The sequence below is a fragment of the Bufo bufo genome, chromosome 11, assembly GCF_905171765.1.
Source record: "Bufo bufo chromosome 11, aBufBuf1.1, whole genome shotgun sequence".
NCBI classification, from domain to species: Eukaryota; Metazoa; Chordata; class Amphibia; order Anura; family Bufonidae; genus Bufo; species Bufo bufo.
The window spans coordinates 82,176,947-82,298,842 of record NC_053399.1 but is presented as its reverse complement, the minus strand read 5'-3'; the positions used below and the strand labels follow the sequence as shown (position 1 = coordinate 82,298,842).

The 121,896-nt window shown below is 43.8% G+C and overlaps 1 protein-coding gene across 2 annotated transcripts; it reads left to right on the top strand.

The window, feature by feature from the left end:
* Positions 1-634: 634 nt before the first annotated feature.
* FSIP1 (fibrous sheath interacting protein 1) lies at positions 635-46,610 on the top strand. 2 transcript variants are annotated; one of them, XM_040411342.1, is made up of 9 exons: positions 635-826; positions 2,688-2,850; positions 5,157-5,329; positions 5,753-5,846; positions 23,559-23,648; positions 23,947-24,062; positions 26,653-26,760; positions 27,617-27,784; positions 45,899-46,610. In XM_040411342.1, the coding sequence occupies exons 1-9, from the start codon at positions 662-664 to the stop codon at positions 46,085-46,087; spliced, it is 1,266 nt and encodes a 421-aa protein (XP_040267276.1). In that variant the 5' UTR covers positions 635-661; the 3' UTR covers positions 46,088-46,610. The 2 variants fall into 2 exon arrangements, with proteins under 2 accessions (XP_040267276.1, XP_040267275.1); XM_040411341.1 differs by having other exon boundaries at positions 23,556-23,648.
* The last annotated feature ends 75,286 nt before the right edge of the window (positions 46,611-121,896 follow it).

Here is a 121,896-nt window from a genome sequence, read left to right as displayed (position 1 = left end):
TATCAGGAGGTAGCGGTGTGTATGTATCAGGAGGTAGCGGTGTGTATGTATCAGGAGGTAGCGGTGTGTATGTATCAGGAGGTAGCGGTGTGTGTATGTATCAGGAGGTAGCGGTGTGTATGTATCAGGAGGTAGCGGTGTGTGTGTGTATCAGGAGGTAGCGGTGTGTGTATGTATCAGGAGGTAGCGGTGTGTATGTATCAGGAGGTAGCGGTGTGTGTATGTATCAGGAGGTAGCGGTGTGTGTATGTATCAGGAGGTAGCGGTGTGTATGTATCAGGAGGTAGCGGTGTGTGTATGTATCAGGAGGTAGCGGTGTGTATGTATCAGGAGGTAGCGGTGTGTGTATGTATCAGGAGGTAGCGGTGTGTATGTATCAGGAGGTAGCGGTGTGTGTATGTATCAGGAGGTCGCGGTGTTTGTGTATGTATCAGGAGGTAGCGGTGTGTGTATGTATCAGGAGATAGCGGTGTGTATGTATCAGGAGGTCGCGGTGTGTGTGTATGTATCAGGAGGTAGCGGTGTGTATGTATCAGGAGGTAGCGGTGTGTATGTATCAGGAGGTAGCGGTGTGTATGTATGTATTAGATATTTAGGGCTTGGTCTTCATCTGCTATGTGTTTGATTTTGCCCAGAACTATTGGTTCTCAGCTCTCTGAAGATGGATATTCTGAAGGGAAGCTTGGATGACATTTCCAGACCCGCCACTGCGTCTCGTTCCCGTCCTGGAAGTCGCTTGTTAAGTTCCTTCCAAGTGGATAAACAGAAAGTGACCTCGTCTGTGTGTTCTCTGGAAGTGCTGACTCCGGAGCCGGGAATATCACAGGTGAAATGTGAAGGCTAAGATCTCATCCATGCGTCCAACCATGTGCACGGAGCCTGTACGGCCACACACAGAGTTATAGGACACGTTATGGGACTGTAGGCACCAACACCTTTTGGTGCCTCCATTAGACACATTGCCTCCATAACACATTGGTTGATAACATATGGGTATGATATAAGTCCGTTATCATACAGGGGCATGAGTCATTGCTCCAGTCAAAAATTCAGGTAACCACAGATGATATGTAGCGATTGCATGCTGAGCATTCAAAAGACTCTTGGGTTATGTTCACACCACTATCCAACGTGTGGAAAAATCCAAACCGGAATCTGCTTGTCTGGTACTATATTCTACCCATGTGGACTTACCTTACAGTGTCATATGGAGGGGGCATTCTAGGGACCACTGTCTATGGTGTCCATTTATCCTTCGTGACACACCTCCTTTAAGTCATCAGAAAATGACCAATTGTTTCAATCAAGTTTCTATGTTAAGCCAACTTTTTAAGAATATTTGGTGGCTATGTTTAATTTTCCATATCACTATCTATATTTAAAAAAAAATACTAAAATCCTGCAATTTTTCCACCCAGACCATAGGCAAATACATGCCCCTTCAGTTATATATATATATATATATATATATATATATTTGTCACCATCTGGTTTTAACTTGCAGCTTATATACTGCCCTTCCCTGCACAATGACCTCTGCACTTGTCACAAAGCATGTAAAACAAATCTCTAAATGTTGTTAACATCACATCAGTCAAGGTGGCCGCCCCCATGATCATATATAAAAAGATATGTTTCACTATTTGGTTTTAACTGGCAGCTTATACACTCCACCTCCCTGCACAATGACCTCTGCACATGTCACAGAGTGTATAAAGAAAATCTCAAAATGCTCTTAACATCACTTTAGGCGAGATGGCAGCCCTTTATAATTGGAAAAAAAAAGTTTAGGAAAAACTGATATGTGTCACTATCTTTATTTTTTTTTTGTACTGGCAGCTTGCTTATATACTTCCCCTCCCTGCCCAATGACCTCTGCATATGTCACATAGCTTGTAAAGCAAATCTCTAAATGTTGTTAAAAACACAATGGCCGCCCCCATGATCATGTTTAGAAGTTAAAAAAAGATATGTTTCACTATTTGGTTTTAACTGGCAGCTTATACACTCCACCTCCCTGCACAATGACCTCTGCACATGTCACAGAGTGTATGAAGAAAAGCTCAAAATGCTCTTAACATCACTTTAGGCGAGATGGCCGCCCTTTATAATTGGAAAAAAAAAGTTTAGGAAAAACTGATATGTGTCACTATCTTTTTTTTGTACTGGCAGCTTGCTTATATACTTCCCCTCCCTGCACAATGACCTCTGCATATGTCACATAGCTTGTAAAGCAAATCTCTAAATGTTGTTAAAAACACAATGGCCGCCCCCATGATCATGTTTAGGAAGTAAAAGGGATGTGTGTCACTATCTGGTTTTAACTGGCAGAAAGGTGACACGTTCCTACAGTATATATTGATGGCCAGTTGTGTAACCGTGACTTTACAAGGAATCTCCAGTGGAACCAAAAATGTCATATTTATCCCTCCATGGAGGTCCTTGATGGTTGGTGAAGGTCAATCTGAGAAGACGGGTGCACGCTCTTTAGGCAGAGCATGTACGTCCAGCATACGTCTTCTGCACCAGCATTTCTTAAATTTGAGGTTTTTATGGAAAAAGCCATTTAGTATCAAAGTGGTCCTGAGTGTGGACATCTGGAGCTGTCTGACAGCTAAAATTGATGTTTTCATTGATGTGCCTTCAGAAGACATTTGACCGTTGTGTATTTTCACCTATTGATACAGACGGATCTTACGATGACTTCAGACGATGAGCAAGAGACTTCTCCTACAGTGTGTTCAGAAGGTCCTGGGGATGAGGAGACCGCACAGAGTTGTACAGGGATGGGAGCAGAAGTATATCAAGGAAGAACTCCAGACAGGATGACCAGCCTGCCAGAAGATCCAGGTAGACATTGTGTCAATACTTTTGTTATATTCTTCTTCACATACCTCAACACTCACATGACTGCTGCAGCCAATCACCGGCCTCAGCTGTGTTTTACTCTTTCAGGATAAAGGCTTATGAGGAGATGTATCATTTCCCTACCCAATGGCATAAAAAACCCTCAAACACCATGTTTCCATCTTCTTAAACATCAAGTGGTGTTTCTAGGTCGACCTGACCACTTTAAAAAAAGGGGGCATGGTGAGAGCGGGTAGGGGGCAGGGGCAGCAGGCCTGGGACATTTATCTTCATTTTATATCAGTTTTCTGGAGGAAATGAAGACAGAAATGACGATTCCAGGTTAAATGCAAAGACTGCCGGAGGAGGTGCCGAATTTAGGACAAGGCCTGCACCTCACCATAAGTATGGTAGATAGATATCTATCTATCTCATATCTATCTATCTATCCATCTATCTATCTTTCTAGCTGTTCACTGTTGGACTGGGGTTCTTTGTGCCCACCAGAGGAAACTATTCTTGAGGTCCAACTCGTATATCGTCGATAGTTTAATAGATTGTGAATCCTAGAAACAGAGTCTAGTGGTAAGTGATTAGCTCTGAAGGCAGCCGATGTTTTTTGTTTTCTCATGGTACCACAGCGGGGCCCACCGGAGGACCCTCTGTCTCTACATTAGATCACTATTAGCAGTGATCTGTAAACTGAGCAACATGGAGAGGACACTCATTTGTCTGGACTTGTCCTCTGTGGGCAACCTTCTCATCTGCTATAGTTCCCCATCAGCTTCCTGCTTCCATCCTCAGGCAATCGGCCCGTCACCTGGTGCCTCAGGAAGAGGGTGAACAACCCCTTTAAGGGTCTTTTAGATATAAATGAAATTCTGTGCTCTTTCTGCTACATTAGTTCCCTGTTTTGGAAGAGAAGACTGTAAAGATGACCTCCCAGACATTTCAGCTGCTGAAGACAGTGACACAGCTGTGAAAACCGGAGATGATTGTCTGGAAGGTAACTAGGAGAATCCGGGCCAGGAGGCCGCTTAGCATCATCTCCTTGTGTGGAATGGGGCATAGTCATCCGCAGAGTGATGACATCTTTAATCTTCTAGACACCATCACACTTGATCACATTTCTATCAGAATTGTCCTCTCAACCTCCATGACGATACCTCAACAATTAAAATATGCCCATTTTGCTTTGAAATCTTAAAAAAAAAATCCTAAATGTTGTGATCAGATGATAGAAGGAACATACCCTAGTGAGATGTTTGGCCGCCAGTTCTCAGAAGTAAGGCTTTGATACTTTCTAATGCTATGCCGTCAGTCTGATCCATGGAGAACATATGTGTGGCACATGGGATTAGCGTTATATGTTTCTCCAGATTGCCTTCTAGAGACCACATCAAAATGTCTGCATTAAACTGGATTCAAAGGAATAGGAATTGTTTTGTTCACTTAGCAGACTGGGCTTGAACTCATTAGATATGGAGACATCAGGCGATATATGGCCTTCATCATGGAATCCTTCAAGCGGGTCATATATTTAAGATAACTTCAGCTGTGTTTTCACTTGGCCGACAGCCGTTTGCCCACCAGAAATCGTAGACTCTTGGCTTTTTCAACTGTGTCTATTTCTGTAGATAGGTCTGCTTAACCTTAATTGCATGGAGGACAACCTACTATCCCCCTACAGCAAATTTCAACATGCTCTATCCGTTGTGGCCTGTTCCATCATAGGAAACAATGGATCGAGCATGTGATTGGACTGCTGCGTAGCAACCGAGGTATCAGTCCACCAGTGACTTTTACCAGATTTTTAGGAGAAACGCTGGTGGCACATGTTGTTGAATGCCACCACCTCTAGAGGGCATAATGAGCACTAGATCTCAGGACTGGAGCATCGGTTGCAGGTAGGTCATGCATGTTTTCTGAGGGATCAGAGCATGACACAGGAATTCTCTTTCTGGTTTTGACTCCTTATGTCATGCAATGTCTACATTAGGAACAACACAATGGGGTAGATTTACTTATCCTGTCTGACATGTAGACCATCTAAAGAGGCACCAGATTACAGTGGCCGATGGCGGATGATAAATCTGCCGCATCTTTAGACTGTATAGTCTGACTTTACACCACCTATTTGTTGGCTTAGTTAACCATGCCTCCTTGTCAGACGAGGTGGAAAAAGTGTCTAAAATGGTTAATAAGTGTGGTGCATGTACACCAGTTATTTTGGTGTCTTACATCTTTTGAGACCATACTAAGCCAAAACATGGCTTATGCCCCCTTTGTTTTGTATCTCTGTGCCCCAGAAGGCGCCACTGAAGAGTCGCCAAGTACAGAAGACAAGATGGAGCCCAAAGTAGAAAAAGCCATTAAGAAGATGAAAGCCCTGGATGAAATTTTACTGAAAAAGATGGCAAAAGAGAAGGAGGTTAAAGCTCAAGGTCTGGAGATCCGAAACCAACTGTGGGAAGAGCTCCAGGTAGTGATATGTTCCCCCTGGAAACTGGAGGGTATAACTGTGCTCACCAAACAACGGGGTCTGGAAAATAGCTAGGATAATGAGAACGCTTAACAGTCTGACCCTAATGGTGTGTGGTGGGCTTCCTAAGAGTCAAACCCACCATTTAAACGGGTTCTCCCATGAACAACATTTATCTTCTAGGTGGTAAATGTATGATCACTGGGTGCTCCACTGCTAGAACCCCTACCTATAATTACATTGAAGCTTCCAAGCCCCTAGGAGTTTGATAGGAGTGGTGGTCGTGTGTGTGTCCTGCTGCTTCATTGAATGTCTACTGGGCTGACCCAGCTTTCTCTTATTCTGCGAGCCATGTGTCAGCCCGGCACATGTATTCTATGGAAATGTTCCCGCTCTTCTGATGTAACCTTTCTTCTTCTCCAGCACGTGTCACAGCAGACCTCAGCACGCAGCCATGAGGAAAATGTCAATACCAACAAATTTCTGGCACTGACTCCGCAGTTGGATGACCCTGAAGGTAAGCCTTGAAATATTAAAGTCAAAGGTGAAAATCTGGGCTAAAGGGTCACAGCATTTTGGTAAAACTTGTGATATGTCATAGTTTTGATCGGTGGTGGTCTGAGATTCCCACTCGCCTGTCTCGCTCTCTCCTCGCTGAAGAAGGCTCCATCCACTGTGTAGTGGCCGTGCTGGACTGCTGCAGCTCAGCTTCCATTCCTTGGAATCTCCTGTTACATTCACTGGACATGGTGTAAACATAGCCTGAAATGATTCCACATATGTAGCCCAAAAAACACGCATCTTGCATAAAACGAGTGCTCAGATCTTTATGTCGGATTAAAAATAAAAAAGCTCTGACTGAAGGAATGTGAGAAAAATAGCCTAAGTCTAATGTGTATAGTGAGCTCCCGACAGTCCCTGATGGCACTTGGGATTTCAACACCCGATCCTTTTGTTACTGGGGAGATAGATAAGTCGCCCCCATAAGTGTCTGGCAGCATCTCTCTCCTCATTAAAAACACGTGTACGTGGGAGTCCGGAGATATAGCTTTTGGCCAGTAGCTATGGGCACCTTTAGATGGGCGTTTCCTTGGTCGGAGTAAGATGTGTCAGATTTATTACGAGGCACAGGCTTTTTAATGAATTTCTCACATTTTCTGGCAGTCTGTGGACCAGAAAATCAAATTTTTGCCTGCTTTGAGCTGGTGTAGATTTGTAGTGGCGTAAATTATACGGAATCTGTTGGACAGTTGGAGGCCAATACCACTCACCCACTAAGCCCAGTGCACTTTCCTTCACCACTTTTGAAAAGTGTCAGAAGTGAGTGCAAATTATAGCACCATTGATGAATCTGTTCCTAAGGATCTTATATAATGATTAGAAGGATCAGGATATATTTGGATTAGTAGAGCAATGGAGCATGTTCTTTTCGCTTTGGCAGATCTAAGGGCTTGGCCACCTATCTGAGAAGGTGCAGATGGTTCACTGGCCTAGTCCTTGATGAACTTGTGGCACTCTTTTTTTCCTTTGTGAATGGCCTACCATGTTGGGTCCAGTTGATGAATGCAGTCCCTTGGACGTGGCAAAAGCTGTGAATAATGTTGTGTGGCATTGGCTTGGCGCATATCGGAGACGATAGACTCAGTTGATAACACATTTTTACTTGTTGACAACTCCATGGAAATGCACAAAGCTTGGGTTGGGGGCATACTTACTATGGCAGTGTCAGTGTCTACAAACATGGGGGTCATTGGAATGTAGGTCCTGCCTTCTGTGGACTACTGGTTCTGTGTTCTTTATTTATAGAGTATATTCTGCAGGTTGTCTTCTCTCACATCTTTTCCTGTCTCAGTTAGCGTTTACAGGCCATGAGCAGGTATTGGGATTTGTGTGGGAAGAAGCCCTCACAAACGCATGGAGAACATACAAACTCTGTGCATATGATGCCCTATTTTACCGTGAATTCTGAGATCTGGGAATAAATAGGCTTGTCATGGCTCTGGTGAATAAAAAGTTTACTAAACTATGAGAAAATACATAAAAGATATACATAACGATAACATACAGAGTAAAGTAAGTAGTAATCTCCAATGCTGTGAACAAATGAGCAGGCTTCCTATCGGCCAGTTCCCTACATGGTACCTGGGTGATGCCCATATGATACAAAGAGAGGTGGCAGTAGTAAGACAAATCTTACCCTGATGTTGTCGTCATTGCTTCATGCCTAGGTGTGTTCTAGCTTCCTGGCCCCTCCTAAGGGTCTTCAGTGTGCAGGTGGGACTAGGAAGACAGTTTGCCTTCTTCTGGCGGACAGCTAATTTCTATGTGTTTCCAGTCCTTGGCTCAGTGGTTACCACTCTTGCTGCACAGAGCTGGGGTCATGAGTTTGAAACTAACAAATATCTGCCTACCTTTCTCCCAGGGAACATTGCCTTTAAAGGACAAATAACACATTTGGCTCTCCTTCCCATCAGAACTTTGGAGGGAAGCATACTTACCTGCTCCCTGCGCCGCTCCATTCCGGCTCCTTCACTCCACCGCGCTCCGGTCCCTGCTTGTAAACTTCCAGGACGGACGCTAGGTCGCTTGTGCCGCTGCAACCATCGACTGTCCCCCAAGTCACAGGCACATCACTGGGTTATGTTCTCCTTGGGGTACACGTCACTACTATTTAAAGGCCCCCTGATGAACCTGCAGTGTAAGGTGGAAACCTGTTGAGACAACGGGCAGGATTATCTAGAGTATACCAGGCTTTTTGACAAGGTTCTTTTAGGGGAGAACACTCAGCGTTTTGGCAAGGATATTACAGTAGTAGGGACAGTTTGCCCTTCAAACATACTAGACTAAGTCTTGGAAGCCCATGATGTTGGCTATCACTGGTTACCCTTGAGGTAGTGGCGTAGTATGGCAGTGACTTGTTGGCTGCAAATGATACCACTGTATGCGTTACTGAGCCTACATAAAATAGCTCATCATAGAAGACCACCAGGTGGCAGGATCCGCTTAACTACTGCAAAAGCCAAAGCTATACCGAGCATCGGAAAAGACACCGTGTGGTGGGGACCTGCTGACAAATGTTACTCTCTTTTGCCACACATTTTCCAATATAACTTCAGTAACAAGAACTGGGTTGTCCACATCCTTTCAGCAGCTGTATTCCTTGCAGGTACTGGCCCATGAATGTTCTTGAGTTGCTTTACTAACCTTCACAGGTTTTAGCCTCGCACCTGAATACTGCATTTTTGACATGTCTCTTCTATGCAGTCTTCGTAGAAGCCACACATTCCAGGAGAATGAGAGCCAATCTCATATTCACGGAGGTGTTGCATCAGGCTACAAACACAAAACTGTCTCAAAGAAAAACTTTGCCCATGACTTTCACTTCATAAACTGCTCAGGTAAAAAGCAAAATGCCGCTGCGATTGGTGGGTCCAGACCGTTTTTCAGGTAGACCGTTTTGATTTGTGCCCCAGAAATTATGCAGATGTTTGTGCAGTCAGTGTGTGGTGTTATCTGAGCTACTGTTGTGTGAGGTCCACCTTACCATCTGTGGTCTATTGTAGGATAGATGTCCTACCAGGTAGTGGATGACCAGCGCATAAACCTACTCTTGTCCATCACAGCCTTGGAGTTGAAACGCTTATGGCTTGCGACTTGTATCCCTCCCAAAGAACTACTTGTTCCTCAGTGGAGCCTGGTTTACCAAGTGCCATGAATGCATCACTTCAGCTGTCTTGGCCTCAATAAAAGAGCATTCCTCTAGGCAGCAGAGTCAGACCTGGAGGACACCAGAGCACAGATCTTCTGAGCTTCTTGCTCCTCCAGTCCGACACTGCTGCCTTCTCCTTCTCTATATCTAAGCTGCTTCCAAGGCATCACTCTAAACCGGAAAGAATCCTACTCTGTACTCATGAGGGTCAAGCACCCCAAAACAGCCGTCTATGGATGGATATCTGGTTTGGCTCTATTCTCTTGTCAAATCCGAAGGCTTGTTAGAAAGTCGGATCTTGACTGATAGGGAGCCACTTCCAAAAGGTGGCACTAGTGAGATGGTTGGGAGGTACCTTTTGGCATATTCGTTTCTGATGGAGCATTGACAATAAGTCTCTATACCATGGAGTACTTTCAGTTTGTCTCCTATTAAGGAGAGTCGACACCCTGCCTAAGCCATTCCTGCACCACAAAATGCGTCAGGAACGTTCCCAGGATAGCTTTTCCCACAGGTCGGTGTAAACAATTCTTCTGGCTTTGTCTTCTGCCTAGAAACCACCAAAAATATACCCAGAGATACCAACTTTCCTACCATCAAGTAGAATCTCATACACATAATGTTCTGACTTGGTAGGGGTTTGTTACGATCCTGTTTTTTTGGGGGGATCAGTACCACTCCTGTACATTGGCCATGTTTGGTGTAGCAGGCAGCTGAATAGATTAAAGTGATCCTGCTAGTCTCTAATCTTATACAACCCCTTTAAGGAGCAGTAGGGTTGATCTTGCCGATTAAAAAAATACCTGTTTTGTTAAAATCGGTTGTGTTGTTCCCAAGAAAAAGGACTTTTATTCTTTATTCAAACGAGGGCTTCAGTGCACCAAGGGGCGGGGTCTAGCCCCTCAGTGCACCAAGGGGCGGGGTCTAGCCCATCAGTACACCAAGGGGCGGGGTCTAGCCCCTCAGTGCACCAAGGGGCGGGGTCTAGCCCATCAGTACACCAAGGGGCGGGGTCTAGCCCCTCAGTGACCTCAGCTTTCCAGTGTTGGCCACACCCCTCATGCACTGAAACACATTTTTTTCTGGGGAATGCCACAAAGCAGGTATCATTTTATTCAGCAGGATCGATCCTACCTGGCAGTATGGCTGGTTTACTAGGGTTGATCCTGCTGGTGCTTTGTAAGATGATAAGATCTCTATTGCTTTGGTAGTTTACCAAGCTTCTGTCTAAACCTGCACCTAAAAAATGATGCTATTTCAAAGCGCCATACTCCAGTCTCCTTCTTAGGAGAACATATCTTCAATTTGGCAGCGAGGAATCATTGTAAGATCTTCCATCATTACGTTCGGTCTCCACAAGTTCTACTGCATGTCTGGAAGCGGTCTCCAGAGACACATCGTCTATCAGTCAGACTTCCTTTTCTCAGGAAAATGAACCTCTGGATTTCATGCTCTTTGATCACTCGTCACCTATTTATCACTGATGTACGCGCTGCTGATGTGTCGTGTGCTCCTGAAGATTTAGAGATTTAAGCCGTGATGGGCTGACTCCTCCAGGTCTTGCATTTTTAAAGGGAACCTGTCACCTAATTTTCTTACCCTCAACCACCTTCGTAGCATTCCAATGCTGTGGGACCTGTCCTTGTATAAGTGGGCCTTTAGCAGTGTGTAAAAAAACGCATCGGCTATAATACCGTATTCGCTGTAGGCCAATTTCCCTCGAAAGAAGACATCTGTCCATCCAGTTCGGCCTGTCATCCTGCAAGTTGATCCAGAAGAAGGCAAATAAAATCCCTGTGAGGTAGAAGCCAATTTTCCTCACTTTAGGGGAAAAAAAATCCTTCCCGACTCCAATCAGGCAATCAGAATAACTCCCTGGATCAGCGACCCCTCTCTAGTAGCTATAGCCTGTAATATTATTACGCTCCAGAAACACATCCAGGCCCCTCTTGAATTCCTTTATTGTACTCACCATCACCACCTCCTCAGGCAGAGAGCTCCATAGTCTCACTGCTCTTACCGTAAAGAATCCTGTAAATCCTTCTTTCCTCTAGACGCAGAGGATGTCCTCTCGTCATAGTCATGGAGTCCCAAGCTCCTCCTGGTTTGATTGACATCCCGGAGACCAAATCTGGAGCATGCACAGATGAGGTTGAGGCCAGAACCACTCTTCATTGCACATGCGCTAGATGCCACCAGAGCTGGATTGTAAGGGGATGTCCTTCAGTGCTGCAGAACTGTTCACCCAAATAGATGACTATTCAGGGCAATTAATTTTCTACATAATATTAAATTAGACATGTTTATAAAGAGCTAGTGCAGAGCACAATAGTGGTGGCTCAGGTGAGAGGTTCCCTTTAAACTCTGGTGATTATTTCTCAGGGTGCTTTACCATTACATACATAGGTGAACCCCCTGAGTGACCCTCCAATATCAGCCACACTTCGAGCAAGCTTGTTTCCCACTGTGTCCCTCACTTCCAGCCACAATGAGCCATTATCAGTGACAATACCCTTCCACCACCATGTTTCACTGTAGGGATGGTATTGGGCAGGTGATGAGCAGTGCCTGGTGTCCTCCAGACACAACGCCAAAAAGTTCAATCTTGGTTTCATCAGACCAGAGAATCTTGTTTCTCACAGTCTGAGAGTCCTTTAGGTGCACCCTTAAAGTAGTTGTGCAGTGATATATATATATATATATATATATATATATATATATAGATCAATATCATCATCTGATCGGCTGGGGTCTGACACCCGGCACTCCCGCTGGCCCGCTGTTTGAAGAGGAGGCGGTTGTGCTCCATGCGAGCGCTGCTTCCTGTTCATCACACTACGCGTCGTCTCCTGTGGAGCGGCGGCGTAGTGTAATTACACTGCACACTGCACTGTCGATGATGATGAGCAGTGTAATGTACAGGAAGCAGCACTCGCATGGAGCGCCACCTCCCTGTCAGACAGATGATTGGCGGAGATGTTGGGTGTCGGACCGCTGCCTATCAGATATTGATGAACTATCCTGAGGAGAGGTGATCAGCATCTATGGCAGGACAACCCCTTTAATGTCTCCAGGAGGAGGACAACATGAATTTGTTATCTATCCCCCTTCCCCCATCCAGGGCCGTCTTTAATATTGATTGGACCCTGGGCAAGAATTTACTTGGGCCCCCCCTCTACAGACCCCTCAGTAGTAGTAAGGCCCCCATAGTGCGCTTAGTAGAAATAAGGCGGATCTAAAAGACCCTCCTATAGAGTCCCCAGTAGTAATAAGACCACCTATAATGATAATGTCCCCTGGATCTGCAGTGCCCCCTGCAGTTATAATCCTCCCTCCACCATACAGTCCCATGTAAATAACATCACCTCCTCCCCAGCCGCCTCCAACGCACAATCCCATGTAAACATCACCCCCTAAGGCTACTTTCACACCTGCGTTCGTGCGGATCCGCACCGATAATACAAACGAATGCATCCGTTCAGGACCGATTCGTTTGTATTAGATTTGAATTTCTAAGTCCCAATACGGATCCGTCCTGACTTACATTGAAAGTCAATGGGGGACGGATCCGTTTACAATTGCACCATTTTGTGTCAATGCAAAGGGATCCGTCCCCATTTACTTACATTGTAAGTCAGGACGGATCCGTTTGGCTCCGCAAGGCCATGCGGACACAAAAACGCTGCTTGCAGCATTTTGGGGTTCGCCTCCAAAACGGAACGGGAGGCCGTACGGAGCCGAACGAATGCATTCTGAATGGATCCGCATCCATTCAGAATGCATTGGGGTTAAACTGATGCATTTGGGGCTGCTTGTGAGAGCCTTGAAACGGATCTCACAAGCGGATCCCAAACCCAAGTGTGAACGTAGCCTAAACATTACCCATGTACATAAACATCATTCCCCCCCACCATCCACTTTCAACATACAGTCCCATGTAAATAACATCACTCCCTCCCCCAGCCACCTCAAGCACACAGTTCCATGTCAATAACATCCCTCCCTTCAGCCCTAACATACATCCTAGTTAAATAACTACAACCCCCAGCATTTCTCTGCCTCTCCCTTCACTTACCTCTCCTCATATACAGACATCAGCATTAGGCCTCATGCACACGACCGTTGTGTGCACCCGTGGCCCTTGTTCCGTTTTCCGTGATTTTCTGCTGACCCATTGACTTTCAATGGGTCCGTTGAAAACTCGGAAAATGCACCGTTGTTTACCCGCGGCCGCGATCCGTGTTTCCTGTCCTATTTTTTTGACGGACAACGGTTCACGGACCCATTCAAGTCAATGGGTCAGTGAAAAAACACGGATGCACACAAGATTGGCATCCGCGTCCGTGATCCGTGTCCGTAGGCTATTTTCATACAGACGGATCCGAAGATCCGTCTGCATAAAAGCTTTTTCAGAGCTGAGTTTTCACTTTGTGAAAACTCAAATCCGACAGTATATTCTAACACAGAGGCGTTCCCATAGTGATGGGGACGCTTCTAGTTAGAATATACTACGAACTGTGTACATGACTGCCCCCTTCTGCCTGGCAGCACCAGGGGGCTGTGATCAGCACAATTAACCCCTCAGGTGCCGCACCTGAAGGGGTTAATTGTGCGTATCATAGCCCCCTGTAAGAGATCCCCCCCTCCCTCTATTGTATTATCATTGGTGGCCAGTGTGCGCCCCCCCTCTATTGTATTAATATCATTGGTGGCCAGTGTGCGGCCTCCCCTCCCCCCCCGATCATTGGTGGCAGCGGAGAGTTCCGATCGGAGTCCCAGTTTAATCGCTGGGGCTCTGATCGGTAACCATGGCAACCAGGACGCTACTACAGTCCTGGTTGGCATGATTACTTAGCAATATTAGAAGCATCATACTTACCTGCTGCGCTGTTTGTGACCGGCCGGGAGCTCCTCCTACTGATAAGTGACAGGTCTGTGCGGCGCATTGCTTAATGATCTGTCACTTACCAGTAGGAGGAGCTCCCGGCCGGGAGTAAGTATGATGCTTCTAATATTGCTAAGTAACCATGGCAACCAGGACTGCAGTAGCGTCCTTGTTGCCATGGTTACCGATCAGAGCCCCAGCGATTAAACTGGGACTCCGATCGGAACTCTCCGCTGCCACCAATGATCGGGGGGGGGGGGGGGAGAGGGGAGGCCGCACACTGGCCACCAATGATAATACAATAGAGTGAGGGAGGGGGGGCCGCACACTGGCCACCAATGATAATACAATAGAGGGAGGGAGGGGGGGGCCGCACACTGGCCACCAATGATAATACAATAGAGGGAGGCACCTGAGGGGTTAATTGTGCGGATCACAGCCCCCTGTAAGAGATCGGGTGCTGCCAGGCAGCAGGGGGCAGTCATGTACACAGTTCTTAGTATATTCTAACTAGAAGCGTCACCATCACCATGGGAACGCCTCTGTGTTAGAATATACTGTCGGATATGAGTTTTCACGATGTAACTCAAATCCGATGGTATATTCTAACATAGAGGCGTTCCCATGGTGATGGAGACGCTTCAAGTTAAAATATACCATCGGATTGGAGAAAACTCCGATCCTATGGTATATTAACTCCTGACTTTACATTGAAAGTCAATGGGGACGGATCCGTTTGCAATTGCACCATATTGTGTCAACGTCAAACGGATCCGTCCACATTGACTTGCATTGTAAGTCAGGACGGATCCGTTTGGCTCCCCACGGCCAGGCGGGCACCAAAACGGAACTCCAAAAATCAAGGAAGACCCACGGACGAAAAAACGGTCACGGATCACGGACCAACGGAACTCCGTTTTGCGAACCGTGAAAAAATACTGTCGTGTGCATGAGGCCTTAGGCTCCTTCTCCTTTTCACTCCGGTCCAATCCTGCACTGGTCAGATGATGGTGATCTCATCCAGGTCATCCTATCACAGCCTGTTTTGCTGATCACATGACCTGTGATGTCACCACAGGTCCTTCACCTCTACACCCAGTGTATTAGATTCAATTATATTGCTGTTCTGTGTACGGCAATACAGTTGTATCTAACAGGCAGGCAGGACATTCGGGGCATGGGACAAAACATCAGGGGCCCAGGCCCCAAATGTTTTAACCTAGCGACGAATGTTTTAACCTAGTGACTAGTGAATGGCAGTCGGGAAAACGGCTTGGGCCCCCAGGAGCAACTGGGCCGGGGGCAGCTGCCCCTTTTGCCCTGCGGCAAAGACGGCCCTGCCCCCATCAACCAAAGAGCATACTTGCTCTCTGATTGTCACATATAGGAGCCTTTTTTTTTTTTTTCAGAAAAGGAGTTTGAGGAGGAGCATTTGTCCATCTAATCACTTAACCCAATTGGCACCAAACACCACAAATACACACATCAATAAGGTTTACATGTTACACTGTCCCTATCCTGTCCATACCCGATCTATAGTGTCTAGTGATACCCGTTACATGCTGAAGTAATAGTTAGGAATATCTAATATATTTGTGAAAAACGCTATAAACAATCATAATTATTATTTTTTTGTTGTTTAGCTATACATTTTTATTGCGTGTTTTCAACAGGCAAACATAAAACAACAGATTCATCAGACGCTATTTAGATGGACCTTCCGCAATGCATCAGAACCAGAAGTATGGCGTTCTAACTCAATTTCTGGTGAACTGCAGGAGGTTCAGATGTTGTATCCATACTACAGTAGTAAAGCCCCTATATTATACTTGTGTAAAAGCAGCCAGAGTTAATGTTTTAAATGAGGGTTAGGGATTTATCATTGTTAATTAGGGGGGTGGAAATTAAGAAAAAATATTTTCATCAGACCACAAATCAGACCCTTATATCAGATCCTCAGATCAGGCCCCCATATCATATCATCAGATTAGACCTCCATATGAGATCCTCACATCAGACCCCCATATAAGATCCTCACATCAGACCCCCATATCAGATCCTCACATCAGACCCCATATCAGGACCTCAGATCAGACCCCCATATCAGATTCCAATATCAGATGCTCACATCAGAGCCCCATATCAGATGCTCACATCAGAGCCCCATATCAGATGCTCACATCAGACCCCCATATCAGATGCTCACATCAGACCCCCATATCAGATCCTCACATCAGACCCCCATATAAGATCCTCACATCAGACCCCCATATCAGATCCTCACATCAGACCTCATATCAGGACCTCAGATCAGACCCCCATATCAGATTCCAATATCAGATGCTCACATCAGACCCCCATATCAGATGCTCACATCAGAGCCCCATATCAGATGCTCACATCAGAGCCCCATATCAGATGCTCACATCAGACCCCCATATCAGATGCTCACATCAGAGCCCCATATCAGATGCTCACATCAGAGCCCCATATCAGATCCTCACATCAGACCCCCATATAAGATCCTCACATCAGACCCCCATATCAGGACATCAGATCAGACCTCCATCAGGCATCCATTCCAGACCCTTGTATAAGACCTCAGATCAGACCTTAAAATAGATACATTTACTTACCTCTCCTGCTCCACTGCTACTCTGCAGGTCCGGCGGTCTCCCCTGCAGTCGCGCGCTCCCTGGTCTTTTCTGGGCCCACACCACACTGTGACCTGACAGCGTACATCGTCAGGTTACAGCGCGCGCACTACGTCCTGACGCAGTATCGCGCAGCGCGGCCCCAGGGAGGTTGAATACCAGCAGCGCTCTGAAGCACTCGCTAGTATTCGCTGTATAAGCCGCACTGCCATTTCCCCCCACTTTTGCGGTTTTAAAAGTGCGTCTTATAAAGCAAAAAATACTCTATATATACTACATAATTCCCAATGCTTTTCATACAAAAGCTGGTTGGCACATTCCTGAGGTTTTGGCATTTCCCTAACACATGCAGCAGTTAATGTAGACATGTGTGGTATGTATGCACTCAGCACATCTTCCAGTTTCTTGCAGACTGTATTTTATTTGCATATGCACTTCAGTCGTGAATTAGAATTTTTGTCTAATTTTTGCTAATAATGATTTTTTGCCACAAAGTTGCAGGAAGGCGCTTGCGTGTATTAATTGGCAGATTATAGTTTTATGCACGGTATGATGTGCAGCTGTCTGCTCTATACAGTATACATTTTTAACACATATGTGGAAGATGACTTTTTAGGTGCAAATGTTTTTTTTTTTTTTTTTATAATTCCTGTTTTGTCACAAAGTCACCTGAAGGCGGACATGGTTGTCAACAGTCCATCAGGGTAACTGAAACCATTAGGTTGTCAGATATGTCTTGTGGGTTCACTTACTTTTCATGGACTGTAATCTCTGTATTTTATAGGTTGCTACTTTTTAAAAAATTTAACCAGTTTTTGGTTTTATGAAGATATGTGCCTGTAACTTTTGGGCTAAGAGGCGCGTATGAACTCTGCACACGTTGAACATTCATTTTTTGAGGTGTGATGCATGCGACTTTTACCCATTAATATCAACATTTATCCAATTTTTATGAAAAATTACACTTTGACGCAAAGTTGCACGAAGGTGTCTGTGAATCTAAAGTGCTGAATGCCATTTTGACAATGTATAGATGTGTGTGTGGGAAGGGTTAGTTAGATTTTTTTTTTTTTTGATTTTTTATTAGTTTGTAATTTTTTTATTTTTTTTTGTATATGTCAAAACTGCAAAAACTGCCCTGGCTAACAGAGGTGCAAAATGTCCAACACCCCTAAATCACTCCTCTTTCTGCGGTTAGGAGTCCAGTGGGTGGGCTTAACTCAGTGATTGATAGCTTTTCCTGCATGAGCTGTAAATCACCGCCCACTGGACTCCTAAGCATTAGAGGGGTGACTAAGCGATGGCCTATCCTCTGGAAGTAGGCGTTGGGACCGCACCCCGCACCATCAACCTCAGAGCTCAGTAGCAGTGGTCGTAACGAGATTCTTCCACTACAAGGTGCGGCACCGACTCCGGCAACAGAGCTACACCCAAACAGCTGATAGGCAGGGGTGCGGGACGTTGGACTCTTGCCGATCAGCTAGTGATGGCTTATCTTGAGGATAGGCGATCACTTAGGTGCACCCACCCCGACCCTTAGGTGCAACGATCGACTCCTAGGTGCACTCACCCTAGTCATTAGGTGCAACCACCCCAACGATTAGGTGCACCCACTCCGACCCTTAGGTGCACTCACCCTAGTCATTAGGTGCAACCACCCCAACGATTAGGTGCACCCATCCCGACTCTTAGGTGCACCCACCCCCACCCTTAGGTGCAACCACTCCGACCCTTAGGTGCACCCACTCCGACCCTTAGGTGCACCCACTCCGACCCTTAGGTGCACTAACCCTAGTCATTAGGTGCAACCACCCCAATGATTAGGTGCACCAACCCTGACTCTTAGGTGCACCCACCCCGACCCTTATTAAAAGTTGTGCAACCCCTTTCAATCTGCTCAGCTTCTCCTGCGCTATGACATGCCGACTGCAGATTACCGCGCATTTTCATGGAGACAGGTTTCGTTTCCAGGATTTGCCATATAAATTCACGGGTAGCCTCTGAAAGGGTTAACTTTATTGAATCCGTAACCTTATAGTCTCGGTCTCGGATGAGCAGTCTGAATTGTCTCCACCTCCCGGCAGATAACCTGGAAGCAGGCCCTGGCTTAGGACCAGGCGGGAGAAAGGTTGCCGGTCTCGTATGTAAAAAAGGATTCTTGGTTTGCGTTCTATCCTTCAATATTCCTTGTAAAGACCGTTAAGCTGCTGGATTTTACTTGATCCCTTATAGAAAACCTTTAAAATGAATTCTGGGGTCTTGGAAATTGGAGTCAGGTGACCGGAGTGAGTGCTCCATTGTCCTCCCCGATGTCGATCTTTATCAGGATAGCACAACATTCCATACGTTCCTGGATCGGGCTGCTGTACGGTATGTTACCTGCAGAGGCTGAGGGATGCAGGTCCCCTCCAAACGAAGTGGAATAAAAGCTGTAGTCACTGGGAATCGGCATCCACTGCGGGGTCAAAATCTTTTAGGGTGCGGGTCTTCTTGAAGCCAAAATCAGAAAGTATTAAAGGGATTGTCCAGGTTTCGTCCCCCGGCCATACTTACCTGCTCCATGTCTCTCAAACTCTCTCCACTGGATCTCTGGTCCCCATATGTCAACTTCCGCCACAGATAGGGTCACATGCACTGCTGCAGCCAATGGTGACGTATTCCCATGACATCACTGCTGAGGCCAGTCATTGGCTGCAGCAGAACAAGTGCAGAGTTTGAGAGACAAGGATTCAGTGAAGGGAGCGGCGGGCAGCAGTTAAAAGGGTATTCCAAAATTTGAATACTGATTATCTATCCTTTTGATAGGTCATCAGTATCTGATCGGTGGAGGGTCCCACACCCAGGACCCCCGCTGATCAGCTGTTTTAGAAGAGTGCCGCTGCCTTTTCCGTGGTCACCAAGGACAACCCCTTTAAAGGTGTTATCCAACCCCTCTAATGCCTGGGCCCCTTATACAGGTTGTACTTACCCCGCTTCCCAGCACCCACGTCGCTCCTGCATCATCTGCTCGTCGTCGATTTGGATGAGCTTCCCTACCATCTCGATTGACGCTAAGGAGGCTCGTTCCCATCACGGCCTGCAATCGGCTGGGCCACCCCCCACTCCCCATCGCCAGACGTTTTGATCCGGGCGACAGGGAGACGCAGCAGCGGGCGTCAGGAGAGACGTGGGTGCCGGGCAGCGAGGCAAGTACAACCTGTATGAGGGGCCTGGCCATTTTTAGGGGCATTATAGGGGTTGGATAACCCCTTTAAGGCAGATAATACTTCTCTCCTCTGCGGTTCCCTTCCTTTTTCCCTCTTTCCTTTAGGCTACATGCACACGAACGTTGTTTGTTTCCGTGTCCGTTCCGTTTTTTTTTTTGCGGATAGGATGCGGACCCATTAATTTCAGTGGGTCCGCAAAAAACTGTGACTGTCCGCATCAGTATGTCCGTTCCGTAGCCCCGCCAAAAAAATAGAACATGTCCTATTCTTGTCCGTTTTAGTGGACCTGCAAAAAAACAAAACGGATGGCATCCGTATTTTTCTGCGGATTCGCGATTTGCCGACCGCAAAACACATACGGTCGTGTGCATGTAGCCTTATGAAAAGTAAATTTAAAGTCGTGACCCAAATTAGGAATTTATTCCACAGGATAAGGGGATAAGTATGTGATCTGAGATGCCCAGAGATTACAACAATTGGGGGTCCCGTGCTCCCGTATGAATGGAGCAGCAGTTGAGGCCGCACCATTCATTCTCTATGGGACTGCTACTGGAGATGGCTGAGAACAGCACCCAGCTTTCTGGCAGTTCCATAGAGAATGCAAGGAGCGGCAAGGCACCCAGATCTGAATACTTTTGCAATTGCGTGTAATTAGAAATTTAGCATAGCCACTGAGTTATTCAATAGAATGTATCTGTACAGCGCCACCTGCTGTTAGTTCTTTTCCTTCTTTCACCGTCCACCTTACTGAGGTGGTCGCACGTGTTGCGTTTAAATTTTCACCTGCCAGCATCCATTAGAAGCTGTCGCAGTTACAGGGAATGAGGCACAGCGGGAAGGACCCCCCCAAGCTGTGAAAGGGAGAGAGCTGCGGCATAAAAGACACCCCCCACTGAGCAATTGGAGCTATGACTGGGGAGATCTTTGGACCCATGCACCGATTCTGTCCATGCATTGTGGTCGAGCATGTGCAGTGGAGACCATGAAGATGGCCAGTGCATTTAGGTCATTTTATTCCCTGCTGATTTATGGCACAGGAGTCCATTGGGCGGTCCTACTCCGAGAGAAACAGTTATTTCTATACGCACATTGATATAGGGAAGGTTGTCCGTCTCTGAGTAGAACCACCTACTGGACTCTTAAGGCCAGAATGAGCAGATATTGTTCTGGAACCATTGTAATGCATCTACATACCAATCTGCTCAGTCCTCCTGCTCTATAACATGCATTTTCACGATGATGGGTTCCCTTTGAAGGTGTATTTTCTAGTGTAAAGACTCATTCACACATCAGTGTTTTGGCCATTGATTTCCATCAGTGATTGTGAGCCAAAACCAGGGCGTAAGGTATAAGGGAAAGATCTGCTCCTGTTCTGTGTTTAGAACCACACCTGGTTTTGGCTCAAAATTACTGATGGAAATCACTGACCAAAACACTGACTTCTTAGAAGTGTAACTTGAAGTTCCTGGGTCCTAAAGTAAATCTTTAACAGGGTCCCCACCTTCCATGTTCACTTAGAATTCTGGTTCAGATAGATCGCCGCACATCCAGCGTTCAACTGTTATTGCCAAAGTCCTTCCAATCTGGAAACCAGTGGTGGTCCAAGCTCAAACATCAGAACGTAGTCCAGCACGTGCACATCATCCTCTCCATTCTCTCCTTCACCACCATGGGGCTCCGGAAAATTGCCAAGCCATCTTTGATTGTATGGAAAAGCATTCAGAAATCATTAAAAGTGTCTTTAGACAGCGGTAGACTTGTGTATGCTTGAGCGGTAGGTGTGAACCAAACAGCCCTATACAGCTGTAGTTTTTGTTGCCAGGATAAGTAGAGTGTTTGACATTTTTAGGCCCGTGCTTTCTCTAGTTGTCCATTAACGTGCCTTTAAACAGCCTCAAAGCCAATCCGTCTTGTGCCACCTGTTTTATGTACTCGTTCCCACAACAATGTATGTGTGAGGTCAGCAGTTGTTTGACTTTCCAGCGGTCATACCCACAAGCCCGTCCTTGAATCCATCCATTGTCTTTGGCGCTTCTTCTAGTACAAACGCAGCCTGTACTTTATTTTATTTCCTTGGCTTTCATTATCTTTTAGACCCAAAAAATACCACTCAACCCAAGAGTCCAATCCTTTTTTGGTAGAAGATATGGTCAGGAAACTTTTAGGGAGCTTCTCCCATAAAAAAAATATATATAGATCCTACATGGACTTATCTGATCCATCAAACATATGAAAGTTGTGGATAATTCCTTTACATCTCCTGTCCTTCTCCAGAACTTGTCCATCTACTGGTCTTGTAGATAAGGAGTCCAAATCCACTGCATTCAATATATAATTGACATTATCCATGTGCACCTTTCTATGTTAATTATGATTTCACTTGGTGTATGAGGCATCGGGACTATTTGATAATTCATGTTCCTCCTCACTTTTTCCTGTCCTAGTATCACATTTTCTGGGTGGGCTATGTTAACACCAAATTTCTCCCTCAATTTTCTTGCTACTTCATTGCCCTCCTGATAGCAGTCCATCATGACCAAAGACTTCAGAACATACGATGCATCTGGAACCAAATATTTTTTGGTGCAAATTTTGCAGCTCACTCTGGACCATGTGTCTACTGACTCTCCTCTTTGGTAGACACTTCAGACTTCCAAGGGTTCATCGTTCAGGTCAACCGTCCTAAAAATGTACTGTGGGCGCCCTAATAACTTTGTGATGTACCATTATGTCAGGAACACTATGAATTCTGTTGAGTTATTTCCTTCATTTATGGTCCTTTTGTAGAAACTCTGTGCTTAAACCTGGCCTTGCCACTTTAGTTCTGGTTAGCTTTCCCATTCTAACCTCATATACATATCCAAGTGGAGCTGCAGTGAAGAGCATAGGCTGGTAATACGTAAGGCAAGCAATGGTGAAATATGATTATCTTGATCTTTAGCATGTTCATTTGCTGGACCTTCTAACTAGAATAGCCCATGTTACCTTCCTGTTTGTCACCTTGTTAAATATAAGGTGGTTCAGATTTATTATCCCCTTCACTAGAAACAATTTTCCCAAACAAATGCCAAAAACACTATTGACAAAGAAAATGTAACGGAGGACAAATAGAACCCATGCCTCTCCCATATTTCAGGGTAGAAAAAAAAATCTCTCTCAAGCATCAAAGTCACCCCTTGGTATGGTGGTGAAATGGAGATTGGATTTCTGCATTATGGGATGACTGCCATCCTTAAAGACAGCCACCAATGGCATTTACAGATGTGTCCACTGTTACCTTAGAATTTGGGTTTCCACACATTCAGGATGGATACCTCATGACTCAAAACTGCAAAATCAGTTTTAGTTTTTTTTTTTTTTTTAAAGCTTGACTTCTTGGTTCAGAGATCTCAGAACATGTTGAGCCAATAGGAAATGAGGACAGACATATTTGTGTATGTCATACTACGTGTACAGATGTGTCTACTACCTTTGCCTTACTATGAACTTTGTGAAGGACCCCTCCAATTTCTCATAATACTAATTTAAAACCGTCTAATGCAGACACATATAACATAAACAACGCCCATCAGAGTATCGCAAAATCATATATGGTCATAGCACACCTCTCATTAGGGTATCTGAAACCAAGAGTGAAGGTAAGGAACAACACCTATGTATAGTCTTTGCTAGCCAGGCTGATGTCCTCTGTGGGCACAGGAATTGCTGAAGTCGGTTTCTTTTCACGTGCAATAATAGAAATACCGTATGGAAACTTTTTTCTTTTGTTCAGCAGATGCCACTGTCTTTGAGAAAATATTTCCACCTTTATTTTCCACTCAAGTTCCACCAGCAGACTGTGATGAGGACCTAGAAGACTGTCGAGGTACCCAGGGTCATCGCATAGCAGGACAATGCCTACATTTGACGCCCCCTAAGCGCACACCTTCATATAGAAGCTGCTTCTGCTCTAGCCTTGATATAGATTGTCCATCTGGCTAAAACTAGACGTTTCAGATGATGACTGTGAGGACAATCTACCAGTGGTGTAAATATCACCTAGTAATCACATATACAGTAATCCAGGGGCTATTAGTAATGTACTTGGTCATGGTTTATCTAATCTAGATTGCAGGGCATTACTGAAGCGTGTTTGCGTAGTCATTCTAGTCTTCTGGTTTTAGGTAATGTTTCTGGAATTGAAAGTGGTGACTTATTGAGCATCAGTGAAAGATCACGTCACAGAAAGCACAAAAATAAAGACCATAAAAGAACCGATTTCATCCAAAGGAACATTGAGGTGCGTGTACAGACTATAGAGCACTCATATCTTGTTGGTATCGTTTTCTTCTTGGGGTCTGAGGACACTCTTCAGAGCAGTTAATCTCATGAGGTGCTTTTTACTATTTTCCATCTCAACACTTATGATAAAGTGCTATTGATTTGATGGAGTTGTTCCATCTAGGAGTTCTTTCCATCTTGCTAGAATATGTCATAAAGGTCAGATAGGTCCGGGTCCCACCTCTGGCTGGGACCCCCTCCTATCTCCAGAATCAGGCCCTGAAGTGAAAGGAGAACACCCAACATGGCGTACTCTCCATCACTGGTATGGGACTTCTCAAAACAGCTTGCCTATTTTCAGAAGTTCTATAGCAGTGAATGCCATCCCACCATTCACCATTATGGGATTTCTAAAAATAGCCAAACCAGTGTTTGGCTATTTTCAGAAGTTCCCTGGTGCTGAATGGAGGATGTCCACACATGTGTGGTGTGCTGTCTGTTCACTTTGGGGCCCCCTCCTGGAGTTGGAAACAGTGCTGCAGTAAGCAGCTATGTCTACTGTACAATGGATGAAACTGTGTAGTTCCGGCGCTGGAGCTACTGCAGGACAGTCGATCGGCTGGGGTTCAGGGTGTCAGACCTTCCTCAGTCAGATAGTGAGGAGTGGACAACCCCTTTAAGTAAGTTTCTGGTCACTTAGATGAGCAGTCCAGTTTTAGTTTATTTTCTTTGACTTGTCCCTGTGTTTTTAGAAGAGGGTACATCTATCACCAAAATAGAGATACCTGCGTGAATGAATTTCCCATCTTATCAGGGCCACAACATGTGCAGCATCAGTCGTATATACACAGTCGAGTCACATTACTATGCTAATATTTAGAGTAACCACCTTGTGCAGCACGGACAGCAGTTAGACGGGCTTGGAGTGACTCCGTAAGGTCCTGGTAGGTTGTCTCATTGTCTTGCTGGAAGATCCTATCTGCCCCAGGAAAGACAATTATCATGCATGGGTGCTTGTGATCTGCAGGGATGGATTCATAGCCAAATCAGCAGAGAGTGCCTTCCACATGAAGGAGTGGGCTCAGAGAATGCCATGAAAAACATTCCCTAGGACCATAACCAGCTTGTGTTCTTCCAACGATGGTTGCAGGGTGTTCTTTCCCTGATGTTTCTAGTCTGACATGCCGTCATCTGTTCGATGAAGCAGAAAACATGACTTATTGGAGAAGTCAACCCTTTGCCAATTAGTGGTGGTCCTATTCTGATACTGCAACTTCATTAGCAGATGTGCAGTGACCATCTGTTTGCTTCAGTGCCCCATACGCAGTAGGGTTGTGTTAGACACATATCTGGTAGCCCCCTGGTTCATTTTGGAGGTGAGCTGCTCCATTGTAGAATGTCAGCCCGTCCTCGTGCACCTTCGTAGCCTCACATATCAATAGCTTATGGTGCTCTGCAGTTTCTCACCGTACACTTTCACCACGGCAGCATGCGGACAGGTCACACTGCTCAGTTTATACTGCTGCCCTTGGCCCAAAAGCCAATAATCATCCCTTTATGTAAGGCTCCATTCACTCGTCCGCAAATGGGTCCGCATCCGTTCCGCAATATCGGGAACGGGTGTGGACCCATTCATTCTCAATGGGGCAGAACTGGATGCGGAGAGCACACTATGTGCTCTCCGCTTCCACATTTCCGGAGCGCGGCCGTGAACTTCCGGGCAGCGGCTCGGCAAAAAAATAGAACATGTCCTATTCTTGTCCGCAATAGGCAGTACTATGGAGGGTGCCGGCCGGGTGTATTGCAGATCCGCAATACACTATGGACGCGTGAATGGACCCTAACTATGATAAATCACTCCTTTTACCCATTAGAGCTACGAGGGATATGTGTGCAGACAGCTCATCACACCAAGCCAACTCCTGACACTTGACTTCCTTCGTGCCGACGTCGAAAGTAGGAAGTGGTCATAATAATGTGGCTTGATTGTGTATATAATTTGATGTAGCCAGGTCCCTATAACATATGATGTGGTTTATGCTTTAGGAGATGCAGAGTCATACCTGGGCCTAAGAGGTCCCAATGGCCCCACACCAGTTTTATAAATGGCATGTGGTAGGTTCTGCTTCGGAGCCCTGTCCTCCTGATACAATGCTCTTCATTGTGTCTTTATATGTGTTCTGCCAATGTGCCATATATAACTGACAAAACACGTTGAATGTATTTCTATGGTAATGTGGCCGGGGTCTTCTATAGAAAACAGGCTACTCCCTATAATTTGGCTTTCCCCGTTGAGGTCATTGAGTTGTGAAGAGCATATTGTAGTCATTTCATAAAGTGGGCTCTTATGGTTGAACAAGGTTGATGTATTATTAAGACGAGCCTCTCACACGGTGAGAAGAAATGCACTGAAGAGACGTCCTATGTGTCAGAAGTCTTTGTGGAACTGCTCATTGATTGCAGGCCCTGATTTAAGTTGTCGGGAAGCTAATCTGGTTAGCGCTCCTGTTAAATGTGATGTTAAAGCTTGTTATGTTTGGCAGCGCTGTGCACGATCACTCGGATGGAGCCGGCCACTAATGAGATCTGACTGACTGTTTGTATTAAAGCTAGTGAAAGACGCCGGCTCCCATGTCCTTCTCATGGATGACGAAAAGTTACGACTGGAGCAGCTGTTGGGGGATGTTCAAGATGGCTGCAGTGATGATGACATCATGGTAAGTCATAGAGTTTAAGTGCTGCAGTTTTTATTAAGTGCCACATTACAGCAAACGAAGAAATAACAGATTCAATCCATTATAATCACTTCTTTATGCAATGATGGCCGCCCTGACACCCCTATTAATTCAACCACATCTGGAGACTGCTGAGGTACAAAGATGTCAGTGTTGCTTTGACATGAGTAAATGTGAATTGATCAGTGCTGGATTTCGGGTAGTTATAAATTACCGTTAGGTTAGAATAATGCTGGACCAGGGGGACCTGTTAGGTAGCTTATTTGCTGCCCAGGTTTCACTTGGGAAAGAAATCCAGTGATCAGTTGTAACACAGCGGGTGTGGACCCCTTGTGTCACTGAACAGATTTGGCTTAAGGCTACTCCTAAAGGCGTCATCATAACTTGCCCCCTTGTTTTCCACCCAGAGATCTGGTCTCCACCGCAGGAGAACCACCAGGCCATTACCTATTGGAGTAGTGTTTGTTCAGTGACAGCTGACTAGGGTGGGTCACGAGACATGGTGTGTGGCACCAAAGTAGATGGGCAGAATCATATTTAATGGACAAGGTCAGGGAAGGCAGAAGTCATTCAATCCAGCAAACAGGCCAAGGGTCAGGTCAGGCAGCACAGGGTCAATACTATAAAGAGGCAGAGATCAAGGAGGACAGAACAAGTCAACAGGCAGAGGTCAGGCACAGAATACAATGCAGGGACTAGCCAGACTAGCAATCTTTTTTTCTCAGACACCCTGCCATAGAGGAAGGCTAAACAGAGAAGACTAGCCGTAGGAAATATATGTGCTTAATGTACGTAAAATGTCTACATGAATTGTAGATGAATGCTGTCTGTTTTCTAGGCCAGTGTATCTCTTTGGCTTGTGCCTGGTGAAGGCTACACTCCAGAAACTGGTGACCTTGATAGGCTGGCTAAGATAGAAGCAGAACTGCAGAGGTTTTCCAGCCCTGAAGACCCCATTGTGACATATGATCATGAACTTGAGATCTTGTTCCCAGAGCCAAAAGAGGTAAAGTAGCTCTGTTCGGAAACACCGTCATTTGTGGTCATGGGCTTCATATTCATCTTTGGGTCTTGTTTTTCATATTATTGAGGACATATTGTGAAGATACATAATTTTCATGGCTCGCCATAATCAAACAACACCTTATCTCCTTCTAAATACCACTATGGAATGGAAGATGTCAGACTGGTTTAGGTGGGTCATATAGAAAGTGTTCCTCTTGAGGAACACATTTGACTTTCTATCTGCCCACAGCTTTTCATTAATGTGTTTGTCCAGGATTCCTTCAGGTTTGAGTTAGCTCTCCTAGAGTGTTTGATCTAATACAAGAATCATACTCACCTGGTCCTTGCCACTCTGGTCCTCTGTTCTGACATTTGGAGATCTTCCAGTCCCAACCCTGTTGACTTGCAGGTGGGGTCAAACGCATCATTACAACCTCAGCAGTGACGTATCCCCAAGCAGGACATCACTGCTGCATCACATGATGCTCGCGGACAGTCATTGGCTGCAGCAACGCACGTGAGTTTGTCCGCAGCCTGGCCAGAAGTCAACAAACCTGGGATTGGAAGATTGACAAAAGGGAGCAGGACCAGAGAAGCAGGAACCAGGTAAGTATGGTTCTTGTATTAGGTCAACGTAGCCCCAAGGGGGCTAGCTCAAAACTAGGGGGATCCTGGACAACCCCTTTAAGTATTTTGGTAATTTTAGTAAATGATATCAGTGGGACAATACATCTTGAATGAAAAGTTGGCGATGGACTTGAAGAACAAGTAGTGTCGCCAGGGGTGTTGCTAGGTTCTAAAAGGGTCAGGGATTCAAACCCTAATTCTAGTTCTATACTGTAGTTTTAAAAACATTTTTCAAACAGTCTAGGCTTAGGCGCCCATACCTCATTAGTACACCGCCCCTAGATATTACCATATAATGAAAATCAGCACTGTAGGACTTGGACCCTATAGACACATCACCCTTCCCCCAAATAATTTGCCCTGTCATAAACACTAATGTCTTATAATACCATATCTTTTAATAATTCAGTTTTGCACTGACCACTTTTTCCACCCACCACTATCCATCACTTGTAAAAGAGTGGAATACCCCTTTAAATGCCAAACCATCGTGCTTCATCCTGGCTCATAGTGTTCTCTGGAGCTGAGCGGCTCCAATTAATATGAATTGTACATGAGATGCTCAGATCCGTACCGAGCCCTGCACGTCAACCAACCCATGTCCTGCCTGGGGATAAATGACTTGCACAGAAATTATAGGTAATTCTTCTTTGCAGGAAGTAAACAGGCCGAGGTCTGGCCCTCCAAGTTATATTTAAAGCAATAATGGGTGTCAATTTAGTGGCGAATACAAGTTGTTTTAGAAAAATGAAAAAAAAACATACAATTAACGCCGCCACATACTGTGTAATGTGAGACCTCCACGTTCAGCAGGGTTGATTTATGTCTCTGTGGTTCGCTTACAACTTTAAATAAAATCCTCTAAAAAAGGCACATATTATGTTCGTTGGGAAGGACTGGCCGCATAGTCTTCCCAAAGTATTTTACAAACTCCTAGGACACAACTCCAACTTTTTTTTTTGTCAACTGCGGTAACAAAATGGAGGAAGAGATCACTTTGGTTGACGTGAATCAGGAAGTCAGGGGACACACCGTGATGAGGATCCCTGCCATTGGTGGAAGCTAGTGTCCGTCTCCTTATTACGTGTCGCCAGAAGTAGGACAAAGGCTCTGAAGCTGAGCTGCACTACTCCTCTGATAGCAGGTCTCAGCTCTCTGATCACTGGGTAGACTTGCTTGTGCCTCGGTGGGGCAATTGGGCACAAAAAATGTATATATCCATGTCTGGATATGCTTTGAGGTCTCCATCTTAGATTACACAAAAAACTGTGGTGAAAATATAACTTTTTTTTTCTCCACTAAAAAAGTGGGATCCTGAATAGAAACCGAACGGACCCCATTATAGTCAGTGGGATCTGTTGGGGTCGGTTGCTGAATCCGACGCTTCCTTTATTTTTATGCAGGTCAGGCCTGCCCGCCGCTGCTAATGTAATTTCTATGGGAATTACGGAGATAGCTGACTGCTGTAGGACCGGCTGCTCCGTTCATTTCAGGGGGTCTCATGACCAGTGGTACGACCCCCACCGACCTAATAGTTATCCCCTATCCTGTGGACAGGGTATAACTTAATGTAATCGGAATACCCCTTTAAACCATGACGACTCCAAAAAGACTGAGTCTGAAATCCAAAGCTGGATCCGTACTGTATAGCGGTAAAAGCGGCTCATCGTGCCATCCTTCAGGTCAGGTCAGGCTGTGGTATGAATAAGATTTTTCTAACCCTAAGAAGCTTGGACTCGCCTGCCTGCTGAGTCCTAGCATGTGCTGTACATTAAACGTGCATCTGATATAGCGGCCTATGCTTCTGTCGTAGCGACTATCATTTACAGGCGGTATAATGAAGAACAGACTCTTTAGAGAGGATCAGGTATCACTGTTATGTGTGCCGGTAATGCTAGCAGCACAAGCTATAATACGTGCCTATCTATCTCAGGGGTAATGAGGAGGTCTTCACGGGGGGGGTTCACATTTGATTTTCATGGGACTATATAAGATCTATGTATAGGCAGATGCTATAAATTTGACATACAATATACATAACACATATTTAGCGTGTCTATAAATCTGAGCGTTAACAGTCACCATGAGGCGTAGGCTGACCTTTGGGGAACCTACTATAATGTATTCAAGAGGGGCTTACCCAGCAGTTCCTTAAAGGGTCTTCTCCAAAAGCGTCCTCCTGCTGGACCCCTGAAATCAGCTGTGCGGTAAGTGTTCCCTATCCCTTCAGCACCTCCATAGAGGAAATTGAAGGCTATGGGCACCTTTGAGGGATGTTTTTTTATTATGGGCCAAAATAATTTTTTTTCAATTGGTTTGTATTAAAAATTTTCAACAGTTTTTACTCTGCAGTCTACTTTCTGCTGCTTTGACGGTTCAATCTGTAGCTCTTATCTCTGACCTCCTGACAGCTCATAAACACTTATGGAAGTAAAATCCTTATCAAACTGATCAGAATTTAGCTATGGTATGTTTATGGGCTGTTAGAAAAGTACAGATAAGGCTACTGATCGAGCTGTCAGAGTATTCACCGAGCAGGGGGAAGCCATAGCCGGCAGGTGCACTGAGAAAGAAAAAACTGTTGAAAACTTTCAATAAAGACCAATTGAAAAAAATGTTTTTAGCTCAAAATGTGTAGAATTCAAGAAAATGCCCCATAGCCTTTAAAGGGGTTTTCCCACTTTGCTAAATCAGCTTCACCTGCAGCCAGCTCTGCTGGTAACTTCCTGGTTTTCTGCAGCTAAGGCTGGGCGGGCTTAGGCAGCTAGAGTGAAGGCCGGCCACACCTCCTTATGACATCACACTGAGCACTGAGTTCTTATGTGCTCGTTCATGTGAAGAGTATGACTCATCAGTCTGCAGTGTCTGTGAGGGGAATGGTCACTCAGAGCCATGTGAAGTGAGCTCAGTGTACAGTTTTACACATAAAATCTCTGTCTGATCTTTTACAAACCCATTCTGTGCATCAAAAACTATAATTCCATATTATACATTAGCCCAAAAGCTTGACCGACCCCCACCCACCAGCACTGATGCAGATTTGTTTCCATTACAGCTGTACTCCAGTTGTGTATAAACCTCACACTATGTATCTTTATAGATGCATATACAGCTCTGCTACATCTGACTGTTTATCTCTTCAACCAGCACTGTATCAGAACAGCAGCATATTCATCTCTACTAGATCTGTTTCTCTCTTCAAACAGCACTGTGTCAGAACACCCGCATATTCAGCTCTGCTACATCTGTCTGTTTATCTCTTCAACCAGCACTGTGTCAGAACAGCAGCATATTCAGCTCTACTACATCTGTTTCTCTCTTCAAACAGCACTGTATCAGAACAGCCGCATATTCAGCTCTACTACATCTGTTTCTCTTTTGCCAGCATTGATGCTGACCTGCCACATATACAGCGCTGCTACATCTGTTTTTCTATTCAACCAGCACTGTGTCAGAACAGCCGCATATTCAGCTCTGCTTCATCTGTTTCTCTTTTACCAGCATTGATTCTAAACCGCCACATACACATCTCTGCTAAATCCGTCTATTTCCTTCACCATTAGTACTGTGACTGAACAGCGCTTATTCAGCTCTGCTACATCTGATTCTATATTTCACCCGCATTGATTCTAAACCGCCACATACACATCTCTGCATATCTGCCCCCATAAGTACCTCCTCCATCCGCCCCCATAAGTGCCTCCTCCATCCGTCCCCATAAGTGCCTCCTCCATCCGCCCCCATAATATAGTTGCCCCCAGTGTACATACATATAATATAGTTGCCCCCAGTGTCCATAGATCTAATATAGTTGCCCCCATTGTGCAAAAAATTCATATAGTTGCCCCCAGTGTGCATACATATAATATAGTTGCCCCCAGTGTCCATAGATATAATATAGTTGCCCCCATTGTGCATATAATTCATATAGTTGCCCCTATTGTGCATAAAACTCAGTTTGCCCCAGTGCCCATAGATATAATATAGTTGCCCCCAGTTTCCATACATAGAATATAGTTGCCCCCAGTTTCCATAAATATAATATAGTTGCCCCCAGTGTCCATAGCTATAATATAGTTGCCCCCAGTGCCCATAGATATAATATAGTTGCCCCCAGTATCCATAGATAGAATATAGTTGCCCCCAGTGTCCAATAGATAGAATATAGTTGCCCCCAGTGTCCATAGATAGAATATAGTTGCCCCCAGTGTCCATAGATAGAATATAGTTGCCCCCCAGTTGTGCACAAAAATGCCCCCATTGAATTTCCTATGAACCCCCCTTATTGCAGAATATACAATTATCGTTGGTCGATTAGTGGGACAGCAGATATTATACTTACAGTATCCCGTTCCTCCGACGTCCGTCCGCTCACTCCGCTGACTCGTCCGAACTGTTCGGATTGCCGCGCATGCGCAGCTCTATCTAAGACGCGGATATACTGCGCATGCGCGGTCGTGCGCGTTCATGTAATGGAGAGGCCGGCCGATTATTTCTTTGCCTGTAGTGCGCAGGCGCGGCGAAACGATGCGGCCGGCGAAAAGCCGGCCGTATCCATGGGACACCAGGGTAAACAACAGCTTCTAATAGAAGCTGTTTGCAGAAGATTGAAGCATTTTTTTTAATGACATAGATAGGAATAAATGTTCATTGGGGAAAGTATATTGGGTTAATAAGATTTAATGAAGTGGGACAACCCCTTTAAGCATTACTCAATGTCTGAGTCATACAGGACAGGGCTCTGGCCAAGAGATGAGGATCCCGAACAGAGGACCCCCCCCTTCCCCATTTCTTAACTCGTGTTTTTTTAAAGGTCGAATGGACTTAATAATGTCTGAAGTGTCATAGGGATAAGCATATGGATACAATATGGTAGAAAATGTCCCATTATCATGATCACTTTCTACATTTGACATTGGTAGCACGTGGCTCATGAATGAAGTCACGTGTGCTGAGCTGGCTCGGTGGGTATATAAGGTGGGTGATAGACACTCTGCATACATACCCCTCATTACTGTCATGGGTAAAAGGGGCGATTTATCAGAGTTGCAAAAAGTGATGATTGTTGGCTAACGGGCCAAGGGCGGCACCACTGCCAATCAGCTGTTTGAGGAGAAGGCAATGCTCGTACGAGCACTGCTTTCTCTGCTCTGTTTGCAATTGCAGTGATGATCAGGTGATGACCCCTGCTGATCAGCTGATTGAAGAGAAGCGGAGCTCGTACGAGCGCTGCTTTCTCTGCTCTTTTTACCTTCTCTCCGTCGCAGCAATTGCAGTGGTGTCCCCATTCACTTCTAGTGAATACTACAGAGCCGTCCCATAGAAGTGAATGGGGAAGCCATACTTGTAATTACACCTGCTCACCACTGCAATTGCTGCGACGGAGAGCAGGTAAAAAGAGCAGAGAAAGCAGCGCTCGTACGAGCCCTGCTTCTCTTCAATCAGCTGATCAGCAGGGGTGTCGGGAGTCGGACCTCCGCCAATCTGATATTGACGACCTATCCTACTATCTCAGTAGTAAAAAGTAGGGATGAGCAAATTTCATATTTTGAAGTGCGGGTTCGTGTTGTGGTATTTACTGAATTGCGTTATGGATTCCGTTACCACGGACCATAACGCAATTGCCTTTTAGAGGCATTCCGTTATTCATTCTGTCCTAATAGAAAAGTCTATGAGCTGCATAACGGATCCGTCCCGTTTCCGTTATGCAGGAAACATAAACCGGACGGATCCGTTATGCAGGCCATAGACTTCTATTATGACGGAATGATGCATTCGGTCAAAGAATTGCGTTATGGTCCGTGGTAACGGAATCCATAACGCAATTCAGTAAATACCACAACACGAATCCGCACACGAACTTCACAATATGAAATTCGCTCATCCCTAGTAAAAAGCGGACAACTCCTTTAACTCGGAGGTTAGGACAGTAGGACATGTCACACGGCTAGAAATGTCTGACATTGGTTGGAAGAGCACGACCAAGGCTTTCATGTACTACTCTGACCCCTTAAGACTTGAACCCAATAAAGCATCTGTGGGACCACTTCGATGGTCATGTCCGCTCTATGGATCCCCCCACAGCGGGTAGAGGGGGGGGCACTGCAGTCAGCATGGCTCCACTTACCTGTGACCACCTACCAGGACCTTTTTGGTCACTCCCAGCCTGTCTAACAGAGGTTATGCTGGATATTAGCTGGTGCTCTTAGTAATGTGACTCAACTGTGTATATCCACTGAGAAAAATTCGATAAAGTATTTGAAGACATTATTGGATAATAAACTGCAGCGTAACAATCAATGCCAGGCAGCTGCTGCCAAGCCAAAAAGGATTATAGGTCGTGTTTTAAAAATGAGACTAGATGCAAACGTTGAGAACATACTCTATATACCCATCGCTAGTCAGACCATAGATATAATATGGTGCAAAGCTTTGGGCGCCTAGGGTCAGAAGAGGGCACCAAAAATAATTACATGAACTGCAGCACCAATGTAGAGCGATAAATCGCAATATTGGGGTTGTTGATTGTGGGCAGAAGATGACTTAGTGCCGCCCTAATAGTCATGTTCTAATAGATGAAATCTCCAAAATGAATATAACAACCTTTCGCGGGAAGGAAGGAGGGGGGGGGGGGGGTGTAATTGCCTTCTTCTGGATCAACAGAGCAAGAGGTTCAGCTTGATGGACTGTGTGACCGTGAAAGATTTTAGAGATGTACAGAATTGTAATATGGGACCCACAGACAGGCGATGTACATGACCAGGTTCTCTGACTGTAGTCTAGAGATCACCCTTCACTGTGGTGGACAATTCCCACAAGTAGAAGATCAGCGGTGATATCACTCTGCAGGAGAAGAATGTCTGTGTATTCCTTCCTCCTGGCCTGAATAGAGGTATTCAGCTCTGCTGGAGAATGGACTGAACGTGATACATCTCCTGGCTTCAGGTACAGGGAGACGTGGGAGGAGGAGGCCTGTCTATTTTTCCTAGTCTCGGGGCTGAATAGGATCATTCAGTCATATACACAGCCGTTTCTTCTCTGAGCGTAGTGGAGCCTTAGTCCGTGTGCTTCTGGGGGCATCACTTATGATGACTTTAAAAGCTCCTTTCCATTACAGGTGTGCAGGGGTAGGAATTAGAAAGCACCATCATTGAGCGCACCTCCTGGTGGATTTAAGGCCCATTTAGGCCCCGAAGCGTCAGGTTAAGCTACTGACATGCATACATACATGAGACGAGCGGTGCAAAGTTCCTGCTTCCGCTGATCTTTTCCCTGCAGAAGCCATGCAGGAGGCAAGTACTGTAATTATTGTGGCTGGAGAGGTGGGGGACAGGGGCACTTTGGAGGCATTCCTTGAGAGTGGGGTTGCACTGCCACTGGTACTCACTTGGGCATTGTGGGTCTGCTGTGGCTGACATCGCAGGGGCATTTTCTTGAGAAAGACCGAGAGGTGAAAACGTCGCAATTTTAGGTGAATAAACGAATTAAAGACCGGCGAGTGCTGCAGTGTTACTTTTGATTTATTCTATCACTATATGGGGGGTGCACTGTGGCTAGCACTATATGGGGCACACTGTGGCTAGCACTATATGGGGCACCCTGTGGCTAGCACTATATGGGGCACACTGTGGCTAGCACTATATGGGGCACCCTGTGGCTAACACTATATGGGTACACTGTGGCTAGTACTATATGGGGCACCCTGTGGCTAGCACTATATGGGGCCCACTGTGGCTAGCACTATATTGGGCACCCTGTGGCTAGCACTATATGGGGCACACTGTGGCTAGCACTATATTGGGCACCCTGTGGCTAGCACTATATGGGTACACTGTGGCTAGCACTATATGGGGCACCCTGTGGCTAGCACTATATGGGGCACCCTGTGGCTAGCACTATATGGGGCACCCTGTGGCTAGCACTATATGGGGCACCCTGTGGCTAGCACTATATGGGGCACACTGTGGCTAGCACTATATTGGGCACCCTGTGGCTGGCACTATATTGGGCACCCTGTGGCTAGCACTATATGGGGCACCCTGTGGCTAACACTATATGGGTACACTGTGGCTAGCACTATATGGGGCACCCTGTGGCTAGCACTATATTGGGCACCCTGTGGCTAGCACTATATTGGGCACCCTGTGGCTAGCACTATATGGGGCACCCTGTGGCTAGCACTATATGGGGCACCCTGTGGCTAGCACTATATGGGGGCACCCTGTGGCTAACACTATATGGGGCACCCTGTGGCTAGCACTATGTGGGGCACCCTGTGGCTAGCACTATATGGGGCACCCTGTGGCTAGCACTATGTGGGGCACCCTGTGGCTAGCACTATATGGGGCACCCTGTGGCTTGCGCTATATTGGGCACACTGTGACTAGTACTATATGGCAGCTCACTTTGCCAGTACTCAATCATCTTGAGTAATAAGCGGTTCTTCATCAGCTCTTCCTTCTACTCCTCATACTATTATATGGAGATGACTATAGATATTACTGTACTTTATAGTATATGGGGGGGGGGGGGGGTATTTTCTTTATCTTGTCCTATTATCCAGCGGTTTCTTGATGTCATCTCCTATACACACAGAATCTGGAAAAGGGGATAACATCTGAGGCTCCTCTGGGTGCAGCTACCAGACGATGAATGACTTAGACAAGTGTGGAGAATAATAAAACCTTCCATGAAGAAGCTGCACATTATCCAACCCTTCAGGTCCTATCCGTTCCCAGTCCCAGAAGATACTGGCTACTAATGGCCGCCAGTAAGACTTGTCACCCTGCTTTCCACAGACCATGAAGAGCATGTAAAGTGACACTGTGGTGGAGACGTCCCTTCTCCCTTACTTCAGCTCTTACTCCCGTCTGTCCTGGACACCTGCATGCTCAGTTCAGCCCAGTGTGCATGTGATCTCATTGGGGTTGAGGGGAATAAGCCCCTGCTCCATCACAGGTTAGAGAAGGTGAAATGATCCTTCCAGAGGGTTCACTTTCTGTTTACTGCAGCTGGTAATAGACATTGGCCATTTGCCTCTTGTGATGAAGCCTGTGCTACGTGTACCCGGGGCTACCATGCCTTTAATAAGGACAGTCCTGACAGTGTGCTCATGCTGTGCTTCTTATAGGCAGCACAGGGTACGATCATAGCCTTGGTGTACTTGGGTCATGTATGTGATCAGGGGGTACTAGGCTTAGGAACATTGAGAAACACTGGAACTACATAGACATCTCATCACCTGAAGACTCAGTGGTCAGCACTGGTGTCTTTCAGTTGTGAGGCTGCTGGATCAAATCCACCCAATGCTGCGATCTGATGGGGGTTCTGTGTTCTCCTGAAAGGTGCAGCTGGGTTATAGAAGATGAATGAAAGTATACTTTGTGCTATTCAAGTATAATTAATGGAGGTCTCCTGTAGTGGAGACCAAGAAATACGTTTTTTAAAACTTAAGTCCAAATCACTCTTACACTCTTAGGCTGCGTTCACACGGGCGAGATTTCCACGCGGGTGCAATGCGGTAGGTGAACGCATTGCACCCGCACGGAATCCGGACCCATTCATTTCTATGGGGCTGTTCAGATGAGCGATGATTTTCACGCATCACTTGTGCGTTGCGTGAAAATCGCAGCATGCTCTATATTCTGTGTTTTTTCACGCAACGCAAGCCCCATAGAAGTGAATGGGGTTGCGTGAAAATCGCAAGCACCCGCCAGCAAGTGTGGATGCGGTGCGATTTTCACGCATGGTTGCTAGGTGACAGTCTATTCACTGTATTATTTTCCCTTATAACATGGTTATAAGGGAAAATAATAGCATTCTGAATACAGAATGCATAGTACATTAGCGCTGGAGGGGTTAAAAAAATACACACACTCTTACACTCTTACACTCTTACACTCTTACACTCTTACACTCTTACACTCTTACACTCTTACACTCTTACACTCTTACACTCTTACACTCTTACACTCTTACACTCTTACACTCTTACACTCTTACACTCTTACACTCTTACACTCTTACACTCTTACACTCTTACACTCTTACACTCTTACACTCTTACACTCTTACACTCTTACACTCTTACACTCTTACACTCTTACACTCTTACACTCTTACACTCTTACACTCTTACACTCTTACACTCTTACACTCTTACACTCTTACACTCTTACACTCTTACACTCTTACACTCTTACACTCTTACACTCTTACACTCTTACACTCTTACACTCTTACACTCTTACACTCTTACACTCTTACACTCTTACACTCTTACACTCTTACACTCTTACACTCTTACACTCTTACACTCTTACACTCTTACACTCTTACACTCTTACACTCTTACACTCTTACACTCTTACACTCTTACACTCTTACACTCTTACACTCTTACACTCTTACACTCTTACACTCTTACACTCTTACACTCTTACACTCTTACACTCTTACACTCTTACACTCTTACACTCTTACACTCTTACACTCTTACACTCTTACACTCTTACACTCTTACACTCTTACACTCTTACACTCTTACACTCTTACACTCTTACACTCTTACACTCTTACACTCTTACACTCTTACACTCTTACACTCTTACACTCTTACACTCTTACACTCTTACACTCTTACACTCTTACACTCTTACACTCTTACACTCTTACACTCTTACACTCTTACACTCTTACACTCTTACACTCTTACACTCTTACACTCTTACACTCTTACACTCTTACACTCTTACACTCTTACACTCTTACACTCTTACACTCTTACACTCTTACACTCTTACACTCTTACACTCTTACACTCTTACACTCTTACACTCTTACACTCTTACACTCTTACACTCTTACACTCTTACACTCTTACACTCTTACACTCTTACACTCTTACACTCTTACACTCTTACACTCTTACACTCTTACACTCTTACACTCTTACACTCTTACACTCTTACACTCTTACACTCTTACACTCTTACACTCTTACACTCTTACACTCTTACACTCTTACACTCTTACACTCTTACACTCTTACACTCTTACACTCTTACACTCTTACACTCTTACACTCTTACACTCTTACACTCTTACACTCTTACACTCTTACACTCTTACACTCTTACACTCTTACACTCTTACACTCTTACACTCTTACACTCTTACACTCTTACACTCTTACACTCTTACACTCTTACACTCTTACACTCTTACACTCTTACACTCTTACACTCTTACACTCTTACACTCTTACACTCTTACACTCTTACACTCTTACACTCTTACACTCTTACACTCTTACACTCTTACACTCTTACACTCTTACACTCTTACACTCTTACACTCTTACACTCTTACACTCTTACACTCTTACACTCTTACACTCTTACACTCTTACACTCTTACACTCTTACACTCTTACACTCTTACACTCTTACACTCTTACACTCTTACACTCTTACACTCTTACACTCTTACACTCTTACACTCTTACACTCTTACACTCTTACACTCTTACACTCTTACACTCTTACACTCTTACACTCTTACACTCTTACACTCTTACACTCTTACACTCTTACACTCTTACACTCTTACACTCTTACACTCTTACACTCTTACACTCTTACACTCTTACACTCTTACACTCTTACACTCTTACACTCTTACACTCTTACACTCTTACACTCTTACACTCTTACACTCTTACACTCTTACACTCTTACACTCTTACACTCTTACACTCTTACACTCTTACACTCTTACACTCTTACACTCTTACACTCTTACACTCTTACACTCTTACACTCTTACACTCTTACACTCTTACACTCTTACACTCTTACACTCTTACACTCTTACACTCTTACACTCTTACACTCTTACACTCTTACACTCTTACACTCTTACACTCTTACACTCTTACACTCTTACACTCTTACACTCTTACACTCTTACACTCTTACACTCTTACACTCTTACACTCTTACACTCTTACACTCTTACACTCTTACACTCTTACACTCTTACACTCTTACACTCTTACACTCTTACACTCTTACACTCTTACACTCTTACACTCTTACACTCTTACACTCTTACACTCTTACACTCTTACACTCTTACACTCTTACACTCTTACACTCTTACACTCTTACACTCTTACACTCTTACACTCTTACACTCTTACACTCTTACACTCTTACACTCTTACACTCTTACACTCTTACACTCTTACACTCTTACACTCTTACACTCTTACACTCTTACACTCTTACACTCTTACACTCTTACACTCTTACACTCTTACACTCTTACACTCTTACACTCTTACACTCTTACACTCTTACACTCTTACACTCTTACACTCTTACACTCTTACACTCTTACACTCTTACACTCTTACACTCTTACACTCTTACACTCTTACACTCTTACACTCTTACACTCTTACACTCTTACACTCTTACACTCTTACACTCTTACACTCTTACACTCTTACACTCTTACACTCTTACACTCTTACACTCTTACACTCTTACACTCTTACACTCTTACACTCTTACACTCTTACACTCTTACACTCTTACACTCTTACACTCTTACACTCTTACACTCTTACACTCTTACACTCTTACACTCTTACACTCTTACACTCTTACACTCTTACACTCTTACACTCTTACACTCTTACACTCTTACACTCTTACACTCTTACACTCTTACACTCTTACACTCTTACACTCTTACACTCTTACACTCTTACACTCTTACACTCTTACACTCTTACACTCTTACACTCTTACACTCTTACACTCTTACACTCTTACACTCTTACACTCTTACACTCTTACACTCTTACACTCTTACACTCTTACACTCTTACACTCTTACACTCTTACACTCTTACACTCTTACACTCTTACACTCTTACACTCTTACACTCTTACACTCTTACACTCTTACACTCTTACACTCTTACACTCTTACACTCTTACACTCTTACACTCTTACACTCTTACACTCTTACACTCTTACACTCTTACACTCTTACACTCTTACACTCTTACACTCTTACACTCTTACACTCTTACACTCTTACACTCTTACACTCTTACACTCTTACACTCTTACACTCTTACACTCTTACACTCTTACACTCTTACACTCTTACACTCTTACACTCTTACACTCTTACACTCTTACACTCTTACACTCTTACACTCTTACCCTCTTACACTCTTACACTCTTACACTCTTACACTCTTACACTCTTACACTCTTACACTCTTACACTCTTACACTCTTACACTCTTACACTCTTACACTCTTACACTCTTACACTCTTACACTCTTACACTCTTACACTCTTACACTCTCACACTCTTACACTCTTACACTCTTACACTCTTACACTCTTACACTCTTACACTCTTACACTCTTACACTCTTACACTCTTACACTCTTACACTCTTACACTCTTACACTCTTACACTCTTACACTCTTACACTCTTACACTCTTACACTCTTACACTCTTACACTCTTACACTCTTACACTCTTACACTCTTACACTCTTACACTCTTACACTCTTACACTCTTACACTCTTACACTCTTACACTCTTACACTCTTACACTCTTACACTCTTACACTCTTACACTCTTACACTCTTACACTCTTACACTCTTACACTCTTACACTCTTACACTCTTACACTCTTACACTCTTACACTCTTACACTCTTACACTCTTACACTCTTACACTCTTACACTCTTACACTCTTACACTCTTACACTCTTACACTCTTACACTCTTACACTCTTACACTCTTACACTCTTACACTCTTACACTCTTACACTCTTACACTCTTACACTCTTACACTCTTACACTCTTACACTCTTACACTCTTACACTCTTACACTCTTACACTCTTACACTCTTACACTCTTACACTCTTACACTCTTACACTCTTACACTCTTACACTCTTACACTCTTACACTCTTACACTCTTACACTCTTACACTCTTACACTCTTACACTCTTACACTCTTACACTCTTACACTCTTACACTCTTACACTCTTACACTCTTACACTCTTACACTCTTACACTCTTACACTCTTACACTCTTACACTCTTACACTCTTACACTCTTACACTCTTACACTCTTACACTCTTACACTCTTACACTCTTACACTCTTACACTCTTACACTCTTACACTCTTACACTCTTACACTCTTACACTCTTACACTCTTACACTCTTACACTCTTACACTCTTACACTCTTACACTCTTACACTCTTACACTCTTACACTCTTACACTCTTACACTCTTACACTCTTACACTCTTACACTCTTACACTCTTACACTCTTACACTCTTACACTCTTACACTCTTACACTCTTACACTCTTACACTCTTACACTCTTACACTCTTACACTCTTACACTCTTACACTCTTACACTCTTACACTCTTACACTCTTACACTCTTACACTCTTACACTCTTACACTCTTACACTCTTACACTCTTACACTCTTACACTCTTACACTCTTACACTCTTACACTCTTACACTCTTACACTCTTACACTCTTACACTCTTACACTCTTACACTCTTACACTCTTACACTCTTACACTCTTACACTCTTACACTCTTACACTCTTACACTCTTACACTCTTACACTCTTACACTCTTACACTCTTACACTCTTACACTCTTACACTCTTACACTCTTACACTCTTACACTCTTACACTCTTACACTCTTACACTCTTACACTCTTACACTCTTACACTCTTACACTCTTACACTCTTACACTCTTACACTCTTACACTCTTACACTCTTACACTCTTACACTCTTACACTCTTACACTCTTACACTCTTACACTCTTACACTCTTACACTCTTACACTCTTACACTCTTACACTCTTACACTCTTACACTCTTACACTCTTACACTCTTACACTCTTACACTCTTACACTCTTACACTCTTACACTCTTACACTCTTACACTCTTACACTCTTACACTCTTACACTCTTACACTCTTACACTCTTACACTCTTACACTCTTACACTCTTACACTCTTACACTCTTACACTCTTACACTCTTACACTCTTACACTCTTACACTCTTACACTCTTACACTCTTACACTCTTACACTCTTACACTCTTACACTCTTACACTCTTACACTCTTACACTCTTACACTCTTACACTCTTACACTCTTACACTCTTACACTCTTACACTCTTACACTCTTACACTCTTACACTCTTACACTCTTACACTCTTACACTCTTACACTCTTACACTCTTACACTCTTACACTCTTACACTCTTACACTCTTACACTCTTACACTCTTACACTCTTACACTCTTACACTCTTACACTCTTACACTCTTACACTCTTACACTCTTACACTCTTACACTCTTACACTCTTACACTCTTACACTCTTACACTCTTACACTCTTACACTCTTACACTCTTACACTCTTACACTCTTACACTCTTACACTCTTACACTCTTACACTCTTACACTCTTACACTCTTACACTCTTACACTCTTACACTCTTACACTCTTACACTCTTACACTCTTACACTCTTACACTCTTACACTCTTACACTCTTACACTCTTACACTCTTACACTCTTACACTCTTACACTCTTACACTCTTACACTCTTACACTCTTACACTCTTACACTCTTACACTCTTACACTCTTACACTCTTACACTCTTACACTCTTACACTCTTACACTCTTACACTCTTACACTCTTACACTCTTACACTCTTACACTCTTACACTCTTACACTCTTACACTCTTACACTCTTACACTCTTACACTCTTACACTCTTACACTCTTACACTCTTACACTCTTACACTCTTACACTCTTACACTCTTACACTCTTACACTCTTACACTCTTACACTCTTACACTCTTACACTCTTACACTCTTACACTCTTACACTCTTACACTCTTACACTCTTACACTCTTACACTCTTACACTCTTACACTCTTACACTCTTACACTCTTACACTCTTACACTCTTACACTCTTACACTCTTACACTCTTACACTCTTACACTCTTACACTCTTACACTCTTACACTCTTACACTCTTACACTCTTACACTCTTACACTCTTACACTCTTACACTCTTACACTCTTACACTCTTACACTCTTACACTCTTACACTCTTACACTCTTACACTCTTACACTCTTACACTCTTACACTCTTACACTCTTACACTCTTACACTCTTACACTCTTACACTCTTACACTCTTACACTCTTACACTCTTACACTCTTACACTCTTACACTCTTACACTCTTACACTCTTACACTCTTACACTCTCTCTTTGTCAGATTTGAACCAAGAACCTTACTGCTTTAAGACACCAGCATCAACCACTGCAGCCACCACACTGCTCAACACATGAAACCTTTCGGAGGTGAGCAATGACATGCCTCCCACTGCAGGTTCATGTCAACATTCACCTCCTTGGTCTTGCTAGTACTGAGCTGAATGGTGGCTCAGTGGTCAGTACTGGTTTCTTTCAGTTGTGAGGCTGCTGGATCAAATCCACCCATGCTGGATCAAATCCACATGAACCAGCAATGGCAGAAGGCTGCATTTTGTTATAATATTTCCATCACTCCATAGAGTTTTAAAAATGTCCCCTGTGTGTTGGGTGAAATGGTGAATCAGTGGATAGCACTGGGGTCTTGGTCAGAGTTGAACCAAGGACTTCACTGCTTTAAGACACCACTACTAACCATTCGACCCATCACACTACTAGGACAGCAATGGCTAACCTCCGGCACTGCAGCTGTGGTAAAATTACAACTCCAAAGATGTACACTTGCTTGGCTGTTCTCAGAACCCCATAGAAATGAATGGAGTATGCTGGGAGTTGTGGATTCACCACAGCTGGGGTTGCGGAGGTTAGCCATCACTGTACTAGGAGGTGAGCAATGGCAGGGGGCCACATTTTGTTATATTTCCATCACCCCATAGAGTTTTCAAAAATGCTCTCCACATAGGGAGACCACAATTCTACTTCCACAGCACAAAGAAAACCTTCACTCTTCAATTCTAGGTCTCACCACCTAGCTGCATCTTTCTGGAGAACCCAGAAAACCCCATCAGACAACAGTCTTGGTTGGATTTGAACCCAGAACCACAAAAGCTAACTGCTGTGCCACCATTCAGCTCATTGATAGACATGGGATCATTAATCTTTGCCTGCACATGATAAAGATGGGTTTGCATTTTTCAAATAAAATGATGTCACCAATGGTCTATGGTACGTGTCAACATGGCTGCCTTAGCTTACATACATCTGCTTCTCTAGCATGGGAAGTATGAATGATGCTGAAGTGACTCATCAAACATATCTCCACTTCGCCTCCTTTTCAGGACATTTCAGCCGTCAAATTTGGAAACCTGGAGCCTGCACCAGGGGAGAAAGTTTTACGTTACACAAAGGAGTTGCGAGAACAGAAGACACGTCTGAAAGAAATAGACCAGCGACTTGAAGACATCCAAAGAAGCAGCAGCACTGGCTTCAGCTCGCTGCCGTGTGACTCATCTGTACAAATTTCATAGTGTTAACACGCGCCTTATCCTCCACACAATGTCTCTGTGTTTTTCCAAGCAGTGGGCGACATGATGTACAAACGAGAAGAAGACAGAATGTGCTAATTATTACCAGACCGGCTCCTTGATGGCCCATACATGTAGCTTTTGGAGGAGAAGGGCAAAGATTCCAGCGCATGCCAAGGAACTGAACTGATCAGTGGAGCATTTATAATTCTGTACAATTGTTTGAAATTGAATTTGTCATGAACTTTCAATAATCTGGTACAAACCTAGTATATGAACCAGAAGGTGACAAACGCCGAAGAAATAACCACGTTTAATGTAGAGGGGGTCCCCGGTCCAGGAGTCTAGAGCAGCCGCGAATAGCATCTCCCATCGTGGAGTACCAAGCACATCCATGGACCACTCTTTGTTTTCAGTGGACGGTATGTAATGCTTCCTCTGCCCTGTGGTGGCGCTGCCTTGAAACTGAACACTTGCTGCTGGGTTCCTCCAGGGACACTCAACATAAAATTAGATCCCATCTAACTTTTTAAAAAAAGGGATTACTTTTTTTTTTGGGTTGTTTTTTTGGGGAAAATTCCCTGTTGGGCAGATCTGCAAAAAGAAGCATACTTACCTGCTTCCCGGTGCTGGCTGCTTTTCTCCCCAGCCTCAGCTGCTCTCCTGTGCTCCCAGGGTGTAAGCTTCTGTGTTGATGCCGGTCACGTGACACAAGGGGAGCAGTTCACCACCGCCACTGATTGGCTGCAGCAGCGTCAAAACAGAAATTTATGTCCTGGCAGCTGAGCGGGGAAGCCAAAGCTAGGAAGAGAAGAAGCCGTGAGCCAGCGCCAGGAAGCAGGTCTTCCCAATGGGTGGGGTTCAAAATGCTCCCTCCGCAAAGGTTCACAAGCCCTTTGAAAAAGGCCATCACCTTTCCTGACATGTCTGTTTTAGAAACGACTTGCATCCTCCTTTAATAACTATTCTGGAGCATCTATTCCTCTCTTATTCGTGCAAGAATTTATGAATGAATTAATAGTAGTTTACAATGAAGGTCCATCTGGGTGTTAACAGCTGGGGCGGTGTCCCTGCACTGTCTGACACTATCCAATCAGTGCTGCCAGTGTCAGACTGCGCAGGGACATACCCCCAGTTGGTAACACCCATCTGCTTGTAATTCATAACTTTCCGCAGGAATGATAGAGGAATGGCACACCATCACTCTCCTTCATGGTCAAATAGCCCTTACTTTCAAAGTTTTCCCAATTTTTCGGCTGACTGACTGACCTTCATTTCTTAAAGTAATGATGGCCACTCGTTTTTCTTTACTTAGCTGCTTTTTTCTTGCCATAATACCAATTCTAACAGTCTATTCAGTAGGACTATCAGCTGTGTATCCACCTGACTTCTCCTCAACGCAACTGATGGTCCCAACCCCATTTATAAGGCAAGAAATCCCACTTATTAAACCTGACAGGGCACACCTGGGAAGTGAAAACCATTTCAGGGGACTACCTCTTGAAGCTCATCAAGAGAATGGCAAGAGTGTGCAAAGCAGTAATCAAAGCAAAAGGTGGCTACTTTGAAGAACCTAGAATATGACATATTTTCAGTTGTTTCACACTTGTTTGTTATGTATATAATTCCACATGTGTTAATTCATAGTTTTGATGCCTTCATAGTCATAAAAATAAAGAAAACTCTTTGAATGAGAAGGTGTGTCCAAACTTTTGGTCTGTACTGTATGTCAGGAGAGGTGACGGGTCCCCTTGTAAGGGAACCTTGCTTTGCCTCTACTTAACCACAACCACCATGTTATGCAGCATGTTAGCGTTGATATGTATGTATTAACTGTATGATACTAAACAACGTTATATTCACATGCAAAATGTATACATATTTCCTTCTACTTGTCAACTGGGTGGTGCTAGGCCCAAGAATCGTCACACAGTCCAGGCTGTAATCACACCCATTGTGGTTTCACTGAAGACCCAAAGAGGCTCCAACCTGACCAGAATCTCTACTAAAATCTCCACCTATTTTTCCCACTCCTTCTGGCATATGTACAGTGAAGCCGGGGTACTTGCTCAGCTTGCAGCAGAAGACAGGGGACAGAGAGATGGGGATCCATCAGAGATCCTGATGAGGTTGGAGCCTCTTTGATCCAGTACAGCTCCCCTACCATAGGTCTAAGCACCACTTTCATGTTCTTTTTGAAGAGGGACAATGGATGTGCTTTGTCCATCCATATAAGTCACCCTCCCAAACTGTTCTTGTGGTTTTATCAACCAGAAGTACCACACATGGTAGGTGGCCTCTATTGCTCAGTCAACCACAAGGGATTATGTGGTGTGAGGCTGGTTATGAGCAATGATTCAGAGGTTGAATAAAATAGTTGCAGGTTAGTTCTGGAGCCACAATATTTGCTTTATGAATTCACAGTCCCATGAATGATCTACAGCTGACATGATGTAATCTACGGGTCTCATGGTAGCTAGATCAAGTCCATTCTCAGCATTACCTCCTTGAATATATGGGGTAATCATGGCTTTTTCATCCTTTTTCGTCCTGATCCAGATTTTTTGAGTTGAAAGATGATATGAATATTTGGGGGCCGTATTATGTCCACATCTATCGATTCGCAATGCTCAGTATGTTTTCCTGTATTCTGCATATTTCTTAGATCATAGGGTACATTTCAGAAGGACAAATAAATTGAGGTCTATGGGCTGGACCCCCACTGTTTCCCAAGAGAAGGGGCTTAACCCATTTGGATGCAACTTATAATTTCACTCAGTGACATAACCAACATCAAGGATCTTTCAGGTAGACTTGAATTTTGTAGGGGTTGTCCACTCCTTTACTATCTTCAGGATAGGCTATCAATATCGGATCAACAGAAGTCCGACACCCCTGCCAATCCACTTCTCAGTATTAGCTCTGGCGCTGGAAGTTGGCATCGGTACTAGACATCACTGTCCATTGTGTAATGGGCGGAGCTGGTTACTGCCACGCCCCTTGAAGTGAATCAGAGCAGAGCTGTGTAATCCCAGCATCGCTGATCAACAGGGTGAGGGGTGTCAGCCCCTTTGCGATTAGATATTGATGGTCTATCCTGAGGATAGTCCATCAATAGTAAAGGAACATGTAACCGGTGCAAACATTCCATAGCGGTAGCATAGCTGAAAAAGAGAACTTTAATTCATGTTAGCGCCATGCTGGCAAGTGTCCGCTGGGTTTTGCCAAATTACAGTAGTACCAACTCCACCCTTTTCAATGTGACTGGCAGGTATCCTTAGTTATTGTAAGTGCCATTGAAATCACTGGCCTGCACTTTGCGTCTTGGAGGCGGCGCATGCTCAGTCTTTCCCTGCTGTTGGCAACAGCCCCAGGGACCCGCAGCGCACGCGCCACACTCTTCCGTATCCATGTCCAACAGAAATTCTATAGCTCCTACCAAGACTTAAGTGAACTCTAGACCTGTCAATCAAATTGAAAAGGGAGAGGTAACTGACAAAATAAACAGGACTCTTCCCTGGCTTGGACACTTGCCAGCATGTTGCGAGGTGGCATTAAACTTCAACTTTTCAGCTAGGAACGCCACCATAAAGTATGCCTGCACTGGTTTTTATGTGAACTTTCCAGAGGTTTTTAGGAATTTCGTAGTGCAAAATGTGCTGTCACTCCTTTAAATGGTGAAATCCTGGAGCTGTTTTTTTTTTTGTCATTACAGGGGTTGTGTCAATTCAGTAAGTGGCATTTATCATGTAGAGAAAGTTATTACAAGCCACTTACTAATGTATTGTGATTGTCCATATTGCCTCCTTTGCTGGCTGGATTCATTTTTCCATCACATTATACACTGCTCATTTCAGTGGTGACAGACCACCCTGCAATCCATCAGCGGTGGTCGCGCTTGCACAATATAGAAAAAAGCGTCAGCCTCTCTGGTGGCCGGGACCGTGGGAGCTCATACAGGCTGGTGCTTTTTCCTATATTGTGCAAGCACGACCACCACTGATGGATTGCAGGGTGTTCCGTCACCATGGAAACGAGCAGTGGAAAAATGAATCCAGCCAGCAAAGGAAGCAATATGGACAATAACAATACATTAGTAATTGCCTCGTATTAACTTTGCCACTTACTGAAGTGAGACGACCCCTTTAACTCTGATCCTATACAGCAGGGGTCAGCAACCTTCGGCACTCCAGCTGCTGTGAAACTACAACTCCCAGCAAGAACATTTTCTTGGCTGTTCTTGTAAGTGAAAGGAGGATTCTGGGAGTTGCCGTTTCAGAACAGCTGGAGCGCCGGAGGTTGCTGATCCCTGCTATATAGAGGATTTTGAGCAGTGTACCTAGTAAGAACACAAATGATTAATGAGTCTTATGATAATAATGTTGTCGTACGTAGTTGTATCAATGAACAAATAAATATGCTTGAACCGTTCGCATAGCTGTATGAGTAAGCGGAAGCTCCCTGGAACGCCTTCAGAGCAGCGCTTCATTTGGCTGTATACAGGATAATGGTGGTGGAAATACTCATACTAAAAAAATGACTTCAGATAGCAAAGAGCCAAAAACCATATCACCAGACGATGTTACATCATCTACACGAATGGAAACATCTGCTCTAAGGCAATCAGACGAGGAGGTCCAATTCTCTATAGGCCGTGTGTGGAGTTCGAAGAAACGATGATTGTAATAATTCCGGCCCTAAAGTTGGCAGATGGAAATCTCTGAAGGTTTGTCAAGAAAATAAAACTGTCTAAAAAAGTTAAATGTAGCTTAAAAATACTGGATTTATTTCTGTTATTATTTAGTAATATTATTTTTTGATGTATTTATGAACGTATTTCTCACTCTCTTACATGGGAAACAAATTGTGGGCGACAACCACTAGTGGTCGCCAATACAAATCTGAATTGTTTTAGATCAACTCTCCATTTATTTTAACGACTACTGCTCTGCTTGTGTGTCAGTCTCTACTGTATGTATGGCATTCTATTCATGAACCCAGAAAAAACACAATACACAGTTCTTTAGGAGAGCATTTGAAATGTAGATGTGGTGCTGAGACTTGTGGGCAAACAAACAAAAACTGGAAATGAAATGGTGAAACAAATACAAACGTGAAGAAATGCTGTAATCTATGGGGTTGGGTCCATATGAATTTGCTCTAGAAAAGTTTCATCGACAGTTAATATTTTGAGAGTCGTATTGATTTACATAGTCACGCCGATCCTCAGGTGTCTGGACAAACAGTGTGATACATATCATAGAGGCAGGCAAGGCTTCTTCAATGGGACCCATGAAGGAATGGGGCACAAGTCAGGTTTTGGCATCCATCCACAGGTAGTGTGAAGCTTTACAAGATTCCTTCTCCTCAGGGATCTCACTCAAATAAGGGAAAGCAGTCCAAGGCTACAAGTCTCCTGTGATCTGCAAGAGATGGTTAGGAGGTCAACGTGGTGACATGGACCAGGGGCACCATTTTGTTCATCCTATGGAGCCCATTCAACTATATCGGCCAAACCGCCATTTTTAGCAGGACTAGCCCACAATCTTATCTGTATGGGGACACACGGATTGGGCTGTTGGATTTCAACGTGCCGGATTCTTTTGATCTGGAGGAAATGAGCATCCAGCTATGTTTGACAGGCCTCTACCCATTCAGAACATATGCACACTTATTCAAACTTGCATGTATGGGGGGATTAGATGAAATCTATTAACTTTTGAAGAACCAGCATCACTTTAGACTCCTGTCTTAGACCTATAGGAAACCAGAAGGCAAAACTTCTGGGCAGTTGCCCCATGGTGTCCTCCTCAGGTGGTGCTCTTCAGAGTCAGCTAGAGGAGCACTTCTGGTGAATAGATGGAAGCAAGCTTATATTTACCTGGTAGTGTAGTTTACGTGACTACCTATGGAACTAAGATTTTGGACAAAGATGAAGTGACCACTGTGGCTACAATACCTTCTCTTTGGGCTCAGATGGAAGCCGTTCATCTCAGAAGAGGACTTGAGGACACATGTTGCTGAGGGACTTCTAGCTGTTTGGTTTATTGTCTCATTCCTGCTTTGATCTCCCCTTTGATGCTTCTTCCATACTGAATTTGTTGATATGGGACATTCTCCGCTTTCCCCTATCACTGTTCCTTCATCTATGTTGGTCAGGTATTTTTTATATTTTGACAGAGATTGATGGGTAAATGTGTCTAGTCTGTGTTCAACTGTCAAGAAAAATGAAGTTACATGGATTTAAACATACTAATGTAGACAGCCCAAGGCAGCAAGTTCTAGTACAAGTAGCAGGACCATAACTTTTCTTCACATGTTCAAATCAACTCAACTTGTATACAATTTTCTCACCTTAGCTGGTTCCTCTGTTCATTATAACTCCATTAAAATCCTTACTGGGGCCATGGTGTAAAGTGGTCATACACATTCCATACTGTAACTGTCAAATGAATGATCCTTTGGCCAACAGCTGTCTCTCCTAACTCCCTCCTGGCTTCCCCATACACATTCGGTCAGACACTTCTGGCGGCGCTTATATCCTGGGAAAACAAAAGCATCAGGTAAAAAAAAATCACTTTGCCCTATCCTTCTCTCCCTTGACATCATCTGTTGGGAGCTCCTCATACACATAAGACTGTCAGCCAAACCTACCATTCTTGGTGGGTTCAGCCGACAATTCACTAATGTGTATGGGGGCCTTTAGGGTTAGTGGTAGATAGTGGATACATCTGCTCATGTCTTAAAGAAAGCAGAACTAGGGTATGTGCACATGGCAGAATTTGCCTTGAGATACATGGCAGAAAGGCTGACCCTCAAATTTCTGCAGCAGTTTGCCATGGGTCCACATGTGGATGGTAGCCATGGAAGTCACCGCAATGTGTCATGCAAAAGAAAGATTCCATAAACTATGGCATGGTTTTCCCATCAACATCAGGAAGCAGATTTCTGTGTGTAGTACGCAATAAAGTCTGTTTGGAAAATCCTTTACGTACATGTACCCTAATGAGATATGTTAAGAGTTATCAAAAATTATCAACATTCTGACCAAGAAAATTCACAAGTCCTGTCCAGTGTCCACTTCTTTCTTTCTTCCTGTGTTGTGTTGGTATTAAAACCAGAAACTGCCCACCACATCTAAACTAGTTGCTTGACCCTACCAAAAAGCTTTCTGTACCAGTTTAATAATTGCGAAATGTAAAGCCGTTCCTCTTAACTAATTATTATTTTTTTAAGACTGAATATTTAAGCACTGTTTGATATTTGATCCTTCCTTCTATTAGAAAATATGGAGCGCCTAAGAAGGGGAGCTTTCATTGCTGGTTCTAGGGTGCATTTGAGTTTTCATGTGGGCATTCCCAAAAATTACAGAATGGTTGCAACTGACTGTCCCCGGGAGTGTCTAGAAGAACAGTTCTGAAGCGCAAACTGCAGCTCTATCGAGGGAAATATTTTACAAACTTAAAGAAGAACACCCATCATGCGGAATTGAAACATGTTGCTCCAGCCCCCTTGGAGTTTGAGGCTTGCAACAACTTTTATTTGAGACCATTTGAGCCACATCATATGGTTGGTGGTGCAACCTCAAAACCTACAAAGCTTCCAAAGTCTGCTAGTGTATTGGGGGGGGGGGGGGGGGGCAATGTTTGTAACTAGTGTTGAGCGAACTTTTAAGTTCGGCGCCTAAAGTTCGGGTTATCGAAGAATCGCGTTATGGATTCCGCTACCATGGACCATAATGGAATTCAGAATCCATAATGCGATTCTTCGATAACCCGAACCCGAACTTTAGACGCCGAACTTAAAACACAAGTTCGCGCAACACTATTTGTAACTTTTGTAAAGCTGACACTACAGCTAACCTACAGGTTCTGATGAAGGCAGGAGTTCAGGCAGCAGCAGAGTGTAAATCCAGACCTAAATTATTTGGTTATTTAAGTGGAAGCAACTCAATTATTAGGCAATACCCCCGTTTTTGGCTAACCTCCTGTTTCATGAAGTCATACTGTATTTTGTTATAATTTAAACCTGATGTGTGACGTGAACTGTAGCCTGTAGCCAAAAGTCTTATTCTGCATCTAAGAGCCGAAGCATAGGGGTCTGTGAATTATGAAACTGACTACAATAGATAGTAATTTCCTTAAAGGGCATCTGTCAGCAGTTTTGTATCTATGACACTGGCTGACCTGTTACATGTGCACTTGGCAGCTGAAGGCATCTGTTTTGGTCCCATGTTCCTATTTGCCCGCACTGCTGAGAAAAATGATGTTTTAATATATACAAATGAGCCTCTAGGAGCAACGGGGGCGTTAACGTTACACCTAGAGACTGTGCTCTCTCTACAACTGCTGTGACCTCTCCAACTTCATTGACAGGGCTAGGAAGTGAAAATTTCACTTCCCAGATAGAAATGCCGGATTGCTGCAAAACTCGGCAGGCAGATATGTAAATAATCAGAGGTGTGATCTGATTAGACCCTGGGTCTTGCCACAATAGGGTGTAAAATGGTTTCCCCTCCCACCCTAAAAATGTTCTCAGAGGCTACTTTTGGTTAGTGTACCTCTTGGTGAGAGATTATTGACTGCTAGACATGCCTCCAAGATGCATTTGAAGACATATTGCCCAGTTGACAGACATTGAGAGGGGATGCATCATTGGACTGAGAGAAGCAGGATGGTTTTTTGATCGAGGTGTTGGGGGCAGTGGTTAAGTTAGGGTATGCACTCATGGAAAACAGGCTTAGGATGGCCCAGATAGACCACTAGTAGAGGGGATCGTGTGATCCACTGATAAGCACGAGCAGCTCCCACAGTTTCATTGTTCACTATCCAGACACAGGAGGCACCTTGATTATATACCCCTGCGTCTGCCTAGAGGCGCTTAGCAGAAAGAAATTTGGTGTCACGATGCCTATTACATGTCCTGCTGTTGACAGTTAGCCACTGTCTCCTTTGTTTGCAGTGGTGTCTTGAATGAGAAACCTGGACAGTTACAGACTGGAACCATATGATTGTTAGCAATGAATCCAGATTCTGTTTGGGATTCCATGATGGTTGGGTTTGAGTATGGAGACCTCTTCACGAGCACTTCAATCTTGCCTTTGCTGTGGGGATACACACTGCCCCAACTGCTGGTATGATGATCTGGGGAGCCATCACATAGAGCAGTGGGTCACCTCTAGTAGTGATACGAGGGACCCTAACAAGCTCAGTGATATTTCGGGACATCCTGCAGCCACATGTGTTCCTCTCATGGCAGGGCTTCCAACTGGCATTGTTCACCAGGATAATGCTCACCAGCATACAACAAGAGTTTGCCAGGAATATCTCTGCCAGATTAGAACCCTTCCTGGCCCTGCCTATTCACCAGATTTATCACCAACCAAGCATGTGTGGGAACAGCTGGGATGTTAGCTTCAGCAACCTACGAATGTGCATGTAGCTTTCATGACCTACACTTGTACATATAGCTTACATTGGTATGAGAGTATTCAATTATTGTATCGTCATTTGCAGAAGCCCAGAAGAACAAAAAACCACCGACATGCACCACTACCATAAAGACATCCCCTATAGTCATCACCAAAACAACTACCACCTATAACCAGTACTAGCCACTATCACCAATATGACCAACAACTAACCAATAAGCATATTCAGTACCAACTAACAGCAAGATCAGTAACAAATCAGTACCGCAACCAACAGAGCTTACCACCAACTGAAAGAAAGATTTTACAGCCACCATACTGGTCACCATCAATAACCACCACAACCAGTGAACCACCAACACAATAAGAGCGATATTAACAGTTTTACCGTTTTTTTTAAGCTCTATTAAAATTGGACACCCAATGTTTGTTCTTGTAAGGTTATTTTCTGTATTATTGCTTTTATACCTTTTCCAGAGTATTGTGTTTTCCTGTCACGCAAGCCTCTGCCCTGACCATTGGGGCTTTGATGGATGTCTGGATGCCGCAGTCCAGATGATGACTTGTCTTGAATGTCTCTTTGTGATCATGTAGCAAAATTGATATTTCGCTGTGCGAACAGCTCTGTCATCATTTACTTTTACACGTTTCGAGCCCTGCAGCTGCCACGAGGACTTCATATTGCGTTGTGCAAATATTAGCTAGTGTAACTTGCTTTTGTCCCGTTTCTTTTGGAACCACGCCAGGAATAATGTAGCTAAATTGTATCTTGTAGTGTTGATAGACATGGGCTCCTCTTGACAGGTATGCTCATTCTCACACTGCCTGGATTACCGCATTCATCAGGTCGATTGCCGACATTACCACCTGTTGATGTACACCTCTTAGCTTCAAACGACTTTTCTAGATTTTCCACGGTATTCAGAAGAGGAAAAGGTGACCTGTTTACAGCGGTTTGTAAAAATTCATACTTAAAGAGCACCTGTTAGTAGGATCATACTATTAAATCAAGTGTGCTGCCAGGTAGGGTTGATCCTGCTGAATAAAATGCCTGGATGGTTAAAATCTGTTGTGTCATTCCAGAGAAAACGAATTTTAATTGAATATGCAAACTCGGGCATAAATACGCGGAGGGGCGGAGCCTAGCCCCTCAGTGCACCTCAGTTCCTCTGCTTTCCTGCATTTGCCACGCCCCCTCCCCTCATTGCACTGAAGCCATAACCGGCATATGGAATGAAACTTGCAATCTGCGCTGTGCTCTTGCAGTCATCTTTACAGGACGGCCACTCCTAGGCAGAGTAGCAGCAGTGCTGAACTTTCTCCATTTATAGACAATTTGTCTTACCGTGGACTGATGAACAGCAAGGCTTTAGGAGATACTTTTATAACCCTTTCCAGCAAGTCAACAATTCTTAATCGTAGGTCTTCTGAGAGCTCTTTTGTGTGAGGCATCATTCACATCAGGCAATGCTTCTTGTGAAAAGCAAACCCAGAACTGGTGTGTGTTTTTTATAGGGCAGGACTGCTGTAACCAACACTTCCAATCTCATCTCATTGATTGGACTCCAGTTGGCTGACACCTCACTCCAATTAGCTCTTGGAGAGGTCATTAATCTAGGGGTTCACATACTTTTTCCACCTGCACTGTGAATGTTTACATGGTGTGTTCAATAAAAACATGGTAACATTTAATTCTTTGTGTGTTATTAGTTTAAGCAGACTGTGATTGTCTATTGTTGTGACTTAGATGAAGATCAGATCACATTTTATGACCAATTTGTGCAGAAATCCATATCATTCCAAAGGGTTCACATACTTTTTCTTGCAACTGTATACTGATTACTACTTAAAGTGAGTCCATTTATAACCAAAGGAAAAAATGAAGCTCAAGGGTAGAAAAATAGGATTTACAAAAGATGTAGCTTTGGTACACATGGCAAAGGGCACCCTCCATAACAGTGCCCCATACTATTTGTAGGCAGAAGTACGACTACAGCACTCATCCAAAGGGCTTACCTGGGTGCACGTCCCAGGTTGATCTCTTCTACCCCAGGGATCTATATAATACTTAAATTTGGTTTGAGACAGCACACCAGATGATCTACAAGAAAAATTGATACTTTTATTGATTTTTCAAAATCAGTGGTACATGTTATAGCAACGTTTTGGGCCCAAATTGGTGCTCTTCATCAGGCTGTATAAGACCAATGTTGGATTTCACGGCGTGGTACATGTTATAGCAACCTTTCGGGCCCAGATTGGTTTTATGCAGCCTGATGAAGGGCAGCAATCTGGGCCCGAAAGGTTGCTATAACATGTACCACTCCGTGAAATCCAACATTGGTCTTATACAGCCTGATGAAGGGCACCAATTTGGGCCCGAAACGTTGCTATAACATGTACCACTGATGTTGAAAAATCTATAAAAGTATAATTTTTCTTGAAGATCATCTGGTGTGCCGTCTCAAACCAAATTTAAGTAATGCCCCATACTATTAGCCTCTGAATCTAAAAAAAAAAACAGATGACAACCATGTGACGTCCGTGTTGCATCCGTTTTTTTTTTTTGCGGATCCGATGTAACAATGTTTGTGTGCATGAGCCCTTATAAATAAAAAAGCCCTCATGAGTACAGGTCATAACGTTTCCCAAAAAGTAGCAGCCGCAATGCTCCTGCATTACAACCGTCATTGCCCCCAATATAAGCCATTCTATGGTATACCCCCCTGCTTATGTACAGGCAATTAAGCAGCCAACAGAGGGTGCTCACATGTAACTCTCTGCTCCTGGCCTGATCACCGTGATCAGTGCAGAAGAGTGGAGCTGCTGTCAAGCAGCAGGATGCTGCCGTCTCAGATGGCTTTTGACAGTCATATCTTTCTGTATGATTGGCATAATTACTTGAGGGTTTAACCTGCGCCCCCCATAGACAAAGGAGGCAGCTGTGCCCATCCTCCCTGCTCCATTTCCTGAACCTGTGGTGCACTTTCACTAATATATTATGGAATAACAGCAATTTTAGTGAAGGCTTTCTGATGATAAGCTTGCAGGGCTATGGAAATTTCAGATCCACCAGCAGAATGCTGGATATAATTTATGGCAGTCTGTATTCCGTCTATGGGGCAGCAGGCAAAGGCTGTTTTACATTTCCAGGATTTTCATATTGATGGCCTTTCTTCTGGATATGTCATCAATATGAGAAAGATGGGATTCTGACTCCCAGGCCCCGCCATTCAACTGTTTGAGAAGGCCCTGGCGCTCACAAGATCCTCCTCGCAGCCTACCAAGAACAGCGTCATACATTGTATAGTGGTTGTGTTTGGTATTGCAGCCCAGAGCGATTTACTTGAATGGGACTGAGCTCCACAAAAGCCAAGTCACCAAGGAACATGAAAGAGGCCACAACACTCACATAACGCCGCACCTTCTTCATACAGCTGATTGGAAGAAGTGCCGGGAGCTAGACCTCTGCCGATCTCATATTGATGACCTATCCTGAGGATGGGTCATCAATATGAAAATCCCAGAAAACCTCTTTAATAATGCAGGATATGCAACACGATTTCCCAGGACTGGTCTTCTTAGGCCACCCACACTCATAGGTTCTCAGAAATGACTATAAAAGTATCTTTTGGAGGCAGAGAAGCTGAGCCTCATAGTGATCTAAGTTCGGTACAGTAGAACTGCGGTGGCCATATCACAGCCCTCTGCCCCTGACCTTACTACCAGTAGAATTATCATATTGGTTATGTCTACGTTAAGAACTCATTGACTCTTTTCAGGAGCAGTAATTGTAGCTCCACTTGTGTCACTTACATGTTGGGAGGCATCACAAGAACCCTTGTGTAGGCATCTTCACTTGTTCGTACCATCTGGAATTCCTATGTGCCTGTAACACATTTATAGGATAACTGAGCTGTGACAAGGTCCCCACCTGGGAATGTGAAATAGAGGAGAGGCGGACAGATTTTGAATATTCAGTTGTCTATATTCTTCTCAGTACATCAGCAGCAATTACGATTCTAAAGGAGCACCAGTCAGTAGAAACAACCCTATTGAAGTAGGCATACTGTCTGTAGGGCTGGCCCTGCTGATTAAAATGATACCTGTCTTGTGAAAATCGGTGTCAGCGTTCCCGAGAAAAAAAGACTTTTAGTGCATTGAGGGGCGGAGTTTAGACTCTCATGCTCCTCAGCTTTCCAGTGCTGACCACGCCCCTCGGTGCACTGAAGTCCTCACTTGCATACAGAAGAAAAGTCTTATTTCTCGTGAACGCCACCACTGATTTTCACAAGATAGGTATCATTTTAATCAGCAGAATCAGCCCTACCAGGCAGTATGCCTAGTTTAATAGGGTTGATCTTTCTGTTGGGTTCTCTTTAAGCAATGACTTTAATCTATAGCATGATTTAATTGATATTCAGGTCCTGAATTAATGGGGTGACCCCACTTTAGTGATACTATTCATCATTCCTTTGGTTTGTTGCTATGTAATGTATGATTTTGTTTGTATTTGAACCCTCTGATGGTAAAGTGCTGTGGAATATGCTGGCGCTATATAAATCAAGATTATCGTTGATATTATATTATATGCATGCCCTTGTCCATGAATTCTGGTTTTTCATCTTCTGAATGCTCCTTTTCTGTATTACATTCTTTGTCTGATGGAAAATATGATTCATTCTCCACATCTCGCAAGAAAAATGACTGACCTCAGGGAAGAGTGAAGAACGCGTGTTACCATAATCCATCATCAAACTCATTCGAATAATTGTTGGACCTAGAATATATTTAGATGATTTTACTGAACAGAAAGAGCAATGTCAGGCAGCTGGTATACAGATGCAGCAAATGTTAACTTAACACATACATTAAACTTTAACTTCACTTTTTCAATGGGTGTTTTTATGTTGTGTCTGTGGCAACTGGGTATTTAACAAGTTAACATTTGCTATGTTTGTAATGGGCGGAAAAAAAACGTTAAATTGTACAGAACTGCAATGGATTTTGTGGGACATACGGATGGAGACATTAAAAATGGTAATACAAAATTGGGGCTAATTTTCAGGGTATGGGCACGTATGTGTGGGGCACATAGTATGATGGAGGGACAATGCACAATTTTTGGCAATTTAGGAAAAATAGCATTTATGACTTAATCTCTGAGAAGGTCTGTTGTAATGTGCCACCATTGCCACAGCAAGCTTTTGAGAAGACATCAGGGAGATTCTAAAACGTGAAGGATGAAACGTGAAATTGATTTAAAGGGAGTCATCAACTTCAGTCATGTCAAGCTGTTAATACCACGTTGTAGCTCACACACACAGATAACACATGGTACCTTTTTTTGCCACTTCTGTAGCTGCAATGGTCCAAAAATGAAGTTTACACCATATGCAAATGGGGTTTGCAAGTTCCTTTAAGATACAACCCATCCTACAGCATTAGAGCTCATGCAAAAAAAATACGGATGGCATCCGTGTGACGTCATGTTACATCCGTTTTTCATCAGTTTATTTTTATTTTTTTGCGGATGCATTGTAACAATGAATGTACCTGTTTGCAAAACGGACAAGAATAGGACATGTTCTATTTTTTTGGCACACGGAGTCATTTCCATGATTTTTTTGCGGCCCCATTGAAATGAATGGTTCCGCATACAGGCCGCAAACAAACTGATGGACACGGACAAAAAGTACATATGTGTGCATGAGCCCTTACAGCGTGAATTACAAATGCATAAGTACAATAGTTATAGAAGTGCCAAAGACCTCCTTTATCATACCCCAAAATGAATACAGGCCCTTGGACAAATAAAGACCCCAGACCAGACCCCCTAATTAACCACAGACCCCAGACTGTAAAAGTAATACTGAATGAAATCCAGTCTCACTAAATAAATACAGACCCCAAACCTGACTCTCTAAATAGAGACTACAGAGCAGATGCTCAAAGTAATACAGACCCCAGACCAGGTCCCCTAATCAAATTCAGACCCCATACCAGGCTGTTAATGTAATACCGAACCAAGACCAGTACCCCTAAAAAATACAGACCCTAGACATGATCAAATACAGACCAGGCTGTAAATGCAATACCAAACCAAGTTCAGTCCCCCTAAACAAATACAGACACTAGACATTACCCTCTAAATACAGACTGCAGAGCAGACCCCCAAAGTTGTACCGATCCAGACCCCCTAGTCAAATACAGAGCCCAAACAAGACTGTTAATGTAATACCAAACCAAGTCCCATCCCCCTTATCAAATACAGACCCCAGACTATCAAAACAAATGCAGACCAAAGACCGGACTCTCTAAATACAGACAGCAGAGCAATCCCACCAAAGTAATGCAGGCCTCAGACCAGACCCCCTAAACTAGTGTTGGGCAACTAGTGGCTTGGGAGCCACATGTGGTTCTGGATCCGGTGCATGTATCTGGCACCATTACTAGAGATTGATACCTGGGTCAAAACCAGGGGTGGTATTCAAATTTTTAACAAGCACCCTATTCTATGGGAAACAGCATACATGGTCATCACTAAGCATATATATATATATATATATATACAAAGTCATACCAGAAAAGGAAAGGGGCTACCCAAAAATATTCCCACAACAGTAGGCTCTATACATTCCAGTAGGTCAATATTCTCTCAGCACATGCTGATGTCACTTCCAGGGGTAATCGGGAAACCTGTATTGTGGGTAGGAGACTGCCTCTTCGTGGCTGAGATTTACTTGCACTTGGAGGCTCCATATTCACATACATAATACTATTTACAGTTGACCGAGAAAGGTCTAGATCAGAATTGTCACAAATTGACTTGTGGCATCCTATGACAAGTCACTGAGCCAATACTACTACCAATAATGGTCCATGACAATTGATTCTATGCATCTATTTGCAATGGATGGGGCTAAAACACCTGAATTCAATGCTTGGGGTGGGGGTGTCCACATTCTTCTAGTCATTTTATGGATGTTTTTGATATATAGTACTTGGCACAAAGTATAGTTCATTAGCACACAGCATGTCCTAGCATCTGGAGAAAGCTTCAACATTTCTGATAAACTCATCAAATCTTACTAATCTTGTAAAAGCATGTCTTCTGGAACAGGGAACATACCGTTCTCATATATGCACTAAACATATAGCAATGCAGTGAGACCAGTAGGAAAACTTTTGTTCATCATCTTCGGCAGAAGGTACCCCCCCTCCCCAACGTGTAATGGATGAAGGCAACAAAAATGCAGATTAATGACTGTTCTTTGTTGCAAGGCCAGGTATGCATTGTGTCAGAAGTGAACCTGAGCCATCACATTATAAATGAGGTCAGTATTATAGATAGCAAAGCATTCTTCGATACATACAACATACTATTCGTAGAGCATAGTAACAACTATTCTAAGTGAGATCTATCTAGAACTAGTGCCAGGTCCATTACTGCAGTGAGAGACATCCAATGGTGGAGTATTATAGGCCTAGTTTCTGGGAGGACGATTTGCAACATGCCTTAAGAACTGAACATCAATAGCAACAATTAGGGAGATTATTACCAGATTATTACCAGTTGGTTTCTCATTTTTCACATGCAAGTTTCTTGCGAGAATGTGGATCAAAGGCAAAACCCAAAATAAGTGTAATGCCTTGATTTTAATTGTTCATCCCAACCTCCATGAGTAGAACCAGCTAAAGCCCATATGCTCAGAATGCATACAACAGTAACCAGCGCAATCAATGCTATTTCCATGAACCAATCATCGTCACTATATTTGGACTACAATCTGTTATCAGACTGGGGTTCCTTAGGCTCACCATAGAAAATTATTCTCAGGGCCCAGCCCCTATATCATCAATTAAGTCATGGCGGTATAAAGGCAGCAGGGTCACTGGTTGTAGGCTTGTCTGAAGAGGTGGGTTTTCAGGTTTCTTTTGAAGGATTCCACTGTAGGTGAGAGTCTGATATGTTGGGGTGGCGAGTTCCAGAGTGTGGGGGATGCACGGGAGAAATCTTGGAGACGATTGTGGGAAGAGGTGATAAGAGGAGAGGAGGAGGTTTTGTGAGGATCCGAGATTGCGTGTGGGGATGTATCGGGAAAGTAGCTCAGAGACGTAGGGAGGGGACAGGTTGTGGACAGCCATGTATATATTTGTGGTCATGGCTACGGCCAAGAGATATCCGAAGAACCCTAGGGAGAGAAACAACGGGAACAACCTAACCCAGCTAGGCGTGTCCTAGCTAACCTGACTAAATGGCTTGTTGTGTGCCCTAAGCCATGATCGTGGGAAGGCCTAAAAGTGGGCATACACTGTGGAAATGAGAAGATAAGGGAGGGAGGGTGGGGCACCTGAGAACCCACGCCTCTGAGTGAGGCTGTGGCTCGTATATGAAGAGCTTCCGCCCCTCCCACAAATGCAGGCTGACTAATCAGCCTTACCAACTTGTGGTCATGGCTACGGCCAAGAGATATCCGAAGAACCCTAGGGAGAGAAACAACGGGAACAATCTAACCCAGCTAGGCGTGTCCTAGCTAACCTGACTAAATGGCTTGTTGTGTGCCCTAAGCCATGATCGTGGGTAGGCCTATAATTGGGCAAAAACCAAGCCAAGTAGGGTAGAAAAGGAACTCGAATGGCATGTGCAAACTAATCCCCAAGCCAACTGCAAGGCGTCAGGGATCTAGAGCGAAAAATTCGGGGTGGATGAGGCAAGGCCAGAAGGAGACCTACAACCCATCTTGTGGATGACAAGGCCTGAGACATGATGCTCAATATTGCGGATACTGCCCCAAAGCGGAATGGATGAACCTTGTAAAGTTTTGGTTCTACGGAGTACTGGCAATGCCCTAGCCTCAGGAGATCGTGGGACCGAAACCTAACTGTCTAGACTATGCAGGAATGAGGGCCAAAAAGAACTATGTAGATAGGAAGAGAATCCTTGAATAGTTCCCCAGACAACAGCTATCTGCTAGCTGTGGTCCGCGCGTTGTTCTACTGTGTGCCCCTGAGAATTGTTTTAACGCTTGAGACGAGAAGACCGACCTACTATCTGAATCTTCTACCATGAGGAAATGCTGAACTTTGTCCAAAACCCGATTCAACGTGGTTGTAGGGAGTCTGAGGTTAGTGCGGGAAAAAGCTACGAAGCCATAATATACAAGATTCTGTCTATGCCCTTCCATGAGTGAGGGAATGCAATTGCAATGAAGCTACCGGCAAAAATGAATTCCTGGTCGTGGTAAAAAGGCAAAGACTTTGTGCGGGGACCTGGTTGACAAGATATGATGACTACGATCAAAGACTGAAATGCTAGAGGGAATTACCCTACTTTTTCCTCCTCTGGCAGGACCTGAACGAAAGCATGAACCATTAAAGCAAGACGAAATATCTGCGTAAGACATGACAATGATGCTGTAGGGCGAACCGGACCAGTTTGCGGTCAAAACATAAAGTGAGCGATCAACATGGATTATTAGGAAATTAGGGAAGCAGGTATGTATGTGATACATACGGGCCAAATCAGCCCAGATGGACAACCAACCAGGCAATCAGCCCAGCAGGACTGAAAACAGTCATCGGGCCCCCCTAAGCCATGGGGCCAAAGCAGTCATCGGGACGGACCGACCTGGCAGTGCCAGGAAAAAGTAAACCAGGAAGGGACAGGCATGGGTGAGACGAGTGTGAAAGAGTAGGTGGGCCTGTGCGGATCATGGGGAAGTATCGTAATGGATAGGAGGCTAAGCCTGGACGGATCCGCCGACAGCAGGAGACCCTGGAAAAACCCAGAATAGTAGACATGCAGGGAGACCAGACCTGAACGTACCAGGCAGAGAAGGAAGAACAGGGCCTGGACGGACCCGGGGTAATGATACATAAAAAAATAAACCGAACGTACCTGTTCCCAGGAGAACAAAATCTAGTCGAGTCAGAAGGAGGAATAACTGAGGAGATGACAGCCTGGGCGATCCAGGAGACAGAGGTAGGTATGAGCCTGGGCGATCCAGGAGACAGAGGTAGGTATGAGCCTGGGCGATCCAGGAGACAGAGGTAGGTATGAGCCTGGGCGATCCAGGAGACAGAGGTAGGTATGAGCCTGGGCGATCCAGGAGACCGAGGTAGGTATGAGCCTGGGCGATCCAGTGGGAAACAGGAAAAAAAACATAGCATATGAATAAATGAACATACACATACAGAACGGCCCTGCTACCACTACATATCAGTACAGATGACGACAGGCAAATGGTCAGCGTGCAGTGACTGTGCATAGTGTCTAGGCTGAAGCTGTGTATTTCCAACCCAGGTGAGTCGTATTCATGTAAAACACAGCCCAGCATGCGCTCCAACGTGAGGATTTTGCACTGTATGACCAGCTCCTAGCAACCACAACAAGGAATAGAGGAGCTGGTTTAGCTGCAAGCCACTATCAAGAGCAATGTCAGTGTGTGTGAACCTGATCTGCAAAATACCGCTGTAGGAAGCATAGAGGAACCAGGAGGAGCGAGCACCGGTAAGTTTGGGCAGCAATAACACAGTACTAACCAGGACACCACCTGTAATTCAAAACACACAAGTCCGGCAGTGGTTCTCAACATGCGTTCCACGCTGGAACGCACGCCGACCCCGCGACCGGAAGCAGGGAAACACGAGCGCTGATCGGAGGAGCCCTGTGGAGGGGATGGACTGAGGGAAGGAGCTTACCCGTCCTGGAGATGCGTATAGGTGGTGAACACACAAATCCGGCAGCGATTCTCCACGTGCGTTCCACACTGGAACACACGCCGACCCCGCGACTGGAAGCAGGGAAACACATGAGCGCTGATCGGAGGAGCCCTGTGGAGGGGATGGACTGAGGGAAGGAGCTTACCCGTCCTGGAGACGCGTACAGGCGGTGTACAAGCAGCGGATGACTCGGACTGCAGTAGTAAAAGCGAGGTTTTTTTTTTTTTTTTGTTTTTTTTTTTAAGGAGACCAGTCTGAGTGAATATGAACCAGGATTAAAGACGACCAAAAAAAAAATAATAATAATTCTCCCTGAGGTGAACAGAAAAGTAGGCCTATGGAATGTAACAGACCACGAGGAAAGGAACGTAAGCCTGAAAAGAACGCAGTTATGTTTGTCGGGAGAGAGGTACCAGAGCGGTGGGTGCAGACTGCCCCGGTGAGATTATTGAGTAAAACCATGACGTAGCAATGAACAGGAGAATGCAGCTTTGAGTGGGAGCAGAGTACAACACATGATGTAACAACAAATAGGGCTTTGGATTTGAGTGGTACCTAAAAAACATGGTATGGGCGCAGCTCTGAGTATAGGAATGGAGTATAGGACAAGATGTAAAAGCAGACATGCGGACGCAGCTCTGGATGTGAACAGAATATTAACTTGATGTGACAGCAGACATAGTAGCATAGGACGTGTGAACGCAGCTCTGGGTGCGAGTAGAGTAGACGTGATATATCGATAGACGGATGAATGCAACTCTGGTCGAGGGTGGAGTGCAAAAAATGATTTGACAGCGTAGTGTGAATGCACCTCTGGGTGTGGCAGAGAATGAAATTGGTAGAACAGAAGCTCTAAATGTGAGTGGAGCATAAACATGATGTAACAGTGAAAGTGAATGCAGCTCTGAAACAAGCCTAGTATGAACATGTTGTGACAGCGGATGTGTAAACACAGCTCTTACAGTGAGCAGAGCAAACATAGTATACCAGTCGATGCATAAACGCAGCTCTGGTTGTGAGTGGAGCAAGGAGTGACCACCAGGGTGGTCCGTCCCGAGAATAAAAATGGAGTAACAGTAGCAGCTGTAAGCCGATTACACAACATGCAATAACAGGCGTGTAATACGGAATGAGATGTAACAGCCAACAGGTGATCGCAGCTTCAATGTGAGACCAATCTAAGTGAATACGAACCAAGAGTAGGAAAGTACTGGACAGTAAAGACGTGCGGATGCAGCATAAAGACATGAAATAAAAGCCGAAAGTGTAAATGCCGCTCAGGATAACAGCAGAGCATGAAAGTGCGGCAGGGTTTTTAAGTACATGGAGCAGTGAAATACGTGAAGTCTAAGGATGGTGGTAGCGGGGGTGAGGGGGGAGACATGTGGCAAGGAACAGCTACAGCAAGAGGCCTAAACAATAAACGCTGCGTCCGATCTCCAAACATGAAGTCACGTGCAGCCCGGGTAACTCTTTCTTTACAGCAAACCAGCTGAAGTAACTTTTCATACGAGATGAACAAAGCAAAGTAAAACTTGTAAGATTTATAGGAACTAACTCTTATTACCAACAAACAAAGTTGAAAAGAAATAGAAGTATTTAGCCCCAACGAGCAAACCTGAGGTAGCAGATTCTGAGGCGAAGCCTCCCTTTTGCTAGCAAAGTCGGTTCCGACCGGCCAGGAGAGACGGCCCCGGCCCAACCTACTTACATAGTATGGCGCGTGCATGCTACGGTAGCAGAGAGCAAAATAACAAGCTCCATGCTGCAAAGACTCCTACCACCAGAGAAGCTAGTTTGCTAATGACACCCAGCAGCAGCTGTGCACCTGAGAACCCACGCCTGAGAGTGAGGCTGTGGCTCGTATATGAAGAGCCTCCGCCCCTCCCACAAATGCAGGCTGACTAATCAGCCTTACCAACTTGTTAGTATTTTGAACTGAATTTGCTGGGTAATGTGGAGCCAGTAAAGGGATTGGCAGAGGAGTAACAGGGTGAGAGGTGGATTAGTCAGGCAGCAGAGTTGAGGATAGATTGGAGGGGTGCGAGAGTGCTAGATGGAAGGCCACAGAGGAGGATGTTGCAGTAGTCTAGGCGGGAGATGATGAGGGCATGTACAAGCATTTTCGCAGACTCAAAGTTGAGGAAAGCACGGATGCGTGAGATCTTTTTGAGTTGGAGGCAGCAGGTGGTGGAAAGGGCTTGGATGTGTGGTCGGAAGGAGAGGGCAGAATCCAAGGTCACTCAAAGGCAGCGGACTTGGTTGACCGGGGAGAGTGTGCAGCCATTGATCGTGATAGATAGGTCTGTTGGGGGGGGGGTTGGGAAAGATGGGGGAAAGATGATGAATTCTGTTTTATCCATGTTAAGTTTTAGAAAGCGAGAGGAGAAGAAGGAGGATATGGAAGATAGACATTGTGGGATTCTGGATAGTAAGGTGTTGATGTCTGGACCAGAGAGGTAGATTTGTTTGTCGTCAGCATAAAAGTGATACTGAAATCCATGGGACTCTGTGAGCTGTCCCAGGCCAAAGGTGTAGATAGAGAAGAGCAGGGGTCCTAGGACAGAGCCTTGTGGGACACCAACAGAGAGGGAATGAGACGAGGAGGTGATGTGAGAGTGGGAGACGCTAAATGTTCGGTCTGTGAGGCATGATGTGATCCAGGAGAGGGCCAGGTCAGTGATGCCAAGAGATGAGAGAGTTCGCAACAGAAGGGAGTGGTTGCCAGTGTCAAAGGCAGAGGAAAGGTCAGGGAGAAGGAGGACAGCGTAATGTTTTTTGGTTTTAGCTGTTAGTAGGTCATTGGTGACTTTAGTGATGGCAGTCTCAGTTGAGTTGTGGGGTTGGAAGACAGATTGTAGCAGGTCAAAGAGAGAGCAGGAGGAGAGATGACAGTTCAGAATGGACATGTTGCTCAAATAGCTTTGAGGCATATGGAAGAAGTGATATGGGGCGATAACTGGACAAAGAAGATGGGTCAAGTGAAGGCTTTTTGAGGATGGGTGTAATCGTAGCATGTTTAAAACCAGAGGGGAAGACACCAGAGGTTAGTGATAGGTTGAAGAGATGAGTTAGGGCTGAGATAAACACTGTGGTGAGGTTAGGGATGAGGTGGGATGGGATTGGGACAAGTGCACAGGTGGTGAGATGTGATCTGGAGAGTAGAGTGAAGAGTTTTTCTTCTATAATGGTGGAGAAGCGGGTTTTGGGAGAAGAGGACTGAGCATTTGTGTAGAGGGTCTGTGGGGACTGTGTACTGAAGCGTTCTCTGATCTTGACTATCTTTTGTTTGAAGTATGTGGCAAAGCCCTCAGCTAAGATGAGAGGAGAGGGTGGGGGCGCTGGGGGACAGAGAAGAGAGTTAAAAGTGTTAAAAAGTTGTTTAGGGCTGTGAGACAGGGAAGATATGAGGGGTAAGAAGTAGGCCTGTTTTGCATCAGCGAGTGAGGATTTGAAAATGAGGAGAGATTGTATGTGGTGAAGTGATCGTTAGAGTGTGATTTCTTCCATCGCTGCTCAGCAACCCTGGAAGCTTGTCTGAGTTTTTTGGTCAGGGCGGTGTGCCAAGGTTATCTGTTGAGTTTTTGGGTTTTGTTGTGTGTGAGGGGGGCAACAATGTCCAGAGCTGTACTTATTGTGGTGTTATACAGGGTGGTGGCAGCATTTGGGTCTTGGAGGGAACAAATGGTAGAGAGTGGCAGAAGAGAATCAGAATGCAGGCGGCAGTCGAGATGTTTAAGGTTCCTGCGGGGGGGGGGGGGGGGGGTGCTAGTGTGTGGACCGGGGGGAGCAGCAATAGAGACCAATGAAGAGAAGGTGAGTAGGCTGTGGTCGGATAGGGGGAGAGGTGAATTAGAAAGGTTAGATAGGGAGCAGAGGCGGTTGAAGATCAGATGTGAGCTGAAGACCACTGTGAGAGGCCGAAGGAGGAAGAGAGTGATGAGGCCGAAGGAGGAAGAGAGTGATAGGAGTTTATAGGCGGCTGATTGGCGGCTATCAATAGGGATGTTGAAGTCACCCATGATGATAGTGGGGATGTCGACAGAAAGAAAGTGGTGTAGGAGCCAGGTGTTAAAGTGGTCAAGAAAGATGGTGGCTGGGCCTGGGGGGCAGTAAATGACAGATACTTGGAGGTTGGAGGGAGAGTAGATGCAAACAAAGTGTACTTTGTGAGTGTAATGGAGGGTGGCAGTGAAGTTGGGCAGGTGTCTGATAGGAGAAGACCAACTCCTCCACCATGTTTGCTGCCGGGGCGGGGGGGGGGTAGGAGTAAAATGAAATCTGCTATAAAAGAGTGCAGCAGGGGAGGAGGTGTCAGAGGGTGTCAGACATGTTTCTGTGAAACCCAGAAAGAAAAGTTTTCGAGAGATGAAAAGGTCATGAATGTAGGACAGTTTGTTACAGACAGAGCATGCATTCCATAATTTGTAGAAGGAGATTTGTAGTGGGAGGTAGAGGTGATAGAGCAAATATTTGCTGAGGGGGGCCTGGATTTGGAGAGATATCACCAGCAATAAGGAGAAGCAGAGAAAGTATTAAAAGGTGAGAATAAGAGAGGGCAGGAGGTATCTGTGTGTGTTTGGGAAGGAAGTGTTTTATGCTGCCAAACAGGTTCCTGCAAGCGGTCAGATGAGAAGGTAAGATGGAGGGAGAGATGAATAGTTCCTTGCTGGGTGAATGGATGTGGGGGTATTGCAGGAGGCTGTGGAAAAATGGGAAGAGTAAGATGAAGGATTAAAACATTGTTTGTATTAACTATTTCTGTAATTACCTTTGGTCCCCGTCTGGTTCCATTCTGGTATAATTCAGTATGTGCATTTAAAGAGTTGCACTTGAAAAATGTTGCATTGAAAAGACCAAGATCTGAAAGACCTAAGGACTTAGATTTATACCACTCAGTGTTCAATCAGGTGTGAACAAGAAGCTACATATGGCCTAATCAAGGGAGGACCAGATACAGAGGTAAGTTCAAGAAGGAGAGATGAGGGGTGTGGACAATATCAGACTCTGGAAAAGTTGGGTGCAGCAGTTAGGTTCAATGCAGACATAACTGGAGAGGAGAGAATTGGGTGATGGTCAGTAGACAGTGATGACAAAGTGGATTCCATATCCATAATATTACATTCTGGTATAATTCGATATGTGCACTTGAAGAGTTGCACTTGAAAGATGTTGCATTGAAAAGACCAAAGAATGGTCATTCACCTCATGTGAATGGGCATTAACAGGCACCCTAACAGGGCATATTGAATAAAGCACACCACCCTTACCTCCCTATCTCCTTCAGACCCTCAAGATTTTTTTCTGGAAGAGGATGTTCCTTTTTGGGCACATAGTCATCACTCACTAGCTTAACTGGATATCTTATAGATGGGTTATCCAGGATAATTTTTTAAATCCCCCCTACCCAGTGGAACCTGTGAAGAGAACTATACTTAGCTGTTCTCCACTCCATTTGGGCTCCATGGCTCCAGGGCTGTCTTCAACTTGCAGTCTCCGCCTGTAAATTTTCTGCATGGATGGGGTCATGCCGCTGCAGCCAATGACTGGCCTCAGCAGTGAAGTGTCCCCAAGTGGACCCTTGGTGGACACAAGTGGGGACATCTTGTCTGGCTCTGTTAATCTCACGCCAGTACTATTGCTTCCAGTAGCAGCTCAAGTGTAGAGTCTCCACTGCTGCAATTTGAGAAGCACAGATGCCGACTGTGTATGTCTAGGTACACTTGGAAGTTTAGTGGTGCATGGACAGTCAGCACCTGCACTGCTCAGGTAGCAGCAGCAGAGCCTCTGCACTTACTCGGAGTGAGGTTGACAGGGCCAGGCGAGATGCCTCCTCCTGTCAATCAAAGGGGAGTCTTTTGAGCAGCGGGGATACCCCCTTGCCGCTCAAAAAGTCTGATTTTTTAACAAATATGAATCTCACAAATCGATTCGTTCATTGCTATTGGGGACCTGAAGTCCAGTAACCACAGCCTGGAGAGCCATGGAGTTGGATCAGATAATAATCCTGGACAACCCCTTTGAGGTACATGATCAAAGGATCTGCTAAACAGTACCACTCTTGACCATGGACCCGTGGTGGTCCCCTTGGGTGAGAGTGGTGCTGTTTAGCAAACAGTTTTTTATAATCTCTTATGACCCCCTGAATTGTGTCTCCTATAAAGTAATGATATAATATTGGAATCATATATACACAAGGTCTGTGAAGCATAGCCCTGAATAATTCTACATACATGGGGCGGTAATTTGTATGCTGGTGATATTATCTATCATTTCCTAAATCGGGCTACAATGAGTATCACATTTCTATGAGTAGAAACACAGAGCGGGCCCATTGTAACCGGGGATTATGGTGTCACTCAAAATATGTCTGTGTTTCTAAAGGATTAGAACATTTCTCTCCTGGAAAATGTCTGTAGGCATGGTTATCACTTCATCAACGTCTCTGTCTAGATCCTGAATTTCTCTCTTATTTCACATTACTAGAATATGAGGAGAATAGACATCAAGTAGTCACCAAGTCCTGATGTCAGACTTTACCAGAATGAGGCTAATATATCTTAACACTATGTTCCCATGGGATCGTTACACTGCAGATTTTAGCCCCTTCATGACTGGGCCAAGTTTTATTTCAGATTTTTTGTTTTTTTACGCCTTGCCTTCCAGGAACCTTAAAGGGGTTTTACGAGGTTTTATTTTTACTAATGACATATCCAGGGGTGGATTGGCCATAGACCCTACAGGGAAATTTCCTGGTGGGCCGATCCCTAGGAGGGCCACGCAAGCCCTCCTGACAGCTGCCAGCCAGAGGATGGGTCATCAGTAACAAAACCTCTCAGAAAATGCCTTTAACTGTTTTACTTTTCCATTCATATAGAGGTATGAAGGCCTAGTTTTTTTGCAGGACATGTTGTATTTTTATTGGCACCATTTAATTTGCCATATATTGTACTGGAAAAATCTTTGTGATGTGATATTGGAAAAAAAATGCAATTCTGCCATATTTTGGGGGGTTTTGTTTTTACCATGTTCACTGTGCATGTCTGCCGCTCCATTCAACTCCATTCAAGCGCCCAGCTATCTCTGGCTACCCCATAGAGATGGAGTGGCAGCACACATGCATAATCACTGCTGCATTCAAATTGGGGAGCACAGGCCCCCGTTCTCATGATTGGCAGGGGCCCCAGTAGTCAGACTCCCACCGATCAGACACTTATCCCCTATCCTGTGGATAGGGGACAAGCTGTCTTAATGGGACAACCACTTTAGCAGGCAGTTTGCTATGGCAGGCTTGGTTGCCTTTACAGTCAATCAGTGTCTAGTCTCTTTGGAGAAGATATTTATCAAGGATGATTATTTAATGCAGGAGATCCAAAGACTGCTACATCCAAACAGTGTAGTCATCTGCTGGCTGTAGATACATGAAGTATTGGAGAAATTTGTGCTTTCTTCTCCATTTATTACACTAGGGTAACTAAAATCAACATCCACCACCCCCTCCTCCATGAAGGATTGTCTTACAATCTACCTATCAATAGGTGATTTGTTGTTTCTGAGCCAGTTCTCCTGATGTGGGTCACATCACATTTCTCCAGCCAAATGTTAGTTTTTCAGACAGCTGACATCCCACAGGCTCCAATAATTCATAGTTAATGGTGTAAATGTGTTAAAGGGGCGGTAAAACTCAAGTACAAACCTGGAGCTTATAAAAAGAGCCACTAATAGCATTCACATGTATGTAAACCTATCTAAGAGGCTCTGAAAATGGAAAACATATCAGATATAATAGTGATCTTGGGGGAGCAGCTTATCTGTGGCTGAGAGACAGAGATTAGATAAGCTCATTAAGAAGGCCAGCTCTGTCCTAGGTTGTCCCCTTGATCCAGTGCAGGAGCTGGGTGGCAGAAGAACTCTAGCAAAAGTAACATCACTGTTAGACAATGTCTCCCACCCCATGCATGAAGCTGTTGTGGAGCTGGAGAGCTCCTTCAGTGACAGACTGCTGCATCCTAGGTGCACGAAGGAACGTTATCGGAGGTCCTTCCTCCCATCAGCGGTTAGGATTTATAACCACCACTGTTCCCAGAAACCCAGGAGTGAATTTTTAAAATAAATTCTGTGTTATGTTTTTCTTGTATTTTACTCTTTAATTTCTAATTACTCTTATTTTTGCTCCTGTTCTGAATGTGATTGCTGCTGTTATGCCCAAATTTCCCCACTGAGGGACAATAAAGGGATTTTCTTCTTCTTCTTCTTCTTAATAATACCTCCAAGAGACCTTACTATAGTGCTCATGAGTCCTAACCATATTGCTCACGAGTCCTAACCATAGTGCCCACATTAGTCCTTACCATAGTGCTTACATGAGTCCGAAGCATAGTGCCTCCATAAGTTCTAGCCATAGTGTCTACATGAGTCCTAACCATAGTGCCCACACGAATGCCTGCTACAGTACCAGTGGCTCCATAAGAGTCCCATCCACAGTGCCTTACCATGTGCCATTCATAATATTGGTGTCTCCCATAGTGGCTGAGGATCCTTTGGGCCTCCTCAGGCACCCGGGCTCGGTATGACTATTACTGCTGCACCCCCTATAGCTACATCATTGGTGATGCTACAAGTGACCGCTCTCCATTATTTCAGCAGAGATTGCCGACCTGAGCTTCCTGGAACCTTGTGGTACCTTAGAAACATGGTCAAGGGTTCCCTAGTGATTAGTACCAGATAGACCTTTCATCCTTGCAGTAGGGATGACTCATGGGGTGAGCAAAAATTATAGAAAGTTTCACCTGCCATACATTAAACTTCTTTAAGGTATTAATGGGTGTACAACCCTGAAGTAACAAATCATTTCAGGGTTTCCACCAGGGTAATAAGGTTGGGAATCAGTGTATTAGTAGGATACGTGTTGTCTTTTAACAATACTACTAGCTTTGTGAGTTCTTCTGTCGAGCTTGTGGGCATAGTGATGGACAGCTAGATGCCTCACTGACTTTTTGTTGTCCTGGCTCTGACTGGATCGGCAGTAGTATCTGACTATCAAGGGGGGGGGGGGGGGGGGAATGTGGTAGTAGTCTTTACTATATACTAATTATAGAGACAGTGCTCAATGTACGATACAAAACAAGTTGCTACTGGTAATTGTAGGAATAACAATACAAAGCCTCAGAAATCCTAAGCTTCGTGTAGGTTGCTGTTTGATTAGAACTGATGTATGAATGTCAACTTTAATGACCTTTGGTAAAGTGATGCTACAAGCACTAATTGGACATTGTGTGGCCTTCCATTAAAATAAATACCTTCAACTTTATGGCATCCCTTGCAGAGGTCAATTAATCACAGTTCAAGGCTATAGGGGTCAACAGCTGCATGCCTTCTGGTATTCTGACTCCCAAAAGTGATGGTAATAAACAGTGACAAAGCCAGCCATTGTCACAAATTAGTAGGATCCCATTAAAAGTTGTGTATACCTCATAAAAAGTTTTGCGGACTACTGCTAAACAAAGAGAAGGCTGAAAAGGTACAAACTTTACAAGGCAGAAAAAATGTGCAATGTACTTGAGTGTTGACATGGTTGAAAGCATATGTCCTAAAATGTGAGAGATCCATGCAATTGCGTAAACTGACTCAGCTTTCCTTGTTTTAAGGGGATCTGTGGAAAAAAATGATGGACAAGTAAATGATATGGAAATAAGTCTATTAGTCATCACTTTACCTACAGCCCCACTATCCTGTACAATAGGGCACCTTTTATGTTAAATAGCTGCTAGCCTGAAAGGCAAAGAAGACCCAACTTTCATTTATCATCCTGCCTTGTAAGTATAAGGCCAGTAGTTGCATGATGGTAGTGATTGCCAAAAACATTGCTATAAGGAGAAAACTCTACCTTCTCCACGATGGGTGTGGAAGTCTTATTTTCTTCATGAAGAAGAAAAAGAATTCTTGTCGATTGGACATAACCTTGTGACGATTAAAGGAGGCTGTTTGTAGGTTTGCCTATATTTTTTTCACGGGCTGGAGTGCTACAAGATTCTATGACATGGAGGCCATGTTATTTTGAAGCACTGCATAGTCTAATTTATTAACAGGGTCAGATTATAGAGTGTGCCCTAAGGCCTCCATCACCTGGGACCTATGCAGCCTCCAAATCCCAACCGGCCTAATGGAGACCCTGTGGTCCTAACCATCTGATAAGGGTTTTAAGGTTATTGTCATATTGCCTATCACAATAAAAGGTGTCTGTGTCCCCTATTTGAATGGAGCAACAGTTGAGCATTGAACTTGGGAACTTGGAGTTGTATTTAAACCCATGGCGGTACCACATCTCTGGATGTAAAATGTATTGCATTGTTTTACAAAACGACTGTTGTTCTTTTTCACCAAACTTTAATATTGGAAACCTCTTAAAAACCAACATTAGTATACATACAAATAATTAGTAACAACAAATATTTCATATATTATATGGTAATATATCTTCTGGATATATAGTGTATATCCAGATGAAGTGTGGTCTGAGTTCTGAATGTGAACCTGGCATTGTTTATCTCCTTAAACTTGAGAATCATTGCTTCATGAGTTTGAATAATCTTATAAATGGTTAAAGTAACATTGTTTCTTTATTCGTTCTCCAAAGAAGGTGCTTGTGATAGTTTTTCAAGTATGTTGCTCTACGTTTTCAAAAATGTTGTACTGACGCAGTAACTGAAAGAGATTAGTTTGTTCTTATTTGTGCAAGTTACAAATGTATCCAGAAGTTGAACAAACTTTCTTAATGGCAAAGGCAGGAATTTCAGAATGTGTCAGTCCATAAAGTTCACATCATTACAACTTTCAGATGAATGACTGTGCTCTTAAATGACTCTTGTTCTTGTACATACATACCACAGAAGCAACCCATCCATCTTCTATGGTCTTTTAAAAAGAGGGGTCTCAGTCCTTATTGGTTCCATCCACTTGCTGTTGCTCACAAGAACTTGTGTGGGACTCCGTTCCTTAGCATAAATGCATTATTTGCAGGGGGTGTAGAAAATTGCCCAAAAAGTCATGGACTGGAAAGACACAGGGAACAAAGTCAAAAGATGTTTCTGTTGTGGGTGGTAAAACTTGCCTGATGCCATAATAGGTGTCCTAGTCTTCTATGTATGCCCCCTCCTCATCATTCTCTTATTTATACCATATGATTCACTCTTATCCACTAAATTTTGAATACAGGGTCTCCTACTCAACATTTTGTGTATCTCTCGTAGAATGCATGCTCCTGCAGGGGTGTTTGGCCACAGTGAGTATCTGTCATGGATAAAAGTCTATTGTCTTCCTGGCCCTGTTCCGTCCCCAGGTCACTAAATAAAGTTCTTATCATTCTCAAGTACTTACAGCATCTCAGGGAATATGAGTCAGTTGAATGATCTCTTAATCTCTTAATCATTAGCTCAATGGTGTTCAAGTGTAAGTCATGGAGGAATTCTCCCTCAAGGCGACATTAGACATAGTTTTGGCTGCAGGTATGGCACTGTTCGGGATAAATAGAAGCGATAGAACCTGATACTTGACCTGTGAAAGCCTCAACAGCAGGACTATTTTCATAACCTCAGTGATTCCGCACTGAAGTAAATACAAGTCATAAACATAGGGTTACTTAAGCATATTATAAAATATGGCAATTTATGAATTACTTATAAGTATAATCAATGTTTGTTTGCTTCAATCTATGATTTCAAAATAAATATATAGGTGACCTCACAATTTTTGGAAGAATCTTCAAATGTTCAAAAAATTAGGCCAATGTTTTAGCAATTGTAAGGACAGGAAGATATATGTATGTAATTATAATGGCATAGTTATAAAAATATTTACTTTGAAGCTACTAGGCTGGTTTCACATTTGCGTTAAGCAGATCCGGCAGGCTGTTCCAGGAAACAGGCCTTAGTGTTGCACACATAAATTACAAGACAAGACTAGGGAAGTTCCTCTTACTAAAGCTGATGGTAAAATATGTCCCTATTCCCTAATCAACATTTCTATATTTTGATGTTGGGATGTCAGCCATTAACAATGTTTTTTTTTACAATGTATCCAAGGCTGTAAATTTAGGATTCTGGGCCATAAAACACTATAAAACAACAGTGGGCCCTCAACAACTGGTCTTTGAAGTCCTACTCAAGAAACATATATTCCTTGGTTACCAAGGGCTAAGTTATTTTCATGCTGAGGGACTACCAAAGTTCTTGGTGACTGTGTAGGCTGGTATTCTTAATCCATTCCTCATATTGAGCCATTATTTGCCAGAAACTAAAATAAAGAGAAGACCGAGAGAAGAAGAGTTTCATATGGACGTCTTTCCAGTTGGCCCAAATCAATGAAGTGGATGGAGATATTTGTGTCCACTTTACCAACAAGAATTAGCTTAGCTTTTCTTCTGGATAATCAAGGCCTCCTTTGTGTCATGTTGAACCTTTGCCTCAAGATGCACTGATCTCTCACAAAATAGATCCTTATTACATGCACATAATGGTCGTATTACCTGTCTAGTCATGTATATAAAGAAATACTGTACTGGATATTACAATGGGAGTATTTCTTATGTGGTGATTTGCAGGACCAACAGAAAACAACTGAAAATAACATATAAAGTATGAATTTGCTACCTGATTAGAAGGCAATGTATTGCCACTTTACAATCCCATTATAGTCTATGGGTGCTCTGTCAACATTAGCTACTACATCTTCACAACTGTTCTCCATACACATTAGGCTATTTTTGGCTGAATCCAATGGGTTGGCAATCTAATGTGAATAGGAAGCCCCCCAATCTACCCTGACGTATTGAGCGTATTGAACTTTAACTCCCTATCCTTTTGTAGTCAAGAGAGAAAAGACTTATGGACAGTGGTTTTCTCCTCTGAAACTAAGCATGGGGAGATCAAGAGTATAGTCGATAGCTATTGAAGTTTTATGGGCACCTTCCAGCACCGCACTCTGGTCTTGCAGAGATCTTGGCTGATCTCGTCCCATATACACTACATCACCGTGCAGGCAATCACTGGCCTCAGAAAAATTAGACTTGTGCAGCACCTAGGAAAAGCAACAAAATCAACAACGGTGGGGAGGACTGGAGCACAGACCAGGAAGCGTCTGGGGAAATTTTTTTAAGTATGGCCTCTTTTGTTAGTGGACAGACCCTTGGACAGACATTCGATGGCTGTTGCATGAAAAACTATCTCTCCCAACTGCCTGGCTCGGCAAAGCATGTATATATTCTTAAAGGGGAAAGGGGAGAAAGCTGCTACCATACACCTCTGGCTGCAGCTGACAAACGATTGGGTAGTTAAAATCAAGCTAGCCGATCCTTATTTTTCCTAACCTGAGCCATCGGGGGAAAGTCAGGAAGTTCCACACACATGAGATGATTGGCTGGTCCCACCAATCGATCAACATTTATTTAAAGGAGTTGTCCCAATTTTTTTTGGATTACCTATCCTCAGGACAGGTCATCAATATCAGATCGGTGGGGGTTCGACTACCGGCACCCGTCTATCAGCTGTTTGAAGAGAAGGCATGCGCCGTGCCTGCGCTGCCTCTTCTTCATTGTTTACCTGCTAGCCCTCGCATCCGCAGTGATGAATGGGACAGCTTGTTCCTAAACAAGTGTATAGGAAGGAGCTGTGCCATTGAAATGAATGGAACGGCTTCTTGTAATTACACCTGCTCACCGCTGTGGATGTGACGGCAAGCAGGTAAACAATCAAGAGGAGGCAGCGCCTTCACTTCAAAAAGATGATTAGTGGGGTGCCAGGTGTCGATCCCCCGACGATCTGATATTAAGGATCTATCCTGAGGATAAGTCATGAAAAAATTACTTGGACAACACCTTTAAATAAATGTTGATCGATCGGTGGGACCAGCCAATAATCTCACTGTAGTGATAATGAGATGACTACTGAGAAATTATCTTTATGGAACAAGAATTCGCAACATATTGTCTCAGTCCCTCAGGTGAAGGAAATCAAGGAGATTGGCTGAATGTGGAGGAATCTAACAGCCTCCTTGATTTTTCTTGATTCAGTGTTGATAGGGTTAATGACCACTTCCCTTTTCTCAGCTGTTGCTCAGTGGTCATCACTTCTACCCTTTATAGTCTGACCCCACCTTTCTGACTATGCGGTAGATAGCTTCATTTGGGTTTGGCTGAGCTGGTGTGAGGTTGTCTCTGGTGTTCCTGCTCGTCCGTCTCTACAGAAGTTAAGTGTCGCATTTGTTTGTGTTTGTTATATTCCCTGTTTGTATCTGGGCCTGAGACAGAGACTTCCATTTGTCCATCTAGGGAGGAATGGGTTGTCTCTGGTCCTAACCTTATTCCAGGGCCTTATAGGGATGTAAAGGCCTAGGTATCCTGCATATGAATATTCCTACCTTCATATTGATAGATAGTTAGGGCCCGGATTGGTTAGGAGGTGACCTGTTTATTCCCTAGTTTCCAGGACCTGTTACTGTTCCCCTTCCCTCCTGTGTTCAGTGTGGAGTTTTCCCCCTACACTAATCGTGACACATATTACTAGGCTTAGTAGTCAGTGCGAAAACTGCACGATTTTATAATTTTTCTAGGCTTGCTCTGTGACCTATGCAGAGGTCAGGAGGGAGTAGATAAGCTGTTATATCCTATTGTGAAAGGTTAATCTTGTGCGAGGTGGAGGTAATACTTGTCATCGTAATCCTGCCTGTGATGATACTGAGATGACTACTGAAAAGTGATCTATATGGAAAAGAAAGTCTCAACATTTTATTAGGCTTAGTGGTCAGGGCAAAATTTTAGGGAAAAAAAATAATATATACATAGCAACTTGGAAAATTAATTTTAAAAAAAATCACAAAAAACTAGAGGTCCTTTTCTGAGGGCCCATTCCCTTTAAACTGTAAAATTGTATTAATACTTTTAAACAATTTATTTTTAATAAAAAGGATCAGAAACCTGATCCTAAACATTGCATTAGTTTGCTGACTCATGAATGGCCGATGCGGCTGTAAACATGGAGGCCCCTCTCTCCCACCCATCACAGCCGCTCTGCAGAGGGCATTCTAGGAAACTCAGTCGTTGACTATTAACATGCCACTTTCTTGTAACTCATGGAACGATGAAGCTCTGCTGTAAGCTAAGAGAAGGGGGGGGGGGGGTGAATGCACATGAGTTTTTCAAAAAATCTAAAAATACAGGCTAATGAAAACAAGTTTTAAACTTTATCCGAGAAGTTTAGGAACAGCAGTGCAGCAGGGGTCACACAGAGCCACCAGACCATGAAATCCAGCCAGCATAAAGCTGGATGGGAGGCGAATGATTTATTTGCAATGTGAGACTATTGTTTTGTGAAGTGCAACAACATTGCTGTTCGTGCAAGGATGTTAAAATTCCCTGCTAATAATAACAGCCATGTTACATTGTAGCATCAAGACGAAAGAAAGGAAACTTCATAGTCAGCACCTCCACAATAACGCAACGTATGTCATTTTTTTTTGTGTCCTATCCTGGCAGGGGATGCGATCTCTAGCTATGGTTTGGCAATTACCATGTAAATGAGCCCCCCTCTTGTATATCCTATTGCAATCAATTCTCTGCACCCCTCCTCCTGGCTGCTGGGTAGCAGAATTTTTCTCTTCCCCCCTTCTCAGGTTATTCTGTAGCTGGGCGTCCAGGCGTGTAAAATGCACTTTAAGTTTAGAAGGTCATAGGAGCCTTTCTTATTTATTCAAATTTACCAGGGAAAACTGAGTCCCGGCTTTTCAGCTGGTAGGCAGGAAGAATAGGACTTGGAAGAACTCTTTTTGTCTATAAGGAGTACTTGAAATTCCCAGAAATTAGCCCTTTCCCCACTATATGAATTCATTTGCTAATTATATTTGCCTATGTATTGTGTTCCACTTGCGCTCAGGTTTGCTTTCTCAGGCAAGGGACTGTAAGGTTTTTATGGTTGTTTGTGCGGATGCTCGGCTGCCCAGTGTTACTTTTGGCTTTCAGAATTCTTGAAAGTGGAATTTTCCTCTAAGCTTTTGAATGTTGTTAGCTCTGAATTGCCTTGGAAATGAGCATAAGCTTGAGCCCTGAACATATATAGGCTAGGAGGGTATGTTCATTAAGGCAACAGGGGGCTATGTAGCCATCATGGAAGCAATGTTTGTATAGCCGAAGACAAAAGCCACTTAGTTTGTCTTATGGAGCTTCGAGAGGTTGGATGACCTCATGGGAAAAAATATTGCTGTTTTAGGCTAAGGTCTACATGACAGGCCTTGGTTGTTATAAATTGTAGCCTAGAGCTTAACCGCCTGGACAAAGCACAACCAAAACTGTGCAGGGCGTCCCTTCCAAAATTGTAGGACTGATGTCTTAATTTGACTACTGCTATGGTAAAACCTGTCTCTTATTCAGCTGGACATATTCTAGGCATGTATTGTCTGTATCCCGGATGTAGAACCCTACCCCCTCATGGCTCTAATAAACCACAGTTAAAGCACAGTTACATATAGATCCATATGGTTCTTGAAGTTCAGTGAAGAAGAACTAAGCGTGGACCTGGGTTTCAGACCTAGTTAAAAGCAGTTACAATATGCTAGTTTGATTGAGACCTAAGGGTACGGTCACACAATCAGGTTTCCTGATGCAGTTTTGTAAGCCAAAATCAGTAGTGATCCTAAAAGGAAAGAAAGTATAAAGGATAGATGCAACTTTTCCTTTTTCTTGAACTCACTTTTGCTTTTGGCTTCCAAAACTGCATCAAGAAACTTGACGGTGTCACCATACCCTAAGAGTCACTTGGTCTTGAGGCTCTTCAGGCATCATAAGTATTTAAGTCCAATAAGGCAGGTGGTCAGTATGCATGACCCAGAGACTGAGTCAAATCATCAGCTTCCATCGTGTTATCTGCCTCCCTTGTTGGCCAGAAAGATCAACTAGATAGTATTCATGCATTACAACATGTCCTACCATTCCTGAACATCTTTTGGCTGTTACAGTAGGCAAGGAAAATCAGTTTTACTGCCAGCAACCACTAAGATTCCTCACAATGTTGTAAACACATACCGTGCTAATGGAGGACAGATGGGCATGGTTTAGCTCGCTCACCAGAGGATCCTTCTGTAGGCCTCTCAGTTAGTGCTATTAGGGCCTACTAGGTTCTGTCATGGACAATCTGGACATGGCTCATAAAAGTAGTGCTTGGGTCAGCTTTGAACTGATAAAAGTGTTGATAAGAGTTGAATTGTTCATTAACATTAGATGACTGTAAGGGTGCTAGTTGACTGGGAAGCCTGTGATTAGGAATCTTCAATCTTGGGAAGCTGTTAGCAGAAAAAAATCATTCTACAGGGTGGGCCATTTATATGGATACACCTTAATAAAATGGGAATGGTTGGTGATATTAACTTTCTGTTTGTGGCACATTAGTATATGTGAGGGGGGAAACTTTTCAAGATGGGTGGTGACCATGGCGGCCATTTGGAAGTCAGCCATTTTGAATCCAACTTTTGTTTTTTCAATAGGAAGAGGGTCATGTGACACATCAAACTTATTGGGAATTTCACACGAAAAACAATGGTGTGCTTGGTTTTAACGTAACTTTATTCTTTCATGAGTTATTTACACGTTTCTCTTTGTTTACAGCCATTGACATGTCGCCGAGGTTAACACGTGAGGAGCGGATAGAAATTGTGTTGATGTCTGGTGAACGCAGTAACCGGGTCATTGCAGCAGATTTCAATGCAAGACACCCTACGAGACCACCCATCTCCCATGCTACAGTTAGCAAACTGCTTGCTAAGTTTCGTGAAACTGGTTCAGTGTTGGATTTGCCAAAATGTGGACGCATGAAATCTGTTTCTAATGAAGAAACATCAGTGGCTGTCCTAGCTTCATTCAGCAAGAGCCCACAGCGTAGCACTCGCCGCATGTCACTGGAGAGTGGCATTAGTCGAACATCCCTTCGGTGGATATTAGCTTCTCACAAATGGCACCCTTACAAACTCCAGCTACTGCAGCATCTCAACGAGGATGACCCAGATCGGCGCACTGAATTTGCAGAATGGGCAAAACAAAAATTGGAACAGGACCCTCAGTTTACGCAGAAGATTTTGTTCAGTGATGAGGCAAACTTTTATGTGAATGGTGAAGTTAACAAAAAAAAACACCGCTATTGGTCTGACACTAACCCACATTGGATAGATCCCTCCGAGACTGTTGGAACAAAAAAATTGATCGTATGGTGTGGTATATGGGGTACAAAGATAGTGGGGCTATTCTTCATCAATGGAAACCTCAAGGCCACTGGATATGCGAAATTGCTACATGATGATGTGTTTCCCTCTTTATGCACTGAAGCTGGCACATTCCCTGAGTTTTTCCAGCAAGATGGTGCACCACCACATTATGGGTGTCATGTCCGAGCATTCCTAGATGAACAGTTTCCTGGAAAGTGGATTGGTCGTCGTGGGCCAGTTGAATGGCCCCCAAGGTCTCCCGATCTGACCCCCTTAGACTTTTATCTTTGGGGTCATTTGAAGGCAATTGTCTATGCTGGGAAAATACGAGATGTGCAGCACCTGAAACTACGGATACTGGAAGCCTGTGCTAGCATTTCTCCTGTGGTGTTGCTATCAGTGTGTGAAGAGTGGGAGAAGAGGGTTGCATTGACAATCCAACACAATGGGCAGCACATTGAACACATTTTATAAGTGGTCAGAAACTTGTAAATAACTCATGAAAGAATAAAGTTACGTTAAAACCAAGCACACCATTGTTTTTCGTGTGAAATTCCCAATAAGTTTGATGTGTCACATGACCCTCTTCCTATTGAAAAAACAAAAGTTGTATTTAAAATAGCCGACTTCCAAATGGCCGCCATGGTCACCACCCATCTTGAAAAGTTTCCCCCCTCACATACACTGCGTGCAGAATTATTAGGCAAATTAGTATTTTGACCACATCATCCTCTTTATGCATGTTGTCTTACTCCAAGCTGTATAGGCTCGAAAGCCTACTACCAATTAAGCATATTAGGTGATGTGCATCTCTGTAATGAGAAGGGGTGTGGTCTAATGACATCAACACCCTATATTAGGTGTGCATAATTATTAGGCAACGTCCTTTCCTTTGGCAAAATGGGTCAAAAGAAGGACTTGACAGGCTCAGAAAAGTCAAAAATAGTGAGATATCTTGCAGAGGGATGCAGCACTCTTAAAATTGCAAAGCTTCTGAAGCGTGATCATCGAACAATCAAGCGTTTCATTCAAAATAGTCAACAGGGTCGCAAGAAGCGTGTGGAAAAACCAAGGCGCAAAATAACTGCCCATGAACTGAGAAAAGTCAAGCGTGCAGCTGCCAAGATGCCACTTGCCACCAGTTTGGCCATATTTCAGAGCTGCAACATCACTGGAGTGCCCAAAAGCACAAGGTGTGCAATACTCAGAGACATGGCCAAGGTAAGAAAGGCTGAAAGACGACCACCACTGAACAAGACACACAAGCTGAAACGTCAAGACTGGGCCAAGAAATATCTCAAGACTGATTTTTCTAAGGTTTTATGGACTGATGAAATGAGATTGAGTCTTGATGGGCCAGATGGATGGGCCCGTGGCTGGATTGGTAAAGGGCAGAGAGCTCCAGTCCGACTCAGACGCCAGCAAGGTGGAGGTGGAGTACTGGTTTGGGCTGGTATCATCAAAGATGAGCTTGTGGGGCCTTTTTGGGTTGAGGATGGAGTCAAGCTCAACTCCCAGTCCTACTGCCAGTTTCTGGAAGACACCTTCTTCAAGCAGTGGTACAGGAAGAAGTCTGCATCCTTCAAGAAAAACATGATTTTCATGCAGGACAATGCTCCATCACACACGTCCAAGTACTCCACAGCGTGGCTGGCAAGAAAGGGTATAAAAGAAGAAAATCTAATGACATGGCCTCCTTGTTCACCTGATCTGAACCCCATTGAGAACCTGTGGTCCATCATCAAATGTGAGATTTACAAGGAGGGAAAACAGTACACCTCTCTGAACAGTGTCTGGGAGGCTGTGGTTGCTGCTGCACGCAATGTTGATGGTGAACAGATCAAAACACTGACAGAATCCATGGATGGCAGGCTTTTGAGTGTCCTTGCAAAGAAAGGTGGCTATATTGGTCACTGATTTTTTTTGTTTTGTTTTGTTTTTGAATGTCAGAAATGTATATTTGTGAATGTTGAGATGTTATATTGGTTTCACTGGTAAAAATAAATAATTGAAATGGGTATATATTTGTTTTTTGTTAAGTTGCCTAATAATTATGCACAGTAATAGTCACCTGCACACACAGATATCCCCCTAAAATAGCTAAAACTAAAAACAAACTAAAAACTACTTCCAAAAATATTCAGCTTTGATATTAATGAGTTTTTTGGGTTCATTGAGAACATGGTTGTTGTTCAATAATAAAATTAATCCTCAAAAATACAACTTGCCTAATAATTCTGCACTCCCTGTATACTAATGTGCCACAAACAGGAAGTTAATATCACCAACCATTCCCATTTTATTAAGGTGTATCCATATAAATGGCCCACCCTGTACTGTGACAACTCTTGTCCAGCCGATGGCTATCTCTTCCAAATTCCCAATAAACATGCACACTCAATTTACATAGTTAATACGGTTGAAAAAAGACATATGTCCATCAAGTTCAACCAAGGGATAGGTGGGGACGCGAATCCCAGAAGGAATTGAGACTCAGATTTCTACACGTTTTCATAAGCATTGTCACGGCTGAGGATGGGGGAAACCCTCAGCCGTGCGATGCCAGAAGTTGATGGTCGCTACTAGGCCAGGACAGGAATCAGGGAGCAGGTCACCTCCTATTAGGTCCCTAATTCTGACCCTGACTCCTAGCTGTATGAGCCGACCCTGATGGTAGGAGGGCTCATACTCCGGAACCTTGGGGTCCCTACTAGCCCCCAGGGTGGCCCTGAACTAGGAGCTGGGTAAGACTACCTGTTCCTCCTAGGCACGGATGAACAGGAGTCTCACTGGCCAAGCTGCAAGGAGAAGGGGAAAATAAACAGACATATGGATATGACAGGTGAACCAAGCAGTTCCACACTAACCTGCCACAGCCTTGCTGACTGGAACCCGTGCTCAAATACGCTGGTAACATCAAAACACACAGGTAACCAGGACATCCATAGCTGCAATAAATATCAAGAGCATAAAAACATCAACTTAACATCAGACATTCTTTTTATGACCGCAAGGGTGGCCCTTACTGGAAAGATGGTATATGAACCAGGAGGATGACTCCAGCAAACCGCATGGCTGAAGTACCCCTCAGCAACTGCCTTCCAGCAGGAAGCTAAATAGCCCAAACAGCCACACCCACACACACACTAGGAAAGGGGTTAACCCTTCCATCACCAAACAAGGTAAGTGTCACTTAAAGGGGAAGTGTACACACCACAAACTCCCTCATACCAAACATAGAAAGTGCACACTAAAACCACACGTTGCCAGAGGCAACCGCATGCTGTGACAGAGAGCGCCTAGCAACCGCTCAGTCCGCTCCACTGCCAACAAACTTATGTTGCCAACGGCAACCACACGTGAGGCAAGATACAGAGCCCACACCTGTGGTTGACAACATAAAACAAACCGCTGAGAACTGCATGAGAAGCAAGGAGTCACGACCACAACCATGGTCGTGACACAATAATGTTTTTTACTTTTAAGAATTCGTCTAAACCCTTTTTAAAACTGTCCACTGTTCCTGCTGTGACCACGTCCTGAGGAAGTCTATTCCACAGATTCACAGTTCTTACAGTAAAGAAGCTTTTACACTTCCGGAGACTGAACTTTTTCTTCTCCAGTCGGAGGCAGTGCCCCCTTGTCTTTTGAGCACATTTTACATGGAACAGCTTTTTGCCGTATTTTTTGTATGGCCCATTTATATACTTGTATAGGTTAATCATGTCGCCCCTTAGACGTCTCTTCTCAAGACTAAATAAATTCAATTCTTTTAATCTTTCTTCATAACTAAGACCCTCCATGCCCCTTATCAGTTTAGTCGCTCTCCTCTGTACTTTTTCCAGCTGCAGTGCGTCCTTTCTATGGACTGGTGCCCAGAACTGAACTGCATATTCCAGATGAGGCCGCACCAGCGCTTTGTAAAGTGGTAATATTACATCCCTGCCCCATGAGTCCACGTTTAATGCATGACAATATCCTGGTGGCCTTAGAAGCAGCTGATTGACATTGTATGCTGTTATTTAATCTACCATCTACAAGGACACCCAAATCCTTCTCTATAAGTGACTTTCCCAGTGCTACATCACCGAGGACATATGACGCACAGACATTATTACTACCAAGATGCATAACTTTACATTTGAAACAAGAAATATACTAATATCGGGCGGCTCCACCAGGTGTTACAGTGGTTGCGGTGCACTGCACTGACTCACCCAGTAAAATTTTAACAAAATGTAAATAAATTGTGGTAGCAGGCACACTCTAATCTAGAGTCACGGGGGAGATGGCCGCTTGAAAGACCGTCTCCTGCCCGCACCGCAACTATCTGGCCTGCAGCGCTCCAGTACCGGCCCATATGGGGAAAAAAATCAGCACCCAGGAGAACCCCTCTCCCTCCTCGGTCCCCCTCACCTGCCAGGACCCTTGAGCAGTGCTGGGATCGAGCTTCTGGATCGGCGCTCCCCCACGCAACACCAGGGCACAGAGGGCCTCCCGCCATTCCTCCCTTCCTCCACCCGATTGCAGCGCTCCAGACAGTGAGCACAGATCGGCGCAGAGAACATATGCTGGCTCTCCCCAGGGGATCAGAGCCTCACCTGTGGCCCCTCCGTGTGGGGTATCGGCTCTGGAGCTTTTCCCTGCTGCCTTGGAGTATCTGCCAGCCGCTGCTAGAAGCATGGACCCTGTCATGGCGGCTCCTGGATTCATCCCTCGTGGAGAGGCAGTGCACACAGGTAACGGGACTCCTATTAGGGTTCGGGATACTACCCCTTTGTCACCCCCACACCTATCCTTACTGGGGCCCTTCTGCAAGAACCCTGGCCTGGCAAGTCTCCTCCATCCCCCCTTGTACTGGATCAGGGGGATAGCAGCTCTCCTCTGCCCTCCGACATATGGGCCAGGTCACCAAGCCCTCAGCCACTCGCTGTTATGGGCCCACCAGCCCCATCTGAACCCCCACAACCTTGGGCAAGTTACTTTAACCATTTGCCTACAAAGGAGGACTTTCGGGCTGTTATCTCTGAAGTTGCAGAAGCCTGCAGGGCTGATATTGCAGTGGTTCGCACTGATTTAAAACATGTGGTGGACAGGGTGGACTCTCTAGAAAATGCCTATGGTGACACCAGGCAGTACGTTTCTGCTCTTCATGAATCCATCACTGCCCAAACAGCTGTGCTTAGGGGCATGGGACGGCATCTGGAGGACCTGGATAACCGGGGTCATCGAAATAATATCCGGGTGCGCAGCCTCCCGGAAACATCTGGAGAAGAAGACCTCTTTGCCACACTGGAAGCCATATTTAATATGATCTTGGGGCACCCACCCTCGCATAAGATCAAGCTGGACAGGGCGCACAGGACACTCAAGGGCTCTGCAGCTCATCCCAGGGACGTAATCTGTTGTGTCCATGACTTCGCCCTTAAAGAAATCATCATGGCTAAAGCGCGATCCCTGCGCAACTTTGATTTTTACGGCGCTCCTGTACAGTTGTTTCCTGACCTATCCTGGTTTATTCTCCAGAAAAGGAGACACCTTTAACCTCTTCTTGCGTCACTCAGGCACCGCCAGATTGCCTATCGCTGGGGATTCCCATTTGCCCTGGTAGTCCGCTATCAGGGAAGAACAGAGACTCCACCTTTTTGCAAATCGCTGGGAATTCCTGTACCTGACATCCCTGATTGGGAATTTGAGTTCCGAGCGCCTCCGCCACCACGCAGTTGGTCATCTGTAACTAGGAAAAGAAGGCCCGGCTCAAGTGCATCCTCTTCTCCGCGGTCTCCTCTGTCACCGGGGCAACGTCCGTCTGCCTGACCGCTCCTGGCCTGGAGGAATTGGCCGTCTTGAGCCTTGTTCTTAACCCCTTCAGGTTCACAGGGACGTTGGACTCTGATGGATCATCATATGGGTCGTCTATTAGTATTGTTTAGCCAGTTGCTGACTACTTTTTTGCTCCCTTACGGTGCAGGCTCTCCGTAGGGCCCTTAAAGTCGCTCGTTTATTTTATAAGTTTTCTGTGATTTGCTCTTTGGCCGGCCTCGACTAGCTGGTCTCCGACACTCTTACACCTTGAGGGGATTTTTGTTTTCCCCTGGCAGGGATTTTATCCCTGGGAATAGTTATTTACTGTTACTTATTTGTCTGACTTTGTGTTGTCTCGTCCTGTCTCCTTCCCCCTCCTTCTTGTGTTTTTCTCCTATTGTAGGTGCCTGAACCTCCTCGTCTGTGGGGATCGTATACCTCAGTCTTGCCTGTGGTCCGTAGTTCCGTTAGTGTGACACCACTGACGCAAACAGAGTCCCTTGGTGAGCTGTATCTTGCATATAATATATACCATCACATACCCTCATGGTGCGGTGCGTAACTTTCAATGTTAAGGGGCTCAACTCCAATGCCAAGAGAAAACTCTTGCTCCTGGAACTGAAATCTCTTAAAGCGGACGTTGTGTTCCTACAGGAAACACACTTTGATGGCTACTCCTCCTTCCGTTTTGCCTCTCGTACCCTATTGCTTACGCGGCTACTCATTGCCGGCGGAGGGCAGGGGTCGCCATCTTGATATCTGCGAAGTGCCCCCTCAGAATCGAATCCTCAATTCTGGACCCCCAGGGGCGTTATATTGTTCTCCGTGGTCACTTGGCAGATAAACCCATTACTTTATGTAACATTTATGCCCCAAATACTTCGCAGATCCGCTTTCTCGGCGGAATCTTCCACAAGGATTTTGTTGAGTGAGCGGACTCTCCGGAACCTTTGGTGCTTCTGGGCGGGGACTTTAATGCATTTTTTTCTGAATCCATGGATCTCTTAGCTTTACCGGGCAGGCCAGTGCACGTGACACAGCAGCGCTTAGCTAGGGACTTTCGTAAATTGGTGCGGAAATATTCCCTGTATGACCTTTGGCGTCTCACCTACCCAACTGACAGGTCCTTCTCCTTTTACTCTGCCCCACACAGCTCCCAGACCCGTATCGATTATTTCTTTGGTACAATCTTGATCCTCAGGTTACTGGAGGGGGCAGACATGGGCCAAATCACCTGGTCTGATCACGCCCCAGTGCTGGTCGACATTAGTAGTGGGTCAGGTCATGTTCGCCAATGCCACTGGAGACTTAATGACTCCCTTCTGAAGCAGCCCATCACTAAGGAGGAACTTCGCGAACATCTGAAGTCCTACTTTGATCTGAATGAGGGGTCAGTAGGGGATGTCCGTCCCCTGTGGGAGGCCCATAAGGCGGTCATGAGGGGGCATTGTATTGCAATAAGCTCTAAACTAAAGAAGGACTCGGTTGCTCTGGTCAGGACCCTTACCTCCCGTTTGCGAACCCTAGAGGACAAGATGGCTGCATATCCCTCGCGTTGCACAGTGTCGACGAATCGTCGACACTAGAGCCCAACTGAAGAGTCTAGCTTTAGGTCGTGTCAACAAGCTACTGCTTTACACACGACAGCGTTACTATGCCTGGGGGAACAAACCACACACTTTACTGGCCAGACAACTTAGGAACTGCACTCCCCAAATGGGTCAGAGTGCTATTAAGGGGGCGGATGGAACGATTCACTATGACCCCAGAGTGATAGCAGAGAGGTTCTCGGCCTACTACACTGCCCTATACAATCTACCCTCTTACCTTCCCTCCGATGAGGGACTTAGAGACAGTGCACTCCAGTCTTACTTAACCTCCTGTTACCTTCCTACCCTGCCAGCCAACGATCTCTCCACCCTTAATAGTCCGGTTACTCCTGAAGAGATAGGGGAAGTGGTTGACCGCCTGCCTGAAGGTAAATCACCAGGACCTGACGGCTTTTCGTATAAATATTATAAGACTTTCAAGACCGAACTAACCCCTCACTTAGTGACCCTTTTTAATCATTTCCTAGCTGGCAACGCAGTACCTGCGCCGATGTCTCACTCTTACCTCACAATGATCCCGAAACCCGAGAAAGACCCCCACGACTGCCAAAATTACAGGCCCATTGCCCTGCTTAACTCACACCTTAAGATCTATACCAAGGTACTGACCTCCCGACTAAATGTTTTTCTCCCCTCCCTGATCCATAAAGACCAGCTAGTATTTGTGCCAGGCCACCAGGGAGCTGATGACACACGTAGAAGCATTGACTTGATAGATGTTGTGTCTCGCTCGGGGGAGGAGGCGCTACTTCTTAGTTTAGACGCCGAAAAGGCGTTTGACAGTTTAAGCTGGCCATTCCTTTTTGCTACTCTGCAAGCATAGTCTTTCTGGACCCTTCGTTCACGCCATACGTAGCCTATACGCCTCCCCCACGGCGACAATCAAACTCTCCCATGCCCAGTCTCAACCCATACGCATTGCCAACGGGACGAGACAAGGGTTCCCCTTGTCTCCTCTATTATTTGCTATGTGTATCGAACCCCTGGCGGCCAAAATCAGAGCCTGCCCAGACATCAGAGGTGTTCAAGTTAGGGACAAGGAGTTCAAGCTATCTCTATACGCGGACGACATCCTTCTTACCCTTACCAAACTTCATGTTTCACTACCAATCCTCCACTCCATTCTACAGGAATTTGGTCGGCTCTCGGGGTATAGGGTCAACACCCATAAAACTGAGGCCCTCCCTCTTAATGTTCCTCAGGCGGCCCTGAACTCTCTTAAGATGAACTTCCCTTTCCAATGGAAGAGGGATTCCTTGAGATACTTGGGGGTTGATCTCACGCCCCGATATGGGGACCTCTATAAAGCCAACTTCCCACGCATGTATGCGGAAATCAAGGGTCTTCTGGATAAATGGCACGCTCTCCCGCTGTCTCTTCTGGGAGAATTCCCCTCAAGGATCTGAGATCCACCAAATCCCAGCTCCTTAGATTCATATGGGCGGGGAGACGTCATAGAATCCCAAGGTCAGTCCTCCTATCGAGTAAGCACCAAGGTGGGCTAGGAGTACCGGACCTGTCCAAATATTATTGGGCAGCCCAACTACGCTATGTAACGGCCTGGGCTTCTCTGCACCCGTCCCGTGTTTGGATGCAGATAGAAAGACTCTGGCTAGCTCCGATACATCCCAACTCTATGCTATGGTCAGGATCCCATTGCGCCCTGCCAGTTAGGGATTTTTTAGGGCCTATGGCCTGCACTAAATCCATATGGCAGTTATGTAGCGGTCGGTTCCCTCTGGTTTCTACCCACTCCGCCATGACCTCCTTTCTGTATCATCCTAAGCTCCCCACTAGTCTTACCACGTCCACGACGAGACCATGGTTTCAGCGAGGGGTGTTCAGGTTTGCAGACATTGTGGACCCCTTCACTAGGAACCTTTTGCCGTTTCCAACCCTCCAGACCAAATATGATCTCCCCTCCTCCTCCAATTACTTTTATATCCAAATTAATCACTTTGCCCAGTCCATTTTTTCGGGGGTTACAGTATCCCTCCCCACTGCCTTTGAACGCCTTTGTAGGGAAGGGGTACATGCGAAGGGTCTAATTTATGAGATCTACTCCATATTGCTGACCCCCTTTCCTGAGCGGGCCCAGAGACACTCCTACATGGTACGGTGGGAGGAATACTTGGGGAAGACCTTACCGGACACACTTTGGAGCCTTATATGGAGGAGGGCAGCAAAATGCTCAATGTCTGTGCTACACCAGGAGAACCAATATAAAATTTTGATGTACTGGTATCACACTACTGACCTCCTCCATAGAATGAACCCAGTAGTTCCGAGAGAGTGCTGGAGGTGCGGGTTACATAAGTGTACATTGCCACATATCTTCTGGGACTGTCCCAAGATACGCTCCTACTGGACTGGTGTAGGCACCCTTCTGAATGATATTTTTGCAGTGGAAATCCAGCCTGACCCTCTGTCCTTCCTGCTTAATGTGGTTCCTCGTCAGGTTAAAAAACACTCACTTAAGTTATTACTAATGATACTTACGGCAGCCGTTGTCTAATACCCCGATGTTTGAAAAGCCTTGAACCACCAAGGGTCTCCGATTTGTATGCTAGGGTGACGGAGGTCCGAACTCCACAGCTATGTTTCAGGACAAAGTTGCACTCTTCAATGCCATATGGGATCCCTGGGATGATTACTGGGCAACGAGACATCCTTAGAGATCTTGCGAGAATTATGTGTCTCCGCCCCCCCCCCCCTCCTCCTCCCCATTGTGTCTTTGTCTTTGTTGTTTGTCTTGTCTCTTTGTTATTAGTTTGACGAAGCATGTCTTCTTGAGAGGCATTGGGCTCTTGGGTCCTTGGGGTGCCCTCCCTACTGCCTGAGGCCTTCCTGTTCTGAGATATACTGCTCAATGGTCCTATACTGGACTGATTATAGACAGACATAGTTTATTCTTTTTCTGTGCACTTTATTGCCAAATTATTGCTCGACATTTCTCTTTCTATCATTGGATGCTATTAGTGTTCAGTTACTGTGAATACGATGCTTTACATGTTGTACCTCTTACTTTGTACTAATGTGCATGAATCTGTTGTGGATATGCTTTGTCATTTCTTTACTCTTTAATAAATATACAATTATAAAAATTAAAAATAAATCTAGAGTCACGTATTCATTGTTTTAAAAAGAACCAGATACAATATGTGTAGATCAAGGAATAGATGTATTGATGTATCCAAAATACAATAAATGTCACAGAATAATGGTAAATAATCCAGTATAGATGAATAGCCTAAAAGAGATCAATCGAGTAATGGTTTTATAATAGGTCCATAATTCATATATGATCCAATCCAATAGTGGTATTGATAATACCCTTTAAATCCTTCTGGTTATAAATTGGGCAGAGGGGGTTGTGCTGATAATTGAGCATAAAGTCTTACTCCATTAAGATAACAATAAAAACCCTCCTATTTAGTTCGCATATCAGAGGGAGTTAGTCTGAGAACTTGCATGCGGGGTAGGTATTCTCGGTCCGCTGTACCTAGACGTGGCGTCCCACGTGCTCTTCGGCACTTAGCGGCGCTTACCTTCCAATGCTTGTTTTCCCCTACGTGGCTCTTCAGACTCAGTCAGCTCGGTGTCCCACGTGGTGTCTGGTGGCGCGCTCCGCGTCTGTTTGAATGTGTGGTTGTTAGCGCTTGCCTCACCACGTATCTCCCCCACGTGACCGGAAGGGAGTTGCTCCGGGAAAAAGCCGAATTCAGTAGTGAAGCAAAGTCTCTGAATATGAAAGATGGTATTTGTACTGGAGTTCTCCTTTTATTTTATAATCCGCTGTAATGTATATGATTCAGAGTAATTCCACCAAAATACCAAAAATGTTAGGAGGTCCCCAAACTTCCTCATGACTCACAATATCATTTTAATTAGCAGGAACAACCCTACCAAGCAGTATGCCTAGTTTAATAAGGTGGATCCTGCTGATAAATCCTCTTGCCCCTTTTTTTTTCTCAAGGTAGACCTCTTGGAGAGATGAAAATAAAAAACATCATTACATGAGTAGTCATAAATTTCTGGCCAATCTAATTAGCACGGCAGCACCTTACTATCCTCTGCATCCTGAGAAGTGGTGATGCATTTCGCTACCAGACACTGTAATAAAGTGAGAAATCGCCAGCGCCTGCACTGTAGCCATGTCAGTAGGTGTCTGTGCAAGCGCCAGAAGTCCTGTTTTTCTACTGAGGTGGTAGAGGATTTTAGGGCCCGTCTTCTTCCCGTCCATGCTAATTAGACGAATGTTCACACTACAGGACACAGCAGAGACTGGAAGACCATGCTAGAAGGGAATGCATGTGACTTCACAGGAAGTTTAGAGAGAAGATCTGAGATAGAATGGACTTTACATTACAAAATAAAAGATGGGCACAAATTACACAAAGTGAAAGGGGTTGATTGAAACCCCTTTAAGTACTCCAATTTCTCACTTTGCAAATTTGATATATTCTCACACAGACACATATAGCATAAACAGCACCCAATAAAGTAATGCAGGCTGTGATGTTGAGATACTCACCCAGAGATATCTTCAGCCAAGAGGAAAGGTAAGGTAAGACACATCTGCACCACTCACACCCATAATGAAGCCCTGGGCAGCTGCCCCCTTCTTTCACCCCTGCAAATGATACATTCATTCTCCTCTTATGTATCTCCTCTCCTGTCTCTCCCTCTTCTTCACTCTCAATTCATTGCTCAGATCTCTCTTCAGCAAAGACGAGCTGCCTGCTCACTGAAGGATCAGATTACATATAAGTCTATGGAGAAGGGGGAAGAGGAGGAGGGAGGAGTTGCTGCAGAGGCAGAGAGATTGACAGAGAGCTACTGCTGCTAGTTTGTAATTCACTGCTGGATTCAGATCTAACATTACACCTGAAATTTATACTAGCTTCCTTGCAGGTGTAGATTTAGTTTTCAACTCCTGAAAATGTTCCACCACAGATGTGCACCACTCACACCTGTAATGAAGCCCTAGACAGCTGCCCCTTCGTTCACCCCTGCAAATACATGGTAACATAGTAACATAGTCCAGTTCGGCCTGTTATCCTGCAAGTTGATCCAGAGGTAGGCAAAAAACAAAACTGTGAGGTAGAAGCCAATTTTCCCCACTTAAGAGGAAAAAAAACCTTCCCGACTCCAATAATTCCCTGTATCAACGACCCCTCTCTAGTAGCTATAGCCTGTAATATTATTACGCTCCAGAAATACATCCAGGCCCCTCTTGAATTCCTTTATTGTACTTCCCATCACCACCTCCTCAGGCAGAGAGTTCCATAGTCTCACTGCTCTTACCGTAAAGAATCCTCTTCTATGTTTGTGTACAAACCTTCTTTCCTCCAGACGCAGAGGATGTCCCCTCGTCACAGTCACAGTCCTGGGGATAAATAGATGATGGGATAGATCTCTGTACTGACCCCTGATATATTTATACATAGTAATTAGATCTCCCCTCAGTCATCTTTTTTCTAAAGTGAAAACCCTAATTTTGATCATTTATTACTTTAGTTTCCCTCCGCTGAACCCTCTCCAGCTCTGCTATGTCTGCCTTTTTTTTACAGGAGCCCAGAACTGTACACAGTACTCCATGTGTGGTCTGACTAGTGATTTGTAAAGTCATAGGACTATGTTCTCATCACGGGCATCTATGCCCCTTCTGATGCAACCTATTATCTTATTGGCCTTGGCAGCAGCTGCCTGACACTGGTTTCTACAGCTTAGTTTGCTGTTTATTAACTAAAATTCCTAGGTCCTACTAAAGATAAAGAAAAGAATGAAACATTTTAAGAATAACTATAAAAAAAAGATCTGCAAGCAAATATAGTAGCAGCAGAAAGCAAGCCAAGGCTCAAAACAAGAGGCTTGTCTTGGAACACACAGTTTTGAAAGAAACGATGCAGGAGACTGAAAAATTGTTGCTATGACCTTCTAAACTAACAGCTCATTTTTCTTCAGCCAGACCAACATCTTTACACTTGGACATCACCAGAGTCTACTGAAATTATATATACTAGATTCTCGTACATGACCTGGAGCAAATTGTGCAAGATATTAATCATGGAAGAAATATGGAAAATTAAAGATGGTTTTCCCAGAAGTTCTGTGAGATCAAAAATACATTTCTGTGCTGATAGTGGATGAAGAAAAGTTGCATCAAAGAATCAAAAATAGCTAGGGGTTATGGCACTCTGGGGAATGCTTTGGCCTCTATATTAGCCTGCAACATCAGGTCTATCAAAGACATTGCCTTGATGTAGCTCAGTCCCATTCAAATGAATGGGATTAAGCTGTAATACCAAGCACATCTACTATACAATATATGGCGCTGTGCTTGGTATGCTGTGAGGAGGCTGCACTGCTCACCGAGTGCCGCAGGCCCTTTTACCCCTTCCCGTCCAGTAACCAATGGGTGCCTGCTGTTTTAAACAGCAGACACCTGGGGCTAAGGTATGACGTTAACGTCAATCGCGCACATTTAACTCACTAGATTCTGTGGTCAAATGTGACCATGGCATCTGGCAGCTAAAAAACCTAGGAGCAGCTCCCAGGCCTGCAACGGCTTCCCCTAGCGGATGGTGTGTGCGGCAGCCTCGGTCCACCTGAATGATCTGAGGCTGCCACAGATAGATTCCTATGGAGACCCTGCCTGTGGCAAGGCTCCATAGGAACATAGCATAATCCTCATAGACACCAATACTAATGCATTGGGGTCTATAGAAGAAGCAATCCAATGATTGCTTGTTCAAATTCCCAATGGGAACTCTCAAAAAGTGTAAAAAATAGTTTTTACAAATATGAATAAAAATGTAAAAATTCAAATCGCCTCCCTTTCCCCAAAATGACAATAAAAAGAAACAATAAAAAAATAAACATCATGGGTATCACCGCGTGCTAAACACCCACACTAATAAAATAAAAAAATATTTATACCATATGGCAAATGGTGAAACAAAAAAAGTGTTTTTTTGGTCACTTCTCCTCCCCCAAAAAATTGATTAAAAAGTGATCAAAAAGTCAAACACACCCCAAAATGGTATCAATAAAAATTACAGAGCACCTGAAAAAAATTAGCCCTCCATACATATAATGACAAAAAAGTTATAGGGGTCAAAATATGTTGAGGAAAAGAGAAAAATTATTTTTTTCTGGTTTTCATTTCTTTCAGTATTAAAATGCAAGAAAAAACTACAGAAATTAGGTATCGCCACAATCATGTTGACCTGGAGAATGAGGGTAACAGGTCAGTTTTACCGCATAATGAAGGCCACAAAAGTAAAACCCCAAAAAATGTGGCGGAATTGCCCTGCGGGGGTGAAGCTGATCGGCGAGGGTCCCGGCTGTCGGACCCCCATCGATCAGATACTGATGACCTATCCTGTGGATAGGTCAGCAGTATTTAAGATACTGCAATTCTGCTTGTGAACTTACCCTTCGGTTTCCCTGTGCTTACCCTAGTGCAAAAAAAAGATATCACCAAAACCAGATATAGAAGAACAATTAGGCCCCTTTCACATGGGCGAGTATAACGTGCGGATGCGATGCGTGAGTTGAACGCATTGCACCCGCACTGAATACTGACCCATTAATTTCTATGGGGCTGTGCACATGAGCGGTGATTTTCACGCATCACCTGTGCGTTGCGTGAAAATCGCAGCATGCTCTATATTCAGCGTATTTCACTCAACGCAGGCCCCATAGAAGTGAATGGGGCCGCGTGAAAATCGCAAGCATCCGCAAGCAAGTGCGGATGCGGTGCGATTTTCACGCACGGTTGCTAGGAGACGATCGGGATGGAGACCCGATCATTATTATTTTCCCTTATAACATGGTAATAAGGGAAAATAATAGCATTCTGAATACAGAATGCATAGTAAAATAGCGCTGGAGGGGTTAAAAAAAATAAAAAAAATAATTTAACTCACCTTAGTCCACTTGATCGCGCAGCCCGGCATCTCCTTCTGTCTCCTTTGCTGAACCGGACCTGTTGTGGTGTCACTCTGGTCATCACATGATCCATCACATGATCTTTTACCATGGTGATGGATCATGTGATGACCGGAGTGACGTCACCACAGGTCCTGTTCAGCAAAGGAGACAGAAGGAGATGCCGGGCTGCGCGATCAAGTGGACTAAGGTGAGTTAAATTATTTTTTTCTTTTTTTTTAACCCCTCCAGCGCTATTTTACTATGCATTCTGTATTCAGAATGCTATTATTTTCCCTTATAACCATGTTATAAGGGAAAATAATACAATCTACAGAACACCGATCCCAAGCCCGAACTTCTGTGAAGAAGTTCGATGCGCGATTTTTCTCACGCGAGTGCAAAACACATTACAATGTTTTGCACTCGCGCTGAAAAATCGCGGGTGTTCATGCATAGCACCGGCACATTTTCCCGCAACGCCCGTCTGAAAGAGGCCTTAGGGAAACTTTCTTTAATGGAAGCAGATCAAGACAATCACTAACCTTAGGCAAAAATATGACCCAAAACTGAAAAAAGATAATAATCCATAATAATACAGTATATTTAATGCTTCACTTTGGAAAGATGCCTACGTTGGTTGTAATACCGTATTGAAAGCCATCAGGATCACATTTCCAAAAACATCCAGATTATATTTGTCTGTTAAAGGACCAACACCTCACACCCCGCTAATCAGCTGTTTCAGAGTAGCTCCAGAACCAGAAGTTGGTTAGTTGGTAGTCCCAAAAAGGGACATAATGTGTTCTTAACCCCTCCTGGCCTTAGTATGCAACTACATGACACAAAAATGTTAGTAGGCCACTAAATATCCACCCATACCACATGACACAGCCTAAGGCCTCATGCACACAACCGTATTTGTGGTCCACATCCGAGCCGCAGTTTTCGCGGCTCGGATGCGGACCTATTCACTTCAATGGGGCCGCAAAAGATGCGGACAGCACTCCGTGTGCTGTCCGCATCCATTGCTCCATTCCGTGGCCCCGCAAAAAAAATCTAACATGTCCTATTCTTGTCCATTTTGCGGACAAGAAAAGGCATTTCTACATGGGCTGCCCGTTCTGTTCCGCAAATTGCGGAAGGCAGACGGGCGGCTTCTGTTTTTTGCGGACTGCAAAAAACGGAACGGTCGTGTGCATGTAGCCTAATTGGTTCTTCATAGACAACACAAGGCTGTCTCTACATGATTCCTGCCACTAAGTGGGTAAACTGGACACTGTATGAGCACTGGTTGGCATAGTACACACCTATATAGGCATGATATGGCTTTATGTGGGCAATGTGTAGCATGACATGTTTCTATTCGGTTTCTATTTGGTTCTATGTAAGCAAAGTATGGCTCTTTTTGTACTCTGCATTGAATAGCTTTGCGAAGACAAAGTATAGCACTCTTTAGCTACTGTTTGGTTCTTAGTATTCATACAGTCCTGATCAAAAGTTTAAGACCACTTGAAAAATTGCAAAAAATCTTATTTTACATTGTTGGATCTTAACAAGTTTCCAAGTAGAGCTTCAACATGCAACAAGAAGAAATCAGAGTGAGACAAAACATTTTTTGAGCATTCAATTAATTGAAAATAACGATCAAACTGAAACAGACTGTTTTTCAGCTGATCCAAATTTTAGGACCACATGACTTTAAAAGGCCAAATCTGTGCAAAGATGGGGATTCATTGTCATTTTCTGTCAGGTAGTCACACGTTGTGATGGCAAAGGCAAAAAAACTCTCCCTTTTTGAACGTTGTCGGGTTGTTGAACTGCATAAGCAGGGTCGCTCACAGCGCGCCATCGCTGCTGAGGTGGGACGCAGTAAGACAGTCATTTGGAATTTCTTAAATGATCCTGAGTGTTATGGAACAAAAAAGTCAAGTGGAAGACCCCAAAAAAATTTCATCAGCACTGAGCTGGAGGATCCAATTGGCTGTCCGTCAAGACACTGGACGATCCTCGACCCAAATTAAGACCCTTACTGGTGCTGACTGCAGCCCCATAACCATCAGACGGCATCTGAGACTGAAGGGCTTCAAAAACAAAAAACGTCTTCAAAGACCTCGTCTTTTTGAACGCCACAGAACTGCTCGTTTGGACTTTGCAAGAGAGCACCAAACATGGGACATTCAAAGGTGGAAGAAAGTTTTATTCTCTGATGAGGAAAAAATGTAACCTTGATGGTCCTGATGGTTTCCAACGTTACTGGCATGACAAGCAGATCCCACCTGAGATGTTTTCTACACAGTGGAGGGTGCGCCATAATGGTCTGGGGTGCTTTTTCCTTCAGTGGAACAATGGAGCTTCAGGAAGTGCAGGGGCGTCAAACGGCCGCTGGCCATGTCCAGATGTTGCAGAGAGCATTCCTCATGACTGAGGGCCCTTGTCTGTGTGGTAACGACTGGGTTTTTCAACAGGACAACGCTATAGTACACAATGCCTGCAGGACAAGGGACTTCTTCCAGGAGAATAACATCACTCCTTTGGCCCATCCTGCATGTTCCCCTGATCTAAATCCAATTGATAACCTTTGGGGATGGATGGCAAGGAAAGTTTACAAAAATGGACAACAGTTCCAGACAGTAGATGGCCTTCGTGCGGCCGTCTTCACCACTTGAAAGATGCTTCATGCTCCTCTTATCAATCTCCTCTCTTGCCTCCCCTTCCTTTTCACTCTCAATTCATTGCTCAGATCTGTCTTCAGTGGAGATTGGCTGCCTGCTCACTGAAGGATCAGATTACATAGAACTCTATGGGGAACGGGGGAAGAGGTGGAGGAGGGAGGAGCTGTTGTAGAGGCAGAGAGACTGACAAAGAGCTACTGCTGCTGATTTGTAAGATATTTACTTTACTAATTCACTGCTGGATTCACATCTAACATTACACCTGAAATTTATACCAGCTCCCTTGCAGATGTAGATTTTATTTTCAACTCCTGAAGTATGATTTTCTCTAATAATTCTGGTGCATTGTATGCCAGCGGGGTTTTCTATTAAGACTGGTGTTAGAAATGCAAGTCTTAAAATATCCCACCATATACTGTATACATCTCCTGTACAAAGCTCTACTATGACTGACGAACCTGAATATGGGCTTTATGTTGCCTTTTCCATCTCTCGTTGTCCTAACTGGGAAATTATATAAAATAGTATACACAGTAACACAATACCAGAAGAAATCCTCATACGTTTACATCATCTCATCTATTGGTTACAGCTTTCTTTTTGAGAAGGTTAAGGAACAAGTACATTTCTCAATGACATAGGTATTGATGAAATATGTAGGAAATATCTATGAAGAGTTTAAGGTGAATTTAGGCTTCTGAGCATGACGTGCATATATTGCTACTGAAATTGGCCTTAGGGAACAAAAAAAATAAATGTGACTTTTATTACAAGCAGAAAATAGGATTAGAACATTTTTACTTAGATTTCCTTTAAATACAGTAGAAAATCCATTTATCCCTGCAGTTTACGTGCCCATGCCCTACATAGTTCAATTGTACAACATCATATCATGTGTCCGGTGTTATATAACTTTGGTAATGCTTAAAGGGGTTTTTCCATTAATAACATTTATCACCTACTCACAGGAGATCACAATAACGGTGGGCCCCGTGTTCCTTGTGTAAATATCGTCAGTATATATGCCATGATTAATCAAGTCTCATTTCATGATGTCTCATCTTTGATGGATCTTATATCTTTGGTATAAATCTTCATGCAAATGTCTATAATATAATAGTTTTACAGAGCCATAATGTGGCACCCATAAAAGTCTATTGACCCTTACTATACCTTCATACAGCTCTCTGGTTTCATGAGGAGATATACAGAGATATGAATCTGAGGGGAAAAAAGTTGCTCTATGTTCCATCACATGTAATATTAGAGAGGTATTCTTCTTTAGAAGCCTTTCTACCAGGTGAGTACCGCTCTGTAATACCGTTAGTAAGATATGGAGCAGTGTCGGTAGGGCTCCTTGGGTCCATCAGATTATTCCCGAGGTCCAACCACTATATCATCAATAAAGTCTAATAGGTTTTGATTTAAATAATTCAATCCAAAGTGAGGTCCAAATGTTTTATTTTCTTCTGGACCTTTGGGGCCTTACTATGGTAGGAGAGCTTGGGCCCACTAGAGGATCCTCTGGTACTCTGGTGGGCCAGTCCGACACTGATATGGAGGCAGCGTACAGTGGTATATAATGGAACTGCATCATAGCCAACAGTCCCAAATTAGCAGGCACTGTGCCTAATTTTCAAAGAGAGTCCTGGCAAATTTGGTCTGTCCTGGGCAGAACATGGTTGGGACTTATAGAAGCCATGCCCATGAGTGGAGGGTCCCAGGTGTTTTTGAGGTACTCCCGGGAGCAGAACGTATATGCCCCGAATTTACCAACTACAATATTGGTAAATATGGAACTGTAGGGACGTCATGTGGAGTCATACAGGCTGCATGCCCATGATCATATAGTTAGGAGAATCTTTCATTTCTGAAGTGGTCACCATTGACCCTGATCATGGTCAGCACCATCTAGTTTATTGAACAAGGTAATTTAGGTAAATGGCAGTATTATATTGTATAGTTATTTGGGCACAGTATGCCTGCATTATTTGGAAACTATAAGGTATACCACAAGGCCTTCCCAGAGTGTCCCATCAGTGCATTTAGCTAGAAAGCTGAGAAGTTTGATGGATATAGACTATGTGTACATCAACTTTGTAGGACACTTTCTTCCTATTAGACGAGAGCTACTCGTTTCTACAGAGTTCATTGACGGATGTCTCTTTATCACCCCCTTAGCTCACCCTATAGTGAATCAGTATTCCACTGAAGATAACAGGAGCATAGCATGCTACTTGTAGCCCTGTTGTCCAGTTGCATACATGTGATTTACGAGACTAATCCTTTACTGAAGTGACAGGAAATCTGTTTTGCTTAAGGTAATGAATGTTTAAGTGCTTTAACCTGCCTAGCCTCAGTCAGCCATGCAATATTAGGAGAAAGGGGTCAGAGTACACGCCTAAAAAATGTCCACATGTGGTTTGTTTAGAGTAAATTGTCACATTCCTCCATTACATCAACTTGAGACTTGGCGGTAGGTTTAGTGAAAAAGAGACAATTCAAGTAATGTTTGATTCCATCATTCACTCAGCACCAGGCTGTTTATAATGGTGGTCACCAGATCATACAGAACATCTTGCCCATTAGTCCTTGTCACCTCAAGACTTCATTTATGGTGTTTTCACTGACAGATTCAATAATGTGTTTCTACAAGTAGCATTCTTCCATTGTAATATTCTGTGCAATAAAAGAGGTTCTAAAGAGAAGACCGTTGGGTTTCTCCCTTGCAGTCACTGCTTGGATGTTTAGGACAGACAGAGAAGATATCTGGATGACTAAGATTTCTGAATATTGCATTCTGGAAGCTTCACTGTAAATAAGTAATAGACCCCAAGATCTTCTCTTTGCCACCAATTTTTGAACATCATAAATCATTTTTCAACTCTGGTCCTCAAGCATCCCAAACATGTTATGATTTTGAGGATGTTCCATAGAGAACTGACCTGTGTAATTCTGGGGGATTGAAGTTTTGAAACACCGACATGTACAGTATGATACAGATCAGGGCAAGGGAGAGCATCAGAGCAAGAACTGCTCCAATGCTCATGACAGAGGGGCTGAATGGGAGAAGAAGGGGATATCTGAACATGGACAACCCCTTTAAACTAATCACTGTAGGTTAGTCTGCACTAACCCAAAAGCTTTCTGAACTTTTCCTGCTTTGCTGCCAAGCTTCTTCCAATGTCCTCAAGCCTAACTTGGTCTCACTTTTTACATTTTGTGACCTGATCATAGACTAAAATCTGTCCAATCTATAACTTACAGGTAAATCTCTCTGGTCTTTAAAGAATGTAGATGCCACATTTCCTTCATGTTAGTTAATGCTGCCAACTCTGTCAGTGAGGTGCCTTCAAAAACAGAAATAATGACCTAAAAGTGACAATTAAATCTACTGAAATATTTAGATGGAGCCATCTGGTCCAGATGTCCTATTGTCATTCATAGTGTCTATTCATTTTCACATCAAAACCTCTGTCAGCTCAGTGCCAGTTCTGGTATCACGCCAGTAACATTATTGTACTGGGACTCATCACCCCATTATGTTCCTGTAAACGCTGAGCTAAAGAATATGTTTAGTAGATCTGTCATTTGCTTTCTTTCTATGGCCAATCATCTTCAAGAGGAGCTGCATGTTCTCTGTTTGCTTTTTACTATTAATGCTTAGACTTAGCAGGTGTTGATTGTACCAGTGACACCTGCAATATTTACTATAGTACATCAGTTTGCTCTCTTAATCTTCTGGTGGAAACAAAAGTGTTGTCTAAAATAACCCATTGGTTTTCAATTGAAAACCATGCAAGAGGTGTCGGACTTCACTTTAGAGAATCCAGAGGTCTTACCATTAAAGGTAGGGCTACTATTGTTTCTTTGGCCTATTTTTGGTCTCTCTCTAGTCAACAGAACTTCTGTCCAACCGTTTTCAATTTTGGCAGACCTCTCATATCTTCTGAGGTCTCTCAGTTTTCTCACTTGAATCTCTAATAAGCAGAAATAGGGTTTCTGGCCTTCTTGGAAACTTGAAGGCTATTACCATGAAAGCAGCCTCGCTGTAAAGTTTGATAAAAAGAATCCCACTGATGAGCAGAGCCATGATTCTTTCTAGGTCAGTCCTATCACACACGATTGGAGGATGATCATGTTGTTCATGGTGTATTGGATTATCTGATTGGTTTTTAGTTTCAAATGGCATCTTTAGGACTATTTTCAAGGATGAAAAGGGTGCAAATACAAAGGTTACCCACACATAGGAGAGGCAAGTGGAGAATTATATTAAGTAAAAAACTTAAAAGCAAATATCAGTATTTTCCAAGGTGGCTGAATCATGCCACTATAACAAATGACGTGTAAAGGCAAGTTGTTTACTGTATAGACAGAAAAACAGGGCGCACCATAGGGTAAAAACGTTTGGGAATTTGAAATATACTCCAATTTAGGAGGCTCACCTTATAGGGTTGTGCAATTATAGGCACAACGCTACTGTTGACGTGTCGGAGATGAGTTCAATCCTCAATATAAAGGTAGGTATGCAGCCACGGATGCAGGTGTCCTCAGATAAGCGTGCCTAGGCCCACACAGAGGATTGGAATGAAGTAAAAAAGAAGGAGCATCCCTCGGCGCAAGTAACCAACCAATGGCGGATGATGTATCTTCAAAAGTATTTATTGCAATCACACAACGCGTTTTGGGGAAAGGGTCCCCTTCATCAGGTGAAGAATATTGCATGATGAAGGGGAATATTCACCTGATGAAGGGGACCCTTTCCCCGAAACACGTTGTGTGATTGCAATAAATACTTTTGAAGATACATCATCCGCCATTGCTTGGTTCTTTGCGCCGAGGGATGCGCCTTCTTTTTTACTTCACTATAACAAATGAAACATAGAGGAGAAAAGGGTTGAACTTTTTAGCTAATCCACATATGTATATGATACTCCAAGGTCCCTCTTGCAGAATCGGTCACTTGACCTGCCATTCAGTACTTCATTCCTGATCATTGCCCACTTGTTTATCTGCATTTATATTCAGTATTGATAGCTTCTGCATGGGGATGAATGATCATTACTACAATCGTTAAGCCCCCATACTGCTTCATTATTTGTTGGCAGCACATTTCTGCTTACACAGGGCGATCTGCTGCTAATAAATAATGATTTTTGTGTGCCGCATAAACAATTGGATCACTTGACAACCAAGGATTTGCTTAGTTGCTGTGTGAAAGGCGGCTCCCACCGGGCAACTAACCTTTGTTCACAATAATTCTTAGGGGGTCCATACACACTCAATGGCTGTAGCCAAACGTCCATTTGGCCAACAATTATACATGAAGTGGCCAGACACCTTTGGCAGTGACTTATCTCCAAGGAAAACAAATAGATCAGGCATTGAAGTTTAATGCATCCTATCCCTCTCTCTCCCAACATCATCTGTTTGAGGGAGAGTCAAGAGGTTCTCATACACATTAGATTGTCAGCCGACCCCACCGTACAAGAAGCCGAAAATACTCCAATGAGTATGGGGGGGTCTTTACTTGGTCTTTAGCTATTTCTTACCATATTTGGGTAGTTTATCATTAATGTTTGGCCTATCATTTAAAGGACTAGGAAGTAAATACAATACCATTATCCCTCCTAACATTAATAGTTAGGAGAAGAGCACTTTGATCATTGATAGTGGAAAGTGTTGTCTAAACTAACGTAAGTTCACATTTGAGGTTATCCCTGGTAGACATTCCTTCGGCACAATGTGCTGATTGCACGAATGGTTATCCACATTGCTGATTCAACTTGACTTACTCATGCTTTCACTATAGAAGTCCACAGATAACAATCTGCTTGGTATGTCTATCAAAGAAATGTTGAATTCTGGCACAGCACTGTGTCTAATATTTTGCTATGATAGCCAAGCTAACACATTTTTCGGACTTCTCATTTCTAATTCCAAAAAGCCCATATGTAGTTTATTAAACTTGAAGTTGTTTATTTCGACATCAGTTTTCCAATGGTTTCTGCTTAACCTCACCATATGTCACAGCTCGGTACGTATCGGAATTTGTTCTGGCAATAGCAAACCAATGAGAATTGCTAGTTATTATTGCGGTCTATTGAGAATGTCACACTGAATAATAGATGTTGAAATCTAAGACAAATACAGGCTCCGCAGATGGAGAACATTTGTTGTACTTTACATTTTACAAAATAAATTAATTAATTCTCACTCCGCTCTGAAATCGATGATACCAAAGAGTATGAAATGACCACAGATATGGCTTTCGGAGCACTCTGTGTATATGACACCTAATCTTAGATGAGATTGACAGGTTTCTGATGCTACAGGTGAAATGCGAGATGATGCAACTAAATAGTCGTAATCGTTTGGATAGAATAATCATTCTAAATTCCAAAATTTTAATAGAACCCAAATGACTATTTCACTTGTTTGGTACTTAGCATGAAAATTCTTTAATTTAGTATCATTTCAATCCAAGTTTCTTAACTTATCTTCCTATTTATTATAGGTCCAACCATTTGTCAAACGTGTCTTTTGGAACGACGTATTCTAATATCTTCAACTGAATATTTGGGAACAAAAACATCCAAATTTCTTTCTTTAGTGATATAGCTAGAGGTGTCAAAAGAACATTAGCTCCCTGTTTTAGGACTGCATTGTATTACAGAGTCATAGGTACTGTGGTTCCTCCATATGACACCATATTGTCCCCTAGGAGCAATGCTGCTAGAGAAGAATACATCCGGAATATCTGATGAAACATAGCATGGAGTCTGTAAGCGAAAAAAACCTCTGTATCAGAGGCAATGGAATGATGAAATATGAGCATGCACTGAGACCTGGGAGCAACCGTGGAAGGTATAATTAAAAAACGAATGGATGATTCCTGGAGAAGAGGAGGCCTTTCCACCGGAGATACCTCTGGACAGACTAAAGAGTCCCATACACTTAAAAGAAAAGTTGGCTGCAACTTTCCCATTTCTATGTCATCTGTATGGGAACCTCCTGACTCTACTTCTGATAGATGATGTCAGAGGAAAGAAGGATCAGGCATGTTGAATTTCAATGCCCAATCTTTTTGCTATCAAGGGAGATAAGCCACCTCTGGCTTAGGCTGTTCATACACATTAGCTGTCAGCCGAACACAAACGCCCCATGATGCCACTTGAACATGAATGTGTTCTCAATGGGAAGAAAACAGAAAGCTGCTGCTAAACAATTCTGGTGGCTCATGTTCCCTGACCACAAATGGATTGGGCATCCAACAGCCCAATCCTTCTCCCCCGACATCTACCACTGTGGAGATTAGTGAGGCTCCCATATACGTTAGAGATAGTTGGCAGATCCTGTTGAAATCGGCAGGTTCAACCAGCACTAATCTAATGTGTCTTGTCGACCCCTCTCTTCTCTCTCCATTAAAAACATTTGTAACCCTCAACCGAGCTGCACTTACATGTATATGGGGAGGTAGATCTTTTTTTTCCAATGGAATCTAATGTTCTACTCTTTGTCCTTCTTTACTCCCATTTCTTATCCTGGCATATCCCACCCTTTTTTGTTGGTTGTCTTTTCTGCATATTTTTTTTCTTCAAAAATTTCAAAAATATTGCCCAGCGTGTAAAAAGTTCTTCTTGAATTCTTCTGTGGGCGGGTGCCATCCTTCCACATCAGAGATCATGGGTAATATCTGTTGATTATTGTTTGATATACTGTAATGGTGACTTTGGCAGCAATAGTTCGTTATAATATCTACTGATATGCTCCTCTAATTACAAACACAACCACTTTATGCACGTATATTCTTTATTATTTTGTTGAGGGGAGTATAGGCCGAATTTTGCGCATGTGATTATATATTGTGGGTCATATGATGTCAATGTTCTGATATATGAATTTATTATACTAATCATGCTGTTCAGGGATCTCGCCCTATTCCTGTGAACTCATCATGTTTTTTAATTTGTTTGTGATCTATGTAATTTTTTTTATAAAATTGATATTTTGTGGTAATAAGTGTAATAAATAATCAAAAAACTGTCAGTAGTTTTATGGGGTTAAAACGGCTGATAGACTCCCTTTCAATGGATTTTCCATAATAGACATTAATGGCATATAAACCAGTAAAGCTATTACACATACATGCGGGATACAGTTTTGCCTATTATTTTGCTTTTTTTGGACACCATAATTTGTGGAAATAGCAAATATCCAAAAAATGTTGGCTCAAGTTATAATTGAATGAATTGGAAAATGTATTCTACACTCCATGGTCTCAATTGGGGATGGATTTTCCATTTGGCACAATAGGCCAATGTCTTGAGACAGGAAAAGGAAGCTGCTCCTCAGGGTAATTGCTGTATTATACTGTAGATGATGCAGTAGGGTTCATGAGGAGCTTGCCAAATGTTGAATGAGCAACCACAGTAGATAATCACTCTTGTAAGCTAAGAACAGGCTACAATGAGAAAAGACTAACCTACAAGGGACAGCTGAAGAATGGAAGAACGAACCATACAAATGGTAGATCCATCCTGTCAATAGTTCTGTTAGGATGAAAGTGGTGCATTTTGGCTCTTCATACCAGCTGAGTATTATTTAATAGTTCTACTCTACTAATGTTGCTGACCATGCTGACTCAACTTATAATGGATGCAATATGATAATGCCCCATTCACAACACAAATGCCACCTCAAGTTGATTCCGCCATATGAGAATAAGTCCAATGGCCCACGTGATCAAAAGATCTAAATCAGTCAGAACAATTCTGAGATGACCCCTATTGTCAATGAAGATTGGGTAGGGAGGCGGTTTTCACATGAATGGTCACATGTAGATCCAGGTACAGAAATGTAAGCAACGTGGAACAGCAATTCTGGTGGCCAATATGACTGGCTATATGTTTGAGGCCTATGGGTAGACAATCAACAGTGTTTGTGGCACTATATCAACTCTGGAAGATGTTGGGCAGTATGTCTGGCACTGTACATGGTCACCATGGTAGACAGTGAGCAGGGCTTTTTGACATAGGTGCTTTAACAGCATAACTGTCTTGTGTGCTTATTTTAATTAAGTGAATAAATAATGAAACATTTTTGCATAGATTTTGCCATGGTATTGAGCCTAAGCCTCACAACTGATCAAAGTAGCAAAAGTTTTTTTTCTAAACCCATTTTCACAAGATAGGTGTCATTTTTATTAGCAGGATCGACCCTACTATCCAATATGTCTGGTTTAATAGGGTTGACCCTACTGACTGGTGCACTTTAAGACTATTTGCATAAATTGTGAATGCTCTCCTCCCCCAATAAAAGCTTTCAAGGGCTATTTGGTTAATAGAGGGACTAGGATTTCTTAGGCCCAGTTCACACAGCATGTTTTACTGTGTACTTTTGGTGCGGACAGCTGTGGCTAAATTTTGCTGCAAATCCACCAGCAGCCGTGTCCTCTCTGTTTCCAATTCATTTCAATAGAAGGCACTGCTGAGGATCGCATGGGCGGCGCGGCCTTGCTGAGAATGGACAGGTCCCTTCTCAGGGGTGTAGCTAAAAGCTCATGGGCCCTGGTGCCATAGTTCAGCTTGGGCCCCCCTTCCCTCAGTGCTTTGTGGTCAGGGGCAGGGAAGCACATAGCCCTCCTGCTGCCTGAGTCAAAAATTGAAACAGACCCCCCCCCCCTCCATGCCAAATTCTTGACCTAACCCCTTTCCTCCAGCCAGAGGTGAAACCTGACTAGCACGCACTTTCTATAATACTGGTGTCTTCTTACCCGGCACAAGGGTCTTTGGGACCCCTCAGGATCCTGGGCCTGCTAGTGACTGCTACCTCTGCACCCCCTACAGCTACGCCCCTGGTTCTGCTGGATCTTTGGGACCCTTATTATGTCAGGTCTAGAGTTCACTGGATGATACTCTGAAGGGCTAGTTTGATCTTGAACTAACAAGGGCACCTAACATCAGAGGTTCTTCTGCTTAAAGTGGACCTTTCATCTGGCAAAACATTGTGAACTAAGTGTCATGATCTGTACAGCGGCGCCCAGGGATCTCACTGCACTTACTATTATCCCTGGGTGCCGCTCCGTTCTCCCGCTATGCCCTTCGGTATGTTCGGTCACTTGGTTATAGTAGGCGGAGTCTGCCCTTGTTCTCCTAGGCGTCTCCATCTCCTCGGCTGTAGTGCTGGCTAATCGCAACGCAGAGCTCACAGCCTGGAAGTTTTTTTTTCTCCCAGGCTGTGAGCTCTGCGCTGTGATTGGCCAGTGGGAGAAGGAGACGCCCAGGAGAACAAGGGCAGACTCCGTCTACTATAACTAAGTCCCCTAAGTCTCCGCCTACTATAACCAAGTGACCGAACATACAGGAGGACATAGCGGGAGAACGGAGCGGCGCCCAGGGATAATAGTAAGTGCAGTGAGATCCCTGGGCGCCGCTGTACAGATCATGACACTTAGTTCACAATGTTTTGCCAGATGAAAGGTCCTCTTTAAGATGGCACCATATCTGAGCATCACTTTGAGGTACTCTTTAATCAGTAAGGCATTTCCGAAAGTATTTTCAGGTGGCTGCATTTTTCGATTTGCACATTAAGCTAATGAAATTACCATGGCCTCTCATTTATCTTTGTAAGTTGCTGGTATTGAAATGTTCTCTCTGAATACCAATGCTTAATGGACTTTCCACACTTTTGTACGCTCTGTCTCCCGTCCGAATACATTTTTGTAAAATTGCTTTTCAATTACTGTCCCCAGTTATTTCTAGAGAAACATGGTAGGGGGTCATAGGAATGCTTGGAATGCAGGCACCATCCCAGAACAATGACTTTTACTGACAGAAAACTGTGAGGCAAGGTTTAGGTTCAAGTAATATGACTCCTAGGGAGCCGAGTTTTGTCCCTGGAAAAAAAAAAAGGCTCCTTCAAAGTCAAAAGGGACGCTTCTGTCTGGAGCTGAAGGCAAACAAAGGCTGCTCACTGGGAATTTTCTGCTGATGTTCTAAGAGTAAATGATTACACGGTTTATACGTAAAGATTTCAGATTTTAGAAAGTCACGCTAATGAAAATATGACCACTTTAAACATTGCTCCATGTATTACAGGACATTATTGAATTTTAGAAGGAGATTTATCAAGACTGGTGTTTCATAACTTCGGATCGAACATTCTGAGATAAAGTAGTAAAAGGGGGAACATGGGTTACTGAAAGTTAAAGGGCCATTTGCTAGTGAGGCTTGTCCCAAAACCAACACCTGGGGCCCTGGCTACATCCCTCATAAGGTCTGATGCACACAGCCATAGTATACCCATTGAAAAAAATACAACGCACCCACATAGAAATGTTGACTTGCAGCAAGACTAGGCATATAGTTATTTCCCAGGCAGATGTGTGAATGATTACAGGTGTGGTCGGATTAGGCACAGGGTCTTACCACAAAAATGCATAAAAGTGCTTCCTCCACTGCCCTATAAAAAAGGCTCTCAGAGGCTACTTTTGGGTAGTGTACCTGTTAGAGATAGATTGTTGACTGTTAGACATGCCTCTATGACACACTCAAACACATTTTGCCCAGTTGGCAGACTTTGAGAGGGTCGCATCATTAGACTGGGAGAAGCGGAATGGTCATTTTGACAAATTGTTTGCCATCTCGGCCGTTCTGACTTAATTGTTATGAGGCGTTGGGTCTGCAGTGGTTACATCAGGGCATGTACACACAGTGAATAAGCTCTGAACACCAGTAGAGAGACTCTTTTAATCCACAGACAAACATGAGGACCCCTAGTTTTGTTGTCCACCATCCAGACACAGGTGGCACCTTCATTATACAACCCTGTCTCGGATTGTACCATTTGCAGGAGTTTAGTGGAAGAAAATTTGGTGTCACAGTGTCCATTACGTGTCCTGCTATGGACATCCAGCCACTGTCTCCTTCCTTTGTAGTGGTGTCGAGAACGAGAAACCTGGACTGCTATGGACTGGAACTGTATCGTCTTTAGCAATTAATCCAGGTTCTGTTTGAGACCGCACGATGGTCAGGTTTGAGTATAAGGACTCATGGTGAGCATGTCATTCCTACGACCACATGTGTTGGCTCTCATGACAGGCCTTTCAACTAGCATTTTTTGCAGGATAATTCTCGCCTACAGACAGCAAGAGTTTCCCAGGAATGTCTCCACCAGATTGAACACTTCTTTGGCTTGCCTGATCGCCAGATTTATCACTAATCGAGCATTTATGGGACCAGTTGGGACATTAGCTTCAGCAACCAAGGAGTGTGCTGGATCTACAGTTCCAACTGCCCCATCTGTGGGCAAATGTGCCTCAGGATACCATACAGAACCTGATCGTATCTCATCTTGTATCCAGGTTAGAGGTGGACCAACAGGGTCCTAGAGCCTCCTTTCAGTTGGACAGTTTTCTCCAATAAATGTATCTTTCCACTTTAATATTGTACTCACTTGCATATATTATCATTACATTCACACAAATAAAGTTTCATTCGATTGCAACAACTCCTTCTTGATGAGTTATTTTTTGTCAAAACCAATAATAGGATCAGACCCTGTACTGTAAGATTAAGAGAAAAGGATTTAGACTTTGAGAAAAAGTCTTCTTATGTGATGGCACAGCATCTGATCCTGCCACCTGCTCTAAGTAGATGACTCCTTTGTGTGAGTGAGCCTGAAGCCTTAGGGTATTTTTAAAAGGACAGGTTCAGATTGTTTTATGTAGTTTTTAAAGCCAAATTCATCATGAAAGGAGAAAAGCCCATAAGACAGACGTTCACTTTTTTAACATCCACTCAAAGACAACCCGAACAATCAATTGCAGAAAATATTAGGGGGTTATTGGGGTTACCTATTCAGCAGAACTATGAAATGACACAACCAGAAACAGAACTGTGATGCTCTATTCCTCTATTCATAAGTAGTTTTCCCTTTATAGGATGTAAGATTTTATTTTGACTATTTGGGGTAAAACAGGAAATGGTAAGAACCGGGAAAGCTGAGGAACAGGGAAAGGAGAAGAAAGGGGAAATCTGAAGTACAGGGAAGAGTGAAGAACATGGGAAGGTGAAGGACAGGGCAAGGTGAAGAAAAAGTGAAGAACAGGAAAAAGGGAAGAACAGGGAAAGGTGAAAAACAGAGAAAGCTGGGGACAAATGAAGGACCATGAATGGTGAAGAATGAGGAAAGGTGAAAGACAAGGAAAGGCGAAGAACAAGGAAAAGTAAAAAAAAAAAACAAGGAAAGGTCAATGACAAGGAGGGGCGAAGAATAGTGAAATGTGATGAAGAACAGGGAACGGTGAAGAAAAGGGAGAGGTTAGAAACAGAAAGGTCAAGGAACACTCCAGGAAAAATATCTGCTATGCCTTATACCTCCTTTTGATGTTCTTAGCATCCCTGTGTCATGCTCGGTTTAATGCTGTGCATCAATTTTATCCAGTGTGTTCCTTCACTGCACTTTATCGATCATTTCATACTGCATATTCCCAATACATTTCTATCAGCTAAGTCATCACAAACTAGAGTCATAAATCCTAAAAGACTGTAACAATGCCAATAAAGAAGTTGACGTTATTTCAACTCACCATCAATTTTCATCTGACAAGAACATAGGACTCAGCATTCTTGTCTACATGCTCCCTCCAAATTGTAGTGAGGACAAGAGCACATGGGAACGCTTAGTTAGTAGTTCTACAAGCATCTATGGATCTACTGGCTTTAAAATCTGGCTTTTTACCATTAAACAATTGTTTTTTGGAATATCTAAAAGATTTTTTGATACATTTCCAGTTTTGCTTGTTCTGCAAACATAATTTTCCCCATCCATTGCCAGAAAATCTTGCACATTCTGCATATTTTGTACAGGGAATTCTATGTAGAATATAATAACTGCTTCATAGCTGAAGTGTGGCATGTAGCCTGACATACTAACATTCTTTACCTTCCTCCATTTTTCCCATCATTGATGAACTTAAGGGATAAGATTTTCCACAAGACATGGAATATTCCAGTAAAGGAAAATGTAACTATTAAAGAGTTGTCCGATTCATTAAAATTTGAACGTGCCTCCTTAAAATGTTCTCCACAAGAAAAAACTATAATCTTTATACTATGCTCACCTTAAAAATTGCTCATGCACCACCAAGGGCTGGGGTTCCAACTTAGGAGCTGTTTTGGTGACATGATGATGTTTTGTCCATAATAACATCAAGCCATGTGATCATGGCCCTTTGCTATCGTCATTATCACAACATGAGAAACATTTTAAAGCATTTTAAGTAGGCTTTAGGACAGTTATTTCGGATTTTCATGTATAGTCTGACAGCTTTCTGGTACTTTAGCAGATGTATATTAATATCTAAACACACACATACACTAGGCCCAATTTGACAGGAAATCTCTCTTCCTGCTTGCAATGCATTGCGCTCATGCCTTCTCTTCATACAGCTGATTGGCGGGGTTGCTGGTCGTCAGATCCCCGCTGATCTGATATTGATGACCTATCCTGAGGAGTCTTTATAGGCCATACATGCTCGCTCCCCTGGAATTCTGAGAAGGTATGCAAATGATTAAGTCTAAAATGATGATGAGACATACTCCCCTTAGCCCTCCTCCACTGTTCTCATCTTCTGACAGTCTCTGTATCCTGGCCTCCTGAGATCTCAACATGGTTATGTGACGGCTGCAGCCAATCACTGGCTGCACTGGGCACTACTGTGGTCACCGTTGCAGGCAGTGAATCACTGAATGACAAAACTGGTCAAAATATATCCACTCTACACAAATGGCGCAACTATATACAAATAATTCAGTATCATCCATCTTACTATAAATTGCATTGTGCCTACTGTATCTCTATAAGCTTTTGAGTTGTTCCAATTTTTTTGGAACTCTGTTCTTCACCTTCTTAAACTCTTTATATGATTGCTTAAATTCCACTGTCTATTCAATATAATCTGTTGTGTGTGTACATGTGAGAAATAACATTTTATACAACTATTATTTGACTTGTATTCGAAATTTTTCACCAGTTACCCCTCTGCTAGCTCCATCTCTAATTGTCAGTTGTTCCTGACCTAGTGGATGGAGACCAGCTGCTATGATATCTCCCATACACTGAACACATGAGGATATCCTGCTGCCCTAACTTTCTGTAGCATATCCCCTGACGCTGCAGCACTGTGTGCCTCTGTGTCCCTCCAGCAGCTCATCCTTCCCTCTTCATAGACTTCTAACGGCAGCATATAGTCTGATCCGTCAGTTAGCTAAAAGTCAGTCTTTTCCCCCAAAATGGATTTAGTAGTGAATTCAGAGAGTTTACGCAGTCCAGGAGGGAGGTGAAAAGGAGCTGCTGAATGGAGAAAGAGGCATATTTCTGCGAAAAAACATATAACAACGCGTCTAAATTCAGTTGTACCATTGATTTATGTAAAGTTTGCTAAAATTAATCACCATTTACACTTCTCTATCCATTCTTAATTCTATTCTCATTAGAAGTAGTTGTTTTTCATTGCCTTCACAGTTTGCCTGGCCTTGATATTTATTCAGCTAAGATTAAATGACATATGGTTTACTTCGCAATTAAGTGTCAACAAAGACATCTGCTTTGCACATTAGCTATTAGTTATTATGACCTATTAGCTCAGTGCCTTGTTTGTCAATTTTATAGTCCTCATAGCCAATTCCTATTGCTAATGTATTCGGCGGTGAGGTCAGATTCATCCTATCCCAGAGTAGTCATTTTGTCACCATGCCACAGAATGACTTATCGTCCATATTCCTTTTGTACACAATAGAACTGAATTCTGAATTCTGGCGGTACAGAGGATCCTCCAGAGTTCTCTTGACGTGACTTGCCCAAAAACTGTAGCTTCTCATCTATTTCTGTGTATGACCTTGACCTCTTTTTTTGGAAACCTTTAAAGGCCGCTTTATGTAAGCCTGACGCTTGCATGCACTCCACTCACTTTTCAATGCCTTCCGCTATGCATAGTTTCTATTAGGCCTTGCATGCAGAGTACATATAGTTCCTGAATATGTTCCTCCTTCAGATACGTAAACTGCAGTAAATACTATAACATTCTCAGTATTATGTAAAACAGGATGCAACAACTTTATCTGATGAAGGACATGTTCAAAATTCTACATAATTCCAAAGACTGTTTTACAAGAACACGTTTCTGCCAGTGATATACCAGTAACATGGCTTTGTTTGAGTACTCCAGCATCAATCATTTAGTGATTTTTTACATAAATCAGCATTTTGATAGTTGGATATCCTTTTTTTTTTCCATGTAAGGAGATATATAACATTCTAACATTGCATTTTTTTATTGAGAATTTCTTCTGAAGTGGGGCAGGACAGTCCCAGAAACCTAATTGCAGAGCTGATCTGGGTCTGCTAAGACCCAGCAGCTCCTTCGGTAATCCAGCATCTGGTGATCACTTAATCCCTGGTAGGGGAGCAGGAAGCATTATGGCCACTTCCTGAACTTTGTACATGACGCTCTTAAAGTGCACATTGATGGGGAAGGCAGGCATGGTAGTAAACCATCTCTGCCTTCTCTATGGCGAGCCCAGCTGCCGTCACAACAGGCTCCCTGTTCCTGCAGCTGTATGATCTCCGTTTAGAAACTTCCTTGAAGAATTATAGCATATGCAGAGCTGCTGGATGTTTAGGGTCACCTGGTGGTCCACTAGTGGTTAAAAACAGCACATTGGCTCTGCGGACATGTCTGTTTTAGTAAATTATTCTAGTACCCATAAAATAACAATTCTGGAGCATCTTTTCTTAGAGCACCTCATTGTCCAGATCTCCTGATTTTCTTCCTGATCATGTATGATTAAATTGACAAATGGGTGTCACTATCATCTTTTTCAATGAAAATGTTCTTTATTTTATTAATCTTTTTTAGATTTATGTATTATGAGACACACAGAGCAGTAATTGACTTCTGTAGAGTCCTACTGTACTTTTGCATGCCTCCAATTTTATACAGAGACATACAGAGATTTTGGTTTGTATGAATCAGAAAAAATCTGGCATGTTCCATCAGACTCTTGTGTACTCTTCCCTAGAAACATTGCTTATAGAGGAGCTTAACTCCGTAATACAGAGTCGAATAGGGATTTTGTGTGCCTATGTACAACTCTGTATGAATGAGACTTGAGAGTAAATTTGTGGTCCCCATTTAACAAGAGGACATTCACTGTCATAGATAGAAGATGGTTTCAGCACAAAGAGAGTTTTTCACTGTCTCAATGAATATGATGTCATACAGATGTTCTTATAGATTGTAAGTGCATTTCAGCTTTCCTGCCACTCCATTATTTCGTTATGTATACACTAGAAACCTGGCAGCTCCTTTCATACTCTTTTTATGAAGTCTGATGAAGCTGTTTAGAGAAGCTCTAGCCTGTTCTCCAGAAGAATTCCATCAATGTCTCTGGAGGTAATCAAGGCTTCTCTTTAGGTTGTGGCTTTTCACAAATCCAGGGGGATTTATCTAAAATGATTGTATATGACTAAACCTGATGGTGTCTCCAGCCTCTTGATTTCCAAATAGCAACAGTTATTCTTAGAAGAAAAATAAATAAAAGAAATACTAATCTACAAGTTGGTAGAGTCATGGCCCATACCAGGACACATGAGCAAAGTACAATATGATCTTACCGCTAAATATGTTTTCTAGTCTTAAATCATTTTCCTTTATTATATATTTGCATGACATCCAAGCCAAAGAGGTAAAAAGTCAACTGCTTGATAGGAGAATAAATCTTTTGCAATCCCTTCAAATGTTTTTCATTTGAAGAAGTTCTATGCTATTGATGCGTCTGTCCATGTGGCCAAAAAGAACCTAAGATCTCCAATGGATGTGTCTTTTGATTGCATGCAGAAGTGTAATTTGAAGCCACTAAGTCTCAACACAAAATCTGTAAGGGTATGGCAATGAAGTAAGGTTTCTTCCTGAGGTTTTGGAAGCCAAAATCAGTAGTGGATCAAAAAAGGAGGCAAAGTATAAAGGACAGATAGGATATCTCCTTTTTGATTGAATTCACACCTGGTTTTGGCTTTCAAAATAGCCCTATATGGTCCCCACGTACCATGTCGTAGTTATAATACTAGTGTCTTCTTAGCCTCCCTCAGGGACCAGACAGAGGTGCAGCTGCTACCTCTGGAGCTCTAGAGCTATACCTCGATGGTATGGAGATACTCACATGACCCCTTAACACCTTCCCAACTGCCACTGTACATGTATGGCGAAAGTTGGGCTTTTAAAGATGGTGTTCACTCATGACTACATGACTAACCAGTCGCCGATCGCTCATTTTCTGTGTGGCGAACTGGCAATCTGTAATTTTTGCTTATACCATTTTGGAGTGTGCATGACATTTTAATCACTTTTATTCAATTTTTTTAAGAGATGAGGCACGAAAAAACTGCAAATTTAGATTTTTTTTGTTATTAGAGTGTTCACCCTACAGAATAAATACATTTATATTTTAATAGTTACAGGCATTTTGGGATGCGGCGGTGCAAAAGGTGTTTAATTTTTTTATTGTTTATTTTTATTGTAGGGAAAGGGGTGATTTGACTTTTTATTTTTAAAAACTTTTTTTTACTTTTTTTCCACTTTTTCTTACATTAAGTTCCCTTAGGGGACTTGAACATGTGATGGTTAGATCACTTGTCCAAACAAACTGAAAAAAATGGCGTGGTGTTAAACAGGCAGGAAGTGCTCAAACCCATATGCAGTTGTGCATATATATATATACAGGGGAGCAAATCCTGCACTTGTGGCCCGTTGCTAATGGCGATCCCCAGCAAAAATGCATACAGTGGAGGATGCCCGCAGAAGACCACAAGTATGACAATAAACATCCTACACAAAATAGCAATTATGTGGATGTGATAACCAATATAACAATATAATAATAGCAAAGATAGGTGCACTCTGCGGTCTTACTAAAACCTCAAACTGATGTTAAAATTGAGAGATTAGCCAACATATCCTACTGTGGAGGACATGTCTGAGCCCGAGCACCGCGCCAAAGTTTCTCAAGTAGCTTGGGTCCTAACACTCACCTACCTAAGCCGTATGGGCAATACCGGGGGCCAGTGGGCGAATTACAGGAGCGTGAGGTCCGACTCACAGATTTTTTTCAGTTTGTTTGTATATAGAGATGCCTGGAGGTGCATAAACTCCAATTTAAATGAGCCTGTTTTCCATCCACAGGCTACATTTAGGTGCACCTGGAGGCCTGGGACATATCAGCCAGTCTTGAGTGGGACTCACAGACTCCTCCCTGCTCCCATTGCTAGCATGGTTCCATGCTGGAGTTAACTGGTGAGTTGTCTGTGAGTCGGACCTCACGCTCCTGTAAT

What these genes read in the sequence shown, in the direction of transcription:
- FSIP1 (XM_040411341.1), top strand. Translation starts at nt 662, where the DNA reads ATGGATATTCTGAAGGGAAGCTTGGATGACATTTCCAGACCCGCCACT. An exon ending in AACTGTGGGAAGAGCTCCAG is followed by an intron (nt 5,330 to 5,752) that starts GTAGTGATATGT and finishes CTTCTTCTCCAG; the next exon opens with CACGTGTCACAGCAGACCTC. An exon ending in TGTTCCCAGAGCCAAAAGAG is followed by an intron (nt 27,785 to 45,898) that starts GTAAAGTAGCTC and finishes CCTCCTTTTCAG; the next exon opens with GACATTTCAGCCGTCAAATT.